Source organism: Phyllostomus discolor, chromosome 4 (assembly GCF_004126475.2).
Source record: "Phyllostomus discolor isolate MPI-MPIP mPhyDis1 chromosome 4, mPhyDis1.pri.v3, whole genome shotgun sequence".
In the NCBI taxonomy this organism is placed as follows: domain Eukaryota; kingdom Metazoa; phylum Chordata; class Mammalia; order Chiroptera; family Phyllostomidae; genus Phyllostomus; species Phyllostomus discolor.
This window is the reverse complement of record NC_040906.2, coordinates 46,783,454-46,927,632: the sequence shown is the minus strand read 5'-3', so window position 1 is coordinate 46,927,632 and position 144,179 is coordinate 46,783,454. Positions and strand designations below refer to the sequence as shown.

Here is a 144,179-nt window from a genome sequence, read left to right as displayed (position 1 = left end):
TCCAGTTCCATCCATGCTGTCACAAAGAAAGAGTTCTTTCTTTCTTTCTGCTGCGTAGTATTCCATCGTGTAAACGTACTATAGTTTTTTTATCCATTCATTTACTGATGGGCACTTAGGTTGCTTCCAACGCTTGAAAAACTTAATTTAAAAAAAAAATAACAACAATAACAACAAGAAACCCTTTCTTACTAGCCTCATTTCAACATCTTATCAATAATTTTTAATTACTAATGAGATGTTTCACATTTTTTTCATAGTAAATCTTTTAAATTTTGGTGTGCCTTTTATATTTACAGCATATCTTGATCTGGACTAACCTCGTTTCAAGTGCACAAGAACCACAAGTGGCTCAGGAGATTACCATACTGGACAGCACAGCTTTATAGTCTCCAAATGAATAATGATCCACTTGGCTTCAGCTCTAGAAATTAGGAGAGACCCACCCACAAAACCCAGAGGCTTATTAGACCTCCAAACAACAAAAGAGAAAATTTCTAATTTTAGCATTAAGTGGATAGAGGTAACTTATTCACACAGAACAATAGAACTGGTCACTTTTATCACATCTTTCCTCTTTAGATCCCTGAATTTCCTCTCGATTAAGCCTAACAGGAACTTCTTGTAAATGGAAAATAATAATGATGTGAACTTCTTAAGGCCATTTTCCTCAGGAATCTAGAAAATTTTTTAAAACATTGGTTCCTTAATCAACAATCTTGACATATTCTGGCTTTGCAATTCATGTTTATTTAGAAAAACTGAGCCTTAGACTACAATGGCTAACATCACAAATGGCAATCAAAACTGAACCTGGGCCTGGGATTCCAGGGCCCATGAGTCGCCCGAGCACAAGCGCATGTTTCTTTAGGTTATTAGGTTTTCTTTTGCTTCCACCTCTCTAATCATTCATGCTTAAATCCTTATATTATTTCATATTTCAGCTTCTCTACTTCATTCCAATATTCTTCCACCTCTCAGTAGACTGAACAAACCAAACTTAATATACTAACTTCATGCTTTATTTAGTAATGTTTCTAAAAGGAATTGTACAATTGGTAAAAGATTTAGCTTTTTTTTTTAGTTTTTTTTAATTTTGTAAGGACCAGGTACTATAATTTTTATAGAACAAGTTTTGTAGCAGTAACAGCTAAATATTGACTAATTACCAGAGAGCTGGAGAATGAGATCATCAATATTTATGGGATTTTTCTTCTGACTCATTTTCACTATTTTGCATAGGAAATGTGAATTTTCTTAGTAAGTGCTGTTAAGTGAGTATACTCTTTTCCAGCAGTAATTGCATAAAGGTGTTACTAATGAGAACCAAGCATTGACTTTCTGGGACTCATTTGTATGCTTATATAAACACTCGTTTTCCTGGCCTTTCCCTATTTTTTAAACTGTATTTTATCGACAGCAACACAAAATATTATTTAACTAACCTCCCATACATTTTTTTCTGACTTTCAGATTTCATAAACCAACAAAGAAATACAAGTTTTCATTGAGGGGCTAGCGTAAAGTTACCAAGTTCTTATTTTGCCAATTACAGTTATAAAATTTTTTTAATCTACCACTTATTTTATCACCATTTCGCCACCAAAGCAGTGAGTCTCAAACTTCAAGCATGCATCAGAATCATATGCAGGGCCTGTTAAGACATAGATTGCTGGGCCCCACCTGCAAGAGCTCCTGATTCAGTGGGTCTGAGTTAGGGCACACAATTTGCATTTCTAGCAAGTTCCCACCTGATGCAGACACTGCTGGTCTGTGGCGCCACACTTTGAAAATCACTGCATCAAAGAGAGGCCATTTCAGCAGGAAAAACAATAAAAGGTAATCTCAGAATAAAGCAGAATCATTTAAATTGAGTAAATGTTGCTTATTTTTCTTATTTCTCCTGAGGTCAGTGAGAGTTTCACAAAGAGTAGCAGTCATTGAAGTAACATTTGTTACTAACTAATATTAACTAACTAACTAAAACCAAACCTAGTATGCTGTCTGGTAAGGCAGCCTTAGCTAGCCACATGTGGCTATTGGGTGTTTGAAATACAGTTGTTCGAATTGAGATGTGGTATAAGTATAAGATACACAATAAATAGTAAAGATTTACTACCAAAAATGAATGTAAAATATTTTATTACTAACTTTTATATTGATCAGATGTCAAAATCATAACATTTTGGACATACTGATTTAAATAAAAGTGCGAGATACAAATTCTGGTACCCACCCCAGACTTCCTGAATCAGAATGTCTAGGAATTGAACCCAGTGATCTCTATTTTAATAAATTATTCTGATGCACCCTGGCTGGTGTGGCTCAGTGGGTAGGCTTCGTCCTGCAAACTGAAAGGTCTCCAGATCCATTCCCAGTCAGGGCACAAGCCTAAGTTGCAGGTCAGGTCCGCAGCTGGGGGCATGCAAGAAGCAACCGATGGATGTTTGTCTCTCACATCGATTTTTCTCTCCCTCTTTCTTCCTCCCTTCCCCTCTATCTAAAAAATAAATAATTTGTTTTTAAATTCTTCGGGTCCAGGTTAAAGTTCCAGAAACATTTCTAGAAGGGTGCTTATCAAACTTCAATGTGTATACAAATCACCTGGGGAATCTTTTAAAATTCAGATTCTAGTTCAGAATATCAGAAGTGAAACTCAAGATTCTACAATTCTAAAAAGTTCTCACAGGTTGTTAGCTGCTGCTGGTTTGAGCCATACTTTGGGCTGTAAGGACCCAGAACATTTAATAGTTATGAAGTACTGTAACCAATATCCATTACCAACAAATCAACATACAAATCTACAAACTCCAAAGGATTCACATGCCAAGATTCCATTCGGGCTCCTCTAAAGGCAGAGAATTGTGTTCCTCTAACAAAAGGAATTTTGTCAAGACCCTTTGAGAGCTATAAATAAATGCTCTCATTTAATTGTTTGCATTATCAGACAACCTGCCATGTTCATCTAATAAGAAAGTGTGTGTTTGTGTTCCTATTTTTCCAGTAGGTTAATGGGGATTCAATATATTTAGAGCTGGAAGCTACTTCCACTAAGCTGAAACGTTTGAATGAAAAATGGGCACTCCAGCTACATCTCCCTTGGCAAAGTGATCCATTTAATCAGCCCTTTTGTTTATATCTAGGTGGTGAATTTTAATCTGAGTTACTATCTACTGATTTTAACTGAGAAAGGGCAAACAGGATTAGGAAAGGAGAGAAAACTCTTCTCTTGAACTGAGTCAGTTTGTAATTTATCCACCATTTCCAGGGCCTCTAGAGACAGAGGCAGACCTTCTCCAAGCCCGCTTCACTCTCAGGGGACTCCATCATACTTCCAAAACCAGCTGCCCCCATGTAGGAAAGAGGTGTTCTATTTCCCAATTTCCTCCTCCTCTGAATCTCTCATAGTATATTCCCCACAGTTTTGTATAGTAAAAGATTATAAACAAACATATTTACAATTGTCTGGAAAGGGAAAAAAGCTTACAACCTAACTGAAGACACAGGAAGTGACTATTCATTATTTAGCTTGTGTCATGCTGTGTTTTTTTTTAATAAACCAGAACACAGAAATAAGAAGTTAGGAAATGTCTAGTGTAAAAATTTGCCAATTGTGTTTGAAATAAAACTATAGAAAGCTTTATTTTTTTAACTAAAATCTATCTCTTTCATTGTTTATTGTGAGTATAGGGAGAAAAAATAGAATTAAATGAGTGAGCTTTTTATACATGATTTATTACCCTTCCCTTTTAGTTTTGACAAAAACCTATAATATATGCTACACAATCCATGCTAGGTACAAGAATGTGCTGTAAAATAGATTGTTGGCACGTACACACCTACATACATATATACTTATGTATATGCTTTTTTTTTTCAACATTTATGCAGTGACCTAAAACCAACCATTAAATTCAATTTATAAAATTCTTTGTCATGAGAAGTCAGTGCACTTTGTGCCTAGTCCAGATGCCAAGAGAGTCATATAAATGCTGCAGCAATAAAATGAAAAATCTGACTACTGAGATCTGTGAAGACTGTTTGTTGTAAGTATAAAACAACCATTGATTATTTGGATAAAGAAAGTAAAAACAGGTTTTGTAAACCACTGGGTTAGCTACAATGCAATGGAAGGTGAGAGCACAGGCTGTCCCCTCTGATCGCACAGGGTAACGCTTTCCCCTCACACAGTCCTCGTGTGGATCCCACCTGTCCCAGGTACCAGCATGCTGACTTCGAACAAGTCACTTACCCTCCTTACACCCCAGGGTCTTCCACTCTGGTTGACTCTGAGTGAATAGCACAGTTTTGCCCAATGATTTCTGGATAAATTATCTTCTTCCTTGGACCCTAGCCCTGGGATGTTCAGTTCCTTTCTAAACGTGGAATGACAACATCTACTCTTCAGAGTTGTTAAATGTACCAAGAATAGTGTGTGTCCAGTTCCTGAAACAAGTCGGTGCTCAATGACTGTACCAGGCAAGTGTGGAGGCCAACCCAAGGGGATGCTGCTGCCACAGGCAGAGCTGCAGGCAGACTCAGCGCTACTCTGTCCTTTTCCCTCCCACGTGGTAGTGCTGAGCCTTGAACTCTGGCCCCTCTGAGAATGGGAAGAGATACTTATTTTCCTTGATTAAACCACTGAAGGCTTGCATAATCCTTTTTAATACCGAAGAATTTTCAAGTCATTCAGACACCAATGCTTACTCTGCTGTGTTACCATTATACATCTTCCTTCCCTTCACAAGTCCTAGCTTTGTCCATTCTTTATTTGTTTGGCCAAAACAAATAAACACCTTCATCACAGGGCCCACGCTTGCACACCCTGCTCACTCAGACTCGGGCAATGTAGACACACCCATTCACGTCACATGCACACGTTTGGGATGTGGGAAGAAACCGGAGGACCCAGAGAAAACCCACACAGGCACGAGGAGAACATGCAAATTCCACACAGTGGCCCAAGCCAGAAACAATTTTTTCCCCTTCTCATCAATGTCATAACAAAATGACACTGAACGAAATGACCTTATTCGAGGATCTGCAGTACTCTAATTAACTGCTGAAATGATGCTCCTGAATCTCAACATCTGGAGGGCTTGTTAACACAGACTGCTGGGTCCCTCCCCCAGAGTTTCTGATTTAGTAGCTCTGGGGTGGGGTATGAGAATGTGCATTGCTAACAAGCTCAGAATGCTGATGTTGCTGGTCCAAGCTCATACTCTGAGAACCCTTGCTGTACCTACCAGTTCCTTGAGGAGAAGAACCCCAGCTTCCCTTATGTGGTATGCCTAGCACCTCCCACAGAATCTCACAAATGGTAGACATTCAAACAATACTTGTTAAATGGAAGAAGTGGGTAAACTCATGAATGCCTTGCTATTTCATTTGGAGATGAAATGACAAGTTGGTCTCACAGTACCAAAAAGAACCCAAGACCCTTTCCATTAGTATTAAGTTCCCTCCCAAAGCAGAAGGTGAAGTCCAGTCTCTGAGCTACAGCACACTAGCCACCTGGTACTGCTGAAAGCTACCATATGAAAATGTAAATTTTATTTTTAATACAAGAAAGCATCCCCTAGGATCAGAGACTGTGGTTTGATTAGAGCTTAAAAAATGGTAAACCTTCTCTTCTGTTAAGTATGTCTTTGATAGTATTCATATGTGATAAGTCAAATAAGATATCAGCATCAGCAATGTCTTTAGCACCACTAAATTTATTTCAAAAATGTGATACTAAGGGTTCGTCCCGAAAACCAGCACCTTAAATCAGGTTGACCAAATTTTTCTGATCACCCGAGATTCTGGTTTAAAATACAGATACTCCAGGCCTTCCATGGAGTCTCAATCCAGTCAGTATGTGATGCCCTCATCAGTCTTTTTTAAAAGTTCCAGGTGGGACACAGATGCTGGGGGGGGGGGGGGGGGGGGGGCGGTGTCATTAAGTCCCCCAGGTGATTTCAATGTACAGCTAGGACTGAGAAGCACTGCAAGAACCCAAGGAAAAGCTTTCTTACAAAACTACTTTTGGCCTAATATTTTCACCTGGAATAATAGGTGAGGTCAGGGTGCAAAAGGCCAGGTTCCCAACCTGGAATGTGGCTTCGTTGCCCTTTGGCTTCCTGGAGGGAATAAACGTGTGAGGCATTTCTACAAAAGATCAGCTTGTGCGTCATGGCTCTTGTGTGGCTCGAGCTACTCCAACAATAACAATAGGGCCATTAGTCAAAAGACCTCAGGAAAAGGGGAAACTTGCCACAGGATGATACCAGTTACTCAATTACTCTGAACTCAAAATCTAAACCATTAACACTTGTCCTATAGTATCAGAACCAGGGGTATAATCTGGAGAAGTAATTAGCATATCAAAGTCTTATGCTAGGTCAATGTCAAAGTAAAATAAAGGCAGGCTCTGGAATGTTGGTGGTGGGGCTAGGAATGGTCTTGCATTTGAGTGTAAATATGGTGGTGTCAACAATTAACCCTCCACTGAAAAAATTTTTCCTGTTTATATGCATGTTCCAGTGGGGGGAAAATTGATGTCATTGGATATTGTGCTTTGAAAAGAACTTCCTTTGTGCTGTTCATTTCATGTGAATTATAGTTTTTAATTCTGAAAGAATTCCTACCTTTTTAAAATCAAATTACTTGGAATCATACTAGCTTTCCTACCTCTCTTCACTCTGTTGCCTTCATGCTAAGACACAAGAACAATATCCAAGGATATTGTCAACGCACTGTGTACTGGTCTCTGCTCCAGGACCTCGGGAAGGCTAGTCAGGTTATACGGGGTCTGGGGCACTTCGGTTTGTTAAACTGCTTGATATGAGCACTAATTTTCAATATCGTATAATAAAAGTAAATGTTTTCCAAAATGAACAGTAAGCAAAAGTAGAAAAGTATATAGGCATTCAGGACATACGCTCATGGGGCTTCACAGCTAAGAAGTCATTTTGCTAAAAATAAATACACAGTGTTGCGAAGTGCCACTGTTACCAGCACAGCCCCGGCACACGGGAGTCCCCAGGTGAATGTTTGATGACAGTTTTCCTTTGGTAACTGCCTGTCTCTCTCATGGAACAACTACCATAAAAAAAATTGTTTCTTACAAAAGAATGATTTGAGGAATGAAAGGATGCAAATGTGAAACTGAAGTTCATTGAATTTTTAATAAGAATTTCAAGCACAATAAAGATTTTACACCCAAATACATTACAGAGAAATAGAAGTCATACTATATTAAGAGGTTACCACACTAGGTTCATTTGCCTCTTGTCTTTTTTCCCCCATACCCAAAGCTATAGCCTTCCCTTAAAAATGACCAAATGGATCTGAGGTCCCTGTAATAGTCCCCATTTTTATATCTGCAAAGTCTCTGGGTATCATTTGGTCCCCTGGCCCCCACTGTTCATGACGGGAGCCTAGGCCACACCGCCTAAGGGAGGAAGGCACTACAGGAGGCTCATGTCTCTGCTCGGTTCCCCCCCACCCCTTCCTCAGCCTGGGCTAACTCATCCCTAACAACTCCCTACATGGTGGGAGAGGGGTGTAAAGCAGATTTATTACGAGAAAGCAGGAATAAAAACAACCTCCCTATCACCTAGGTTCATGTGGCTACTTAAATGTGTTAAATTCAATAAAATTTGAAATTCCATTCCTCAGTTCCACTCCAAGTGCTCCGCAGCCATCTGGGCACGGTGGCCACCCCATTCAATGGCACACACACCGGGAGATCCACTGCACGGCTCTGGTCTCCAGAGGGCAGAGCTAAGGAGTGGGAAGTGGTTCCCTTACCACTTGAAGTGTCCACCAAGAAGGAGAGAAGGAAGAAATGCAGTGGTCCCTATTTCTCAGAAAAAATTTTTAGTCCCACCAAATCCACTCCATATTTCTTCCCCCATAGCTTTCACCCTTTCTCCTCCTCAAATCTTCCCCACATTTCCTGAGCACAGAAGAGGAAGGGGGTGGTACTGCACGAGAGATGTTAAAGACAATTAAAACAAAAAACAGCACCTCTTGTGTGCAGAACACGGGGGCCGTGCTTGCATTGTGCTGCTGCCCCGCACAGGAAGCCGGCTCACCGGGGCAGCTTCCACGCGGAAGTGGCTCTTGTACTCCCTGGGCACTCGGCTGGGGCGATGTATTCCGTTACAATTGTTTTTGTCATCTGATCACCACAATGGTTGATATTTGGAGTTCATATTCACGCTGCCTCAAGGAATAGCCATGGTAGTTTAACTTCCAAGCTCTAAAATAATACTTTTTAATATTGATGAAGACTGATCTTGCTATTCCTTTTAAACAAAAATCTGATTGGCAACAATCCCACATACAGGGGTGGGCAAAAGTTGGTATACAGCTGTAATACAAATAAGTAATACAATAATAAATAATAAAAGAATAAACTCTGGGTTTCATGTACTCACAACTGTGAACCTACTTTTGCCCTACCCTGTATATTAAAATATAAGAAAAATAGCATAGCAGTGAAGTCATTTTTTCTTCATGTGTGAAATGCACAATCCATTTATTTTTAACACATTTGGGTGGAGCAGAAGAGTCTGGCTATAGAAGACATTAGAAACATTCAAACACTTAGCTACTTCAGGAAACACAAAGGCTTATAATACTCCCATCCCCTTGAACTTAGATAAGGCCAGGGAATTATTTCTGACCAATGCAATGAGGGCAGAAATGAAGTGCATCACTTCCAGGCAAAAGCAGTGATTGGCAGCTCTTGACTCCATGCTTCGTCCCTGCTTTGATGAGCCCTGAAGTATTACACTGGAGGGTCACATCTTAAGATTTCGAAATCTCCATCTCTCTAAGCCACAGATGGCAAACATGAGGCCCACAGGCTGAACCTGGATCTCCACCTTGTTTTATCCAGCCCGGCACCTTGTTTGTACCTGGCGGCAGCACCAAGCTCTTGCTTAACTGTTAAGGAGGAGTTACATTTATACCGTCCTAAAATTACATTCAGCCCTTGAAGGCAACCTCAAGGCTGATGTGGCCCCCAGTGAAAATGAGTTTGACACCACTGCTAAGAGATGAGTATTGAGAGCAGAATTCCCTACCCCTCTACACACCATCCCCATTAGACATGAAGAGTAAGCAAGAAATAAACTTTCTTGGTTGAGCCTCTGGTGCTGGTGTTATTTTTATTGCAAGCACACCTAGCCTATTCTAACTAGTACACCACACCATAACCAACACAGCCTTTCTCTGCTGGCTTGGCAAACTTTTGCTGTTACTTAGAGATATGAAACCAGAGTTTTTTCCATGTGTTTGTCAGTTAAATACCTTTTGAAATGCCATGAACTATTAATTACTTCTTTTAGGGCTTTTACTCAGTGTGGGTCTCCCGTAAAACTCCACGGTCATGTACCGTGGATTTAATCATCCCGCATGTGCCTGGAGCTGTCCTTTCAGTACTTCCACACGAATCCTTCTCCAACAGTCCTTCCCTCCTGGGCCCACAGGAACAGGCCTCTACAGCAGCACAGCGCAGGGCACTGCTGCTGCTCGGGTAGAAGAAGTGGATCCCTGAGAGAGAGGAACTGTGTATGATTCATCCGAACATCCCCAGTGCGTAGTGCATTACCTGAGAGTGGATAACCGTGGCCATCTGGGTGAAGAATGAACGGAGAAATGTATTTCCACGTTTGTTCATATCTTCTTTAGCCCCTTTTTTTATCCCCCTCTTCCAACAACCATTTCAAATAAATACATGACCTGTAAAAAAGATAATGTACTTTTATACAAAGCAAAGTCCAAGGTGAGTCCCTGAATGTCCCATCCTGCCATCGAAACTGTATTTACATTGTGGTTAAGCTCACCAGCTCAGGCATCAGACAACCTCAGTCCCCATTCTGGCTCTACTTCTCGCCAGCACTACGATCCCAGGCAGGTTGCTGAACTCATCCAGGCCTCGGTGTTCTCATCTGTAAGACAGAAATATACACAGCACCTCTCTCACAGGCTTGTGAGACTTCAGTGACTGCGAAGTGCTCCTCACAGGGCCTGACACAGAGTCAGCCCTCTGTAAGTGTGAGATCTAGAGTTTGGCTGCACCAAAGTGGTCCTCTTGTGAGAAATGCTACATCTGAGGTCCCACTTCCAGCCACCTAAACCAAAATCTGCCTTCTAGCAAGACCCTCCCCCCAGGCGAGTCACATGCACCAGAGTGTTTAGAAGCACTGCTCTAGGATAGTCTCAAGTTGCAACACTCTCTAATTTACAATAATTTTAAATAATGTAAACGATCCTTGTTTGCTCAAAGTAAGAGTATGTAAAGCAATGGTTCTTAACCCTCACTGTGTATCAGAATCACGGGGCAAACTCATGAAGAAATCACGTATGCCTGGCCCAACCCACCAGCCATATACCACCCCAACCCTCCTAGGGACTCCTTCTATTGGTCACATGTGGGTGGAACCTAGGCATCCTGTTTTTTTTTAAAGCTTCCCAAGTAACTCTAATAAGATCAAGACACTTCAACTTAAAAAGAGCATTAAATTCTGACAAGGTTTCCATATGACTGGGCTCCCTAGGAAAAGAAACCAGGTCAGTGGAAAGAAGCTAATCAGTAACTTGAGGAAAAGGTGCCAGTGAGCCCTGCCAGGTTTATGAGACCTCCACTGTTCTCCCCCAGGCTATGACAACCTCCTCCTGTCCTTCATGTCCTCTCCTCAAACCCTGACCAAGCTGCTTTGACGCTGGTCTGGTTCCTTCCCCCTCTTGCCAACTCTGTCTGCTGTGCCCCAAGCTGCAGCTATCCTTGGTGCAGACACTATCTGGTGGCCCAGCCTTGACTACTCAGGGCCCCTCTGTTTAGTCACCTACTTCCTATGCTGTCTCTTTTGTTTGCTTTTATCCTCACTTGAGGACACTTTCTGATTTTAGAGGGAGGGGGAGAGAGGGAGAGGGAGAGAAACATCAATGCAAGAGAGAAACAACCATCCATTGCCTCCCGTATATACCCCAGCCAGAGATGGAATCTGCAACCTAGGCATGTGCCCTGACCAGGGATTGAACCCACAGCCTTTCATTTTACTGGGCAATGATCCAACCTACTGAGCCATACCAGCCAGAGCAACATCCTATGTTTTTGACACAGTGCTGGTCCTGATGCAGATTCTGATCAGAACTAGAAGAGACTTTCTCAAGGTCATGGTTCTAAGGCAAAAAATACACAAACCCTTTCCCTCAAAACAGAAGACTCAGGGGGCTGGGAAAAATGCTCACCTGCTTGAAGACTAGAAACCAGTCTCTCAGAGCTAAAACTGCAAGTAGTTATGCCTCGGTCTTCCCCCTTTCCATCCAACTGTTTTGGCAGCAAAATATCTAGCAACAGAGAACAAAATTAGACAAATGTAGTAATTGTGCTCTTTTTTATTTTGAAAATTTCACAGCAAAAAGCTCTGGAGTTGAACCAAGTGTTTGAAAACACTGATTTCAAACCTTGCTCCTGTCAGCAACACCAATTCTTAGTGTGGTGGGAGGTCATCAAAGGGTCTGAGCAGAGACTGATACAATCCAGTTTGCATTTTTAAAGACATGTAATAAATAAAATGCCAGGAGCCAGAAAGCAGGGAAACCGGTTAGGAAGATAATGGACTTGGGCAATGACAGCAGAGGATAACAGAACAAAGCAGATTCAAGAGATGTTTTGGAGGTAGAAATAATAAGACTTGTTGATGAATTAGATTAGGTGGGGGGAAAGAGGAATCAAAGATGACTCCCAGATTTCTGGCTTAAATCTCTAGAAGACCACTTCTGTGATGGGCAAGACTAGCAAAGACAAAATTTTTTGGACAGACCTGCTGAGGTGTTCATGCAAGGACTCAGCAATAAGGAGAAGAGGTGAGTGGGAACACCATGTGCAATAGAGGAGCCTGGTGCCTGGCAGATGGGGAGCAGAAGCCTGCTTCAGAGCAGATTTCCAGGTGTGCATTTAACCCTTGGAGAGTCTAGTCACTTGGAGTGGGGACCCACATGCCCATGAGCCTCCCCAGGTCCCCAACCTTTCAGTAATTACAAAATCTGTCAGAGAATAAAGACAGACTGAAGCACAGGCGAAGAAAACAAGGACCCACATATAGCGATAGATGGAGAGCTTGGGGGCAGGCCAGAAAGCAAGGACTCGGATCTTGTAACCCAGGTCCGGGCGAGACAAGAGCAGCAGTGAAGGCCCTCTTTCCTGAGATGCATTGCCAGAACCTAGCCTAGCATTTGCTTATGTTAGTCAGTACGTGGTTTGCTAAATAGCTTTATTTATTTAATGAATATTTGTATAACGTTTACTATGTACCAAGCACCATTTTAAGAGCTTTAAAATACTAATTTGTTTAACCCTCACAATAACCCTATGAAGTAAGAACTGCTATTATTCCCATCTTTCAGATAAGAAAGGCAAGAAATGCCACGTTAAGTAACTTGCCCAGTCACACAGTAAGTGACGGCAGAGCCGGGAGTTGGCCCAGAGTCCATGTTGTCAGCCAGCACGCTGCCCTTTGAATTATTAAATAAAGTGGGTGCTTCCTTTACTAAGACAGAGATTGTCACAAAGTTTTTGTGTGTAGGCTGTTGCCAACCACTGGTACATGCAAAGCTGTTGCTGAGATCAAAGCCAGGTGAGTCCAAATGCGCCTTATATTCTATGCCACCACCACCAATGAATTCTCGTGTTAGTCTTGGGTATCTTAGAACATATAAAGGCAACACTACCAAGATGACATAACACTGCTTTTCGTAACTTCAGTACAGGTGGTTGAGTTCATGGTCGAGGATCATCTGTCCTCTCCCCCACCCTCTGTGTACACACTCCAATAGGTTTGCTACATTAACTTAATTTGTCAGAATCCTTTTAAATTATGTTGTGTTATTTTTTGTGGCTGTTTTAAATTTATGTGAATGATACTATGCTAAAGATATCAATTTTTCATACGTTTTTCACTGAATACCATTTGTAAAATCGTAAGATATTACTGTAAATTTATATAGCTTCTAACTATTACAAAATATGCATCCATCACATTCTGTTCATTCACTCCCTTTGTGACGGACACACAGGGCGCCTGAAATGGCTCGCAACCACAAGCAACACTGTGATGGGCTTTGTGTATCCACTAATGGACTTATGAAAGAGTTTGTCTGGAATATCTACCTACGAGAGACCATAAGACATTTACGCACTTTACCTAAATACTGACAGGCTGCTTTCCAGAATGGTCATACAGTACAGACTCCCATCAACGGTACATGGCAGTTCTCATTGCCCCATCTTTGCGAATACTTGTTACTATCCACCTTTTAATTTTGCCAATTGGATGAGTGTGGAGTGATAACTTGTCTAAATTTGCTTTCTCCAATTACTGCTAAGTTTCAGCATCTGCTTAGACATACATTTGTTAGCTTTTCTAATATATCCTTGCAAAAATAACCCATTCGTATCTTTTGACCATTTCTCTGTTGTGCTTATCTTTTTCATGTTGACTTACAGGCCATTACTTACAGGCAAGTTCTTTATATTAATTCTTTGTTGCTTTTAAACATTGCAAATATCTTTTCCTAGTCAGATGTCAGTCACATTTATCTATGAACTCTCTACATTTTCTATGGCAAATAACAGTGACTTTTGGTAAAATTACATTCTCTTTCCTTTAGCGGAAAATGGAAAAACGTGAAGGCATTTGGCTTCCGTGATTTCAAAACCACTCCTTCACCAAACCATGGAACACAATGACTAAGAAGACCACCTGAAAAATACATTTGAAGTTCTAGTTCCCAGATTAACATTAAGGTGATTAAAGAATGCTTTTGCTATATTCTATTAATAAGCTGAAGACATTTTTACTTGTTCTACCTTGTTCCACAAAGGATCTGAGGAAGCTTACAAAAAAACAAGCAATAAAATTTTTTTAAAAAACATGAATAACAAAAAAAATTCAGGAACAAGGAAAATACACAGCAGGACAGAAGGTCAATACCAGGAGGAAACTAAGAACGCAGGTATGTAGGACACAGGGTCCTACAAAGTTTTTTAAAATTGAGCCAAAAATTTGGCTCTGAGCTTCTTGGCAACCAGAGAGAAAAGGGAAAAGGGAACACAATTGGGCATATTCAATGATACTCTCTTTGCTGATAAGAAAACATACAAGTTCCTTGGAGGAAGATAATCTTTTCCTGACTTCGAGTTCCCAAAGTTTCTCAGGTGAGCCTCATCCTGGGGGCAGTTTCCTCACTGACATTTCTGTGGTGAAAGCCTTGTGTCTTGTTTCTCATAACATCTCTCAGTGAAAGCTAGTGGCCACCAACTATAATCGATTAAAATATGGAAAGCATCCCGCCTGTCATGTACCAGTTGAATGTAAGAAGGAAACAAGGAGGAAAGAAGCAGACGAAAACAAAAGAGTCTATCCAAGCATCCAGTATTTGAGATTCAATTTAGTATGAGAATAAAACCAAAAAGAGCTGGAAGAATTATGGACATATTAGCTAAGATAACACTAGCGGCTGAAATAGAAACCCCCCAAAATCTCAGCGGCTTAACGCTGAATTGGGGAAACTTGGGAATAGCAGTTTAATTCTTACACATGTAAAGCCAGAATGAGAGCCGGGCTCCTTCCACCTCAGGGCCGTCGTATCCGACACATGGGAGAAGAACATGGAACCATGCGTGGGGGGTGGGGGGCTACAGGCCCAGCCCGGGAGCAAAAACACATGACTTCCACTCACATCCATTGGCTGCACCTTAGAACACTCTCAGCCACCAGTCATCAGTTGTGTCTTTCAAATATTTCTCTACCACTTCAATTTTTCAAAACAGGTTTCAGCAAGTTATAGGCCAAATCTACCTCACCACCTATTTTCATGGGGCTCATGAACAAAGAATGATTTTCCATTCTTTAGTGGTTGAACAAAAAAATCAAAAGCAGATAATGTTTTTTAACATGTGAAAACTATATGAAATTCAACTCTGTAAATAAAGTTTTATTGGGACAAAGCACACTCATATATAAATATATGGCTGCTTTTATACTACCACACAACACCAGAGTCAAACAGTTGGAATAGAAACCATTAAGACTGGTAAAACCAAAAAATATTTCCTATTTGGCCCTTTATAGAAATGTTCACCAACTCCTGCTTTAAAATGACAAAAACTGAACAACAGGTACTTCCAAGCAGTGACCTAAAACACAAATATTCCTGATTGGTGGTTGAAGTGAATCTGTAAGCATTAGTGATGGAATGGGTTGATGATAAAATCACTGTATCTTTGTTGAACATTAAGGAGTCTAAACAAAATTCTGGCCATTGGAAATTTGCAGAGTTGGACCACGGAGAACCTATAGGCAAAGCAAGAATTTTTCGTAAGAAACATTTCTGGATCCATATTAATTCAAAAACAAATGATTAATTAGCCATTTTTACATAAGCAAGTAAAGAAACACTTGCTTTCCAAACACTTGATTATTTAGAAACTTATAAAACAAATTTCTCCAATAAGAAAGCAGTTCCTCAACAGAAGTGTTAGATATTACAGCAGCATGGTTTGTTTTTAAATAATTTAAGTAAAATGTAAAAGTTTTGAATAATTTATCACTTTGTTACAGGAAGAATGCTATTTCCTGAGGACTGTAAATACTTCAGTTCCAATGGTGAAAGGGTAAAGAATAAGGGCAAATGGCTAAGAATCATATTTCATGAACCCAAATATCAAGACGTTTATAGGTAGCTTCATGTTAGCATAACTTACTGTTTCTTGCTAACTCTAAAATCAGGTGAAGAACAAAAGCAACTCCTCTTTTACCAGAATGTCTTGTCAACCTCAAATATTAACTAATAGCATTTCTTTCTACTGAAGTTCCCAAACATAAATAGATTCACAGGGAACGTGTGCTGCTTGTACAGACTCAAGAGTAGTTTCAGAATTTCAGAAAGAATAAAATGTACCAAAACATCAAAATAAGCTTACAAAAATATCTCAGGGTTTATGCCAACATCTTCCCTTCCTCCTTGAGCATCACAGTGACAGAAAGTATAAGCCTCACAACAAAATTTTTCTTTTAGCAACTGAGGTCACCACTGCAAACAAAACTCGCAGCCCTGGGGACCCAGGCTAACTGAGACCAGGATGCCCCAAAATTGGAGATAACCCCAGAGACCACTGTTCTGGCATCCAACATCAAATTCTTTGTTTTACATAAGAAGCTGAGCACACACTAAAGAAGAGGCTTGCCAGGGACATAGCCAGCAACCTGCAACGTTGAAATCAGAATCCCATGTCCTGTCCCACAGTTCTCCCTCCACACCACAACTCAATCTCCTGGGCCCTGGCTCTCTGGAGCCATCCGTTTGTTGACACAGGCAAGGTTCTTGCAGCCTCCTTCTAAGGGAGATCACTTCAAGCCCGGTGCTACTTACTGCATGAACATCTCCCCAATGAGACCTGTAAAAGCAGAGGCCCTGCCTGCTCTGCGGGTCCCAGAAGATCCCACAATGCCTCTTGTAAGAGCTGACTTTACCTTGACTCACTGGCCTTAGCCTCAGAAGTCTTTCACCTTTCTCTTCAAGCTGCATTGATTAACCATGATTCTTTTCTTCCCTTCCTGCCCCCTGCCTCATTCCTGTCACCTTCTTTGCAGGCTGTTCTTTGGTGGTGTGCTGAGACAGATGATGCCACCAACACACAACTGTTCAGCCACTGGAGAACATGAGTCCTGCACAACCAGACCAGCACATTTACCTTACTATTCCACTTTGCTGGGTGAAAACCCAGGATGTGTTTGTAGATTTACTTCTGCTAATACAGTGATTTTACTAAGTAAATAAAACCATGATGGAGTTTGGTCAGTTTCTTGATTTTTTTTTAATTCTAAGACATCACAACCCAGGCCACTTCTTTTTGGCAGGTTATTTGGAGAAAAATTCTCTAATCAACCAAACTTAGTCAGTGTTATTCAGTGTTACCTGACAAAACAAAAAAGCAACCTCTCATTGCGCTCATGTTTGGGACAGGACTAGATCTCGGTTAACAGCCTGGATTTATTTGAGATAACATTAATGGTCTCTCCTGATTCTCTAGCTCCCAATGATGAAACTCACAATCTCCAAATAACAGTGGTTTATTTTAAGCAAAAATAGTACCAACTTTTTATTTTCTTATTCATTCCCAAAATGCAAAATGTGACTTCAGTATTTCCTCTATGCCAAACCAGAGGGCTTAAGCTTTTTAAAATATAGCATGGTAGATGGCATTGAAATGGATAAACAGCATGGTCCTGACTTTCAAAGTTCTTACTCAAAAATAAATATATTTTTTTCCAAAAGGTTTTACTCTGATACTTCCAGGGGGACATTCCCTGCAGTTTCTGGTTTCTGTACCTAGACCTAACTGGGGTCAAAACACAAAGGCCAGACACACAGACTGCAAGGCATTTGGATTACAAAGCTGTAAAAGACAGACATCTGGATGTTTGGGGGTGCATGTAAGTCATCCAGAAGCCAGTTGATTACCACAGACATACGTGAAGTTAGAGTTTCCTGTAAGTTACAGAGGGAAGGGACCATGAAAATCATACACTCCTACCCTTCTGTTTAAAAAAGATACAGACAACACAATGGAGTTGGTTAAGAGCTCACACTCTGAAATTAGGTGGTCAGGGTTCAAATCCTGACTCCACCACTTTCTCCTCAGAGAAACTGATCAAGCAGATTAACTTCTACAGCTTGGTGTTCTCAACTATAAAATAGAATGATAATGACATTCACTTCACTAGTTTCAAGAGGATTAAATAAAATAATGTAAATGTATATTTGAGGACGAACACTTAGAACCTATCACTTAGGAAACACTTGGACAAATACTAGATTTTTAAAAAATACAGATTACTAAATTAAGGCCAGAGAGGTTATGTGACTTGCCCCGTATGACAACACAAAACAAACTGGAATTCCAGACCCACCACTGCACACCTCGTGCTCACCCCGCTCTGCCATTCTCCTTCTTACAAATGTTTTGATCTAGTAAACTTAGCTATAAACACTGTTTAGCATTAAAGCAAAACTGAGGCAAATGCTATTGTCGAAAAGAACAAAAGACCCCCACAGATATGGACTCAACTTGCACCGTGTTTTCTAATTGAAGGCACTATTGTAATACTACCCACATTTCCACAGTCATTTATGGTCACCGGACTGTTGTTTCCATTGGTGGTTGCTCTCCTTGCCCTGTGAGAAGAGTGATTAGTGCTGCCCCTACTCACAAAAATGGAAACCAGGCAATAGCTTGATTACAGAAACCAGTCTCTCTACAAACCTATCATTTTATAAAATTACACAAATATTTAGCTAGGTATCAACTTCTAGGAAATGTGAATGTTTAGATTCTTATTCTTCCATTTATATGACTAAATATAAGAAATAAGTCCACTTTTATGTCACAAAAGGCTAAATGAGACCAAACAGATCTTCTAGAATCAATCTGAAACAGAAAGTAATTCTATTATCATCAATTGGTATAGCATGCCCTGGTTTAATAATTTCTTTTTTAATCTTAGGCCATCTCATGCACTGAAGAAGTACAAGTAAGATATATTTGGTTTTAATTCGGGGATGGAAGGAAAAAGGAATACAAGCTTACCTAAACATGGCCTGAAAAAGGATACTTAAAACCCCTCCTTGACAAAGGCCCAAGGTATTCATTGTGGTGTTGTTTGCACTGTATGAGGTAGAAAGTAGATAGCAACTTAAATACCCAACATATTAATGAGAAAAACCAGTTATAAATAGTAATTTGTTATTATCCCATTTTTGATAAAAATCTAAGTAAAAATCATATTTCACATGCATGGGAATAGATAGAAATGAAGGTTGGAAGAATATACACCAAAATAATATGGTTTATTTCTCGATAGCAGGATTATAGATTTTTTCTTTTCTCTATTTTTGAGATGTTTATCCTAATTTGTCTTACTTCCTAAAAAACGTAATAAATTTTGTAGTGCATCAAAAAATTTATCCAAAAAGGATGATATTAAGAAATTGTTTTCAATTCTGTGGTACATTACTTTCTTCAGCACACTTCATACCAGATAAGTGAGAAACTGCTTTATTTCCCTGAATTCCCTAGATAAACTGAGTTACTAGCTAAAATCAGAGGCAGAACTCAGACTAAAATATAAAGGTTCAGGACTTTAATCTCCATTACTAAAGTTCACTTACTCTTTTAGTCAATAAATAGTTGTCATGCAGCTAAAAGGTAAGGAACATAAAAATAAATCATGACTACAGCCTACTCTCACAGGCCACAGTTATTGTGAAAAAAAAGGGATATACTTAAAGTTAAGTCATATGTATGAAAGAGAGGTTTCTCTTTCCTCGGGAAGCGTGGGAAGCGCTACAAAACAATAAAAAGAACGCAACTGAGACCCGATATTGAAAAGCTGAATTTGTGTGGTTAGATGACATGCATTTCCTTCAAAAAATGAACTCTTGAGTGTTTACACACACATTTCACATACACAGGCACATGCATACGCTTCAGAAATCTGTACACTAAAATGTTAATACTACTAACCTCTAGACAGGGGAATTACAAGTGCTTTTGGGTTTTTGTGCCTTTTATCATTTTGCTATCTATCCTGTCCTGTTTTACCATGGTGAACCTGAATGGCATACCACAAGTGGGCATAAAGCTTGCCCGTGGTGACCAAACTGAAGCTTGCGCTGTGCCGTGATCGGTGCCAGACTATGGAGGATTTAATGTTGCTGTGTGATAGGCTGTGACCAGCATGAAGGACTCACCCACTTTTGTGACTCTGATTTTTTCCATCTGAAACCCTGAACAAGAGGCAAAAAGCTGTTGTCTCTACTTTGGTATAACACTCAGAGAGCAAAGTAGCTACCTAAAGACTGAAAAAGGCACAGGAATAACCAGAACTCTTGAGGGTGTTTGCAATTATACAGTCATGAATAACCAAGGTGACTTCACAAGGAACTTGTCCTGTCTTGGTAATATACAGTCAGCCTCTTACATAGCAAAGTGGCAGGCCTGGTAGGTCACAGAAAATAAATTGATGAAACCTAGCTTGACTTTAGGAAGGCTTTTGATCCTGTCCTATAAGACATGCTGGTAAAATATGGCCAGGAGCAGACAACTGTTCATTAGCTAACTACAGCCTGGCTGGGGAGCAATAACTAAAGCATTCAAATTCAGGAGGTCACAAATGGTGTTCTGTAACATCAAACTAAACAATGACAGAGATGCCAAAAAACGGGGCACTTAAGAAGGCAAAATGTCAATTTAAGATGAAATTGTATAAATAACCAGAAACAAAATTCAGAATTATACTTAGTATGAAAATGTGTCCCAAGTATACCTGGATTGTGGGAAAGTTTGAAATTATTTAGATAGAAATTTGCAATAGTGGTTTAAAATAGCAGTTCTGACAATGGGTCCGGAATTAAGACTCCAGCATACAAATTACATTCTGCCCTCCCACACTAGCACTTACCACATTGTGTTGCCATTGTTTGTTGGCAAGTCTTTCTCTCCCTCAAGTTTTTGTTTTGTTTGGTTTTCTTACTACAGTTCCAGGACCTAGCAGTCTAGCAAGAGGGGCTTTCAATAAATCCTTGAGAATGAATGAGATCCCCCTGGCTGGTGTGACTCAGTTGGTTGGGCATCATCCATAAGCCAAAAGGTCTCCAGTTCAATTCCCAGTCAGAACATACTCCTGGTTGTGGGTTTGGTCCCCAGTCAGGGTGCATTCAAGAGGCAACTGATCATTGTTTCTCTCTTGCGTTGATGTTTCTCTCTCTCTCTTTTTCCCTCCCACCCCCTCTCTCTAAAATCAATAAGCATGTCCCTGGGAGAGAATTTCTAAAAAAAAAACGAAAGAGAATGTTTGAGATCATCCTCCCATCTTCCTCAGGACACCCCACTAGAGCACGAAACTCTCCCTTGCAGCTTTGTACTCAAAGATGGATGTGAATAATTTGCTGCCCATTCAAGGGAGAATTTAGAAGCTGGGGGGTTGATAAATGAGAATTGGATTATTCAGTTTATACAACTGGATTATTCAATTTATGGAAAAGAAAGCTGAGATTATATTAGCTACAATACTCAATTTCTGAAGTTATCTTACACAAGTATGTATAGTCTTCTATTAGAAATGCCCCCAAATGCCTGGGTCTGCAGCCTAGATTAGTGAAATAGGCCATTAAATATTGTAATGCATAATAACAACACAGCAACAACAAAACAAAAATACATTTTACCGAATGCCTTCACAAAAGAGCCAGCAACTCAAATCCAGTGATGAAGGTTATAGATAAGCCCCTGCAAATTAAGGGGCTGGCCTCTAAAGGAGCCCCTTCCAGAGCCAAGACCCCATGATTTCATAATAAATATGAGTAATCAGCCATCATCAGAAGTTTTGCACAATTAAGGTAAAAATGCAAAACTCAATTTTATTTTTATGGTATTTAAAGGTCTATATCAATAGACAACAAAATATACTGTGGATGTATAGGAAGTAAATTTCTGGAAAATCCTATACTTATTTCTTCATGTATATTTGCAATTAACTAGTTATTTATTAACTTAGAATGCTCTAAATAAAACCTGATATTAAATACAATATAATTATATCAGTTTGAAATGCATGACCTTTGTACCTAATATTCAGTATACACAATAATATATGGTTGTAGTAAGAAATAGTAAGAAAACACCCCAACTCTTATTGATTCTTCTGATCTAGTTATTGAATATTATATTGTTCTATCCCTTAGCCATTGTTTTTATTTGCAATACATAACCATTCTAATAACCCATTTATCACCATGATGAGCCTTTGGATTTCTGAGGGGTTTTTTTTTCTTTCTAAATATCAGTGAAAAGATCCCCCAAACTTACTGATTTAGCACTGAATTTAAATAATCCCAGAAACCCTCTCACTTTTTACATTGAGTAGGACAAGGTCAGAGTGGGCATCTTCCAAATGTAAAGGCTTAATTGGACCAATTCTTTCATGACAATAATGTATATTTAAGATAGCCACTAAAAATTGTCAATGCTAATTTAGTAGATCAATTCCATTAAATGCTTTGAACTTTTCACCACTTGCTAATCTCATCTATTAAATTGGCTGTTTTTGTTGAAAATCTGAAGCTATAACTTAATATCACATTACAACAATTCTAGCCAGGCCTAAGAAAGACTTCCTTATATGTAAAATATAACCCTAAAGGGTCCTAAGTTGTGTTAAACTGTAAGATTCTAGCCATAAAATTTCCTGCAGCCAAAATGTGACAAGTTCTTATCAGTCTACTGGCAATTGATATTATGCTAAGAAGCTGGCAGGGTTTTTTTCAAAAGTTCAGAAATACATGTTTTTTTGTTTCTGAAGCAAAGCTTTAATATTTGTGTTATTGATTATAGACTAAATTATGTGGCTCAAATTTTAATATCAAATACTGTGTAACTTAGCTAATAACTAGTTCAATGCAGATCAATAAATATGTCAAGTTTTTGCTCAACATTTTAAGCAATACAACTCATTAATGTAAAAATAATATATTTATTAATTAGCTAATGAAAAAATTGGATAGAAGAGACTGCACACCCCTAACAAATATCCACCATGTCTTATTTGTTTGGAACTAGACTTCTAAGGCTATTTTTATTCCCTGTGATTTACCACCGGTATCCTCTGGGTGATAGTTGAGGAAACAGATGCTGGGAATCTCTCTGCGCTCAGTTCCTGAGAGGAGATTTCTGGCTCGCAGGCCTGCCAGCTCCTGGCTTTGTACTCGCACACGCCGCCGAGGGGAGTGGAGTAGAACGTAGATGACTGCCCAATTTCCAGTCTCCCGTTGCCAGTTTCCTCAAAGTTTCCACTTACGCACTTGACTCCCTTACCAACTTCGTTTGAAGTTCCCATTCCAAAATCCTGAACAGCATGTTCCCAGGATACATTAATTTTTTTTTTAAATAACTCATTCAGTGGGGATTTTCCAACTGAAATTAAAAAAAAATAAATTGAAAACTGGGGAGGGGGCATTCTTTTTTCTGGATTTTTCCTTCGCTGTGGATTGGCAGTGCTGACATCTGAAGAGAGAAGATGCAGAAAAAAACTGTAAAACGTTCCCTCCCAAGCTCTGAGCATACTCTTTGTGGGGAACCATAAACCTCTCCAGAGTTTCCTGGACCCTGTTATTTATTGGGAAAGGATTTGAACTAAAAGAGATCTATATCTATTTGGAGATTATAATTAAACTGTTAATAAAAACCAATGTTTATTAAATACCCACAAAGTATAGAGCAATATTCTTCCTTAGCGTATCTAGGCTAATAAGCATGGGGCTGGAGGTGGGGGCATCCATGAAGTTTAAATACCTTTTATAATGGATTGAAACAGAAGCACCTTATAGATTGAGAATTCCGTTTCACAAGGCAACAGTTTCTATTAAACCTATTATTTTACGGAGAAATTAAATTCACTAGCTAATCTATGCTTTCACAAAGCTTTTTTTAAAACCTACTTTATTTTAAACACTAGGACCTAATGAGGTAATTTTTACAATTTATTTTTACATAAACCAATGGGATTTCCTTATTGAGCACCACTGAATTATCTAAATGTTTATTTATTAATTTGTTATTTAATGTGGTTTAATGATAGCCCAGAATAATTAATTTAGGCTATTTTTTAAATTAGGAAAACTTAGCAATTGTTATTGCATTTCAGATCAAATGAGTTTAAATCGATAAATTAGGTTCCACGACACAACACAACACCTTCTGTTGGTACATCTAACGTGAGAATGAGCAACCAAGTCGGCTTACTAAGTTAATGAAAATCTGTCAGCTCTTGGTAGGGGGAAGACAGGTTTGGGTTTGTTAGCATGTAGATCAAGCAACCAAGTCAAGACTAAACTGCCGATTTTCCATCATAGACACCTATCCACACTCCAGCTCACCTCTGTGTGGTTCTCTGTGGGAGACCTCACTGGTAGATGGAGCACAGTGCCTCCTCACTATCACCAAATAAATATTTCTACCGGCCACAGAAATACATACATGTACAAATCAAAATTAGTAACATTGTAATGGAAAATGAGGCAGTTTGGGGGAAAAACTACTCTAGGGAAAAAAATTGGTGAAATGCCCACAGTGAGCAAAGAACCTCAAAATGCAAGAGAGTCTCCAGCAGAAAACCCTTACAGCAGCTAACACAACAGGCAAAAAGTCAACATAAAAATCCATATTTTAAAAACCCATTTTCCAATAATATTATACAGATATCATAAGAATTATAAGAAAACCAACCACACACACACACACACAGAGGAAAGTAGAAACGATAACAAACTATTTTTGTGGCTGCACCCAATAACTGATGCCTAACACTCTTGGGCTCCCTGCACAAAAACACCAAAGTAACAAAATGATCCTGTCAGGCATTTGAGCAAAAAATGTCAGTCAGTGGTGCTGCATGATCTAAAGAACTATTTGGCCACCCAGGCAAAAAGGTAAATTCACCGTCACTTACATGTAAGTGAAAAAAGACAGGGTCAGCAATGTGCTTATGGTGACACAGGCTGGAGCAGGGGAAAAAATTTTAAAGCATACTTCAAGTCTGGCGTATAAATCACAAGACTAAAATCTCTCCAATGTACACACTCACAATTGCCTGATTTAAAGTCCCAGGCAGCACTGTCATGGGTGTGACATATTTTCATTTTACTGTGTCCCTGATGCCATCAACTGGCTTAATTAAGTCAATTGTGTAGCATATCAAGGGTTAAGTTCTGTGTTTTGAGTAATTTTTAAAAAGTCTCCCAGTAAGAATCAGGCTTAAGCTAGCTCAGTGAGAGGGACTGTTCTATAATGAGGCTTGGCCTGGACCAGTCCCAGTAGAATTAATTTTGTGCTGTAGGACACCTAGATAAATTAGTTTGGCTTTAAATATTGAGTCCTAAAAGAGTTAAAAGAGGGAGAATATCAATCAATAATTTTTAGATTAACTACTTTGTATATTACAAAACAAAATTAACTTTGGCATTCTAACCCATTCTTCTGGCATTTCAGATGAACCCCAAGTTTAACATAAATAATTAGAGATTTAAAACCCAAGCAAACATGTGCATTTTCTTCTTGGTACAGAATATCAACTCACAGATTATAAAAAAAACAAGTATTCATATATTTTATAAAGTTATAAATATGGTTATTATTTTTACTATTAAAATAATCACGCCTGAGAACTAACAATGCTGAAAATATATAGAAAGATTTTGGTAGGGATTTTTAATGGAAATACTGAAGTACTTAAGCTTTGAAATTAAGTGAAAAATAATATCTCAGTTAATGTTAAATTCTTAAATTCAATTTTAATTAATTCCCCCAATGTTTACCCATTATTTTCCTCTTGTAAAACTGATTTCTACTGAAATATTTGTGCAGAATTAAAACTATGTCTACAAATGGCAACAAACTTAAACTAAAACTCCCTTGTGTTTTATCAGCTTTTACTGGTTAAATGCACACCAAAAAAGGCAAGTACAAGACTCATTTCCACGGGAGATGAACTCAGGCTTTTAACCTGGCCAATCGCCCATATAAACAATCTTCAACGTTATTTGGTCATCATTTGGTAATTAAAATGGCAAACCACAACCATACTGAATTTACATTCATGTGCCAAAAAGTTATTTAGCAGATGACTACAGATAGAGGAAATGTCTCTTTAACAGATTCTTTCAAGAATACATCTACAGGAAGCATCAGGCTTTTAAACAGTCGTAAAAAACAAGAAGCAGTTGAACAGTGGCACCCAGAGGTGGAAAGCATGTTACTGCTGGAGATTTATGTGGTTAGCCAGAATCTGCTTTTCAGCCCCTTTCTGTCATTTCTGGGGTTTTTGTTAATTACATGCCAGAAACCTTTTTTTTTCTTAGTTGCATATTGAAATACTAGATTTTAATAAATAAAATAAATGGTTTATTTTAGAAAAAGCACTACTTGTGGATTAAATTGCATATCAGTTTCCTTCCTTCAAAACAATAAGCAAACCAACTGAACACCAGACAAAATACTGCTCTAGAATTGAATATGATGCTCACTCGCCTGCTTTGAGTCTATCAAAATTATTAACTGAAACATTTTTAAGAAATAGCACAGTGACTACTGCACAATTTCCATACACCCCAAATTATGTTTTTTCTCAAAATGTTTATGTCAAAATATTGTGTAGCTCTGAACCAAATTATAACCCTGGGGAGATTTTCAGAATTCCTTATCCCATTATTATGACAGCCGAGGATAGGAATGGGAATAAGAGTGCTATGCGAAGATGAGAACAGGAAATAAGAATACTGTTTTATTCCACAGAGAGTTCAAATAAAATCTATTTTGACCAAAATTAAAATTACCCTGATTTTTAATTCAAGAAGCTCCATACCTTTGAGCCAGCCAACTAGCGATGGCATTTAGCATTTGGCTGGTGCTGAGTTCCTAAACTAACCTGCAGAGAAACACCTCCTCCTGGGTCTAATCACCTTCCAGGAGCCTCAAATAAACCTGAGTTTGTGTGGCCAGCATAGGTCAGGATTTTTAAGAGACTCAGAAGAACAGTCTTATTTTGCTCCTGAGCTGAAATGCTCACATGGACTAGGTAGAGTTTTCCGGGCCAGTCGTGTCTAATGCCTCACTGCCGCTCGTCCCTTGCTGAGTTTTCATTACCTTCCATCAGACGTTTTCTCCGAGATCCCGCTGCTTCTTTTTAATCACCTAAGAAGCAACACTGAGATGACAAGCTCCAGAATAAGGCTCATCCTTTTTTCTGTATCCTCAGCCTAATGATGAGAAATGAGCTTCCATAAACTTGAAAAAGGCTGGGAAATGCTGCCAAAGTCATTACCTGCTACTTGGAATTAGAAAGAAGAGATGTCCCTTTTTAGAAAAATATTAACAAAGTTTAAAATAATTTTACAAAGCTGTCAGCATTTTATATGCAATATAAAGGAAATGGCCCAGTGCTATTCAAAAGAAAAGCAAAACACCTCATTTCCTACTATCTGAAATCTACATCAGAATATACCCTCGATTTTGCATATCAATTGTCTGCCAGATATGGTAGAGGCTTACGTCTGCTTGAAAGCTAGTAGTAAAATAATCTCTCCTTTTTGATAGCTTCTTGCCTTTCTTTCCCTTTCCCGTTAGTAGCAGGTGTTAATCAATCTGTGGGCATTAAGGAGCAGTTTCTGTGTGGCTTCTACGTCGCTAGCCCGCTGTTTGCTTGTGAATGTGTCACTGCTTGTGGCTAACTCGCATCGAGCACAATTGCAGGTTTCTCTTACTCAAAACCACACGATCGTTGCCCATATTTGGTGATGTCATTACAGTAACAGTTGGAAGGAGCACCAGACTTAACGGTGTGTTAGAGTAGACCCTAGGGCAGCTGCCCCACACGGACCATATTGAACTCTCCGGCCATTCTTAGAAAACCCACAGCTGTTCCCAGATCTGCGCCCAGCAGAGGCAACACGCAGCTCTGGGTCCGGGCGCCATCTAGTGGACTCTTCGGATCTGGGGGAGTCGGCAAGAGAATGAGGGGATTATATGAAGATTCTGGGAACAATTCCTGAAGCCAACCTGCCAAATAAAATTTTCTTCAACCTACAATCAAAGCAGTGGGGAAGGAGGCTTATCTAAATACAAAGGAAAAGAGGAATATATATATTTACTCAAACGGCTCTTACAGGAATTTCAGAACTGGATTTCCAATGTGAATTTGAAGTCTGAGATGTCAACGTGCCTCTTTGTTTATATAGTTACTATGAAAATTATGAAAAGTTTATTTTGCCAAAATATTGCCACTTGTCTACAATCTCCTGATTGTTTATCTTCACAAATACTACTTCTGTATGATCCAAAGCCCCTGCAGCAGTGCCGGAGACTATTAAATATTGAATAAAGAGCTATGACGTAAATAGATGACTATCTCTCTGTTAATAAATGTTCCAGTTATTCTGCCCTTTCGGTGGGCTAAATATATCAACAATAATTAACATTTATTGAGCTTTACTAAAGCCGGCCCTGTGGTTTAAGTCCTTACACATTTTCTTATTGGATGCTCCCAGCAGCCCTATGAAATAAGTACTTTTCCTAGCTTTATTGTGTGGCTCCGCAAAGCTGAACTGAGAGGTTCACCCAGCTGACACAGGCAGTCAGAGACAGAGCTAGAACCTGATCTCCGCCTCCAGGGCCTAGGCTCCGAACCACCATGCGACACTGTCCGTCCTGTGCTGTTATTAAACATACAGCACACGGTGGTCTTATTGCTGGCTGTGTCACGGTTCAATGATTCACTTGACAAAAATTAAATAGTTCTCATTTTATCCCACGTAAAATCAGTTATTTAAGAGAGTTGCTAAAATTATTCAAGTTCGCATTTTTTACCATGTTTGTTCTTCAAAGACTGAGCTTACTCTAATCAAAAGATTTGTACAGAGGAAGGAAAAGAAATTAGCTAGCTGATCAAAGGACTGATGTGGGAAAATATGCGAGCTGACTGCATTTCGCTAAGGCGGCAACAATGCGGTGGAAGAGCTGGGGAAATGGGAGATCTGGTGAGAACTGTTCCTTTGTTTTTTCAGTTCACCTGACCTCTTCAGACGCTTTAATTTAGAAATGCTCCACCCGCCCAGGCTGCAGGGTGGGCCTCAGGAGTGAGCAAATCAGGAACCTCACAGGAACCACCTGTGGGGGCTCATTTCGAGGTAATTGGAGAGGGCTCCCAACCTGAAATATTTTAAGATGTTTAAAATTGCCTTCTTAGAGCTTCTTGCCTTTGACTTAATCAGAAAAGGAACACCACTGGTCACAATTGTTCAAAAGTGGAACAAATCTGCATATTCCTAAACAACAAAATAGATAAACAACTTGGTAAATTCGTACAATGAAATACTATTCAGCATTGAAAATGAATGCACTAATGCCACAGACAAAACAAATCATAGTTTTGAGCAAAAGAAGCAAGACACGGAATATGCATAATTCCACTTACATAAAATGCCAAGGCAGACAAAACTAAACTCTGTTGTTTAGGGATATGTAATTCAGATGGGAAAACTAGAGAGAAATGCAAGGAAATGATGTCACAAAAGTTGGGCTCGTGATTGCCTCTGAGAGGCGGAGAATGGGAGCGAAAAGGACACACAGGCAATTTCTGGAGGTTTGGCCATGCTTCACCCAGTTGTACCATCAGTCTTATGACCCCTTTTCTGTATATTTTATTTACAATAAAAATGTCAGATAAGCATATCCAATGGTCATTCAAAATGCATCCGAAAAAAAGAACATGTTAAGCTTTATCCATTATTTATGTTTTGGTGAAAACACATTTATGAGCTCTATGATTGTAAGCAGACGGGGGGGTCGGAGAGGAGAAAAGAGCAAACATGAAGATTAAATTATAGAAGAGGGTAATTAATGGATTGTAAACTCTGGAATCAGACAAATCTGGACTTGAACTAGAAGCCTGCTACTTTCGAACTGTGGGCAGTGGACTGGTGTATGAACCTCCTACCCCCTTCACTCTCCACCTGTAAAATGAAGGTTAGAGTAGGCTGTGCATCGTGGGATCATTATGAGACTTAGGAAATGTACTGGCTCTCATTAATTGCCCAATAAATGTCTTTTTTCTTCCTTTTCAAGTTTTTACTTATTTATTTTTAGACAGATGGGAAGAGAGGAGGGGAGAGAGGGACAGAAACATCAATCAGCTGTCTCTCACATGCACCCTAGACCAGAGACCAAACACACAACTCAGGCATGTGCCCTGACTGGGAATTGAACTGGGGACATTTTGCTTTGTGGAGCGACACCCCACCGAGCCACACAGTCAGGGATATCTTTTCTTCTTGAAACTTGTCTCCCTGGTTTCTCCAATACTCTGAGTTGTTCCTTTCTTGTCGAACCCCACCTCTACCCATAGTTAAGCCCTTGTCATGTCCCTTCTGTCCTCCAACAGCCTCTCAACTGGTCCTCTCTATTGTGGCCACACTTTAGCCAGAGGGTTTGTCCTAACACGTAGATTTCGTCATGCTTCTTCTCCAGAGCCTTCCCATGAACCTCTGTGATCCTCAGCCTGTCTGTCTTCAGGCTCATCCATTGCCGTGCTAACATACCCAAACTCATTTGGACCTTCCTGCCTTTATATCACCTGTTCCCAACTGCCTGGAAGACTCCACCCTCCACCCACCCTTTGCCATATGGCTTGCCTCACTTACAGATCTTCAAAACTCAGAAAAAATCTGTTTTCCACCTACCACACACTCCTTCCTAGATTACGTATCTTCCTTTGTAAGCAGTACAATTTTCATCATTCTCGAACCACTGTATTATTTGTGTGAGGCCCTCATAAGACAATAAACTCCTTAAAGACAGGTACTGTTTCCTACTTACCTTTGTATAACACCACCCAACACAATGACCACGAAACACCTGGTTAAGCGGCTTAATGAATCAGGCAAATAATTGATGTTCTTTCCACAGTTTTCCAGGACTAGCATTGCCATCTTCCCTTCTGTAACTCTGTAATTCACTCCCTCTTCTGAAGGGAAAAAGGGTTATTTTTCATATTCTTGTCCTTTAAACCTGCCTTCTAACATTTCTTGGTCTTGTCATAATTATTACATTTTCCACATTACATTTAATCAAGAACTTCACAGAACACTCTGTGTATGTGGCTGCACCTCCATGGGTTTAAATCCTAGCTCCACCACTATCTAGCCCGGGGCCTGGATAAGTCACCCAACCCCAACTTGGTTTTCTCTCCTGTAAAAGGAGGGTAAAACACCTAGCCCATGGCTTTCTTGTGAGACTCCATGAACTAATGCACATTAAGCACTTAACACATTGCCTAACTCAAATAAGTATGCAATAAATATTATTTATTATTAATGCACGATTAAGATAGTTACTTTGTAGACAATAATTTGTTAAACATTCATTATAGTACTCTCTACTTTCCAAAACTAAGGGTCACCTTAGTTTTAAGATTAAGGCCTCAAGAACTCTCTCTCTTTCTATCTATCTCTCTGTATCTCTGTCTAGAGAGGTATTTTATAGATAGAGAGATAAATAAGTAGACAGATAGGTAGGTAGAGACACAGATATATATATCAAAGAGGAAAACACCTAAAATATGTTTGTATTATATATATTTTACTAGTCTACCTTGCTTAGTTTATAACTGAAAAATATCTGAAGTAGAATAAATTAAATGAAAATATAGATTCTACTCAGTAAATGCTGGCATTTTCAGGTTCAATCGACATCTTTTATTAAAAACACATTAAGCAGCCCTGGCTGGCATAGCTCAGTGGATTGAGCTCGGGCTGTGAACCAAAGCATCACAGGTTTGATTCCCAGTCAGGGCACATGCCTGGGTAGCAGGCCACGGCCCCCAGCAACCGCACATTGATGTTTCTCTCTCTCTCTCACTTTCTTCCTCCCCTCCCTCTCTAAAAATAAATAAATAAAATCTTTAAAAAAAACACATTAAGCATATATGTTCTTCACTGGAGAAACATGCTTTAAGCACACAACATGAAAATCTAATGCCACAAAGCTTAACCTTTGCTCTTCTTATTTTCTGTGCCTAAAACTGCAGTTCAAATAGTGTTAAATTTGAAGTTATGATTGTAAAAGCTGCAATAACAACAAAAAAACAGAACTGAAGAAAAACAGAGCTGATGAGAAAGAACTGTAAGATGACACTTGCGTGGCCTTTGTAAATATGAAGGCAAGGCCTTTGGAAGATGTTCCTGACCTTTAATTTATGTTATAGGTATATTATTTATTTACATCCTTAAAAATCTAAAAGTAAAGGGTCTGTTTATTTCATCTACCAAACTCACTTCCCCCCTCATTTGCCCCCCCCCACAAAAGAACAGCAAATGGGAGCCACTTTATTCCAAAAGGAGAGTCTCGTGACAATATTATTATGACGAGCATTTTCCACACTTTATCCTTCATGCCCAGAATGCCATTGGTGAGATAATGCATTTTAAAAGTCAATAACATTTATTTTTAAGCTTATACCATCATGTTAAAAAAAAAGTCATTTCCTTAAACAGGAAATGTATTAATAATGGCACAAAAGACAGTACAAGTCATACTATAGAATACAGTGTTTCCCTTCAAAAAGAAAATAATACCCTTATCCTCAAACAGTAGTAATTCTTTACCTCAGTTGTTTAAAGAATAAACACAGGAGAGGGGAAATCTTGGCACCTTCATGTCACATTTGCATATGTTTTGCAGAGTTATGATTATGCGATTTAACTAAAGATTTAAGTTGAAACTATCTGAAATTTAAAGTTGCAATAAACGTTCTAGTTCCCATGCATCAAATAAGTTCTCTTTACACATATGATTTTATACCTACATTTTTATACCTACATCTACAAAACTATTATATTTTTACAATTCATCCATTCTGCTAAGCATCGTACCTCAAAAATCTCTGCAAAGAATGACTTATTGAAATAAGTTTTATAGACTCACAAAGTTTTTAGATTTACTTACAGAACAGGAATTTAAGATGGAAATATTTTTGGCATTGTTTAATTTCTATTTCATTTGTAATTGCTTGGGATTAAATAATATGGTCGAGGGAGGGGAGTTCCAAGCAATGTAGTTGTGCATGTGTCCAAATTCCTGCAGTATTATGAGTGTTTTTCATTTCCTATTAGCTAAAAACATACCACCTTATACTCTGTCTCAATTCCCTGCCTCACCCATTTCACCAACAGGTCTGATTTTCTCATTCTTATCTCATTCTTACATAAATAAAATGTCCTCATTTGATTACAATGCAAAACTTTCATTTTGGTTTAACCTAATGGCTGAGGAGTGTGTGTGTGTGTGTGTGTGTGTGTTAACTATTTCTGTATATTAACAAACTGATGGTCAATCACAGACATTGTCAAATCCATCCTTAAATACAACAAACTACATTGTGTCTGCCTACTTGATAAAATCCATCAAAACACATCAGAATGAATGAGCTTGGGTAAAATATTCCAAACTCTTTTCCCAAAGTAGTTAACAAGCAGATTTGCTGGAGCCAATGCTGCTAGTAGAGACTCTTTCTGGTGGGTTGAGTCAGTTCCACACGCCAGCATGTTTATAAGGAAATGGCTATATACAGATTCTGAACCCAATGGAAGCACCTTATTTTCCAGGTGATATAAATTGATCTCTGGAAACAAATGGCCCTTTACTCACTAAAAGTAACTTTCTAAAATAGGACTTTTTCAAGTCTCCAAAACTGCTGCTTTACTTTTGAATCAGCATCCTTAGGATCCAGGATATAGATTACTCTCTTGAAAATAACTTTTACTAAAAATTGTTTTTGAGGAATGATTTAGAAATGCTTACTTACTCTTTGCTCATTTTTTAAGATTTTATTTTATTTTCTAGAGAGAAGGGAGGAGAGGGAGAAAGAGAGGGAGAGAAACAGTAATTGGTTGTTTTTAAGCCAGGAACCTGGCCCACAACCCAGGTATGTGCCCTGACCAGGAATCGAACCCACAACCCTTCCATTTGCAGGCTGGTGCTCAACCCACTGAGGCACACCAGCCAGGGCTCTTTGCTTTGCAAAGAAGGTCAGTTCTGGCTTTGTAACAGAAACAGCAAAGATGGAATTTTATTTTTCCATAAAGCTAGAGGTTGCATAAATACATTAACATGCAAAGGCACATCTTTTTATTATGTGAATTACTTACAAAAATTTTAACCAAAAACCAAGCAAGAGAAAACATGATGACATCCTATCTACCTTTCTAATAGACTGGGAGTCATTTGAGCTGCACGGAGGGAAAAGCGTCACTCCATTAAGTTGATTCAGTAAAAACCAAGAAAAACGCCCCCGTGCACAGCGTGCCCGGAGCAGGGAGTAAGGATGACTCACTGATTCTTGAACTGTTTTGTGGGCGAAGAGGCCCATCACTTTGTCAGGTGTGATTGGAAGGGGATTTAAGGAATCCAGAAGTTTCTCATCTATTCGAAAAACAAACAAACAGAAAAAGAATTTCTTTTCCCCCCCAAAATATCTTCCCAACTAGTGCGTGAAATTTCACCATTGTATGAAAGTAAATAAAGGACAAGTCCGTATGTTCCAAGGGGACAGAGGCAGTAACTGCCTCACAACTCTGTCCCCAGGGTGAGGTGGGTGCCTGGCACAGAGGCTGGCCAATAATTATCTGTGGCATGAACACACTGACTGATATTTTCATGCAAAGGAGGATTGTTAAATATTGTTTGTTGTTTTTTTTCTTATCAAATCTCTGTCCAATCTATAAATGCTAGAACTTAAAGTATTGAAAAGCTAATAAAGGGGGAATTTTAGGGTAAACAAAGTGTATTTATGCATTCAGAATAATGGCAATGAGGGCACATCTCAGACTTGTAACAACTTTTTTGGCCAGCCTGGCTACAAGGTAATGAAGGAGGAGGAGCGACTGAGTGTTCGACTCCAATACGTGAATTTGGTTACTTAACAATACAGTACATTCTTTTTTATTTTTATTTTTTGTTTTTCTTTTTTAATTTATTTTTATTGTATGTTTTCCCATTTTTATTTTTCAAATGAAAGTTTACTTTCAATATTATTTCTGCATTGGTGTCAGGTGTTCAGCATACTGGTTAGACAATCACGTGGTTCACAGAGTGTTCCCTCGGCATTCCCAGTACCCACCTGGCATCACGCACGGTTATTACACTGCCATTGACTGCACTCCCTGTGCTGTACTTTCCATCCCCGTGACTATTTTATAACTACCGATTTGTACTTCTCAGTCCCTGCTCTGGGGTACATTCTTTATCATCAAGATTTTGTGATCCAAAAACCAGTGGGTGGTAGTGTGTCGTCTTTATAAGTTCCTGTAAATCTTAATTCTAATCTTACTTAATTGAGCAGTTGGGATGGGAAGGGCGGGTTAACTGGCAAAAAAATAATTCCAGCATGTACATTTTTACTAGCCCCACCCTATTATCAGATTTCACAGTACCAATTATTATTGGGATGGGGGATTAATACACAAAAGAAGGACAAATAGCTGATGCTGGAGACATTTTCATCTTTTTTGGAGAATCTTCCAAAAATGAAGTTTTTACCCCCAGCGGCCTGGGGTCCTGTGTCAGTTTGCACAGTTTGTAACCTAACGTTTGAGAAAGGCATTGGAATAAGTCAAATGAAGAGCTGTGTACTGTGGTATTATGCTATTAGATTACCTTTCAGAGAGGGAGAAAACATATGACACGTTTCATTTCAACACTTGGAAGAAAAGGCAGAAGGGTTATATTAAATTCAGGAAGGGAAATTGTTTAAGTTGTGTCTTTGTTAACAATTTGGAAGCATCCATTGTATTACTTCTGGAATGTTATTGAGCTAGTTTTATTAAGGCAAATTTATAGCAATGTTAGAAATTAATACCACTCTTATTTCCTCCACTGCCTGGCTTTATTGAATGCCATGGGGCATATTAATCAGTAAAGCCAAGTAGTGCATGAAATAAAAGTATAAATTAACCTGTAACATGAACGTAAAAGGGGCTTAATAAAATAGAAATAAATAACACTTTAATGATAATCAACCTGCCCTGTCTGAGCCAAGCAAAAATTGTGATAATGCCAAACACAGGGTCTAAAGAGCCCTATATATTTATGTACAGTGAGACGGAAGCAAGCATTGACAGGAAGTCAAAGACGACAATTACGGCCGCGTAAGCCAGAGATGATGTGTTGCTTGAATGGCGGGCTCTCGGGCCACCAGACAAACACAGGTACTAAACTGAGAGACTGGACACCGAGCAGCTAAACAAATATTCTAAGTGCCCAATTCTTGTCAGGTGGTTTAGGAGAAAATGAGTGTCTTATTGAGCTCCGCCCCCACGGCAGTATATTCTGGCAATTTCAAAAGTACAGTATATGCCTTGTAAATTCTTTTGATATACAATGTATTTTCTTCTAAAAAATTTAAAAGACTGTATTTTATTTAAAAATTTCAAAATCTTTTCACTATCTGTAATTAGGACTCTTTTTTCACATTACTATACCTCTTTCTTTCTGGATGAAGTACAATACAGTATTAATATCACTAATAATAGAGTAGATCTATAAATCATAAATTTTTTAGAAAAAGAGAGAACATCACTGAACAACATTTGCTTGTAACTGGAGGACACTCGAACTTATTTCCCTCCAAAAAGTGTTTCCTATGAGTATATGCCTGAATCAATTATGGTACCACAGTGTAAGGCCCCTACGAAAGGAAAGGAAACACTTTTCTTTGACAAAAGGAAAGTCAAAGCTTAGTTAAAACAAGTAGCCATAGAACGGTATTCTCAGCTCTTCACACAAAAACTGAAACAGCCTAATCTATGAATCTACACTTACATACGAAATCAAAAGAGCATGGGGCGGAGGGAGAGACATGGAATACCTGTTATTTTTGTAAGCATCTGTTTAACCTCGCCAGGTGGGTGAGAGAACAAAGCAAAATAACATGTTAGCCTTTGTAATAATAAAACATGCTCCCTGAGTGCAAGGTGTTGTTAATATTCATGCATAGAAAATACCCACACACAGCTCTCCTTGGACTTTTTATCCTGGATTGCAGCACTAACTGTATTCATCAAGGAAGATGATATAAAAACACTTTAAATCATATTCTAAAATTCTGCGAACAGTGACTTTAAATTATAATTTTATTTTGCTTTCTAACGCTGATGCTGTCAATTTGATTAAATCTTCAAGGATCCTGTTCCCTGTCACCAAATCAATCTCCCTGCAATAGTATTCCCATTACGTCTCCCTCTAAAACCCTCCCTGGCTCCCTCTGCTCCCAGGATAAAGGCCTCCCTGCTCAGCTGCACATCCAAAGTTGACAGAGTCCCCAACCTCCAGTAAGTACCCAAAGCTCCTGGTCTAACTAGGCCCCTTTCCAAACCCACCCCTTCGTGGTCTTCCTTCTGCCTGAAGAATCTCTCCCTCCCACCACAACTGCATACTCCAGCCCCCCCCCACCCCCCTCAGAGTGCTTCCCAACCCCCAAGGCTCCGCTCAAACGCTCCTCCTCCCAACAGTGTTCTGACCACAGATGGCACTTAACTCTATTTCGACATGAAGGGAACCATAACTGTAGATTCACGGAACTGTTGATCCATCATGGAATTTTAAGTCTTACACTGTTTTGACAAAGGAATAATAGTAATAAATTCTTTCTTAATTAAAAACAAAATTATATGTGTTATATATACAATGTCTTTGGCAATGTGAAGTTGATACTTAGCTTTAAGCTATTTCCTATTTTTCGTTTTTTTAATTTTATTGTTCAAATACAGCAAGCTGTTTCTTTTGAAATTTAAAAATTACTCAATAGAAATAGTGTAATTTTACAAAACCCTTCCTAACATAATTATGAAATCTCACTCACATTGGGAGGTGACTTTTCTGATACTATGGCCAAAATCACCAATGCAGGTGTGTGAATATCACTATAGAATTCCTTCCCCTCCAATGGAGCATAATAACATAGGATGAGCTTTAATAAATAAAATGTATGCCCAGAGACATTACAATGGCTTATTTGGAGAGCAAAAAGTCATTCAGAGATTCTGAATTATTTTACAGGAGTGAAAACCTACTGACCCAAAGACCTCATCAAGCATAAGAAAACAATATTAAAGGCCACTGAGCTTTTGCATTTTATTAACTTCAAAACTGAAATTAAGTCTGGGTCACATTAGAACACCAAGTGGCTGTGGTGGGACCTCCCCTCACCACCACAATCTCAAACATATGTCAGGTAGTATTTTTTCATTTCTACGCTTTATTTCAGGGGGGAAATTGCCAGAGAACAGCCACAGAGATTATGTAGAGATTTTAGCTGATTTCACCTTTTGTAAAATAACAAAATTCAGAATAGGTTTTTTCCTGTATTTAAAGACAGAAGAAAATTCTTACTGCCAAGTTCTTGCCTGTCAATTCTTCTTAGTGGTATCCTAATAGTTTCATATAAAGAATAAAAATGGACTCTCTTTGACTTAAAATTGTAATAGTCTAGCACATGGTGATTATCTGTATTCTAAATATCTATGTTATAAATGTACATAGATTGTAAACACTCTGTTATAAATGTAAAACAATTATAATAATTATTATACTAATGATCCAGCCAGAGAAACTACAGAGCATAAAACAGAATGGGCTCCCCCTGCTGTTTCTACTGCTAAACTTAACTAACACTTCCGGTTGCCCGGGCTTGGTACTCTGATTTTTAAGGCTGATTCATAAACAAAGGGTAAAGAAAACAAAATTAAATTCCATAATGTCAATAAACCAGTGGTCAAGGAAAAGAGGAGAAATGAGACTGTCAGTGCACTTGGTGTGATAAGTAAGCATGTGTACGAAGGCGACCATTGTATGGAACTTCAAAAGCTATGCTATTGAGCTTCTAGGGAGCATGGAGGCTGTCCTGCCACTGCATTTACATGAAGTTTTCCAAGTCAGCTCTGGCTCTCTTCACTGGAGCATCAGTTGCGAGTTCGATTTCCAGTCAGGGCACATACCCAGGTTGAGGGTTCGATCCCCAGTAGGGTCAGGTACAGGAGGCAATGGATTGACATTCCTCTCTCACATCGATGTTTCTCTCTCTCTCTCTCTCTCTCTCTCTCTCTTCCCCCCTCCCTCCCTCTCTACTTCCTATCTCTCTAAAATCCATAAACATATCCTTGAATGAGATTTTAAAAAGAAGAAGAAATTTCCAAGTCATACTTGCTGTGGAACTCTGTGAAATCTGAAAGTTACATAATGCCAATTGGCCCATTGGACACAGTGCCACCATCTCAAATCTGCACGTGTGCCATGTAGACCAGCCCAAGCCCAACAGGGCCCACTAAGGGGATTATTTTGGAGAAACCGTAATGACATTGAACAGGAGGCTAGCCTAACATCTTGTCCAAGCGAGATCCCAGGCCTCCTCCACGATGGCTGCCCAGAGTTCTGCAGGCTAATGAGGGGAACCATCTGCAGCACTTCGCCGGCAGCTGTGTCCCCCTCACCCTGTGCCAACATCTCCTATTAGGAAAGTCTGTGGAGGGCTCCAGTGTCACTCTGCGAGGGGAGGTTGTGCTATTTAGCAACTGTGTAATCTAGAGGCCAGGCAAATATTTCATTATTTGTATATATGCATTTTAGTATGCCTTCTCTTTTCAAATGTGAGTGTCAGGAAGATGTGTGAATGTATTTATTTGAAAGTTTGTTTATATATTGTCACTTTCAGAGATACCCACAGTGAAAATGATTCCCTACATTTACTTCCTTTGTAAAAATTCTGTAGACTATTTAAAATGAAAGTAGGATCTAAATTGAGTAAACTGGTTATTTGCCGATAATACTATTTCAAAGTCATCAGAAAATTTTCTAAAAATATATATACACACTCAGGTATATTTCCTTCCTTCCTTCAAATGTGTTCATTTTGCAATATAAATTGCTAATTTTATAATATCAAAAATTAATGAGAAATTAAACTTAAATGATAAATCTTAAAATCTTTATGAGTAAATTTCAAATTATGATGGAAGGACATTTCAAAGCATTTACTTGGCAGCATATGGGAAATTACATAAGGATTATAGTAGGCATCAAAATATTTTAAGGCAACCATTAAACAGTTTTAGAGCCAGACCTAATCACAAACTCAGCATTTAAAATAAGTACTTATACACTACAAAGCTGTTCTAAAAGAATATAAATTATTTTATCTTGCTACAATTCTCAAAATTTTATGGCAATTCAATTCTATCATTCAATTTACTTTCAATTAATGTACCATCACTGAAAGAGCCTTGTTAAAATTAATTTTCTTTTTCCAAAAATAATAATAATAATATTCCTTTTTAGATCCTGATTTCAAACTCGTATTCAATTATATAAACTCAGCTTACAACTCAGAAAAGAAATAAAAGAGACACCTCGGAGAGCAGATAAACTGAAGATTTTAAGATATTTAACCTGGGCCTTATTATACCCCAAGAGTAACAAGATACTTAAAACCAAAGAGAAAATGTCTACACTTTAAAATGGTGGGTACCCAAAAAAATAAATAAATAAAAAGAAAGAGAAAACACACACCAAAAAAAAAAAAAACCCAAACAAATAAAAAGAAAGTCAAATGGTGGGTAACAAGGTTAGGTGAATTTTTTTTTAATGAAATAGGCAGCTTTTAGCAAAAGTTTAAAATAGTAGTTTATGTAAATTTCACACAGCAGTACCATGACCAGCTATTTTACCATCCAATGTTTCACACAGAGATTTGAAATGTGTTTAAAGTATAGCTCTGTTACAGAAGAGTAACATAATTTAGAATGCCAGGTAAGACCGTGACAATTCTTTCTGCCCAAAACCTCTTCTTAAATTAGATCTGCCTTCTAAAAATATTACAAAACATTTCAGTTCAGATTATCCTTTTTCTCTTTAACTGAGATATAGATGCATGAATGACATTTAAAAAGAAATGTTATTTACAAACTTCAGCTTGTTTTCATAATAGATTCCACCTTGAATATTAGTACTAATAATTGATTTTAACAATTAGCAATAGTTATAAACAGCTTCCACTATTTAATGAAATAAATGCCTCAGCTTCTGATTTTATTTATTAGCATTTGAAGTCCCTCCATAACCCTAGTAAGATCAGTTATGACTTAATTAAATGTGAAAAATGGCCTGCCAAAGATTCTTTGTTCTTAAAATAAATACTGTATGTTTTCAGTCTTCCTGCAAATCATCATAACCAATTTCAATTCGAGGACAGATTGGGCTCTAAGCCGAAATTCACTTCATACATCCCAAATAAAGTGGGCGGGGGAGGTGCCTGAAATTCTAATATATTTTTTTCATTGTGTACCAGAGGTTTCTTCTGCTTTATTAACCATTTGAGAGTTGTTCATCTTAGAGTTGTGCCAGCGACAAGGTACCACCACAGCCTGTTCATGGTAGAAATATTTGCTACTTAAAAATGAACACAAATTTAGACTTACAACGTGTCTGTCCTCAGGGCTGTGTTAGTGGAGAAGTCCCATAATTATTACATGTCCTAAGTATATGTTCAAATATATGTACAAATGAAAAACGAAAAGCTAAACATTCTCTGACAAAAGATTGAGCTGCTCCATCAACATGGCAGGAATATTTCAAACAAATGATCTCTTCTCAAATCCTTTGGGAAAACGACTGCATTGGTCTGGCCTTTTCTCTCGTCTGTAATCCCGCCCCCCGCCCCTCTCTAGCCACACTGCCATGATCCCCCACTACACGGACGCGGGTGGTCGGTGCAGAAGGACGAGGGCTAAAGCGAGGCAAGATGCCCGACGCCGGCACTGGCTGGAGAGCGACAGCGCGGCTCCCCTGTCTGGCCACTAGCTGGCGCCAGAGCTCCAAACATGCAGAGACACGGCCCGTCGCGGTCGGCTAATTAACAAAGCTTTTCCGACTGAGTGTGCTTGTCGGAGGAAAACAGGAAATAATTTTAACTATGAAGACGCAGTAAAACAGCAGCGCAGAGTTTGCCATCCCAGTTAAAATTACCTCCATTGTATGCCTCCAAGCTTCTGTCTGAGAGAGAGGGAGGGAGAGGGAGGGAGGCAGAAACGCAACATTAAAACCTCAAAGAATTCGCGAAGGCTCTTTTTCTCATCCAAATAATAAACCGAGGGGAAGTCCTATTTTTCCTCCACAAACTATTCACTATACATATAAAACTTTAAAATTTCCCAGTTATATAGTGCTCTGTTGACCTAAAGTGCCTTTTTTTATTATGCCTTTAGTCTAAGGCAGAATCATCCGACACATCAGGGTCACGCGCGAAAACCGGCTTTAGCTCCTAATTCACTCTCAGACCCTCCTTCCCTGTAACTAGCTTCAGCTTTTCTCTCTCGGCATATATACTCCAAGACAGCAGCTTTCTCTCATCCTGCCCCTGTCTCTTCTTGCACCAACAGAACGCTGACCTTCCAGACACTTCCACAGCTGCAAGATCTGGGGGAGGAGCTGGCCAGCGATTCTAAGTGCACATAATTGCTCATTTTAGGGAAAGATGGATCAAAGTACAAGTTTGGTTCATGACATAAATTATCAGTATGCAAGCAAGATATGCTGAGGGTTAGGCCTGGATAGAACCAAACTGTATGCAAAAAATTCATAGAATGTGCTGCCGTGGATAATACTCTTTTACGCTTGGGAAATTTTCATGTATACAGTATGTTTTTACAATTAGAAAAATGACTGACACTGATTACGTTGGCAAGAGGAGGTGAGTTCAGACAAAACTACAGTGAAATAGCATAATTTTATAAAGAAATGCTTTATAGTTTGACTTGTGAAATTTTTAAATGGCTGCTAATACTCATTCAAATCACATGGCTTATTACCCAACCCTCCTCACCCCCCACTCCCTCCTCCCACATTTTCCTCTGGGAGTGGAGGTGGGGTGCTTGGGGGAAGAGTAGAAGGGAAGGAACTGGTCTCTCTGAGCTTTCCTGTGGCTTTAAAGGACAAAGTGCTCCCTCCTTCACCCTGACCCTAATGCCTCAAAGGAAAGAAAGCCAAGCTTTGTCACGGTAACTTTCTTTACCCTGTGGTACAAATGAGATAAACATGTTTTCTGTACTCAAAGCCAGTCTCTCTGTGAGCTAAATATATACATGCGGTACCTCCCAGGGCTGTAGTTCTAAATCCTTTACTGAGTTGAGTTGGCCCTTAGGACAAGGAATCATTGTCCTTTGGTCTCCAAAAAAAGTCCCAGAAGTGCACCAGGAGACAGTGTGGTCTGTAATACCAACTGATACTTGTTTGGATGGCTCTACGGTTTTCCAGTTGAAATCTCTATGAACCTGTGGTAGGCACTTGGACGGTCATGAGCAGACCAAGGACAGTGGGTCAGGTACAGATCTCCAGGGCAGAAAGCAAAACTGGGAAAACAAGGACCTCACCCTCAGGAGAACCTTTCCTCCCCTAACATATTGCTGACCATGCAGCTCAGACCCTCCCCTAAACTTTCCTTTCCTTGCATGTTGCTAATCATGCAGGTTAGACCTCCTTAGAGAAAGGAAACAGGGAAGAATGGCCCTTAATCATTAAGCACCCAGAACAGTAAGGTTCTGACCCATATCAAATGCATCTAGGCCTCAGTTGTGTTTCAGCTGCAGGCCCAGAAAAGCAGCAAAATCAGACAAGCGAGGTCATGGCTGACATCTAGACCAGCTGCATTGACTAATGACCCTGTGCCCTGGCCTTGACCTTATTAGCGGAGACCATGACCCTGCAAGGGCACACCTGGAAAACTGGTGAGTACCCTATTGGGATCCTTCCCTGCAACCTCCATATAAATACCCTCAAGAGCAAGGACCCAGGGCGGCTGTCTTTATGCAGCATGTCACCGCCTTTCCCCACCAGGCACATTTTCCTTGTATCTCTCTTTCTACTCAGCTCCAAGGGCCCCTTGTTTTGCCTCTGTAACTTGTTTCCTGAGCCCATTCTCCTATAAATCATTTCTTCTACCTCTGAGACTTTCTAAATCACAGGTGGCAAACACGAAGCCCAAGGCCTGAATCCAGCCCTCCACCTTGTTTTATGAGGCCCAGCACCTTGTTTCTACCCGGCGGCTGCACCAAGCTCCTTGCCCCTAGTTAAGAAGTAGCTACATTTATACAGTCCTAAAATTTACATTTGGCCCTTTGAAGGCAACCTTGAGGCTGATATGGCCCCTGGTGAAAATGAGTTTGACATCCCTGTTCTAAATAAACTTTCTCTTATAGTTTGAGTCTAGACTCTGAATTCTTTCTTAGCCAGGACTCAAGTGATGAGGTTGCCACACCAAGTTCTGGTCTGACTTTACCAGTCTAAGACCTGGTGCTGTTTTTGCCATCAGCAACAAACCCTTATCTAATGTCACCTGGGTGACTTTGATGTAGGTAGGAACATTCAGAAGGTGAAAATGAAATTTGATGATTGTGTCAAAATTTGTGCACAGAAAACAAAATGAGGAGTTCGGAGTGCCTGCGATGTAAGGGAAGGTCAGGTTTTATCCTTTGCTCTCAGTCGTCATTTTGCTGGGCCTCTCCTGGAGATGTGACAGGGGAACTACATTAACCACAATTTGGAATGTTGTGATCTTCATGGTAACTACAGTTATCCTTTGTTACTTACTGGCCTTGACCTATAAGTGGGCTGCATCAGTTGCTACCGAAGCCAGCAAGTCCCCCTCCAAAGCCTAGGGCAGGCCTGAGTCCTATACAGACTTTAATTCATATTCCACTCAACATGCCTGTTTTATTTCCAGTTGAAATTGCTCATTTAATTGCACTGTAAGTTTTATGGGGTATGCCCCAGGCTGTGTTCTTTATGCTAGGCATTTCAGTATTTATGGGCAGAGCTATACCCAAAACTTCAAACATAAAGTAAAACCAGCAAAATATGCTCTCCTCCGGTTCCATAAATACTTTTCACCAGTTTCATTATTTTTTCCAATGAAATTAAATGAGTGTGTTAAAGCTATAACATAGACTATTGCTTGGTGTCTCCAGAGTGCTTTTGTCCTTCATATTCATATACGATACAGCTCTGCTTTCCTGCTTAAGAATGAGACTGTGAAAGAGCAAGCATGATCCACTCTGTGTACAGGCTACCTCTCCAGTAACAAAAAGGACTTCCTCTGTCGATAATCTATAGAATTTTTATCCATGAGACTAATCTGATTTTTTAGTTTTTTTTTAATGGACTATGCCTGCTTTTAAGTGACACCTACACACAGTAAATAAACACTCTGACCCTAGCTGGTGTGGCTCAGTGGGTTGAGTGCTGGCCTGTGAACCAAATGGTGGCTGGTTCAATTCTCAGTCAGGGCATATGCCTGGGTTGTGGGCCAGGTCCCCAGCTGGGGGCGTATGAGAAACAACGGAAAGATGTTTCCCTCCCTTTCTCTCTCCCTTCCCCTCTCTCTAAAAATAAATGAATAAAATTTTTAAAAAATAAATAGTCTGGATTACAGATCTAAGACATGTATTATAGAATAGCGCTGATTTAAAAAAATAAATATCAGGTCCTGGCTGGGTAGCTCAGTTGGTTAGAGCATCGACCCATTCACCAAGGTTTTGTGTTTGATCTCCAGTCAGGCCACATACAAGAAGCAATCGATAAATGCATCAATAAGTAGAGCACCATAAGTAGAGCTCTCACTCTCTGTCCCTTCCTCTCTCTCTCACTCTCTGTCCCTTCCTCTCTCTAAAGTCAATAAATAGCCCTGGCTGGTGTGGCTCGGTGAATTGAGTGCTGGCCTGTGAACCAACGGGTCACCAGTTCTATTCCCAGTCAGGGCACAAGCCTGGGTTGCAGGCCCGGTCTCCAGTTGGTGGCATGTGAGAGGCAACCACACACTGGTGTTTCTCTCCCTCTCTTTCTCCCTCTCTTCCCCTCTCTCTAAAAAGAAATAAATAAAATCTTTTTAAAATTTTAAGAAAAAATAAAGCCAATAGATAAAAATGTTTTAAAAAGAAAAAATAAATATCAGGGTCAGCCATCTGCCAAAGATGTGTTTGGGGGCAGAGGCAGACAGACATATAAGTTTACCTACAGTGGATCAGAATGCCTTCCTAAACTACCCAAATGCTAATGAGGTTCTATTGTGTTTCACTAAATCTTTTATTGCTTCTATCTGCTACTGTTATCCCACCATGAAATGCGTACATAAAAGCATGTTTCCTGGGAATTCCAGAGATTTAGACAATTGTCTCCAATATAGTAGATCTTAATGATTCTGGGATGGCTGCAAATGACACAGCGGATGGGGGTGGGGGAGAAAAAGACTGGGAATCTGAAGAAAGATGTGGCTTCTTTCTTTCCAGAATAGAACACTGGCAGGAAACGACCCCTGCAAATCCTGCAGAGGATGAGGGAGACACTCAGCAGAAACCCGCCTCGTGGGACTTGGTTTAAACCTACTGATCACACAGCACTGATGCGATCATTCCTGTCCTGGTTGGGGTTCAGGGGAGCAGCAAGTGGCTCAAAACCTAAAATAATTACAAGAGCCAAGATTTGGAAGCAGCTCAAGTATCCATCAGTAGATGAGTGAATAAAGAAACTGGCACATTTACATAGTGGAATACTACTCAGGCATAAAAAGGAGAAGTTTTGGGGGGGTGTTTTGTTTTGTCTTACTCATTGCAACAGCCTGGATAGACCTGGAGAATAGCACAAATGGACCTGGAGATCATTATGCTAAGTGAAATAAGCCAGTCAAAGAAAGACAAATACCACATGCTTTCACTCATACACGGAATCTAATGAACAAACAGAACTAACAAGCAAAATAGAAACAGGCTTACAGAGAAAAGGCTGACAGCTGTGGTACGGAGTCGCTGGAGGGCTGAGTGGTGGGGAGAGGAATTAAGCAAAAAAGAAAAAGAGAGAGAGAGAAAGCTCACGGACATGGACAGCAGTGTGGTGACTGCCGGGGGAGGTGGGGTGGGAGGTGGAGGAGGACATGGGGGGATAAATGGTGGTGGACAGAAACTTGACTTAGGGGAGTGAACACAACACAGTGTACAGGTGATGGGTTGTGGAACTGTGCGCCTGAAACCTGCATAATTGTGTTCACCAGTGTCACCCCAATAAATTCAGTAAAAAGGGGGTAAAAACAAGCAAGAGTGGTTTAAACAAGATAGAAGTTACAGTCGTCATCAGGGCAGTCCACACATTCTGGCTCTCCTCCCTTCGGAGCACGTGGTAGAACTGAACTTCCCTGCCTTCTGTGAGGTTAGGCCTGGTGGCTTGCATTACGCAACAGAGACACGTGTCATTTTTAGTGGAAGTTTTAAAGAGCACACAATTCCCTCCCTCTATTCCCATTAGCCTGTCTCCTCAATAGTGGAGACATTGGTTGGGATGGGACACTTCAGCCTGGGTCTCTGAGTACCAGTGATGGGCAGAGTGCCCCTGCTGACCAGCACTGGACAAATAGTATGATCAAGAAATAAACTTTTGTTTTGGTAAGCCATAGATTAAATTTCTTTCTTACATAAGTTGGAGGCGGGACAGAACCGATAGAGTGATCCATGGTGTTAAGAACCCATGATGCTCTGTCTTGCTGTGCAGGGGTACATGACGATGGACTCATGTTCTAGGATCCCCAGCAGAAGGAAGCAGGAAGCTCCCAGGAGCCTTCACCCTTTCACGTAGACAACCCCCTCCCCCCCGGGGCCAGGATACAGTCACATGACTAACCTAGAGCTGCAAGGGAAGGGAAATGAACCGAGAGAATGAGGCTCAGTGGAAAACTGTGGACAGTTTCACTACATAAGGGGAGACAGGGTATGGCCACTCTGTTCTTAACTCTCAAAAACTCCTTTTATAAATAGATGAATAGACGCTGGTAGTGGGACTGCACTTCTCCCGCACCACCATCATGACCACTGTTTTTTATGCAAATGCAGAAGTAATTAGAATATTCATTGATGTGGATGGTAAGAGATTGAGGCCACCTGAATGTACTTTATTGTAGGTGGGGTGCTTTTTTCCTTCCCCAGCATCTCTGTTGCTGAGAGAGTCTGAGACACCAGTCCTCATTATAACCTGCAACAAGATTTGACTTGACACTGTTTGTACTCATTCCATTCACTCGCTCATCTGACTCCTCTTAAAGAAACACCATACAGATTTATAATATCTGCTATGATATTTCATTAACAGTCTCAGAAATACAAGATACAAGGAGAGTGAGTTTGGCTGCACACTCATTGTTTCTTACAAAGACCAGACTAAAGAAAAGTGGATGGATGTGATCAATTCTAACCTTGGAAAGTTGTTTCCCCATTGTGTCTGCGCTGAAGCTGGCAGCAGGGATTAGCGTGGCCATCCTTAAAGACACACACCACAACTGGTCCCATTGTCTTTGAACAGACTTGGTGAAACTGGTCACAGCTGAACTTGTCACTGCAGAAAGAACCTTGTTCTTTCAACAACCTACTCAGTTCAAAGCAAAGTTAAAAGCTTTTATGTTTGTTTTAGTTTCACATCTAAGTTCATTTTTGATTACCCCTCCTTGGGTAGAAGAGATTTTTTGCCAAGTGTTTTTAAGTATTTTTGATGAGCACTATATCTAGGCCAGGAAGGAACCTGAGCCACAAAGTGTTTATGGTCCAAGATATGGAGAAAAGAAAGGCAGACCAGTGGGTATACAGCAATTTTTGCACCAAATTAGCCACCAAATTGCAAATCAAAAACGGACCCGAGGAAGGCAGCAGTACGGTGGGTGTCACACCCTTCTTTCATTCTCCTTTCTTCGACTTTGCTCCTCTTCCTGTTCCCTTACTTTATTTACACAGTAGAAAATCTATTGTCCATCGGTGCAGTTCAAGCACGTCTGGCTATGTTTGTCAAACTGGTGGGGCAGGCCTAGCAGGAGGCCAAGGGGCCCCTGGCAATGGACTCAAATTGGGACTGCTACCTAAATTCAAACATATCCAGACAAGCCTAGCAAATTAGGAGAGAGCAGAAAGGAGAAGGGGGAATGTGTGAGATGTGGAAGTCTCCCGACTAAAGAACTCATTCTCAGGGAAGACGGAGAGACTGATTGTTATGACAGAAGGACTGCTTTGTTTTCCCCTCTCAAAATAATTTTCTTTCTAAACTAAGGTTTAATCAACATGCATTATATTAGTTTCAGGTGTACAACGCAATGATTCAATGTTTGTATATATTGTAAACTGATCACCATAATAAGTCTAGTTCACAGCCATCACCATGTGTAGTTACACCTGAAACTAACATAATATTGTATTTCAACTATAATTGAAAATTTTTTAACATAAAAAGAGATTTACTCTCTTAGCAACTTTCAATCATATGACACAGTACTGTCAATTACAGTCACCATGTTGTGCCTCACGTCCCCATGACATTTATTTTATAACTGGAACTTTGTGTCTTTTGACCCATTTTACCTACTTTGCCCACCCCCCCCCACCCTAGCTGTAGTAATCACCAATCATGCTAATGTTCTCTGTATAGGTCCAATTTTAGTACATGTATTACTGAAATGAACACTAAAAATAATTCTTTTTTTTTTTTGAGAGAGAGGCAGAGAGAAACATCAATTCCTTATACCGCTCATTTACACATTCACTGGTTGCCTCTTGTATGTGCCCTGACTGGAGAGTGAATGTGCGACCTTGGCACAACAGGACAATGCTCCAACCAACTGAGCTACCCAGCCAAGGCTCAAAATAATTCTTTTTTTTCCAGATTTTATTTATTTATTCATTTACTTATTTATTTATAGAGAGGGGAAGAAAAGGAGAAAGAGAAGAAGAGAAAGGTCCATGTGTGAGAGAAACATCCATTGCCTCTCACATGCCCCCAACTGGGGACCCAGCAGGCAACCCAGGCACGTACTCTAACTGGGAATTGAACCCGTGACCTTTTGGATTGCAGGCCAGCACTCAGTCCACTGAGCCACACCAGCCAGTGCTCCAAATAATTCTTATGGTTGTTTTTCAGCCTTGTAAATTGGGACACCGGGTCAGAATTTGTGTACCTAACAGAATCATCTCTGTTAGAGGCTTAAGCAGGATTTGCTATCAGGTTAAAAAACAAGCCCTAGGGTTTGTAATGTATAGGTATCTCCCTATACATTAGAGGAAGATGCTCTACATCAGAGCCTGGCCAAGGTGGAGGCTGGGGCAGGTGACTTGAATGTAGATAGCCACACGTGGCAGCCCTGATTGGAATGAAGTTTGTGCTATTAAACTGAAGAACACAAAACTACCTAACTCCTGTAACTCCTACATCCTCCCAGTCGCCTCTCTGCTCCCATAGTTCCTGGGAAAGATACTCACAGGCAATGAGAAACGGAAACTCCAAGAACCATATGCCTCAAATCCCAAAGCAGAGCTCTGTGGTTAATAGGCCAAGCACATGGTTTAGGCTTAACTTGAAATGAGTTCCTTTCCTCCTCTTGAGCCCAATGCATGTCTTGGCATCTTCCATGCCTTAAGCCAGCCAGCCTCATGGGATAAGAGACCAAAGTAAAAAATAGCCCAGATGGTGACCTGAAATCTGACCTAATAAAGCCTGAGAAAGGAACAGGAAGGGGAGTGACAGCAGAGACAGAGTGATCTAATGCTTAAATTACCAACATTTTATGATACTGTGATTGACCCTAATAGTCTCAAAGTGCAATTTTAGGGAGCCACTACAGCAAACCAGCGAGGAAAAAAAATGGAGCGCCAAAACGTGGAACAAATCAATACAGTATCCCAACGCCATCACCCAAAAGGAACAAAAATGTTAACAAGAACTTAAAGAAGCATTAACTCTGTTCTCTGGCACATAAAACACAGATGAGTGGCTTTTTTCCAGAACACATCCATTCCTGTAATTACTTAACTCATTAACCCAGTGAGGGCTGAATTTCCCAAACTCCAAGCTCACAACCAAGGTTTTTAATTTTTTTTTCTTTTGATATATCTTAAAACATTTTAAGTACTTTAAACTGTCCTTTTATGTAGATTTATAAGAAAGTTAATGGTATGTAATATAACTGCTATCATTTCAGTAAATCGATGTTGTCTCTTAAAACAAATAGTGATGTAAAATGACACAATGATTCATAGTTCTTCAAATTATAATATTCACTGTATTTTACTCAGAAAGGAAGAAAACGTCCGAAGCATGGTTTTCCAACCTCTCTGTGGCCCAGAAAACGTTTTTCAAAAGCTATATTTTGCATAGACATTCTCAATCAATACAGGTGAAATCAGACGTGCTCCAGGGATGTGATGGTAAATGTTTAACGAGCTCTCCCAGAAAGCCTGATTTGGAGGTCTGCTGCTTTCTGCGATGTAAATGCTCCCACAGTGGCCCTCACTGAACTCAGACTTGGGAAGAGATGCACGTGATCTGCTGCAGCAATGGGCGCACCTGGGGAACCTTGGGCGCTCCCAGCACTCCTTCCCCTCTCTCTGCCTTAATGCCTCAGGGGACGCAAGTTGAGAACTCACAGTAAAATAACTTTGTATAGCAAAATTTTTGGTGATTGTCTCTAAGATTGCAAAATTGCTGCTTACCAACACTTAGAAACCCTATTTTTGTAGGCTTATGATTCAGCGATAGCACTTTAAAAATACAGAGAAGGAATTTAGTAACTACCAATAAACTTCCCTCCACTCATTCAAATAACCTTTTGACCTTCATCCTATGACAGTCTCCATATATAATTTAGTACATTTTGACTCAGGTTTAATGTGATATGGAATTTTGTTTAAACAACCCTTGGATTTTTTTATTCCACACTAAGGAATTTTTATTCCTTATTTCCCTTCAGCCCTCCCAAATAGTGCTGACTGGCTCTCCACGTGACAGGTGTTTGTGCCCGGGCCCCTGTGTCAAGGAGTGTGTGGCAAAACGTGGGCACTAGGTGGGGAGTCGGGGAAAGGCCTTGCTCGGCACGCTGGTGCTCCAGCAAAGCCAAATCCCATCTTCTCTGGCCACTGGCATCTTTTCCTTGGTACATATTGTGCCTTGGGAGTATCCAAAGCTGTTCCCTCATGCACTCATCAACCCTAGCTTGTCAGCCTTGGGGAAGGTCACTCTGTTCATAAAAAAAAATGCCTTTTTGAGTTTCTTTTTAAAAATATAGTTGTAGCACCATGGTGATCTGTATTCAAAGAGAAAAAACATCTGGTGTACACTGCCAATCACCAAAAAAATTAGAGGCACTCGTACATACACACACCCCCAAACTCGAGTTTTCTCTGATTTCACACTTGCTCTGGGCTAGCATTCTGGCTCCCTACCCACCTCCTAGGAAAAAGGGCTTCTTTAATGGAGCACAGGTTTTGCTATCAACAGTGCTTCAAGAATGTCATCTTAAAAAATAAAATAAGATAAAATTTTTAAGAAAAGCAAACAATGTCTTGACCCTTTAGAAGCCTGTTCGTTTACAAACTCCTAGAGAAAACGGTGTGGTATTCCATGTGTTCTTAATACCTCCCCTCTGGACTTGACGTGACGTGACGGCCTGTGTGATTACCTTACTGTCCCAAGTGACAAGGCAGAAACATTGGATGGAAGAGTCAAACCCTCCTGGGCCCGACCATTGCTGGCTGCACCTGCCACTCCTCTTCCTTGTCCACATACTGATCCAGTGAGCAGTTACAGGAGAATGCACAGGAGCTGATGGCCATTATGATCACCTGAAAAATTTGGCATTTTAATCTGGAGTCCATTTAGTTTAGAAAGGGTAAGAAAAGTCAAGGGCAAGGGCTGGGGGTAGGGCAGGGTTGTTACCAGAAAAAGAACCCTCAGAGCAGGTCTGCCTAGGGCTGGCTGGCAGTGTGTGGGTTCTTGACTTCACGTAGGAAAGATTTTGCAATAGGAGTCCAGGTGATTTTGAGAGGGTGTTTATTAAAGCTGGAGACCGTGAAAACAAGGAAGGGTCTCAGGAGAAGCTACAGGAGAGACACCAGGTGGGGTTGCTTTGGCTCACTGAAAAGTCAAAGAAAAGAGGCCTTGGAGACAGGTTCAGGGGGTTAACCCAAGACGAACTGCCTCTGCCCATTGCTCCCCAGTTGTAAGTCTCATACGGTCCTTTAGAGTTTAGGAGATACACACCTGTGGGGGAAGACGAGGCGGAGGGAAAGGTGCGGGCACGCTCCAGGGAGGGAGAGCACGCCTGCATCCTTCATCTGGAGCAGGGGTGTCCAACCGTGGCCTTTGGGCCACATGCAACCCAGGATGGCTATGACACAAAATCGTAAATTTACTTGAAACGTTACGAGATTTTTTTTTATTACGTGTCACAATATATTTAATGTGTAGCCCAAGACAACTCTACTTCCAGTGTGGCCCAGACACTGCAAAAGGTTCGACACCCCTCCTAGAAGGTTTTAAAAGGCTAGGAGTTGAGGAAAGGTCTTAGGGAAGGATCTCAATAGAATATCTACCAGCCTTTCCAGGGGTGTCTTTTCAGGGTCGTGGTCTCCACTGATTGGTCAGCAACAGGGCAGGGGGTCCTTTGTTAGTGCAGCTGGTCCTGGCAGTGCCCACCTGGTTTTGTTGCTGTTCTGGGCCCGGAGCTGAAATACAACTGAGGCCTAACTGTTACCCCTAGGGAGGTGAGCTTCTGCATCTGGCAGTAACTTACTTCACCGTTGTGTTCAGCTATCTGTCTTAGTTTCCCCATTCTACTTGACAAGGAACTTCCCTAGCTTCTTACTGTCATCCTGCTTTGGGGGAAGGGAACAGCCACTATTTCAGCCCCACACTGCCCCAAGTTGTTGCTTAGAATTCCGGCTGAAAGAAAAAAAAATCTGACATCTGCCAAAAAAAAAAAAGTCCCTTCTTAGGATGAGCAGTTAGGTGGATCTCTGTCTGGTGTTCCAAGACCTTGATGTTTTCTGTGACAGCTGATGGTGGGCGGGGGCGGGGGGGGTGCTATAATGTCAAAAGCATCTCCATGTCAACATAAGAAATGTCCAAACCTGTAAGAATTTGTATATGTATATTTGGGGCAAACTGACAATTGCCAGGAAGCAAAACCTCAACAGATTGAGAAAGTGCTCTGGAAAATGGCAGTGTGGCACCTTATTTTATACATTACAGTCAAAGGAGGAGGCATAGGGGGTTCCATGAAATGCACTGGTGATAGATAAGGGAGGCTGGAGAAAGCAAAGGTGGGGAGGTGGACTTTGGAATTGGATAACAAGGTAAAATGACAGACACGTACTTCTTTTATGTACGGGATTAACAGTCAACAGTGAACGTGATAACAATAACAATGGGGGGTTTGTGGTCTCTGCTGTCACGTCATGTGGTGTCTGTGCCCCAAGGGTATGGAAAAAAAGGAAGGCCAGTGTAGGTCTCCCCATGGGTGGCCTGGCCAGGTGCATAGCTCCTGGGTATCATACCTGACATTCCAAAGGTATGTTGTCATAGAAGCAAAAGAAGACAATACACAGGCTCAAATGAAGTAAAGATTCACTTTTTACCACGGAATATTCTAACCTGTGGCAATGACTGCCCACCACGACCTACTTGTAGATAATAGGGGTTAATTTCAGACCATCTCTGAGTTTGCAAGACTGTCCCGCAGGCCTCCCCTGGCCAAGTTTCTTACGTGGCCCTTGTCCTCCACATCCAGGAGGAACAGTAGGATTGTCAAAAGGCAGCTGAGTAGCCTCAGTGTTCCTGCCAAGTTCTCACCAAGGGAAGGCTCGGCTGACTCAGGTACAGTGTCATCTGCTAGTTCTAATGAATTTTCCACTTTGTCGTTGATATCAAGAACAGGATGACAAACACCTATAGTTTCTATACAACTATTCCTTGGCTTCATAAAGACTTTGAGCTTTAGACAGGACCTTCTTCCATCATCTGGGATTGTAGAAGAGACATAGAAATAATCCGACTTGAATTCAAATCCTAAGTAAGAGGGCATGAAGCGTTGGAATTTTTCAGAGCTTTAGTGTTCCATTTGGAGAGAGGCCTGTCCCAGTTTCATTTCTTGAATCCTTTGGAAGCATGGTTGCACACTGCAGCCATCCAAGTTCACCATGTAGAGGACATAGCCCTCGGTCTCATCCTCCCTGGCCAAGTCATCATAATGAAGGCATACAACATCCAGGTAGTCATGTACACAGACGTCATGTGGTAGTGACCCCTCTAAAATCTAGGGTTGCTGCTGTTCTGATAGGCTGTGCCGCGGTCGGCGACGGCCTCAGAGACGGGTCCTGACTGAACACACACCATCCAAAGCCCCGGAAACACCAGCGTCAACATCTTCACCTGCAACACCGCGCCTGGACTAGGGACGCTTTCTCCAAGGAGAAAATAGCGATCTGGAGAAAGGGTGGGAAGGAGAGAGCGGGAGCCAAATAAATATGAATAAATATGAAGAGCGATAAGAAAAGAAAGCGGCACACAACAAGCTGGGGGGCGTGGCGTGGGGGAGGAAAGCAAGAAAAGAGGCAGTGGAGTGGAGGGGCTAAATATAAACTCGCACCACCCGCGCCCCCAAGGGTTTAGAAGGAAAAACGGAATACAAGATGGAGAGAAGCATGGGAGCCTGTGGTGGCCGCGGGGAGGGCACGGTAGGGGGAGCCCAGCTGTGTCTAGGGCGGCGGCAGGCCTGTCACTCGGGAGAAGGAGGCGGCCGCGAGGGTCGGGACAGACGGCGGCGCCCTGTGCACAACCACCTGCGAGCTGCGCACCGCGGCCACGTGGAGACCTGCACTGGCCTGCCGCTGGCTGCGCGGGTCTCCGCCGCCCAGGCCTCGCGCCGGCCCCACTTCGCTCCACGTTGCTTTGGCGGCGGGTGGGAAATCGCAGGAGGAAGGCTTGTGTGGATACAGCACTTGGCGTCTGTGTTGCGAATTCGGGGCAAGGCGCTGCGAGGGTTGGGAATCTAGAGCCATGGGCCCAGCCCCGCCGGCGTCCTGGAACTGGTTAAGGGTGAGCTAAGCTGGCGAGGAGCACTCCTGCTTCGAAAACCTCAAAGAAAAGTTTGGCTTTCCGTGTTCTCCGGCAGGTCCCCGGCTGGGTCGGACTGCCGCGGCGGGAGACAACACCGCAGGGGCTTTTCTGGGCCGGGTGTAGGTGCACAGAGTGACTGAAGCGCAGCTACCAAGCTGCCAGCCAGGCGGACCTGGGACGCCCATGCCTGCAGGACGACGCCACACCAACAGCTGGGCAAGAGAGCGGGAGGGCAATCACTTGCGAATGAATCCCTCCAACGCCTGGATGGGCCAAAGTCAGGCTTCCATCACCTTCCTTCCGGAGCGAGAAGGAGCCCCCAGACGCAGCAGGGCCAACAGCCTCCAATGAGCTCTGGGGAGCTTCCCTGCGGCTCCCGCGACACCGACGGGTTCAGCCCCAAGCCCAGCAACTTGTAGAGACGCATCAATCCATGATAGGAATTCTAGAGAAGGCACACAAATTCTTTAAAATTTGCTCTTAAAATTATAGAAGCCAGAGCACACAGACATTGTCTAACCCCATTTTCCCCCTCTCTCCCTTTCCTAATCTCTTTCTCTCAAATTCTCTTTCATCTCCCTGCCCCCCACTCACTCTCCTTTACTCTCTCTCCAAAAAGCACAGCAAGTTTGGAGACAAGTAGCCTGACTGAATGAGGAATTTGTACAGAAATGGAGCACATTTTAAGCCTCTGTGCTCTCAGCCTTAGAATTGAAGGATACCAGGTGTTGGATTTGGGGGAGCCTAGGCAGAAGACCAGAACCAAATTACCTTCTTTCTCATGTTCCTGCCTCAGAAAGCCCAGGGAGTCTGCCCCATCCACGCTACTCATGTGACAGACAAATGCCCAGTGAGACAATGCTTTGGGGAGCATCACAGCCACCCAGTGATAAAAGGACAAAAGCCAGAACTGATGAGGAATCCCAGCCTTTGAAACTTCTTGGCAAAGCCCATGTTTTCTCCCCTATTTTTATGTGTTTGCTTTCTTGTTAGCAAATAATCACTCCATTTTTAAAAAATAGTGCTGGATTATGCTGTCAGGGAACAAGAAATAAACATTTCCTCACACATGCTAGGAATCCTCACTGCAACACTTGCAGCTCTGTTCTCCATGGATCTGGTTAGTTAGTTACCAAATGGAAGAAGCAGGTACACAGAATTAAGTAGAAAGACCAGAGCCCTAGAAGGTGTTCCTTCCCAGACTGCAGCCTGGCTGAGAGGCTAAGTCAGGTCAAAAATTCCATACACATTTATAAAGCAATGACTCTGTGCTAAGCACTTGCTAGGTGTGAAAGCTCTGAAGTCTGTTCTGCTATCTAAGAACTCCTGTTTGCCCTCATTTTGTTGTTTGTTCTGCTAAAGATTTTATTCATTTATTTTTAGAGAGAGGGGAAGGGGGGGAGGAAGAGAGGCAGATGCATTGATGTGAGAAACATCGATTGGTTGCCTGTCACACATGCCCTGATCAGTTACCTAGGCATGTGCCCTGACCAGAATCAAACCACGACCTTTTGCCCAACCATTTGAGCCACCCCAGTCAGGGCTGTTGTTTGTTTTTGTTATTTGCTTTTTGCAGGGGGTAGAAAGATGGGCAGTTTTGTTTTATTTTCCATTCCAGGCAATGTTTAATTATTTTGCATACACCCAGCAGGGATTTATTTGAGACTCTAAGCAAATGTCCCCTGGAGTGACTGTGCCATCTGCCTAGAAGGAAGTGAAGGGTGGTGACTTGGGAAAGGAGGGAAGGTAGAGAGGCAGATGTGTCCTCCAGGTGAGGCTAGGCATACTGAGGACTTGGGGAGGGGGGCTTCTGTGGTTTCTTCTGAAACCACAGAAGAAGATCTAGACTGTACTAACTTAGGGGAAAAGAGCTCCTGCCAGGAGCAAGGGCAGGAGAAGACAGAAAGAGAACCCTTGCTAATGGGAACCCACTACAGGGAAATTGATTAGACCGTGAACTTTCATAACAAGGAAATGCCAGGGAGCAGTTCCAGTGTAGGTGTTGCAGCATTCTTTTATGTTTTCATGGAGCACCCATCATTTCTGGTATTGAAAAAATCCATAAAGGACATATCTTGCTTTATAGGTATCTGTGTAAATATTTTATTTGGCATTTTGAGGCCTCCAAACATACAAGTGATTGAAAACACAAATTCTAAATTAACCAGAGCAAATTCTGACATCTCAGAAGCTTACTAAATGTGAGGAAACTTTTAAACGTTCTTCGGTTGTCTCATTAGCTGCACCTTCTGCTCCTCTGCTGTCTGCTTGTCCTCCTGTCTTTACCCTTCACTCCCTAACTTCCCATTTTGTAATGATGAGCCTGAGGCTCCATTAGTCACTGCCCCCGACCCCAACGGCTTTACCGCCCCATCTAAGGTTGAACTGTTGCCTGTGCCTAGCCCTGGATGACAGCCACTTAATCTCTTACAGCCCATGGACTAATGTTGAGCTTTGCACCCATGGAGTAATGTTGAGCCATTACTGAAGCTTTGTTTAGTCCCAAGGAGGACTCTGTTGGGTTTGCTGGAGAATTTCTGCTCACTCTCCAAACATATGAGCTGAGGTTCTCTGACCTCTGTTAGCTTGTCCACATGCTTGCAGGACAAAGGTATGACAGACAAGGGCTAAACAATGTGCGGTGGCAAAACTCTGTGAGAGATTCTCCCCATCGGAGAAGGGAAGCCGTGCACAGAGCCTCGGAGCTGGCTCAGTGGCTTCATGAGAAGGAACCCCAGGCTTTTCCTCAAGTTCTGGATTGGAAGAAAATTCAAAAATGAGTTCAAAAACATGATGAAACAGTTTTTTATTATGATAATAGATTTTTTTTAAGTTTTTAAACAGTATTTCAGCATTGATGAAGTCAATGATGACTTCTCAACATTTTAAAAAAATATTTTATTCCCCAGTCAGGGTACATACCTGGGTTGCAGGCCATGACCCCCAGCAACCGCACATTGATATTTCTCTCTCTCTTTCTCCCTCCCTTCCCTCTCTAAAAATAAAAATAAATACAATCTTTAAAAAAAAATTATTTACTTTTGGAGAGACAAAGGAAGGAGAAAGAGGGAGAGAAACATTAACGTGTGGTTGCTTCTCACGCACCCACCACTGAGGACCTGGTCCACAACGCAGACATGTGCCCTGACCAGGAATTGAACCAGTGCCCTTTGGTTCACAGGCCGGCACTCAGTCTGCTGAGCTACACCAGCCAACACTTTTTTTTTATTTTTTTTAAAGATTTTATTTATCTATTTTTAAAGAGAGGGAAAGTGAAGAAGAAAGAGAGGGAGAGAAACATCAATGTGTGGTTGCCTCTCACACGCCCCCTATGGGGGACCTGGCCTGCAACCCAGCCATGTTCTCTGACTGGGAATTGAACTGGCAACCCTTTGGTTCACAGGCCAGTACTCAATCCACTGAGCCACACCAGCCAGAGTGATGAACACTTTTTAACTCAGCCTTTGTTGAGGGTCTACAAGACATACTTGAACAACAGTTAAAAAAATTACTACTTCATTAAGCCATCATGTAAATCCCTGATATAGTAAACTATGCTGAGCAGCTCTCCCAAGCTATCCAAAAGATACCAAAAAAGAGAGCTACACATGTTGTAAATGCCCAAATTCAGGCAACTCAAGTGTAATGAGCCCACAATTACAGCAATTGTTGTCTAAATCTGCCTTTCAAGGTCCATAAGCAAACCACCAATCAATGGGTTTTGTATTTATTGCAAAAAGCCTGGACATTGGAAGGAAGATTGTTTAAAGCTCAAAGGGTAATTACAAGGCCAACAGCCCTTAAAATTTGCAACTCCTCCTCAAGGAGTCTAACCTAAGTCTTCTCAGCAATAAAGCTGTTCCAAGGATTAAAAGGGGATTTTCCCAATGTTTCTAATTAATTATTTAGGGGAAATCAATCTAACTATTAGGAAAGAGGTAACCAAAGTCCTGGCAGATACCAGAACCACCTTATCAGTTCTCAACCCCACCAGCCTCTGCATTCCTCCTCCTAGGAGTACTGAAACCATGGCGGGAACTCCCAGGACTGTCCCCAAATCCCCTCAGGGTAAGAATGTAGATTTGTTCAAAATCTAAGAGCCATAAATAACAGAGTCATACCTCAGCACCCAGTTGTGCCTAGCCCTCACTCCTAATTCTCAGCCATACCACCAGGAAGTAAATTTGTTTCTGTTTTAAATCTTTGTAGTGTTTTCTTTAGCAACCCAGTGGATCTTGAAAGCCAATTCTTATTCGATTTCACAAAAGGATTGTGTATTGTCCAAGTAACCCTTGAAGAATGATGCCTTGGGCTACCCTGAAAGTGGGACTTGCTCTTCCCAAATTTTTAAGACAGCTATTGCCCATACAGAATTCCCTTGCCAGTCCACCCTTTCGTAATACGTGGGTGACCTCCTCCTCTGCTCAGCCTCTGAGAAGCCTCCCTTGAAGACAGCCTCCACTTCCTTGGAGAACTAGAAAAGAAAGGACAAAGGTATCTATCTAAAGAGAAACTTCAGCTCTGTAAACCCCAAGTTAAAATATCTGGGGAATTTAGGTACTCATAAAGGTCTCCTCTTGGTTTCTGATAAGATCCACAGCATTCTGGCTTTTTCATTCCCCAAGACTAAAAGACAACTCAGGGAAGTCCTAGGTTTGGCTGGATATTGTAGCAATTGGATTCCTAATTTTTCTGTCAGGGCTCACCTTTTCTACCCTCTTCTCAAGGCTGACCAGATGGAGCCACTGACATGGAAAGAGAAATCCCAGAAGTCCTTCAGTGAAATTAAAGGCAGTCTTTGTGATCTGCCTGCTTCAGGACCTCCTAACTATCAATTGCCCTTTTTCTTTTTGTCCATGAAAGAGATGGAAATGCCTGAGGTATCTTGGCCCAATGACATGGAAGCCAGCATAGACCCATTGGATGCTACAGTTAACAGTTACACTGGGTGAGCCAAAGATCTCCCTACCTCTATGAGAGCTATTGCAGCCACCACCAATTTACTACAACATGCAGGTGAGATGATAATGAGCTCTCCACTGACTCTCTTTGTGCCTCCTTCAGCAGAAGACTTGCTTGACTTGAATCACTCTCAGCAGCTCTCTGCTACCAGACTAACCTCCTACAGAGTTCTCTCACTGCCTTCATCTACTGTGGCTATTGCTCGCTGTAACACTCTAACCCTGCTGCTCTCCTCCCTCTGCCCTCTGACAAATTCCTCATGACTGCCTGACATTAACAGACCAACTGCTAATTTCTCAAATTGAGTTACAGGGAACGCCTCTTGAAAATGCTGGATTAGTTTTACTGATGGTTTTTACCTAAAAGACAAAACAAGCCACTATCAAGGAGGCTGTGCAATTGTCTCACTAAATGAAGTCTTTGAGGTCAGTCCAATGCCTCAAGGACCTTCTGTTGAAAAAGCAGAGCTCTCCGCTGTGGCCTAGGCTACATGCACCAAGAAAGTCGGAATCTTTGGTAAATGTGGCATCCATCATGGCGCCTCCCTCAGGAAAATGGTGAAGAAAATTGAGATCGGCCAGCGCACCAAGTACACTTGCTCCTTTTGTGGCAAAACCAAGATGCAGAAGTGAGCTGTGGGGACCTGGCACTGCAGGGAAACAGTCGCTGGTTTTGCAGGGACCTTCAACACGGCTTCTGCTGTCACAGTGAAGTCTGCCATCAGAAGACTGAAGGAATTGAAAGACCAGCAGAAGCTCCACAATCTGAAACATTGCTAGCCAATAATAAATAGGTTAATCTATGTAACAACAACAACAACAACAACAACAAGGCAGAGTTCTGCCCTGGCCAGCATGTCTAGTTGGTTGGGCATCGTCCTGCAAAGCAAAACGTCACTGGTTCAATTCCTAGTCAGGGCACATGCCCTGGGTTGCTAGCCAGGCCCTCGGTTGGGGGCATGTGAGAGGCAACTGATTGACGTATCTCTCCCTCTCCTTCTCCTACCTTTCCCCTCTCTCTAAAAATAAGTAAATAAAAACATTTTAAAATTTCTTTAAAAAAAAAAGCAGTTCTATGCATTCATTTGAGCTGGCAATTTAGCCAAAGATAAAATAGCTGACATTTATACTGATAGCAGGTAAGCTTTTGTTGTTGCCTAGCACTTTGGTATGCTCTGGAAACAGAAGATTGCTGACTTCTTTCTGACAAAAGAAAAAAAAATAGTTCTTACTTTTCAGAACTCTTAGAGGTTATCCAATTACCTAAATCTTTAGCAATCATAAAAATTCCTGGATATTCAATGGCTAAGGCAGAGGAAAGTAGAGATGATCATTTGGCCGGTACTGCTGATAAATTAGCAGCATTAAAACAATCTCAGCCTCTAATGGAAGCACCTATGCTTCTGGCTGAGGCAATTGGGTATTTTAAAACTAACATGATAGAAGCATTGAACAAAATAGAGAGAAATGGTTAGAACAAGGCTGTTAATCTGACCCCAAAAGAAACTTATGAGTAGGTCCAAATGGCCAACCACTTCTCCCTGATTGCACACAAAATCACATATCATAATCTGTACAAGACTTAACTCACTGGAACACTGACAAAATGGTTTCATTGGAAAACAAAACTACTAGAAACCACCTCCAAAAATCGCTTCACAGGTATACCAAAAAAGCCAGAAGCACAGCCCTACAAAGCCCATTCATACCTCTGTGGGGCACCTTCCCATGCCTTTAGGACTCTGAGGTCTGGCCAATGGACTTTATTCAGTTGCCCCCTCTCCAGGGCACAAATATGTGTTAGTGATGATTTATGTTTTGTCTTTAGTGGAAGCATTCCCATGCCTCACAGCCACAGACTCAGTGGTAAGAAAAATACTCCTGGAATAGACCTTTCTGCTGGAGGAAGCCATGTCACTGGACAAGTTGTGCAATCTGTAAGATCTGGCAGGTTTGCGATGTTTCCATTGTTCTTGTCATCTCCAGTTCTCCAGTCCTGTAGAACTGACTACCAGAGTAGCCAAAACTTATGTATTTTTTTAATGATTCAAGGATTTATTGTCATACATACAAAACATACTGTTAATTACATTAGCAAAAGATCAATGAAATACATAATCTTTTTGTTTGTCTTTTTAATCCTCAGCCAAGGACATGCTTATTGACTTTCAAAATTTTTATTTACTTATTTTTAGAGAGAGGGGAAGGGAGAGAAAAAGAAAGGAGAGAAATATCACTGTGTGGTTGCCTCTCACATGTCCCCGACTAGGGACCTGGCCCACAACCCAGGCATGTGCTCTGACTGGGAATTGAACCAGCATTGGTGTTATTCAACCTAAGATCTACTCCCTTTGACAAACACAGACTGTCTCCATTTGAAATTATTACTGGAAGATCCATGAGATTAGATCAAGGAATGTATGGACCTGCACTGATAAAAAGGAACCCCCCTGATTTACTGTAAGGAACTTATAAGGGCCCGTAAGACTAACTCATAACTTGTAGAGCATGCTGCCAGGGGACAAAGATCTCCAGCATCACAGTCTTCACAGTGATTACCTCCTTTGGAAATGCCTCTCTATAAAGACACCCTTCGTAGGGAATATAGTCGATAATACTGACATAACTCTGGATGGCACAGATGGGTACTAGACTTATTGGGGTGATCACTTTATGAGTTCTATAAATTCTCATCACTATGTTGTCCACCTGAAGCTAACATAATATTGTATGTCAACTGTAATTTTAAAATTGAAAAAATGTGCCCTTTAGCTCCAATGGAAAGGGCCCTGTCAGGTGTTTCGCTTCTCCAGGCTTCTCCCTGATGTGCAGGCATCCCCCCACATCACCCTGCTTGTCATTCCAGCCTCGACCCCGGTGCTGCCATTCATAGGCTTTCGCTCTCCCTGCAACCGTATTGTGTTCTGTTTTCTTGGGTTTAGAACAGTTCAGGTTTCTTCTCCTTTCTCCTATTTCCTTCCTCACTTTTGCCCAAACCAGTCCGCAAAGGAAATGTTTGTGATGATTGATCTGAGCCTGAGACGTCACATCAGGCCAGGGTCACCACTGAGCAGTTTGACTGAGTTTACAGGTCATGCTCCCTCTCTCCCAAGACACTAGGGCCATTAGCAGCCTAATTCAGATTCCCAGCAACCTCTTTCTCTTCGTAGTCTTTCATGTGGTCAATTAGATGATAAAATCTTAAGGCAAGTTTGAGAACAAAATTGTCCACAACCTCCAAAGAATCTAATCTTCCTTAATTTTGATTGGACTCTTAACCAGCAGTCTTGGGAGGATGTACCTTATGCAGAATAAATACAAAAGTTAAAAAAAAAAAACAGCTATCTTTATATTAGGAGTGATCCAGTTAGGTCAGAAGGGAAGTCGTGGAAAACTGGATAAATAGTGAAAGAGGAAATTAATTGAAAAGAAAATCATGTTTTATATTGTACCTAATAACAACAAGACAAATATTCATGAACATTTTTCTATGTAAAGAAGGCAGAAGAGGTGCCTGGTTAATGCTGAAAATTGGTCCTGAGATGGAGTGGAGAGGAAGCTACCATGCATATATACATGTATAAAAATACTGTACTGAAATTTCTTTGTTTAGCCTGGAAGACAGGGGCTAATGAACTGTAGGAAAGTAACAGGCGGAGAGGATATGCTGTTGCTAGGGGAGCTCAGGGAAGGTGCAACAGGAAAGGGAGGGAGCTCTAGTTCTGGTCTCTGTTACGTGGAGCTCAGCTTAGAAACACTACCTGCAGAAATAGGCTATGTTTCTTTCATGGATATGTTTTTATTATTTTACAACTTCTGTGGATTTTTTGCGGGGGAGGTACTTTATTCAGATGCTGGCAATAGGTCTTTGGATTCTTTTAAAATAAAGCAAAAGAGATAAGGAATAAAAATGTGGAGTTTTAACTTGGACTTTGCCCATGTTTAGCAGTTAGGCTTTGGTCACATTACTCAACCCACAAGGAGACAAATTTTGACTGAGCTTGGAGGAAATGAGAATAAACCATTGTAAAGGACCCCATTACTAAATACTAACATGATCAAGGTTTGGTAATTTTTTTGTGATTAAATGTAAACTAAATGTTTAATTTCTTAGTCCTAAAAACAACATTTTCTCAGCAACATGATGCTAGCCAGAGGTTCCTGTGTCTTCCTGAGGCTGCCTATAGGAGACTGTGCAGACAAACCCATTTAAAGGAAGGATACTTCAAAAAACTATCACAGGGTCACTCCTACCAAAAGTATTGTGATATTTTATTTCGAAGTAAAAAATCAAAACAGGTTCATGAGCAGGATATCTTTTAGATGTCTTAAAATCTATGGGTAGATAGTGTCAGAATTGAGCTGAATTTTAGGACAGCTGGTGTCTAAGAACTGCGTGTAGATGTGGAGAAACCTCCCTTCCCGTGGATGCAGAACCCTTACATGTCTGTCATGAAGTCTTCCCAGATCCTTGAGACCACCAGTTATTTCCCCTGAGGCAGAGCATTTTAGTTGAGACAACACAAATCAGTACTCACATATTGTGTCCCTGTCCTAACAATATTAAGAGGACAGAGGACAGAGAAGGTGTCTTAAGACCTTTTAATGTTTCCAAAGCTCTGCATAGTGCTGCACATTACTTAATTCTCAATAAATTCTTTAAAAACAAATTATTTTTAGAGAGGGAGACCTGGCTGGTGTGGCCCAGTGGATTGAGTGCCGGCCAGCAAACTAAAGGGTCACTGGTTCAGTTCCCAGTCAGGGCACATGCCTGGATTGCAGGGCAGGTCCCCAGTAGTGGGTGCACAAGAGGTAACCACATATTGATGTTTCTCTCCCTCTCTTTCTCCTTCCCATCTCTAAAAATAAATAAATAAAAATCTTTTAAAATACTTTTTTATAGAGGGAAAGAAACATCAATGTGTGAGATATACATTGATCAGTTACCCCTCACACAATCCCAACAGAGGACCTCGCTGAAACACAGGCATGTGCTCTGACTGGGAATCGGGCCAGCAGCCTTTGCGTTCAGAGGCCAGCGCTCAATCCACTGAGCCACACCAGCCACGGCCTAATAAATTCCTGATTATTTAGGATATAGGTCTTAGGAGACTGAGGGAAAAGAGATGAAATTCATATCCAAACACTATTATTCCTCCAAATTTATATTAAAATAATTATTTATTATGCATGCAATTTGAAGATATTGGTATAAAATAGGTCCTTATCATGAAAAACATGAGGGGATTAAGAAGTACAAATTTGTAGTTACAAAATAGTCATGAGGATGTAAAGTAGAGCATAGGGAATATATTCAATATTATAATAACTATGCACAGTGCCAGCGGGGTTCTTGAAATATCAGGGGGATCACTTTCTAAAGCACATGACTGTCTAACCACAATGCTGTACACCCGGAACTAATACAAAATAATACTGAATATAAACTGTAATTGAAAAATAAAATAAATAGGTTTTTATCAGTTCTTCCTAAGACCACCTGAGTTCATAATTTACATATTCTCAGAATTTTATTTTCTCATATTCATACAGCAGGCCTATGATCTAGCCCAGCTTATTGGAAAACAGTCAGAGAGAGATTGAGTGCTCTTGCTGTATGCGGTAGGTGTAAACCCAGGTCAGTGAGAGAAAGGCGAGTCAGGAAAGAATGAGGAGCAATGTACGGTAGGCTCTATGGAAAAACTGTGCCATGGGCTAGTTAGTCAATGCAAGGGAGAGAGGAGGGTGATGATTGATCTGCCATGCTCTCCTATTTCTGCTGATCAAAGTTCATCCCATGTATAGTTAATCCCCAGCCCTTTGAATTATAATATCCAGATTCTTTGGCAGCCTTTTGGGAAGCCATCTACCATGCTGTTCAGTGTAGTGTTTCATCTGAGTCTCAGAGTGGTGGGAGGAGCCAGAAACCCAACAACTGGCACAGCAGTGGCCGGGAAGAGCCAACGTCCCCCACAAACAACTTGTCAGTCCCATCAGCAGAACCACCAGGAGCCCCAGTCAGTTGTGTTTGGGCTAAAATGAAGCCACCTGCCCTGTGGGCTCAGAAGAATCTGAGGAAGTGCATAAGATGTCTCTGATATAGTGCAGCATAAGGTTCAGAGCACAAGAAGACCATCTTCCATTTTCTCTGAGATTTTCTTCCCTGAAATCTCTAAGCAGTATGATATGCCCATTACCATAATCAAATGGGAGCCCCAGCTGCCATTCTGTGTGCACAGAACAAGGATCTTTGCTCATTTCAATGAAATTAGACCACAGTGTGTCTGAGATAAGGAGGTATCCCTTCTGCCAGCTAGACATATAGTGGGGAGCAGGGGGAACTAGCTTCTCTATTTTCCACGTAATACGTGATATATAAATAACTGATGGTTTAAATCAAAATGTATTTTATGGCAAGTGTACATTTTTTCAGGGTATTCAAATGTGCAACTTCTACAAGGCAATGGGCTATTGACAAAATTGCTCCTTACATGAACCCTAAGAGAAAGCAACCCATTTTAATTTCCTCACGCAGCAATCACTTTCTATTGTGGGCCTGGCCCCAGGGTGGGTGGAATAAGCCCACTTTAGTTTCCTCCAGGAAAACAGGTAATATTTGCAGGGTCTGGGGCAAGAGTACAAATGAAGGCCAGTGCCTGCAGGCTGCTTCCACCTTCTCTTTCCACCTCCTGCTCAGACCCACACGAGGAGGAGCCTCTGTAGTACTCTCGTGGACACTGCAGCCCATTTGTCTGAAGCACCACAGAATGGTGCAACTTAGGAAGGAGAGATCTAGAGAGGGAACTCTGAGGGCTCTGCCATGTGCTCTGTGTATGTGGGCAAGGAATTTAGGGGCCCTAGAAAGCCAGAGCATGGTCTAGAGGGGGCTTATCATAAGAAAATCAGAAAAGTGCCAATTTGCTGAAGGTAGTTGAGGGCAGAGAACTGGCTCTGCTCTGTTGAGGCCTTCCCAGGCATTTTTAGGGGCAGTGGCACTACTGCTCGCTATCTGCAGATGACACACTGGCATTCGGGGTGAGTGGCTGTGTATATTTCTTATGGATCAACAGCTTTGTTTCTTGTACAGCAATTTTTTGTTTTGTTATCCTAGTATGCAATCTAGCCATGGAATTGATTTTGACAGTCAATAGTTTCTACTGCTGAGCTTGTTTTGAGCAGAAAATTGTCGAAACAGAACGGTGTGAAGACGTTCGAAATTATATGGTAAGAGATTCTAGGTGATAATTATAACTTCATTTTAAACTGTGTATTGCAAAATGCTTTGTTTCTCTTCTGGATAAAAGCACAGGGAGGGTTTAGCCAGTCTCCCAACCTCATTTCTCAGGGAGAGCCCTTGGAAATAATTCATTCTTCTGTCATGAACTCATATCCTGTACTATTTTGATTACAATTTATGCCATTTTGTTCTTCGATCTGAGGGATTTACTGTGAGAAAGTAGCTAGTGGCTTATTTTACACCCCTTAACTCACACATCTAATTAGATGAGCAAAACACCATTAGCATCTACCTTTCACACCACTTCGGAAAGAAAAATAATCTTTACTAAAAGCCAGTTCTGAGTCTTAAGAAACAAATTGGGAATTAATTGAGAGAATCAAACGGGGAAAAGGCTTGAACGCACAAAAGCAAGCCTGTAAGGCTTATCTGAAGTCACCAGAAGAGGAAGCAGCTCTGGTACAGGTGCCCCACATCACCTTGCATAATGAGCTATACCGACTCCACATGGAGAATTTTTACTACAAAACTGCTAATAAGGGAAGGAATTCAATATTATACCTTAAGTTTTTTGGCAGGTCGTGGGCTGTAGTTCAGATAATTAAAGCTTCTGTGGAACGGTTGTTGCCTAATCCTGCACAGAGGCTGCCTCCGCTGCCTGAGCTATCGCTGCTGCCACCGGCAGCGGGCGGGCAGAGCCGGAAGACGGCGGCTGCTGTCTCAGTGACGCACTTAGTTCGCACTATCTCTGCTTCCTGCCAGGCTTGTTATTTTCTTCCAGTCTTCCTCTTATTAGCCATACGATTTTAGTCAAAGGACTTAGCTTCTCTGACCCATAGTGTTCTAATCCCTAAATGGCATAATAAACCTACCTATGGCCAACCAAAGGATTAGCTGAAACCATGTTTGCAAACACTTTAGGCAACTAGCAGGCCCTTAAACTATGTACATTTCCAGCCACCTTCTACCTTTTAAATACAGGTGAAAAGGAGAAGCCATGCTGTTTCTACCTCGTTATCTTTATTGCTTAGAAATTCAAGCTCCCAGCCCAGGACCTGACTTTGAAATTGACAGAGAGCCAGGAATAGGGGAGATGGCTGCAGAGTTCTCATCTGAGAGTTATTCAACTCTAGTGAAGCAGATCCTCCAAGGAATGGGCAAGAATTTTTTAAAAATTTAAATATAGATTTTTAAAAAGTTTTTTACTATTCAGAAACTTTATGAGCACTTTTAAAAAACAATCTTCACTCCACATATTAAGGGATACTTTAATGACATCTTGGACGTGCCTCATGGTACCATGTAAAAAAAATGCATTGGCCAGAATGTGATATTCTTGGCAACAAAAAATAGCCTGTGTCTGTCCCTGCCATTGCTACGCTGAAAGACTTCTTTCAGTTCTCCAAGGTGTGTGGTCACGAAACATGAACAAAACTTAAGTGTTTAACACAGAACTTTAGCTTCAGGACTTCAGAACACATTTTCCTTATAGCTGAGATGGTGCCTTGTTCATTAGAGCCCTGCAAATATTAAGGAATGTATTAGAGAAATGAGCTTTCATTATCAAATTGCATAAAGGGTATTCAAAATTTATTGTAAAACTTAAATAAGCTTCTTTCAATTCATCTACAAAGAAAAATCTCAACATCAATGATGTATTTATAGTCTATGTATATTTGAGGCTTTTATGAATGTAGGAGAATTCCTATAAGGTGGTTTAATTTACTATAATAGAAACCATAAACATGGCCACTTTCTTATTTTATTTCTGTAAATACCATGATTCAGGTACTACAAAAACCAAAAATCTATCTTACATAAGTATTCAACTAATAACTATGGTGTAAATGAATAATGCTTCACTGATAAAGATAAGTCCTGATTTGAGTTTTGTTTCTTTTCCAAAATGTGCTTCATTTTATGTAGTTCCAGATTTTTCATATTCCTTTATAGTACCTCACTAGTATATTACATCAACAATTAGAAGAATAAAATATGGCATAAATTAATGAAGGAATTGGATGGAGTACATAATTTCTAATATTTCCTCTAGGTCTAATATCTTAAATTCCATTATAATCAAATTTCAGGCTCTCCCTCTTGGGAGCATGCCTGCAACTCTCCCTTCCCCCTCTCCTTCCCCCAGGCATCTTACCTTTGCCTTTCCCTCTCCCAATGTCCAAGGGCCCTTCTTCTGTTTCTGCAACTTGTATCCTTAGCTCATTTCTTCTATGGCTCTCTTTTACTAACTCTGTAACTTTCTAAATAAACTTTCTCTTATAATATGAAAAAATTAAAATATCATAAATAATATAGAGTGAGAGCAGAATAATATTGTCATAGAAACAACCTAATTGAAACACCTGAGGCATAGAATCCTTTCTGTAATCCAATCAGGCAATTCAATTTTTTTTTAAGCAATTCATTTTTGATGTGCCTGAATACACATAGAACTTCATTATTATAAAGTGAATTATAATAACTCAAAATAACTGTCCCTAGATAGTAACCAACGCACTCATGGTCACCTGTCAACCTAATGCAAATTTGTTGAAATTACCAAATATGTACAGAAAAATCTGTAAATAACTTTATTAGATTTTATCTGTCTCTCTTGGTCACTTTGGGTAGCTATATATAACAAATACCATAGAATGAGTGGCTTAAACTATGAACATTTGTTTGTTATAATTCTGGAGATTGGGAAGTGCAAGATCACAGATTTGGTGTCTGGTGAGAACCCTCTTCCTGGGTTGCAGATGGCAGCCTTCTTACTGTGTCCTCAAAGGGCTGAGAAAGACAGATCACCTCTCTTGTAACTTCTTTTCTCAGAACATTAATCCCATTCAGGAGAGCTCTACCTTACATGACCTAATTACCTTCCAAAGCCACACCTCCAAATACCAGCACATTGAGAATTAGGGTTTCAAAATATGAAGGGGGAGGAGGCACAAACTTTCAGTCCATAACAGCATTCTTGAGAGAGATGTAAATCTAGAAGTGCAGGGATGAAGAGGTAAGTCCAGCTCCATGGCCAGTAATCTGTGTGGCCTTGCACCACTCACATTCTTTGTATGGGTTCTGATTTGCTCTTCTGTAAAAGTGTGGAATTGAGCTAAATGACCTGTAAATCTTCTTCCAGCTCTAGAACACTGTGATGACCACCATGAGGGTTTCGTACTTTTGATCATTCTAAATATTTCCAAAAGTTTTGGTTTATCAAATGCCTCCCTAGCAGATTTAGGGTTAGAATTAGAAATTTGGTGTTACGTTTGTCTGAATGAAAATAAAATAAAGAGCCCAAGCTGGCGTAGCTCAGTGGATTGAGCGCAGGCTGCGAACCAAAGTGTCACAGGTTCGATTCCCAGTCAGGGTACATGCCTGGGTTGCAGGCCATGACCCCCAACAACTGCACACTGATGTTTCTCTCTCTCTCTCTATCTCCCTCCCTTCCCTCTCTAAAAAAAATAAATAAAAATCTAAAAAAAATAAAGAAAGAAAATAAAATAAAGTACATACATAGAAACAAGTACATAGTATAAAAATGTAATAGCCAATTGCCCAACTCCATCCACAGTGCAAAGGTGTTCCTGCAAATTGTGTATTTTAAGCTGTTACCAACTCGATATCATGAAATCTAGCTATCATACTAAGAAAATGTCAGGGTGTGTTAAAATGTAGTAACCATTACAATTTTGAAAAGCCATTGATTTTCCTGTTTGTTTTGCTTTTTATATTCCATTTTCTTTGTTTTGTTTTGTTTTTCATTTTCTTTTTGGTGATGAACAAGATTAATCTTTAACGTCTGGGAGAACTGCCACCAGGGCTGACGAGATCTAAGATAGACACCTGAGGCAAAACTAGTCTGTCCGGGGGCCTTCCCGTATGAAACGGTATTCCGTTCCCCACTGCTCCCCCACCCCCACCTCAGATTTCAAACATGTACCTAAAGCCTGACGGTGGCTATCCTGAAAGGTCATGTGTAGACTGAGAGGCTGTCTGCCGTTTTGGGAACATGTGCATTAATGTGCCAGCTACACGAGAGAGGAAAATGGAGTAGATGTGCACAGAGAAAGGAAGAGGAGACACTACTTGGCCCCACTGAGACAGAAAAGGGTGGAATATAGATTCTTTGGTTCCTGACAGCTTTGCAGTTTACAGCCTTGTTTCTATGAAGCCTGACTGTATTTGATTTTGTGATCTCTCTATTACCCCATGTTCCCACCCCTTTTATTTGAACTAATTTGAGTAGCTTTCTGTTTCTTACTTATGAAAAGAGCAGAGTCTAAAACAGGGGGGGCGGGGATATACCCCTGTGACTGCCTGTAGGGTTGGCTCGATCTCTGACAGGCAGCAAATAGAAAACAGCACTTGGAAGGACTTCATGGACCATCTAAACTCTTGGTTTTCAACAAGGCTCTATGTTGCCAGCATACTACAAACAATTATTTAAGTGCCCAGCCTGGAACTACTGAACCCAAAGTGGTTCCTGATTGCAAACTGGAGACCCAGAGAGACTGCTGGGTGGGGGGCGGGGCTCTGATTCAGTAGAGCAGTGAGCACACCCACCAGTGGCGTGCTACACCCTGTGACACTGTTTCACCTTTCCGTAAATAGCAATAGTCATTAAAGGAGAGCCAGTTTTCTACCTTGTAGAAATTTAGATTAACTATCTCATACAGTCCTAACGTGAGCAATTACACTGGTATGTGACCAGTTTGTCTTTGTTACTTATTATAAGGTCTAGACTTATAAGGATTGTGTAATTTCAAAATTGAGAAATCTAGGTCAGTTTTTTTTTTTTTTTTAGCCAAAAGGAGAAAAAACTTAAAATTATTTCAAATTGGGGGATCAAAATTTGTGACAATTCTCCCTCAGACACATGGAATCAAGTGTTCTGAACATTTGAAGGTGCTTAATACTAAATGATTTTTTTTATCAAGCTGCTTAGGTCACTGCTTAGATGTATTTGAAACTTTCTTCCTCTCCCCCAAAATGTTTTTATTGCTTTATTATTTAATAACAATATTTTCTGCTTTTTAAATTGTCTTATACCTAATAGTAATCATTAATGCTTAAGATAAGTGCACATTTAAAACAATATTAATGAAATAGTCCTGGTTGGTGTGGCTCAGTGGACTGAGTGCTGGCCTGTGAACCAAGAGGTCCCTGGTTCGATTCAAGTCAGGGCACATGCCTGGGTTGTGGGACAGGTCCCCAGTAGGGGGCGCTTGAGAGGCAACTCAAACACATCAATGTTTCTCTCCCTCACTTTCTCCCTCCCTTCCTCTCTCTCTAAAAATAAATAAAATATTTTTAAAAAACAATTTTATTGAAGTAATATATAAATTTTACTTCCAGAACTCATTAAAACTGCTTTAACTTTAAATCACTATTAGAATACTTATAATTATTCTTTCATATAGTTCACATATTATCATCTGATTTAAGTGACAATTCGCCAAAAGGTAATTAACCTGCTGAAAAAAAGTGCAGTAAGAATATAATTACATGCAGATAATTAAAATAATAAAAATTAAAGAAATCTAAGATATAAACTAAAAAAATTAATCTGGCTTTACTAGTATATTTAATAGAGAGTGTTTAAAATATTTTAACTATGACTTGCAAAGACCGTGGTAGTATTTGGACTGAACAGAATTCACAGTTGGTGTTGTAGCTTGAAGTAAACACAGAGCATATCAAATGCTAGTTAGCACGCTCTGTGAAGCAGCTACAGGATAAAAATAAGAAGAGAGATGTATTTTCATTCTAAATCCAACATGGTTAGTCCAACCAAGTGGAGATTTCTTGTATCTTACAAAAAGGGGGAAAAAAAGATATTCAGGACTCTAGCTGTGCAGCCCTTCATAGTGTTTCTGCTATTATGTCAGATTTCTGCTAGTGGTCCTTCTTTATTCTCTCTGATGTTTACCCTCGAGAAAGATCTGAATTGCACTTTGTTTTCTACTTGCAGTTTTTTGATTGTCATAATTGCTGCAAAGGACTAGCCAGGAACACAGATCTGTCTTACAGAGATTAGAGTAACATTGTTTGGATTTAATATTGCTTGACTGTAAAAATAATTCATTAAATCCTATGGCTTTAATGTTCTTTCCATCATATGAATTGATAACACAACTGAAAGCATATTTATTCATCCACTAACTTTTGAAAGTACAATGGGCTACCACCATCTACATCAGGCTATACCAGCACCACAAAGAATCAACACACACCTGTATTCTGAGCCTAAGTAGACTTCCTAGAGTTCTATTTTTTCAACCATTTTCCCATTTGTTCTAATAACAGTAATACATATATACGTAATAGTTGACTTCTTGAGTTTTTCTATGCTACATTATAATTAATTTAATCATATAAGAACCTTATAAAAAACCTTGTAAAAAGAAAAAACAGAGGATGATTGGCAAGAAATCCAACATAATAGAAGAGACACTATACACTGTTGTAGGCACAAAGTCCATAGAATCCCAATGTCTTTGTGTGTGTGTGTGTGTGTGTGTGTGTGTAAAACACAAACAATCTCCACATTGACTTTTACAATGATACTATATCTCTGGTCTTGTTACATACTGTGGTCCTGTAGAATGAGGAAGGTACTAGTATTATTATCCCCATTTACATAGGAGTCGTTAAGTAACTGGTCCCAAGTTACAGGGGTGAGTAAGGGGTAGTGTTGGGGTACAAATCTGGATAGACTGGCTCCCAATTACTTGTTGTGAATCCCCATATTATGTGACATCTGTGCCAAAGTGGCAAAAATTGAAGGTGGGAGTGAAGCAGAGCCCCCTCGGAAACTGAAGGCATCAGAGCTGTGCACATCCCAAAGTATGCACCTTCACCTTCTGCTACTCATCAGAGCCAGATCCTCTTAGCAAGCCAGAGGTCAAGGTCCTCTATTAGAGGTTCTCTTTAAGGCCTTTCCTGCTCCCCTCAGCCCTACCTCCAGACTTTTCAGGAAGCGTGGTGAAGAGACATATCCATCAGGCTCTCTCCCCTCTTGGGACCCATTTCCTAAAAGAAGAAGCCATTTGGTGTATAGTAGTTTGTATTGAAGATAGGACAGGACCTGTCTCAGCTAAAATTATAAGATAGAGAATATTTCTTTGTCACTGTCTCAGCTAGCAAAGCCCATTTCCCAGCCTCTTGGACTCAGAACTAACCTACTCTTGGCTCTAAGTACCCTCACACTGAGTTGCCTTTGGGCTTCCCAGAGGCCCCTAAATGACCTTCTACTCCACACTGCTCTCTGTCTTAAAGTCTCATTCTTCAGACTACCTCTCTTTTGGTGGCAACAAATGCTCATGATTCCCTCCATATCTGTGTGTCCCTCTTCCATAATGATAGAGTTCCCATTCTCTGGCTTCCTTGCAATCCGTTACGACCATGCCACTAAGTTTTGCCCAATGGGAAATGAATACACATTGTGTGTGCAATTTACAAAAAATATCCTGAAAGAAAGGTGATGTGGCCTTTTTTCCCCTTTCATCCTGCCTGCTGGCTGCAATGCAAATTTAATTTCTGCCATGAAACAGCAGATAGCAGGATAGGAGACATCTAAGTTTCAAGTCTCATGGAATGCCAAACTTGGACTGACAACCTCATGAACTAAAAATGCTTCTGGAATATGACGGAGAAACAAACTTCCACCTCGTTTACTATTATTGGGAGTATTTTGTTACTAGCAGGCAACCCTAACGATTCCCTCTCTTTCTGTTTTGGAGCAACAAGATTTGAGGCTTTGTTAATACGAACAGAAGAGTATGTTCTTTATACCACGGAACTTTATGAGCCAGTCTCTTGTAATTCAGCCAGTGAGTATTAAGGGCATTTAGGAAAATACTCTCTTAAAAATTCAGCTTGGGAGGCTGTTGACATACACACTACTATTTTGCTTTCAGAAGCTGTCATGTAGCATTTTCTTTTTGCAGCCTTTCTATCTCAAATACTAATTGCCCAGTTCTGACAGCTAGATCAGCATGCCTGCCAATTAGAGCAAAGGTTGTATCCTAGGAAAAGCAAAAGATAACGTCACAACAGTGGTTTTCAAATACCATCCCATTAAGTCACCTGCGGGAAAAGAGCTAAGTCTTGTTCTTTTGCATTCTTTAAGCCATTTTCCATCCTGGTAGCCACCAAAGTTCATCTTTTTAAAAGTGACAGACCAATGCATAGAGACAGAAAGATTAGAAGTTCCCAGGGTTGGGAGAAGGGGGAATGGGGAGTTATTTCCCCCATTCTGGGTACGGACTTTCTGTTTACAGTAACAGAAAAATTTTAGAGATAGCAGTGGTGGGGACACAACACTGTAAATGTAATTACTAGTACTGTACACTTAAAAATGGCTAAAATGGCATATTTTATGTTATATATATCTTATCATAATAAAAATAAATGAACAAACAAACAAAATATCAGGAAAAATGTCTATGAAGGGAATAGAGAGAACAATGCCCTCTGTAAATTTATTCTGTTTTTTAAGTTTTTAAAAATATTTTATTTAATGACTTCAGAGGGAGAGAGAGGAAGAAAGACAGGAAAACATCTATTTGTTCTTCCACTTATTACACATTCATCGGTTGATTCTTGTATGTGCCCTGACCCAGGATTGAACCAGAAACCTTGGTGTATTAGGATGACACTCTGACCAACTGAGCTACTGGGCTAGGGCTTGTTCTGTTTTTTAATTTTTATATACACTTTTGGAAGTTCAAGAATGTGTCTAAGATATACTGTGATGGTAACCAGCACATTTTGTTTGCTTAGCTGTATAATTGTAAATAAAAGCACTTTTCTAAGTACGTGGTTTCCTCTATTTATATTTAATGATGTGGAGGCAGGAGAAGTCACTTAGCAGCTCATACAAGACTCCTTCACGGAGAGCAACTTTATCTGAGTAGACCTTTGCTGCGAAAGGGAACCTGTGCCGGCATGGACTTTACTTCCGCTACTCCACGTATCTCGGGAGAGAAAGAATACGTGAATCCCATTTCCGCCTGTCAAACCTGCATCCTTGACTAATGTACAAATTATCTCTCTTCCAAGATTGTGTATAATTTTATATAGTGTATAGGATTAGCAGAATCTCCTTCATATTTATGTTTTTGGGAAACACTTAATTAAATCAAGAAACCACAAATTTGCCTGTTAGGAAATCCGAAGTATAAAAAAAAGTCCTTGATGGGAAACAAAATGATACCATGTGCCGTGGTACTAAGGCAATGATTAGAAGAACTGGATGAACAAGAAGAAAAATACAAGGAAATTAAACTCAACAAATAAAGCGGAAGTATTCTAAAATCCAAGTGAGGGACTAAATAAATAGAATGTATGCAGGTTGGGGATTATCGAAAAACAAAAACCTGGCAATCTTAAGTGTCTTTTCCATTGCTCTAGCTTTTGCAGAGCATTATTTAAATGCCCTGTAACAAGTATGTCTTGAGCGTTACTATATCTGCAGCAACATGTAGGCCTTTGTCCTTGCTTCTACAAGAAAGGAGATTCCATAACTGCCACTCAGAGTAATTCATTCTTCTCTATCTAATACACATTCACAGCCATACAGTGAAAAGATTATAAGGCCAGAAATAGGTAGCAGAATAGGAAGTCGCTATTAAGGTGTGACTTGTTGAAAGAGCCTCTGACCCAAATATCCACCCTTTGAAACTGTTTGCTTTTGGTTAAGGTATTGTTGTCACAAGAAACGTTCTTAATAAATAACTCTCACATAACCCAAAGACCTGAGATCCATGTCTCAGTGCCAGCCCACAAGGCCATGAAGGAACAAGGCACCAGACAGCTAAATTTTTGTCTGCGGGAGGCCCCCTGGGTCTGCTCTTCTCAGTGACTCAGTTAGAAGTCCTATGTCAATATACACGTTAACATGCTTTCCTCATTTAATGCCCTATATTGCCACTGATGAGTATTTCCCTTTAATTATAATTAATTATATTTGCATCATAGATATCTTCACTCTTCCTACTCAGAGAAGCAGGCAGTTCTGCATTTACAGACAAACAAATTATTCATACAATAATTTTGGCCTCCTGCTGCCAATAAATTCTGGAAAACAGTGGAGTTTTTGGTGAATCTGAGGGGCAAATATGAAGGAAGAAAAGATTCCCCAGGTCAAGATGAGCCTAAGGGGGTGATTCCAGGGACAATCTCAGTGAACTACCTCTCTCCAAGCCACTCTCTCCCTCTCTTCATCCCCAAATCTCTTCTGCATGTTCCTTAAAATTCTTCCTTGTCAAGTTTGTTTTGATTAATGAAATCCAAACATACCTGAGAGAGAATTCAAGCAAACTCTTTAAGACAAATGGGGGCATGACAAAAATAATATAAAATCAAATTGGCACAATTTAACTATCAAAAAGAAAACTTACTGCAATTGATTATAAAACATTTAATAAATTTAAAAACCACGGAAATATGATCACATAAGAAAATGTTCTTTTTTAATGCAATCTAAAATATTGAGGGGAAAGCGTCATGATGTTTGCAATTCATTTCCATGCAGATATGTAAAGAATGTATGATGCCCCAGCCAGGTGGTTCTATTGGTTAGAGTGTCGTCTGGATACAATAAGGTTGTGGGTTCAATCCCAGGTCAGGGCACATACAAGGAGCAGCCAGTAAATCCATAAATATGTGGAAAAACAAATCAAAGTTTCTGTTTCTCTCTGTCTTTCTCTTTTTCAAATCAATTTTAAAAAAAGAATATGTGGCAAATTATTATCAATGGTTGAATCTAGTTGATGGGTATAGAGGTGATTTTTGTACAATTCTATCAACTTTTCTGCATTATTGAAATCACCTATAATTTTTAAAAATGGGGGAAGGTAGCCCTGAGAGAATTAGAGATCTGTCAGTCAATATGGATGTTAGTCTCATTTCTCTCAGATTACGTACTTTCTTCCTAACAGTAGCTGCAACCAGCTGTACTGTAAACACCTCCATCAGCAAAATTCATTCGATTCACAGTTTTACACTTCATATTATTCAGTGTGTGACCTGATCTTTCTTAGCCACATAGAAGCCAGGTTAATGCATGATATTAAAATTAAAGTAAAAGTAAATCAAAATTAGGGTGATGGGGGTCGTGGTGGTGTTGATGCTGGAGACCTAAGGTTGAAAAGGAAGATAAAACCGAGGGCTGGCCAGTGATGGTCACCGAGATACCATTGTAAGAAATGCCAAATCCGAGTTGTTACACGGAGCACTCCCAGGTGTATGGAAGTAATCCTCAGGAAGTAATCCTGAGCTGGGGAACCCGGCTACCAAAATTAAGCCCCTCCCCTTCTAGGCTCCTCCTTCCTCTCGCGTCATCTTCCTAATATTTGGCTCCCATTTCACACTGAGATTGTTCTCACACCCATTCAGCACTCTCTCCCTTGCGCCCAGTGTCACTGGAAAGGGACTGGCCTGGAGAAGGTCTACCTCAGGCCAGTCAGTAGCATGTGGGTTCTTGACTTCATGCAGGAAAGATTTCACCACATGAGTTCAGGTGATTTTGACTGTGCATTTATTGAAGCTGGGGACGGTGAAACAAAGAAAAAGATTTGGATGGGAGAAGCAACGGGTGACAACCTAGGTGATGCTGGGCTTTTGCTCCCTAGAAATGTTACAGGAAAGAAGGTAGCCAGAGTGGGGCTGCCTTTAGCTCACTCAAACATCAGAGGAAAGGGAGGCTTGGAAACAGGATCAGGGGACCCTGCCGCTGCCCAATGCTCCCCCAGTTGTCAGTCTCCTGGGGACCCTTAGAGTTTAGGGGGGAAAGGTAAAGATGCACGCCTGAGAGTAAAGAAAGATGGGCACGCTCCAGGGAGAGCTTGAGCTGGGTCTTTGTCTTGAGGGTTTTTGTTTGTTTTCTAAAGGCTGGAATTTTAGGGGAGGTGTTAGGGGAGGGTCTCAAGAGAATATTCATCACCTTTATGCTGATTTGCCAAAATGGGACTTATTCCCCTGACTTCATCTGTCCTTGGGTGTGGCTGGCACAAGTGGCACTAATTGGATTTCTGTTGTCTATCTCCCTGAGTAGGGTCAGTTAAGCTATTTACCCTGTGGTTGGGGAGGAGAAGTGTAAGCCATGTATTCTTTAAAAAAAATTGTATTTATCAATTTGAGAGAGAGAGAAAAACATTGACTTGTTGACTTGTTGTTCCACTTACTCATGCATTCATTGGTTGCTTCTTGTATGTGCCCAGACGGGAGATCAAACCCACAACCTTGGCATATCGGGAGGATACTAACCAAGCCACCCAGCCAGGGGCTAAACCATTTACTCTTAAGTGTCCTTGGTTAGGGAATATAGGATTTTGTGATTTATTGGACTATAAATTGTTTGGCCTTTTAACTATCTGCCTCAGTTTCCCTATCCCATTTGTCCTGTCTCTGTAGAACTGGAGCTGACAGTTTACCATTGGCTTCTCAGTTCCTAGCCCATCTAGGCCTAGTTTATTTCAGTTTACCCACCGTTTGTGCTGGGTGGGATATGAATTAAACAGATCAGAGATCAATACTAGCACTCTACTGTGCTGTGGCGTCCTTTGAAGGAAGACCCTAGGCTTTCCAAGTCCCTTTCATTTAGTAGAATGCCAAGTAGGCACTGTGTTGTAAGTACACTCATGCATATTATATCATTTAACCCTTTAAAGAAAATATTATTTTCACAGCTACTATGTATCAAGAGCTGCTTCTGCTGACTCAAAAGTTCATCTTCCATCTTCTTTCAACTACTCAGCATCAAATCCCTTAAAAATTCCTCTTTCTCTGTGCATTTTATCCCTAGCCATGAAGATGTTTTTTCACTTCCCTGTATTAACTGAGAATGTGGCATACAGCGCAGTTTTCTACTCCAAGCCCTATTGTCATCAGAGATAAATCTAATGTCCAGTGTGGCTCACTGGGTTGGGCATCATCCCATTAATCTAAAGGTCACCAGTTCAATTCCCAATCAGGGCACATGCCTGGGTTGTGGGCCAGGTTCCTGGTTGGGGATGTGCAAGAGACAACCAATCGATGTTTTTCTCTCTCTAGAAAATAAATTTAAAAAAATATTTTTAAAAAAGGTTTTAGCTTTAGTTTATAGGCTAAAGTGATTAATACCTGTTGTTCCAGGAACTGGAATGCATGACCCATGTGACTAAGGGAGGTCAACAAGCAATTCAACCCCAGTGCTCCAGAAGAGCACTGCAAGCCAGGGAGATGGTATCTGAGCCACTGTGCTCCAGGAAGGGAACTCCATGACACAGATAAAGAATCCTCAATCATCAGATAAAGTAGTGCTAGGAAACTCACTGCTGGACTGCAACTTATTCGATTAACCTTTTTTCCAACCCCCTTACCTGCCCTTTTCTTCTCCTTATAAAGAGGTTGGCTTGAGATGAGATGAGAAGACAATTCTGAGGGTACATAGCCTGTCTTCTCAGGCCACCAGCATCTGAATAAAGTGCCACAAAGATTCGATCCTTGTCTCTACTTCTTGGTTTTGGTAGTGACAGGCAGCAGCAATGCCCAGTGTCCCAGTTTTACACCCAACCTACCACTCTGGCTTCCCCTTTCCCTGACCCTCTTCCCCTGCCGGAGGCACCATCTCCCCTGCACGTCAGCTGCCCAGTCCCATGGACCTGGTCATCAGGGAGGACTCCTCCACCTCCAACATCTTACGCTCGGGTACCCCACTTGACAGCAACCTTTGATCCTAGCTGTGTTGTCGGGTTATTTCAACCCTTCTTTTTCAATATCTGGGCCCTTGATTGCTCAATTCCCTCCCAGTCCATTATAGTCTTCACTTCTTTATCTGGTCTTCATGATCCATCACCTTGGCCAGTCTTGCCAACACTCTCAATTCCCTTGATCCCCAAGACCTCCTATTCCGCCCCACAATCCTGGACCAAACTGATTGGCTGACTTATTTGTCCACACTCTCAGTCTACTGAGATCTGCTGGAGATTACCCAGCTAAAAAGAGTGAAGCCTCCCAGTGTTTGGTTTCCAGACCTCAAACTGGGTTTCTGGAGGTCCTTATTATTTCTTTCATATCAGCTTTTCAAATGATCACCACCCCTAACCCTCTCAACAGAGAGAGAACTTTGTTTCCTACTCACCAGGGAGACCAGAGGCCAACAGGCAATGATGGTCAGAGGTCCTACCTACATCCTTACTTGGTATCGTATTCATCCTCAAGTGGGACAACCGTCTCCCCAGTCTAGAGCTAGTCTTCCCCTCTGCACCCAAGAGTCCTTCTGCTCCCACCTCTATGGGCTCATGCCATCCATCAATTTTCCTTTTTCGAGCATTTTCAAACACTTCTTTTCTGCTGCCTCTTCATGGAAATATGTTCAAGTTTCTAAATGAGACATAATCCATGTTTCCTATTCCAGGGTGGTAAAGAGGTAAATTCTCCCCACACCTATAATTTTATAGTCAGTATTTTAGAATTTGTTTTTGGAACCTGACAAGGTGATTCTAAAGTTCATCTGGGAGAATAAATGGGAGGGAATAACTAAGATCACTTTGAAAATACTCAAAAGCTAAAACTTTTTGATTTCATTGATTTTGTTTTTTAATCATCTATTTTTTCCCTTTATATTTTTTACTTTGCTTTATTTATTGAGGTTTTTAGCTGTGTTTGCTCATGAAAGCCTTGGTAAGACTTGGTGCAAGTATAACAGAGCTGGGGAGAGGGCCATTCTTGTAGACTGTCACTACACCCCAGCCCTCAGAGGGCTGCAGTGCTGTCTGGAAGACATTCTCATGGGGGTGGCTGGCAGCAGAGGATGGAGATATATATATATATATATATATATATATATATATATACATACACACACACACACACATATATACACATATATGTGTATATGTATATGAGGTGAAGTGTTTTGTGTCCTCAGAGGGGAGGAAGGTCACTGTAGGATATTAAGAAAAGTAGATGTTTAATAATTAGTAGTTTGTCTTGTCATACGGATAGGTCAAAAAGTTATCTCTGATATCTCTTATGGGCAAGACTTCTAATGTAATTTCTTCTAGGTAGTGAAGTGGGGTGCAGAAGTTTCTCTTGCCCATTGGGTCTCTATTGCCTTTAGCGCCAAGTAATCCACATACCACAGAGGCACACCTTGAAGGTGACTTGTTCTGAATCCCTACAGCAATATGTATTTGTTGGGTAAATAAATTAATCAGTAAATAATAAGTCTCTTACCCAATCTTGAACCATGTGCTGTAGTTATAGAGATACAATGTTCTAATTAGCCAGACCTAAGAAATGCTGCCCTTCTGGGCAGGGGCTAGATGAGGTCCCCCTGAAACATATGGTATCAGAATAAAAATGGATGGTTGCATAAGAAAAATCAGAGTGCTATTACCAGAAGGGAACTAGATTGCTAGACTGGCAAAAACAGACATTCACTTTCAAAAGATGTGGCACATATAGGGAAGTCAAGACTGAGTGCAAAAATTTTAGCCTTTTCAAACATCCAGGCTGGGACCTTTCTGAGAAACAGCAGCCATTGTATGTGACTCATCAATACTTCCAGTACCAGATTACCTCCTCACCTTCTAAATCATCCACCCATTTGGTGTGTGGGTGCATAGGTGTGTGAAGAAGGATGTGGGATTTTCCATTGTCCCAATACACTAATCAGACTGGATCGCTGCCTCAGCCTCCCAGATACAAATGTTCCCTGTGGGTTCTAAGGCATGTACTTCACTCACACCTTCTTTCCCAGGAGATTAGTCACTCCAGGGAGCAATGAGCAATGAGCAATGGGTGCATTTCGCAAAGTTCCTTCAGAAAGTTCAAAACTTCAATGTTACAAAGCCTTATATAAGGAAACAGAGGGCAGAGGAAACGAAAGAGAGAAGGATCCAGAAGGAAGCAGAGATAACACTGAAGGGGAGAGCCAATTGTCCTTAGTAAAGACTAGGGAGGAGAGATAACCAAAGTGGAGGGGTGGGCAGTAATGTCAATCCCTGGGTTAGGAAGCTGTTATGAACTACATTTTTGTGTCTCCCCAAATGTGCACATTGAAACTGTAATCCCAATGTGATAGTACCTGCAGATGAAGCCTCTAAGGAGGTAGTAAATTCATGAAGGGAGAGCCCCCATGATGGGATTTGTGTCCTTAGAAGAGGAAGCACAAGAGCTAGCTAGTGCTCTCTCTGTCACATGGGCACACAGCAAGTAAACCAGGAAGAGGACTCTCACCAGAAACCAACCATGCTGGCACCCTGGTAGACTTCCCCATCTGCAGACCTGTGAGGAATAGATGTTCACCCAGGACGTACTATTTTGTTAAAGCAGCACAACTGACTGAGACAGGAGGATTAAGAGAATAGGAAAATAAAATTTGAGTTAGATAATCATTTGTGACTTTGGAGAAAAAATTTCCATAGCCTGGGGCAGAAACTAAATTTTGAACTTAAGAAATGGGTGACTGATGAGGAAGTGGAGATGAACCATTCAATGACAAATGAATACATTTCTCAAAAGAGACCGAGAGCCTCCTCTAAGCAGAGCACTACTCTAGGCCCCAGGGCCAGCTTCGTGGGCATACAGCCTTGGCAGTCACACAGGGTGCTGCGCTCAGCAGCGTCCTGGCGTTGGCTCAATGCTCTGAGTCAGTGTCTTGAAATTCTTGAACAAGGGCCCTGAATTTTCATTTTACCTAGGCTCACATACTTACTACACAGTAGAACATGGAGGGCACTGCAGGGAACTCCAAACATTTCATTCATCATTCATTCACGTCATTTATTCAACAACAAATACACAAATTGCCTACTGCAATCCAGGCACTGTAGCAGTTTCTGCAGACATGATGAAAAAAGGTAGTGAATATGCAGATGCATGACAAAAAGATGTTATAAGAAAAGGTTGTTACTTTCAAGAATATTAAAATGTAAACACGGCTAGCTATGGCATACCATTCAGTTTCTTTGTTGTGTGACCTATATGACCTCCGTAAATTTATTCAACTTCCCAAAATTCTAGTTTACTCAAACAAAATTCATTCTAATCTGATTGGCTTTCTGGCAACTATATGGGTGCTCCTAGGAGATGTACAAAATGGAAAGTTTTCAGAGGCAGAAAGAGGTCAGGACTAAGAAGTTAACGGTGGATTATCCCAGGCAAGGACTATCTTCGAGGATTATCTTCAAGAGAGGCAGGAGGGTCTCATCAGGCAGATCACCTCACTGTGTGGATCAGGAAATTCCAGACTGGTTTTAAATTCTACTCCAAGGAGAGGCTGAAACCCTTAAATACTTAAGTATTAAATTTAGGGTTGGTATCATGGGCTTTTGGCATAAAGAGATACCATATTGGGCCTGAGGATTTCCCTTTTAATATCACCTAAAAAAATGAGAATAACAGGATCTATCCCTAAGGTTGTTAGGGGAGTTAAATGAGATCAGGGACATAAGGAACACAGAACAGTATAAGACACATATTAAGTGTTTAATAATGTAAGTGACTATGATAATTTCCAGGACCCAGCATTGCTAAGCACATAGTAAGAGTTCAATGAATGAATAGTTTATGAAATGGAAGTAAAAGGAAATTTCAGAATCATTCTGGATAGTTTCATATATTTTTGTATAAATAAAACCAATATGGCTATATATACATGTTCATACATACTTAAAACATTGATTAGGCATAGAAGGAGATATAAAAGAATATATACGAAGATCAAATCCATGCAATAGGATATACTCATTTAAAAAAACAAGATTTTAGAAAAATAAAGTTATTGGCATATTCTGAATATAGTGGCAAATAACAAAGTTTATAGCCTATTACAATTTTTCCCTTCTAAAAATTACTATCCTCTTGTCCAAACTATTTTCATCCAATTTCTATTCTTTTTCTTCTAGTTCTGAATCTGCCATAATTTGCTATTAATCTTGGAAAAAATCAGTTCCTTTGATTTGTGTTATAGCTTCCTCATTCATAAGGTGAAGCATATAATCCAGACAGTGCTTCTTAACTAGTGGACTACGGCATGCTAATGTCCTGAATATGGGTGAGAGATTGACCCCTCCAGCACTGGGGCAGGTGAGAGGAGGGGTCAGGGGCAGCCAGAGACCCCTGGGCCAGTACCATTGTCCATGAGCAGCTTTGTTTAGGGTTCCTCAGGGCAGCAGTGCCGAGCAGTCTGGGTGTATGCCAACCACTGTAAACAACAACCAATACTTAAAATTCTGCTGTCTGTGCATGGCCGAGGATGCCTGCCACATGGGCATGTATCTGCAAGGCCCAGCATGGACCAGACATTATGGAGCCAATGCACAAGTTTGTGTTCTATGTGCCCAAGGGGGACAACATACAGCTCCAGGAGTAATCTGTCAGGGGCTGAGAGAGGAGCCTCGACTGAGTGGGGTTTCTGGTGGGCTCAGCTCCAGGGAATGCCCTTAATTATTTGTCTTTACATATAGTGGCTATTTCTATCCCCTTGTGGCATGCACTCTTTTAATGGCCCTCAGACTAGCTGTTGACAATACATACATGTTCTCAAAGCTACAGTTTCATGGTGGAAATCTTGATATAAAAATGTATTATTGGGTTTGGTATCCATTTGCATTATCCTATGAAATTGCAACATTACATTTGTCAATAAAGGAAAAGGAAGAGTTTGTTATTCTTAAATGTAACTACAGTTGTAAATTTTGAAAGATGGTATTCAAAATCATTTAATCATTGAATTAAAACAATATGGTTTTAAATATTTCATTACCTACATATGTGATCAGTCCCTCACTGATCATTACTATTCAGAATATGAGTTTATCATTAAAAAGTTGAGATCGGAAACTGCATAAAGCCATTCAAACTATAAACCTAATATCAAAATATATTCATAGGAACAAGTTCAAGATGATCATTAAAAAAATGTGGAAAATTTTTTATTTGAAAGTTTTATTCAATGTAATTTTAGTATCTTCTCTAATACATTCTATTTTATTTTAAAATGCATTGTATTTTATTTAGCATAATTATCTAATTTAAAGGAAATGTTATGAACTGTTTTTAACCCAACCATCATTTAGATGCCTCCAATCTCGTTATGTAACTTCATGTGCTGCACAAAAATTGTTTTCTGTGTGTGCTGTGACATTGAAAGAAGTCGACAGGGCCTAATACAGGTTATTTATAAATCTGTCTGCCACTCCATCCTACCTTAAGATCCTTGTCCCAGCCCTGGCTGGCGTAGCGCAGTGGATCCGAGCGCGGGCTGGGAACCAAAGTGTCCCCAGGTTCGATTCCCAGCCAGGGTACATTCCTGGGTTGCAGGCCATAACCCCCAGCAACTGCACATTGATGTTTCTCTCTCTCTCTCTCTCTCTCTCTCCCTTCCTTCCCTCCCTAAAAAGAATAAATAAAATCTTAAAAAAAAAAAATCCTTGTCCCTTGCTCCCCACCCCACATCCTCTCTCTCTCTCTCTCTCTCACACACACACACATTTCCAAGACAGCCAGGGCTACAAGGATAGACAGCAGTTGAGGATCAAGTTTGCGTTCAACAGGGTCAAGAACTCCAGCAAGGATATTGTATGAGATACTATGTGGCCACAGAACTGCGGATAAACTTAGAAAAAAGCAGGAAAAATAGCTAATGTCTAAAAACCACAGAGTCTGGATGAACAATAAATTTGGATGAATCCAAAGGGAGGAATCCATATTTTACTGAAGGACAAAAGATCTGAATATAGACTGACATAGCGTGTTCCTGGATAGAAGTACTTAGTATCCCATTCCCCATCATTTCTCAAAGTAATATAAGAATTTAATACAATTCAAAGAAGAAAGAATAACAGAAGTTATAGATTAAAAATAATTCATTAGAAAACACAACATGCCATAATGTGAAGCCATGTGATCAGTTTTTCATGATCACATTTACAGTTTCTCACTGGGTACTTTGATGTGAATACCAACTTCCTAAGGTCTTTAACTTGTTTCTACATACTCAGAACTAAATCAGAAATCAAGTTATCTGTGACTACTTCATAGTGATCGAACTCATGAAGACTTGATGTGTGTGACATTTTTTAAAAGATTTTATTTATTTAATTTTAGAGGGGGGGAAGGGAGAAAGTGAGGGAGAGAAACACGGATCAGTTGCCCACAAACCACACATGTGCCCTGACTAGGAATCAAACAAGCGACCTTTCAGTTCACAGACTGGTGCTCAATCCACTGAGCCACCCCCCTTTTTCCTTCATTGCTTTTAGAGAGTGAAGAAAGGAGGGAGAAAGAGAGAAACCATCCATTCCAGAAGGAAACATCAATGCGTTGACCTCTCTCATTCCTATCCCCACTGGGGATCAAACCCACAACCCGTGCATGTGTCTTGACCTGCGATCGAACCAGAGACCTTTCAGTTTAAGGGACAACAGTTCCAACCCACTGAGCCACACGGGTCAAGGGCCCAAGCTGTAATAGGCTAATGAGACTTTAAGGGTATAAATTTCCCCAGACTTGAGTATTGTTGCTGGGTATCAAAAGTGCTTAAATAGTAGAGTACATAACAGTTTGCTTGTGATACTGGAATCAGAGCAACAGGAGGCAGCTAGTTTGGAGAGTTATTTCATCCAAGTTGCATTAAGGACTGGTGACTGGTTTCTGCCCTGGAACAAAGTACCTTTTTGTTCATGTCTGCCAAATGAAACACCTGTTCCACTTGAGCAGTGCTAGATAAACATTAACAAGTCTTAACAAGTTTTGTGCTCCCCTTTTCCAAGGCCCAAACAGACCTCATTTAACACAAACTGTTCTAAAAACAATTTACAAGTAATTGATTAAATTTCTAATCTTTCCAAGGGAAGACCTGATCAGTTTTATAGGAGCTTTCTATGGACTGCTTACCTTAAAATACAAAGCATTTCTTAGCAGGCGAGGGAGACTCGTCAATTGTTGTAACTTTTTATCAGCATCTTTGTTTAGACTTGGATCCAATGATTGACGGCTGTTTTAGGTGTTGGAGATTACCCACTCTTATCCCCATTTTCATTAAAAAACAAAACCGAAGTTCAGTAAGGACAAATGATTTAAAATCACTTAGGCGGATAAAGGATTACATCTCTAGTTTTTAAGTCTCTAATTGATCTCATCTATTCCTCTTCACAACACAATTAGAACCATTAAGGTAAAGATCACTAGCCAATAGGTAGCATACCTGGCAACCCTACTTTTAAAGTCTTGTGTATCATTCAATTCCCTAAATTTCAAGCCCCCCAAAAGTTGCTTCAGCTCTTTCCACAGTATCTAGGAAATGTTAAAAAACTAGTGCCAACAGATTTGAGATCAGTGAGTACCTAATGAACTGACCTCGACCAGTCCTGCCTCAGCTCTTTAAGGGTAAAATTTCAGCATGTCAGCCGCGTTTTGAGGCCTTTCCAACGAGCCCACGATTCACATACAGAAGTATCAAAGGGATTTTTAAGTACGGACCCTCTGAGTGGGCGCCGCAGTCTCAGAACTGGTTCCCGACATTTTTGAAAACAAGGGAGAAGCCGAGGGCCCCTAAGTGTTTCTAGCAACCTTAGAGTCCAGGATAAAACTTAAGTGTTAAACAAGAACTCTTGCTGGAATGAATTCGGATACCCAGTCCGAGAAGGCTACGTGGGGGAAGGGAATGAAGCGCGAGGAGAAAGGAAAGGCCTTTTTCCCGGTGACACGCGGTCACGCGGAGTTCTCTCGACGTGTGCGCACGCCATTGGCTGAACTTAAGCTGACGTCCCTAAAGCCGCCAGGGCGCGAACCACGCAAAGGGCGGCGCCGCCGCACGGGATGTTGGTGAAGCGCGCGCTCCCGCGGCCTGCCACGCCCCCACGCTCCGCCCGCCAACCCGCTCATCCAGTCCCTCTTCGCGCCATTTGGCCACGCCCTCCCGTAAGTCGCCCCTCCCCACTAGGTCGGCGGCGCGCGCGGAAAGCGCGTCACGTGACGTCTGGCTCCGCCTCTTCCTCTCGGTCCCATATTGAACTCGAGTTGGAAGAGGCGAGTCCGGTCTCAAATGGAGGGTAAAACCGCCGCCCGGTCGCCCCCAGCCCGACTCCGGCCGTCGCCGCCGCCGCCGGGGGGAGGAGGTATTAGGGGGAGAGCGGGGGGGTTGATGGGTAGTGGCCGGCGTAGGGGGCCTGGTTTGGTGGGAGCGGGGAGGCCGGGTGGACTGGTCGGCGGTCCCGCGCTCTGCGTTGAGGCGGGTGGTGGGGGGGGAGGGGAACGCGCCTCTGAGGCCTCCTCGGGGTCCCTCACCCGCCTCGTTTTCTCTTTTGGCTGCACAGGTGGCCTTTCGGAGGTGCGGCGTGGCTGGGGAGAAGCAGGGAGGGGAGCCGGCACACCCGCCGCGTAGCCTCGTATTTGAGGCCCAAGGAGGCATGGCGGGCCTGGGCGGGAGCGGTTGAGAGGAGGTGGTGGGGGAGGGGAGGGGACGAGCAGGCACATCCGGGAGAGCGAGCAGGCGGGCGGCGGCCACATTGACATTGATCCGCTGCCGCGTTACGAAATGGCGCATTGGCCCGCAATGGCCGCCGCCTAGCTTTGCCGCTGGGAAAGAGCGCGGGATTGGAAGGAAGGAAGGAGGAGGAGGCGGCCTGGCAGAAAATGCCGCAAATGGCCTGGAATCTTAGGGCGCGGTGCTTTTCCTGCAGTTCTGTTCGCGCTTGCGTAGGCCTTACAGACTTAGGACGAGATTTTAATTGTCAGCGTTCACTTGAAATACAATTTTTAAAAAGTTTGCTGTTTTGTAATACTTAACTGATCTGTTCTTGTTAAAGTGCTTAAAATTATACATGTCTTTGCCCCATGGTAAAATGGGAGCTTGAAGGAAAATTGTTTTTACGGGTTTTAGAGGAAGGAGAGACCGATTTGTTCCATTTATTTATGCATTCATTGGTTGAGTCTTAATGTGCGTTCTGTCCAGCGATGGAGCCCACAGTCGTGGGTTGGCATATAGGGAAAATGCTCTTCCTGAGGTACCTAGCAAGGGTTGAATTTTGTTTATTGATTTGAGGGAGAGAAACATCAATTTGTTCCACTTACTGTTGCTTTCGTTGGTTGATTGTAGTATGTTCCCTGACGGGTGATTGAACCTGCAACCTTGGTATATCGGGAGGTGTGCTCTAACTAACTGAGTTTCCTGGTCAGGGCTGAAAATTTTATCTTTTCCCCACGGTTCTGGCTATACTTTCTTGTGTGTTTGTTTTAGAGTACTGCAACCACAGATGAAGTTTTCATGTGCTCGAGATAATTTTATGTGGGGTATGGTTGGGTTCGTTTGTTTGTTAAGTCAGTTTGGTGTTGCCGATTAAATGCATTTAACCGGGACTTGAAAAGATAAAAAGTAAGAGAATTAATGCTTTAGGTTATTCATCTTTTAAGGTTTTTTCTAGCAGGGGACAGTTTCTTCATAGTAAGTGCCTTAAGATCTGTACCTTTAGAAGACACAGGAAGACATTAGAATGTAAATATGAGTCCCTTTATGTAAAGATTTTGGATGAACGTTATGTGAATGCATGGATTAAATGGCAATTTATGGAATTTATTAAAAAGCTGGTTAAATTGTGTAACTGTTCAGGCCACATCTAAAAACATTTTTTCATGCATAAATTCTAACTGCAGTTTGCCTTTTTTGTGATCCTATAAAATATGTGAAAATTTTGCCAAGTGATACAAGTGCACATAGGTAATTATACTGCACATAATCTGTTAAAAATTGATTACAGGAAACCATCAAGAACAATGGATTTTTTTGTCTGTTTTGGGGGGGGAGATTAGCCTTTTTTAAAATAGGATTGCCTATTTTAATATTGACTTGCTTGTACTCTGGGTTTTCTTTAAATTTTCCACTCAAGACTTAAGTTGTATCTCACACAGTTTTGTGGTTTAAAGCTAAATGGTGAACAGGAAAAGAAATGGCATGGATGAAACACTGCTTCTACAGCACTTTGGTTTCTCATAAAGCAGTTTCTCAGCATCATCTGAAATCTGTCCTCCGGCACTTTTGTGGCTTGAAATTAAGGGGCTTTTGATTCTAGGATTCCCTTGGACCTCATTTTAGTTGAAGGTGGTGCCGATATTTGAAAGGCTGACTATAGGTTTTCTCAGTATTTTGATTCCTTTAATAAACTGGTGAGATTTGTATGATCCTTTTCCAGTTTTTAACTGAACAAAGTATTAATGCTATAGAATTTGATAGTTTATTTGTAGTGGAGTAAACACTTGTGCATCTTAGCAATTCACCTACTAAAAGAAATGATTAAAATGCATTGATTTGTTTTCTTAGGGCCACGATCCAAAGGAACCAGAGCAGTTGAGAAAACTCTTTATTGGTGGTTTGAGCTTTGAAACTACAGATGATAGTTTAAGAGAACATTTTGAGAAATGGGGCACTCTCACAGATTGTGTGGTAAGTTACTAAGAAACAAAGATTCTAGAAAGGGGTGGAGGACTTGTGGGGGGGGTGTTTCAATGCTTTAAATTTTTTATTTTCTAGGTGATGAGAGACCCCCAAACAAAACGTTCCCGGGGCTTTGGTTTTGTCACTTACTCTTGTGTTGAGGAGGTGGATGCAGCCATGTGTGCTCGACCACACAAGGTTGATGGGCGTGTAGTGGAACCAAAGAGAGCTGTTTCTAGAGAGGTATTTTAATTCCATATTGTATAACATGTTACAGTGTTGTAAAAAATTGTTTCGAGTGTTTGTTTCTTACATGTTTTGTACTTACAGGATTCTGTAAAGCCTGGTGCCCATCTAACAGTGAAGAAAATTTTTGTTGGTGGTATTAAAGAAGATACAGAAGAGTATAATTTGAGAGACTACTTTGAAAAGTATGGCAAGATTGAAACCATAGAAGTTATGGAAGATAGGCAGAGTGGGAAAAAAAGAGGATTTGCTTTTGTAACTTTGATGATCATGATACAGTTGATAAAATTGTTGGTAAGTAGGAATTTTAATAAGAAGAAGTGGCCTTTTCTACTCTAAATGGGCTTTTTCTACTCTATAATATTGCATTATATGCATAATGGCATATAAAGTATATGGTTCCAATTTTGTGAATGAGTACACTTTTGTGTAGTCAGCATCCAGATCAAAAATAAACATTAACATCCCAGAGCATTCCCTCATCCACACTCAGAATTCACTACCTTCTTGATACTATTTTAATGTTACATAGTGCTGAAGGATATCGTTTATATTTGCTTTTTCAAACATCAAATAACTTTTGTTTGTTTGATTCAAAAAAATTTAGTTCAGAAATACCACACTATTAATGGGCATAATTGTGAAGTGAAAAAGGCCCTTTCTAAACAAGAAATGCAGTCTGCTGGATCACAGAGAGGTGAGTAGTACCATATGTACTTTAATAGTAAACGTGAGTTGTGTTTATAAGATTCTTAAAGATTTTTCTTACCTGTGTTAAAGGCCGTGGAGGTGGATCTGGAAACTTTATGGGTCGTGGAGGAAACTTTGGAGGTGGTGGAGGTAACTTTGGCCGTGGTGGAAACTTTGGTGGAAGAGGTAGGGTGGTTATCTTAGGTCTGAGTATGTGTCTGCCTAAAATTTATTGTAATTTAGTGTAACATTCGGTTATACTTGTAACTCATACCTTGATTTTTCTCAGGAGGCTATGGTGGAGGTGGCAGCAGAGGTAGTTATGGAGGAGGTGATGGTGGATATAATGGATTTGGAGGTGATGGTAAGTTTTTTTAAAACTGATACTTTGACTTTGTTTCCTATGCTCTGTTGAAAATTAAGTATTTTAATTTTTCTAATTTCAGTCAGAACTTGAATTGCTTAATGGTTAAAGTATGCTTCTGAACTAATGTAGGCGATGACTTTTTTCCTTTAAAGGTTTAACATTAGCTAATTATTTTTGGCTGATTAAGTTTATTATACTAGTTAATCAAGCTGCTGTTATATCTCAGGAGACTGTTTACTTTCCTTAGTGAATTGAAAAAATTTAATATCAAAATATATTTCAGCATTTATTTTAAATTGTTAACTAGCCCAGATTCTTGGTTCTGTTATCAGGCTTTAAGTGCTAAATCAGTTAATGGGCTTACTTTCCAGTGGCTTAAATGTAATATAAACTATGTAGTTTAATAACTGTACTTTCTATACATTTGTTTTGTGTATATGACCCTTTTCCCTCCCTCCCTCTCTCTCTCTCCCCCTTTTTTTTTTTTTTTTTTTTTTTTAAGGTGGCAACTATGGCAGTGGACCTGGTTACAGTAGTAGAGGAGGCTATGGTGGTGGACCGGGATATGGAAACCAAGGTGGTGGATATGGTGGTGGTGGTGGATATGACGGTTACAATGAAGGGGGAAATTTTGGTGGTAAGTTTTCACTTGTTTTAAGTCTTAATTTATATAGTTATATTACAGATGTTTAAAAGTGTTCAAATGTAGCATTTGGTCAAATTTTGTGTTGTGTAAAATTAGAGGAAGCTCAGTCCATAGATAATTAAACTGAATTTTCTTAATGTGCTTGTTATTTAGTAAACTGATACAGTGTATTAAACTATTCATTTTGTACTTGGAATGAACATTTATTGGTAATGTATTTATTGCCAGAATTTTACCTAGCTCTGGGCACCTCTAAACTGGGCAGATGGAGCAGAAAATTGTTAAAATGAATGGGATGTCAACTGGGTCTAATTGATGAGCGTACTTTGAATCTGAATGTGTCGTACAAATTATAAGGAAGACTGCATCATTACTCTGATACTCGTTGAAGAGTTTTGTTACGAATGCACAGAGTTTTGGAGTGTATTAACTGTTACCTTAGAATACCTTCTGTCACTGATTTAAAAAGTTATATTGCATCAAAATTAAAGTGAATGAAACTGACAATTTGATGCCATTAGGTGGTATGAAGGAGAGAATGTGTAGTGGAGTGTAGAATCAAGCAAAATTTGACAGTTGTCTAGATAAATGCTCTTGGGACCACCTCCACTCTTTCTTACCAATGTGTGAGTTTTACTAGAGGGCCTCTGGTGAGGAGTTTGGTAGCTCTGTAAAGTCTCTTTTCAAAGGTTTGCGTGTAAGTGTTGTAGAGGATGCTGCCATGATTGTTAAGATGATGTACATATAGAAGAGGGAAATAATTATTGTATTAGTCAACCACAATTTAAAACTTTGTAATTTCAGGTAACTACGGTGGTGGTGGTGGGAACTATAATGATTTTGGAAATTATAGCGGACAACAGCAGTCAAATTATGGACCCATGAAGGGGGGAGGCAGTGTTTGGTGGAAGAAGCTCGGGCAGCCCCTATGGTGGTAAGTAATTTTTTTTCCATCAAAATTCTTTGTAACTCTTTTAGATTTATAAGGTCACATATATTTCTTTTAAAATTCTCTACATGTATATTTCCAGGTGGTTATGGATCTGGTGGTGGAAGTGGTGGATATGGTAGCAGAAGGTTCTAAAAACTCAGCAGAAAAGGGTAGGTATCTTTTAAATTTTTATTATGATGATAAAAACGTATGTGAAACTGTTCACTGAGTGTAATAATTTTTTTATCCTGTATTATTCAACAGGCTACAGTTCTTAGCAGGAGAGAGGAGCGAGGAGTTGTCAGGAAAGCTGCAGGTTACTTTGAGACAGTCGTCCCAAATGCGTTAGAGGAACTGTAAAATCTGCCACAGAAGGAGCGATGATCCATAGTCAGAAAAGTTACTGCAGCTTAAACAGGAAACCCTTCTTGTTCGGACTGTCATAGCCACAGTTTGCAAAAAGTGGCAGCTATTGATTAATGCAATGTAGTGTCAATTAGATGTACATTCCTGAGGTCTTTTATCTGTTGTAGCTTTGTTTTTTCTTTTTCTTTTCATTACATCAGGTATATTGCCCTGTAAATTGTGGTAGTGGTACCAGGAATAAAAATTAAGGAATTTTTAACTTTTCAATATTTGTGTAGTTCAGTTTTTCTACATTTTTAGTACAGAAAACTTTACAAATGCAGTTTTGAAGGGTTTCCTTGTGAGTTAACAAGTAAAGAAGACCATTGTTAATCACTATTTTGTATGAATTTTGCTAAAGTTAACTGTAAAGAAACACCTGCTGACTGCAGTTTAAGGGGAATCTATTCTCCCCATTTCCAAACCATGAAATGAATGGGCTCTGACATGTGGAGAGAATAGATATTTGTATGTTTGCATTGTGTGTTTTAGATAAATAGAATTGTGTATTTAAATTAGCATATTTGTGACTTTAATAGCATTAAGGTTTACCTTCAAATGAAAAAAATCTCAAAATTCCTATTTGGTTTGTGCATTTTTTTCCCCCAAAAAATGTAATCATGACTTTAGTATGTTAGCTTTGCTGAGAGGTCCTAGCCGTGTTTAGAACATCTCCATTCTACATTCACCTTGGTCACATGTGAACTGCTGCCATAGTTTGTTTGGGTGTAAAGATGTCTACTGCCCTCTGTTTTAATTTTGCAAAGAGGTAGTGGATGTTTTTCCTTTCCTCCATTAAAAGTCATTCTTAAAAACTTCTCAAAATACAGGACCACTAAGCCGGCTGTATTTGAGCAAATTGGTGGCTACCTTTTTTCCTTTTTAAAGCACAAGAGGGCCCATGAATCTTCAGTTATTTTCCTTGGTTTAATATATATTTTTTTGATACAACTCTCAAAGCAAGAGAATAAAAATCACGCGTTGTTGAACCCTTAACTGGCTGGCATGCTTTCCTGTTGTACCCTCTACATTTTACTGGATGGAAACAAAGGACAGTCTAGATAAAACTGACACACATGACTTAATGCAGAAGTGTAACCACAGTTGCTTTAGTGTAAACTTTCAACTTTCCAAAGGCCTGAATTTAAATTTGGATTGTCTTGAGTTCTATTCAAAATCCCAAAGAAAACACTGTTACTCTATGTGTATGCTTGAACCTAACCATGTTGATTGATATAAGGTAATTTGTTTGGAAGACCGTGGGAGAGAAGATCTTTAGATAATAAGGTCGTACATATATATATAAACATCAATGGTCTACCTGTTTTGCGCCAGCCTAGTGCTTAAAATTTCATTCAAGCCCTCAGTATGTGCCCTGCTGTTGTTATTTCTTTGGCAGTTGAACATATTGAATTCAGGTTCTTATTTTGTTTTAAGAAGTACCAAGCAAAGAAGCAATAAAAAGGGGAATGGGGCGTGCTAGTGTTGCATATGCTCTCTTGTTGCTCTAATTCTGTGGCCTCTGTGCATTAATATTTGGATGCATGCAATGCCAGCATGGAAATCGGTCTTCACAGAGATACTACAGTTTTCCAGAAACACATCGCAAACCAATAAATGTAACAGACAACATGCCATTGTTAATGGACGAATTGTGATAAGCAGCATAGAAAATAGGCAAATAATAGAAAATGGTTAAGTCTTTCACAACTGCAAGTGTGGTTTATTATAACTGGAGCACTGTCAATGTTTATAACTTAAACCTGGGTACCTGGTCAGAATAATGCTTGGAAAGATTTTATTAAAATTGAGCTAAATTGTCTCAAGTTCTTTTTTCATACAATACAGGTTGAAGGAATGGGGGGAGGTTAACATTTCTTATTTCTGTGTTTGTGGAATTGTTTGCGACAACTTGACGTATCCTGAATGGCATATGAAGTCAATTGTACCATTAACGAACTTTCTGTGTTCTGGAATTTAGTTTAATAGTGAAAATATTTTCAGTAAGTTGATGTTTGCAACCTATAAGCAGGTGAAATTGTGTATGTGACCCTGTTATAAGTTGTATTAGCTTAGTTGCGTTGTGAACAGTGTGGAAAAGTAAGCCATGAGGAGAGCGATTTAAACCAGCTTATAAAGGACCTAAGATGTGGCTTTTTAAGGCACAGTGTGGATCAAAGGAGTATCACTAAGACAGGACTTCAGCAGCCTTTGAGTATGGACAAGTCAGCATAAATAAAGAATGACAAGAGCAGCAGCAAGAGCTTCAACTACAGAGAAGTGAAGGCATAAGATACTATGGTGATAGTGAGCGACTTTCCAAAAGCTAGTTAAATCTGCTTATTACAACTGAAATATCGAAGAAAGTCTAGCAGGAAGGAGCTCTTCGCCTTTTGGAACATCAATGAGAGATAGTTGCCACAGTCAGTAGGTCTAGCATTTAGACCTGCAAGGAAGGGCAATAAGCATTAGGTAAGGCTTGAATTTGAATTTTTTCACTAATTAAAGAGTACTTTTTTGTAAAGCAAGGTAAGAGTAATCTTTTTGATTTGCAGGTTGAATGAGAACCCTACTTGCCTAAATGAGGAATGTCTTTCCTACCATCTTAAATACGAAGGTTTCTGGCTGGGTAAGGTTTGTAGCTCACAGTAAAACCTGATGACACCATTTGTTTCCCTACAAATTTCCATTATACACTTAAAACTGTTAGGTACATTAGCAAAGCTGTTCAGCTCAGACTTCATTTTGGAACCACATCCTAAATGTTTTAAACAGTTTTAAAATTTTTCCCTGTAATAACCAGATGATGTTCATGTTGAATGAGATGTGGCCCCATGTACAGAACTCCATCATTGGTGTCTTTAGGGTAAAGTAAGTTTTTGATGAGAAAGAAGAGAGTAAGTCACCTTAGATTTTGCAGGGTTTTTGTAGTAAAGCATGACTTAGTATAACAGACACTAACAAAGCTGCCAATCCTTGTTTAGGAAAAACACCTTGGAGTGAACTTTAAATTCCCAGGTAAAAGTACCAAATAGTCTCCATTAAGTGATTTCACATATAAGTTCTCTTGAATATCAAATCAGGGAGTTACTTGGACTAAAGGATAGATATTTGTGTGTGTGTGTGTGTTGTGTGTGTGGTGTGGTGTGTTTTTAATGTCATTTAACCTGATCAGCAGGGGCACTGGGGGCCTAATTACACCATACACTCCTTTTTAAAAGACAAACTTTCCAAAGAACAAATTAAACTTATTCACATTAGATTCTGATTTCATAAGGGTTATTGCTGCCCAAAAAAGGCTTGTCAAAAATTGAGATCTGCTGTTAATTCACTTCAAAAAAAAATTGAGGGGTGTCAAAACTAGCATCTGAATTATAATAAGATTCTTAAACCAGGAGTGAGTTTGCCAGAGTTTATTCTCACAGAGTGACTGGTTGTGTCTGTTTATCTAAATGGGGACTGAGTTTCCACACAGTCACTGTAGAATTGGAAGTGTGGAACAGGGTAATTAAACAAATTTTCTTTTATAAACAGTTTTAGTGGGGTAAAATTTCCTAAAGAAAACATTTTTTAAAGGCATTGTTATTTTCAGTCTCATCTCATTTCTTTATGAAATAAAGTGATTTAATTTAAACGCAGTTACACTGTCATTTATGAAAAAAATATGATGCTTTTTAGTCATGGTACTGGTAAACAAAATAGGAAATTCATAAGGGAAATGGTCCAGGCAACTTAACTGGTTTTGTCAAAGCAACTCAGAGGTTACTGCTCTACACTACACTTTTTTAAAAAAGCACTTCCACCTGTCCTAAAGAAGAAACTTTGGTGATTGAGACCATTAAGGAACTAAAACAATCGAGATAACTTGGTTTTAAGAGTTTCAGCTATAGAAGTCACAATTTGATGTCATGAAATAGGGAAATAAGCATGCTAATGTACGGGGTAATGTAAGAATTGTTAGCTATATATAGTATTCACAGTTTTAAATTTCAATGTTTTCTGATTTTAAAGACGTAAGAGGTGGTCTGTAATGGATTCAAATGTTTCGTTTGTAGGATACTGAAATGTTTACAGAAAGATAACTTTTTCATTAAAATATTTTTAGAAATGTGTGTGTTGTTCCTTCACATTGTTCATTTGACTTAAATGGTATAGGTGAATATGACATAGTTTACTAATGAGTAATAAAATAATAGGAAACAGAAGGAATGAGCCTTTACGTGTCAATTTTAAAAGTGGATTCTGTTCAGTAGAAAACATTGACCTAGGAAATCAGCATGGAAAAGTACCTTTAGAGCTTACTGCCAATTAAGGATTTAAGCCTTTTAAAAGAATGTATGAGATGCTGGTGGGAAACATGTAGTTAAGGATAATTGCAATGTCAAAAAAAATTTAAAAAGACATTTGAGCCAGGTAGAAAAATGATTTGGGAGAGGGATGAAAGGGGATTCCATCCAGATGTTCGAAGTACTGGGTTTTGTTTTGTTTTTTTTTAAGGCAGTGAATTTTTGTGCTGTAAGGGTGGGTTGGGCAACATACTGCAATTTAAAGATAATGGCAATTAAAATTTGGTAAGTTTGTGAGGTGGGGTTTTGATAAATGAGAAAAATGAAAGTATGTATTCTCAGCATTAAGGGTTGTTACGATCATGGTAAGTGAAACAATTTGAACAGCAGCCGTGTGGAGACGATGTTAACAGGATTGCAACACATGATGAAGTATTAAAATGTCTGTAGGCAGGGATTTCATATGCAGCTGTACCTTATAATTCCAGTTTAATACCTGAAGTCCAAAACTCAGGATTTGATTTCCAGCAGAATAAATGTTTGGACAAAATAAATTAGAATTCTACATGTACTCATCACAGACCAGGTTTTTGGGGATTAGTGTTAAAGTGGGTCCTGGTAGTACATGAAGTTGACATGATGTAAAATTGAAAGTGCCAAGGGGTTGGGGGAATAAGGTAATACTTAATTGCCTATCACATTTTCAGATACAGGTAAAATGGCAAAGGTGTGTTGAGATTCAAGCTAAATGGGGACAGTACTGAAAACTAGTAAGGAAATAGGAATTGGCCTATATTTGACTTCTAAAATTTATTGGTAAATAATGGATACGCAACAGCTTTTTTATTGCATTTTCCCATTACCACTTATCCCCCATATATCCTCTTCAATTTCCATGCACACCTCTCCCCTCAAAACCACCACACTGTTGGAGTTCTTTTTTTGTTCAATTCATCCATCCTGGAAAGTGATTTTATGTGTAAGGGTATTGACAGCTTTAAAATACTTAAAGATGGTTTGATTTCATTGGAGTCATTACAAAGAGTAGTTAAAGGGCTTTTCAGGGATGGGAAGTATTTTACAAATGTTAGCCATATCTGAAGATTACAAGGGAATTTATAAAATTAGTCCATGCAGTCTGTCAAATGTTGAGTACAATCCTTTACAAGGGTGTCCAACCTGTTTGGTTTCTGCATATGTTAACATTGCAATACATCACAAAAAATGTTCCAAATTCATGATCTTGTGTTGGGTGGCCTATTTGGGTTTAATCTGTTAACTTTTACACCTTTAATAGGTACGGGGGGGAAATGCAATTAGGTTTTGCCTATCCGTGAAAAATTTAAAGCAGAACTTTAGTTGTGTGAGCTTGAGCAAGTTTTTTTCTATGCCACACTGTCCTTTGGCAGTTTGGTGATGTCAGCTGACCCCTTAAAATGTTGGTTTCATATGCATTAAATATATAGATTCGAACATACAAAAATAGTTCGATTTAGTAAGGTGTACCTTAAAACATGAGAGGGGACTAGTGCTGAGTCTAATTTAAAGTGATACATAAATGGTATTTTGAGATGCTTGGCAACAGTAATTCAATGTGATTTGATGATAGTCACAAGTACTGTGTATACAGGTGTGATTTGCTGCCCATGTAGAGAATGTTGAATTTCACTGATGTTAATGAAAATAATCCAGTCAAATTTCCCTGCCCTAAATTCTGTCCAGATTTAAAATGTTTCTAACTTTTTGTGTGTAAATGGACATAATACCCACCCTCATTGAGTGTGTTGGTTATATGTAAAATTGGACCAAAACGCTCAACTTAGTTCCTGATCCATGATCTCTGGAAATATTTTTTGGTAATCATGGGTACTTTCTTCCGTCCTAAAGCATACATACACAACGTTTTAAAGGGTGACAACATTAATTACGCCAATGTCTCCACAAATGATTCAAGTTTTTATGGTCTTTTAAGTTTTCCCAGTTCTGAAATTGAAAGCTGAAACAGGCCTGACAAGTAGCCTTCAGATAGGAAAGAGAATTGTGTATGTTGGAGGATTAAAAGCAAAAGTGGGTATGGGAAGTACTACAGGATACGTTTAAGTGGCCATTCCGTCCCTTGGAAGCATAGGCTTGAGAAATCTCGGCGAGAGGATGTTTTTTATATATGAAATGCACTACCATTCAATTAAGGTTTCTAATGAAATGATACACCTTAATGTAAAAGGCATGGGTACACATTTTTAGAAACAGTTCAAGTAAGGTATAGCAATTAGCCAAATTTAATCAGAGGACAAAAAGCTCAAATATTTCAAATCAGTTCAAGTGGTGAAAGCTTTATTTTTTTTAGTTATGGATAAGTTAGGATTTGTTGTACACATGCAGACCTCAGTACTGTGGATTGGTTCCCCAGCACTGCACTGAACTGCAATCTTTGGTGGTGGAGGGTCTTGTCTTCGATCTGTAAAATATCTGAAGTACAATAAAACAAAGCATAATAAACTTGCGGTGTGCCTATATTTAAATGGTTTAGTTTCTAATACACAGTATGTCTACTAGTTAAAAGTATCTTTTAGTTACATAAATTTGACGGGATATTTTGAAATTTGGTTAATTTAAAAAAAAAAAAAACGGCATGCATGTCAGCAAAGGAATCTGCCCTTAGACTAGTGAAGTCTTCTGGTCTGTCCAGCGGCATGCTCCCTTGCAGTAGGTGACAGCCAGTTCCAGGTCTTCCAGATGGGGCTGCTGGGAAGGGCCACCATCCCCAACCCCCACCCACAATTTTGTTTAGGGTGGGGTAGGGTACTTCAAGATACGAAATGTTTGTCTCTGGAGGTCGGAAAAGTCGTCTGCAGGGATCTCATCACCACCACTACAGGAAAAAATTCTTTTTATTTTTTTCATTCTGTTGTTTTTGGGGAGGAAATTCTTAACCACACAAGGAAAGTCAGCACAACCTTCACATTTGAATGCCTAGATCTTTTAAGTTGTTTTCAGCCTGAGCTTCCCAGTCATTAAAACCAACTTCAGTTAAGCTAATTGGACTTCACTTTTTTCACTTGCAACCAGAAAGCATCCTCATACAAGGCTAAAGAAAATGAGAACATGCCCATTTGTAGAATGCTTAGGCTCAGTAGTCCTCTACAGTCCAGGTGTCCAACCTTTTGGCATTTCTGGGCCACCCATTAAATAACGTGACATGTAGTTACCAAAAAGTTTGTTTTATGTAAATAATTTGTGTTGGGCTGAATTTGTAGCCATCCTGGGCCACAGGTTGGACACGCCTGCTTATGGGTGAGGAAACAAGCTTGACTGCTTTGAGGTGGAGGTCATTCTGGAATGGCAGCAAGCCCAGGTCACCTTCCTCTAGGGCCTGTGGACCTCTGCGTGACCTTTTTCCTCATGGGTTGATAGCGTGCTCTGAATAGTTTGCACGTAGTGCTTATGCTAAACCTGCTTAAGCCTCAAATCATTTCTCCACTTGAAAACAAAACCAACCTAAACACATGGGTTTAGGTGAGGAAATAATCAATGCCGTGAGTGGTTTATTTAGCAGCAGATTTTCAGAGTTTTGAGGGGGCCTTGATTTTGTACTTGATATTTTTCAGTTTGCAGGCTGGTGCAGAATCCACTGAGCCAAACCAGCCAGGGCAAGATTATACTGATTTTAAGAGAGCTGATTTTTCTCACCTAGATCTCCCTCTAGTCTCCATCTCTGGGCAACTCAGTTCTTAAAGATACTCAAGTCCTCGATTCCACCTTCACCCCACATAGAATCTGTCAGAAAATCTATTTAGTTTTACCTTTGAAATGTAGGATTCAATGCCTTCTCAGTATCATCCTAGACCTAGACGCCATATTTCATATTTTCAACTAAATATTTCATGTGAGTATTTGCAGAGCCTCCCCATTGGTCTCCCTGCTCCCAGTTTACTCTCTAAACCAGGGTTGTCAAACTCATTTTCACCGGGGGCCATATCAGCCTCTTGGTTGCCTTCAAAGGGTCAATTTTAGGACTATAAATGTTAACTACTTAACAGTTAAGTGAGAGCTCAGCGCTGCCGCTGGGTAGAAACAAGGTGGAGAGCTGGATTTATCCACCCTCAGGCCTTGTGTTTTGCCACCTGTGCTCTAGACTATTCTCAACAACAAGGCAGGAATAGACTTTTAAAAATCAGATGTTACTTCTACTTGACACCTTTTCTTCTCCTCTATTGTCAGCCATATAGAGAGTATTTTTCTCAAACAAGCCTCAGAGACTTTGGACTTGCTGTGTCCTGGGTGAAATACTCTTTTTAGCTAATAGGATGGGTTTCCCACACCTTCAAACACTGCCATCTCAATAAGGTTTTCCTATTTACAACCATCTCAATGAGGTTTTCCTATTTACATTCCTATTTTAAGTCACAATGACTTGCTGATCTTCCCAATCCTTTCTGGCATAGTATAGTACATTTGCTGTCTTTGTCCACTAGTTTCAGGAGAACAGGGTTTCCATTTTGTCCTTTTACTTTAAGATTTTATTTATTTTAGAGAGGAGGGGGGAAGGAGGGAGGAGAGAAGCATCAGATACATTGACTGGCTGCCTCTCACATGCTGCCAAATGGGGACCTGGCCCGCAACCCAGGCATGTGCCCCGACTGGGAATTGAACCTGTGACGTTCTGGCCAGTGGGTTGAGTGCAGGCCAGCACTCAGTCCACTGAGCCACACCAGCCAGGGCTGTCCTCTGTACTTTACACAATGCTTAGCACATACTTTTCATGTCAAGATAGACCATTTTCCTTGGTTGAAATGTGCCTGCTATTGAAGTAATATCTTTTTGATATACTTCAATTTTCTGTATCTCTGAGAAAACATTCTGAAAATGCAAAACACCTAAATGTATTAAATGTATTGTCATTGAAAATACCGTGAATAAACTCAAATGAATTACAAGAAATTTAACAATCATAATATTTATTAGTACCAACTTTTCAACTAATTTTTTTTGCCAGAGCTAAACAATTTAATATAAAAAGGCCATTTCTTTGTTCATATAATATTTATAAAAAAGTACATAGTGGTTAGTTTTGCAACAATTTGCTTTTAGCCAAATGTCAAAACATAAATCTATGAATGTAACAAATGAGATAAGAACAGTATGAATAAGTTTTTGTAGTATTTACATGTGTACAGAAACTATCTCAAATGGTGCTCTAAGAAATTAAGTTTGCAGTTAAAGTGAAACTGATTTCAGCATACTGATAACATTTAATGCTTTTAAAATTTTATATTCTACATTAGTTTTGACTATAATTTTGCATAGAATTATAAAGTATTTCTGCATTTCACATCACAGTAGGAGCTTTTAGTATACATAACAGTACACACACACACACACACGCACACACAACTAGCTCAGAAAAGGTCAGATCTTCCCATACCTAGTTTTTCTTAACATCTGGCCTCTTGCTCTTGGGAACAAGGAATACATTGCCATCTCTCGTTTGCTGCAGGGAGTATTCACTGGGAGAGTAAGGTTTTCCATCTTCATCTCGTAGCATACTGAAGACTTCAAGATATAAGGTACTGAGTTGTTTTTTCAGTAGATGGAGGTTCTTGTCATTTTCCCCTTTTTCTTTGAGCAGTTTTTCTTTTTCATCTTTTAAATGATCCAAATCTTGCTCCAGTTCCACTATATTTTCCAGTTTTCTTTTTCTGCAATTCTGAGCAGCCACTTTATTCTTACCCCGCCTACGTATATCTCGAATTAATGCAAGTTGAGCCTCATTGAATTGCTCCTTGGACATCATTTCATTGAAGTCATCAACAGGAAGGTTAATGATTTTTTCTACAGGGAATGGGATATGGAGAGCTTTTGCCCTTAGTTCATCTCTTGTGAGATGAGCCTCCAAGCGGGTTGAATGTTTGTCTTTTGTGAAAGGGGATTTGCGATGACCAGGACTTATAGGCAATTCTTTCTTTTGTGTGTTGTCACATTGGGCATCATGCGTTGGAGCACTGTGCCCCCGAGATGGCGACAGGGGTTGAACTATATCCCCGGAGGGCTGTACTGGCTGTGTTTTAGGACCACTGTGCTTGACACTCGCAGGGGCACTATCTATCTCCTCCATTTCAGAATCACTGAAACCAAGTGGTGTCTCCATAGATAGAAGACTCCACTGAGTGTTCTGGTGATGCCACGCTGGGGCTTGTGTTCAGTGAAATGCCAGAGTCAGAATCATTGAATTCCGTGCTTTCAGGGTGGTTTTGATTGAAGGCTTTACAAAGTAACAGATCAGAAACATCAATGGGCCCGTTGAGCAGTTCAGAGAGTGACTGGCTGAAAGTAGCAGAGTGGGGCATGCTGCTGCTGTTACTGGGCTCTGCTATGAAGGCAGAATAAAACTCATCACCAAAATCTGTGTTTACTGTGACGTTTGCATTTAATGAGTTCACTGTCAACTGACTGGGGTCTTCTGTGGAGAGGATGCTGCTGTTGAAGGAATCCTCAAAACCACTGAGGAAATGTGGACCGCAGTTACTTACTTCTTTCTCCAGTGAAGGGGTCAATGAGTAGAAATGGTAACTGTTGTCAGCATCTGCCTGTTTGGTTTCTGGACTTGCAACTGTGCTAGGTTCAACCAGTTTGTCGTTCTGAATATTAAGACACTGCATGGAAAAGAAGTTTATACTATGTAAATCAAGTGTAAATATTTTCCATAACTGATCATCTATACCTGAGTAAAAGTCCCCACTCCCATTTTCCTCCAAGCTGCTTTCTTCTCTAATTCAGAGAAAACTCCATTTCCAACAGATGTTTATGCCCAAGCGTCTGCATTATTTTCAGAGTTTCTAGACCAACTTTAAGCCGTCTGGCCTCTTTCACAAAGTGGCATTTTAGTGAGCTTGGGCAGCTCTCCTGACTGGTTTGAAAGCACCCTCTAACCCTTCCTACAAATAGGTGGCATGTAAATAATAGATAACCAGAATGACTAATTTCAAGGCACTGAATATAAAATAGTGTCTTTGGTATTTATGTTATTAGATCTTAGTTACCTGTAATTCTGGAATGGATAATAGTTCCTCCCAGACTGCTCAGTGTCCTGCTGCATATTATCTAAATCGCTGATCAGCTGAAGGATAAGGGGTTCGGGTGACTGATTCTGATTAGGAGCAATAAAGACTGGGCTCTCCACGAGGCTGGGAACTTCAGGAACAAGCGACTGAAACGCAGCCGAAGAAATCTAAAATTGACAAGGCATTGACCTGCGTGAGTCCGCCGCTGGCAGTGGGTGAGTGCCCTCCATGGCACGCACCACCAGCTCCTGACGCTGACCTGGCTGCAGCTCTGCGTTCTGCTTTTGATTACTTACGGCCCCTATGTCTACATAAGAAATATCTTTTTTTTCTTACCTAACTGACTCAAAATTTACTTCTGTTTTGTTTTATCCTACACACTTGAAGGCAAACTTGAAATGGGAAAAATAATCTTTAGGATTTAATCTGTATCTTTTAATAGAATACTATATAGCTTCAAGCACAACAGGTTTACTAAAATTGTTACTTGAACAAGTTCTGGTGTAGTACCCTGCTTGCTCTACTCATCAGCAACTGCTAGTTTCTATGGTTAAGCTGACCTGTGCTTCCAGCTCCACAGCAGTGAACACCCTCAGTTTTGTATTACATTGGGTCTGTGAACTCACGTTTAGGCTAAGGTTCCATTAACAAATTTCCTCCTAAAATGCTTTCATTCTTTTTTTTAATGGAGAGACATTAAGGGGACACATGTAGGATATACTAGATGGAGCTGTGGAGTTCTGTTGTGAACCGAGTGCAGTACCTCATTGTCGTCTACGAACGGGAATGTCTCTGCCAGGAGCTGCATGCAGTCATCAAAGCACAAGGCATCTGGTTTGGGAATGTGCGCAGCCTGGGTAAAGGGAAACACAAAGAGGGAAAAAAACTGTTTAACGTTCCATTCCCGAGCCAAAGGTTTATGGATGAGGTTCCTAAAATGTGTACAATCTTGTTAATCAAACATTTCTTAATTTAGAAATTAGTTTACTGTCATAGTTCAGAGCACAATGGAACCAGACTGGGTACAAATTGGCTCCTCCATTTCTTGAATGCTCTGGGCAAGTTATTTAACCTCGCTGAGCTTCAACTGCTCATCTGTAGGTAAATGAGGATAATGACACCTAATTTAGGTAAGCACTGTTTTGACTGATCAGTCTGTATGTCAAGGGCCTTAAAACAGTCACAGTGCCTGTCACAGTCAGTGCCAAAGTAATCCCTACAACTGGTTCCACTGCTCTGACCACCACTGCTGCCATCTGATCCTCCCGTGTTGTTTCTATAGCTTACAAAGCCCTTTCCTGTAATGTGTGTCCTCCTAGTCCTTATAACTGTGACGTTGGTCAGTCAGGTATTGAAGTCATCAGGAGGCTGAGGTTGGGAGTGACTGGACACGGTCATGACGCCACAGGAAAAAGCACAGCTGGGACTCATATCCAGATGCTCCAACTCCTGGATCAATATTCTTTGCTTCCCAAGAGCTGAGTGCCCCGTACCTGGGAGTAGTTGGCAGGCCCACTGGTTTCTGAGGGGATGTGCTGGGCTGGCTGAATTGGGAGGAATTCACCCGTCTCTTCATCTAGTTGTAACTGAGCGAAAAAGGCTTTCTCTTGCTCCTTTTGGAGTTGTTCTTGTCTTTCCTTTTCAAGTTTTTTCTGTTTTTCAAGCTCATGCTCCTTCCGTCGTTGGCTGAAGTCAAATACTTCTCGGCTCACCCCCAGATCTATATCTTGCCTCCAAAGTATGTCAATCAAATCCATGTCCTATGTTCAAAAGAAAAAAGGAAGAACAGAGACCATGGATAAGACGGTTTTACATTGGCAGATACCACAGAATTCACCTTATACCATTGTTGCTGGAAGCGGGGTGGGGGGAGATTATAAACAAAATCTGAAGGGGACCCACTGTTCTGGAAGGGCACAGTTAACCACTCATCGAACCTATTTGTTTAAAAAACAACAAATAACCTACAAACACAGCCATCCATTCTAGTCCTTTATTATTCGGAATATTAATGATGGTAGAGGTCATGAAAGAGCAAAGTTAACAGGTTTGCACGTTAAAGTTCCTGAATTAAAAGAAATCTCACACTTGTTTAATGGAATAGAGAAATTAGAGCAAGCACTCCAGGCCACTGGTTCATTATGAGAAATAGGATTTGGAAACATGATTGAACACATAGAATTTTTTTCTGAACCTGTTCAGCAAATCCAGTTTACAGACGAGGGGAAAAAGCCCAAGTTAAACCGTCAGTCTAGCAGTTGTGAAACAACAGCGATTCTCTGGTTCTTCCTACATTGGCTTATCTTTTCCTTCTCATTTCTTGCTATTCTATGGCTCACTTATTAAAACAGTTTCACCTTGACCTGAGTTTTATCTTCTGAAGCATGAACAAATCGGTAACGTCCTAGCTGACAGTAATCTTGTGATATGGGCCACGTGGGGGCTGCCTGTTGTCTACCCAAACAGCTGGGGAAGGGGCAGTGCCCACTGGGTTTGCTCCCAGGAAGTCGTAATAGCCCTTAAACATGCGCACACGCAGTTCCAGGGAAGGACAGACGGCACTAAGTTTTGAGGTATCGGGAGAACCCCACAATGAGCGAATAGTTATTTTGGTTTACTCGTATATAAGAAGGCTAGACCTGTTTTACAACTTGTGCACAGCATCGCACTTCGTATTTCAGTTCTGCTGATGGCTGGAAGCACCAGGCTGGCTCAGTATGTCTAGAACTCTGCGAAGTTCTGCCTTCCAAGGACAAAAATAACATGCCTGTGGCTTCAGTGAGGAGCCAGGTTATTTTTACCCAACGAAAGAGGAGCAGGCCACCCAGCCTAGCGAGCACAGCCAGCTGGGTGGCAGAGACCACCCCTTGCCGTGACTGGGAGTTGGCGCTGGAATCGTAGGAAAGCTGCTCAGGGGAGGTCGTCATCACTCTAGCCCTGGACAGTACAATACGTAGCACACAGGGTAGGTAGCATTAAAGTGGCACCTGGAGCTCTTCAGAACTGGCTAGGGTAAACCTGTGTTTAAAGCAACAACTATTCAGAGCTTTCTGTATGGCACACATTGTTCTAAGTACTCTGCATGTGCAAACTAATCCTCAAAACAACCACATAAAGATCACATATATCCCTATTTTTTTACACGTAGGATCAATGAGGATTAGAGAGACGGGAGACCACTAGGAAGGAAGTGGCTGGACAGGGACAAGTCCCTGGGCAGCTTCAGCCAGGGGCTGACTCAGGCTCTTTGAACCACTAGCCCGCACTAGACATGTAAAATCTGATCAGTGACCACTGTTTCCTAAATCAGGCAGGAAGTAAAATCAATCTACTGTCTCAATACCTCGTCTGGACATCTTGGTGGTGTAGTGTGAAGTGGCCAGTTTACAGAAGGCTGGATTAAGCACATGTCACCGGGGTCATTTTCCTGGCTACAAGCAACGAAACAAGCAATGAAGCAGCATTCATGGCTGTCTTCTCAGGGGGGTGGGGGGCGCCCCATTAAAATAAATCATGAGAATAACTTCCATTTTTAAATGATTTGTTTCCACTGTAATGGGCATGTTCACTGAAAGGTCCTGGGAAAAACAAAGGCCCGGGTATAGAGAAATCTACCTTAACATTGAGAACATTAGGTTGGGCTGTATCTTCTTGGTGAATGTAGATGCAGCAGAGTATCTTTCCTAGACATTTTTCCAGACTGGAGCTATCTGACCAAGGCATTGAGGAGGTAGGTGTTCAGTATACTCACATCTATTAAATGCTAGCACTAAAAATCAATGCGTGATTTCGCCATCTCAACTGAACTCTAGTCTCTGTAAAATAGACAGTGCCCTTCCTACCTATCTCAACAACTGTTGCAGAATGTGCACTGAGCTCTTCAGAAGATCAATAAAAGAGAAACCCAAATACTTACCCAGCCCCTGGGGGCCACTCTGACACATCCCTCCCCCCGTCCCTAGAATGCCTAGGCCTGGGGTTTCTTGTTAAGAGATTCCAGGATAAGAACAAGTGTCCAATTTTGACTTTTTCATAAAAGAACAAACAGCACTGAAGCAGTTTACGTTGGAAACAACTGCCCACACCATTCCAGAGTATCCCTAGAGTGGTTGGAGGAAAATTTTGAATGTAGTTTACTCTAAAATTATCTGTGGCAATCACACCAAGAGTTGATATAACTGGTTTTTCCCCCCTCCCTTTCCTCCCCACCGGATGAGATACCTTGAGTGGTTTCAGATGGTTTAGCTATAAATTTAATATATTATTCCAACCTACCCCTAATCATACAGATGTTGGTGGATCAAAAGAGACACGTGAAAGAACTCTCTATAAAGGCTTTATTTGCCTATAAAGGCAAAGCATATGCAGACACTGTTACGCATGCTGACATTGGCGGATCCTACCACTAGCTGTAAGAAACCAAACTCCAGGCCACTGAATAACAATGAAGTCACAGACCTAACTACGGTGGGAGCTTGAAATAAGGCAATGAAGCTATGTGTTCCTTAGGGAGGGTCTGAAATCAACTACAAGGCATGTGCAACATGTCCTGTAAGAAATAAATAACATACACTTTTATGTACACACCCAGACAGAAACCCATTCAATTGCTACTCAATTCCTGACATGACTACCCTTCAATGCACAGCTCCAAACCAATTCCATTTTTAAAATTTTCCCATACTGTCAGAAAAAGACATCTTGATGAATCCTTACCAGCGAACAGGGAAGAGAAACCCTGCAGCACCAATTGGGTCAGCTCTTGAACTGAGTATCTGATTATGTTGTTATCTGATCTGAAACAATGGGGGACCTGCGGGACGGAGCACTCCTGCAGCCCTAGCTTACGGTCTCCACCAAGAATGCCACCAAAATGTTCCAAGTGACATCCAACTGTTCATGCAGGCTGCGCACGCAGCCTTCGCTGAGATCATAGTGGCCCCAGACAGGCTTCCACATGTTCTCCGAGGTCTCCCTCTGTGTTTTTGCTTATTTTTATGTAATGTTTATTCTTGCTGTGAGAAGTCTCTGAAAGAAAACTTAGGCTTTAAAACGTTTTTAAAACAGTTGTTTTGATCAAATTTAGATTGCAGTAACAATGGGTTTGTTGTTGTGGCCTTAATATATAATACTCTGTTACTCTCAGATTTTCACCTAAGTTTCAAAAGGAAAAACCTGCAGGGATTTGATACTGTATGAAATACTCAAAGCTTTACGTGTAAAATGAGAACAGTTTCACCTGACCAGTAGGGTCAGTTGGTTAGGCGTCATCCCACAAAGTGAAAGGTTGCTGGTTCGGATCCCAGTCAGGGCACATGCCTGGGCTGCAGGTTCAATCCCTGGTCAGGGTGCATGTGAGGGGCAACCAATCAATGTGTCTGTCTCACATCAGTGTTTCTCTCCCTCTCTTTCTCCCTCCCTTCCCCTCTCTAAAAATAGATAAATAAAATTAAAAACAAAACGAGAACAGTTTGTCCGCCCAAGACTCAGAGCTGGGAAGCCCCACAGGCTCAGGGCTGCGTTTGTCCTGTGCTAACCTAACACTAGCAGGCCGTGAGCGTTTCCCGTCAGGAGCCCTGTGACTGGGCGCATGACTTGTTCCACAGATGACCCATCCCTGCAAGGCTGAGCACCAGCTAGGAGGAAACGGCCCGGGTGGAGCGCACAGCAAACACCATGACAGTGGTCAGTGGGGAGAGGAAGTGCGTAAGGAAGAACTAAAACTGCTCTGCTGCGCACAAACCCTGGGCAGGGAGGAAGTACGGCCGCCTTACCCCCACGCCAAGGCCCCCGGGAGGAAAGCTGCCCCACTGAACACTGGCAGATAAGGGTTTGGGGAGGGAGGGGAAAAGGGGGGGCACGGTTTGCACAGCATCCTGGCAGGTATTTCTTTAAGATGTGAAAGTTTTCGAGGGCAAGGCAGGCTCTGGCTGGGAGCCTTCACATGCCACATGGAGCAAATGCCGCAGCTACTCAGTGTCTGAGTTCTTGTTGTTGTCCCTTAGTGATTCCTTGAGTGTGTTTCAAATTATGTTACTGGCTTGGCTTAGACAAAAGACAATTTAATAAGAAACATAAATGTTGGACAATTCACATTAAATCACCATCTGGCCCAAAGGAAATACTCATATTTACAATGGATGTATCATCATTTGCCATCTGGGTAATCTGTTGCATGTTTTATGGGAACTCGGAATTTGGACAAACCATTTTGAAACTAACACCTTTGCTGCAGGATAAACAAAGAAAGGGCTTGAACACAGAATCCCACATTAAATGTTTTCCTGCAAGCCAATTTCAGTGCCTAAACAAACCAGCATTATCATACTCAGAAGATAAGAAAAAACCGGAACATATAAAGCCAAAGTGAAAATATCAGACATCACAATCTTCTCTTAAATTAAAGCAATTCAGTAAACTGAGGCTTTGGCAAAGTATGTGAAATAAAAAATAAAATGGTTACTATCATAAATTCAAATGTGTGACCGAGGGCTGCACCCCCCAGGACCCTTTCCTTCTCCCGTCCCTCTCCCATCCTCTACTCTGTCCAAAGAAGGCAGGAAGGGGGTGGAAGGTTTCCTTCTAAAGTAATTTCACCGATAAACTGCTAGAAAAAATAAGCTGCAGATTACTAACTTTGTAAACAGAGAATGAAAACTGATCTTCACTTCCAATTTAACAGTATAAACTATTCAGACAATATCTCAAGTTATTTCTTCTTAAAATCAAGTATTTTCATTAAGCAAATAAACCTTAAAATTTATTCCTCTTGAGGTTTTGCCATTTGAATATTAATTACTAGCATTGAGTCTGTTACACCTGGGTACGGTTTTCCTTTCACACATTTCAGTCTTTATATTATGCCCAGGTGATTTTATATTATTTACTTAAACTGTTGAATCTGATTGAATATTCAATATTTTTGAATAGAAGCTGCTTAAATATTTCGAGCAGTCCTGACCAGCGTGGCTCAGTTGGTTGGACATTATCCTGCAAAGCAAAAGGTCGCAGGTTCCATTCCCGGTCACAGCACGTGCCTGGGCTGGGGTGCATACAAGAGGCAACTATAGATGTCTTCCTCTGACACTGATGTTTTCCTTCCTCTCTTTCTCCCTCCCTTCCCCTCTCTCTAAAAAAAGTAAGATGTTTACAAAATATATTTTTGAGCAAAACCGGATGGAACATGAATCACATCCTACCTACCAACCATGTCAGGGTATAAACCAAATGAAGAGCAACAGACTACAGAAACAACTGAGGGCATGCCTGACTTCTGAAGAACTGACAGAACAACAGAAAAGATCTCTTGGGTCCACAAGGCTGCTCTTTACAGTTACAATCCTTACTGAATAAAGTAAAATGACACCAAGCATGTGTTTAAAATACATCTCGCTTATGGCCATTATGTCTCATAAATATTTATCAGCTGGTTTACTTCTCTTTGCTTCTCCCCTGCTTCTTCATACAAGATACTCAACACGATGCCTGTCGTTTTCTCAGTGAGCAGGAGGGGGTGACAGGTTGTATTCTTTATAGTTTTCCCATATTCACGTATTTTGGTTCTACTGAAGTGATTTGCTAATTTTGCATACATTCTACAATAAGTGGGAAGTGGGTGATTAAAAACAAATCATGGGAGAGGGGGAGGAGGGTATAAGGGAGATTCAGTGGTGCTGGAAGGAGACCTGAGTTGGGGCGGTGAACACACAGTACAGCGTACCAATGGGTTGTGGAACTGTGCACCTGAAACCTGTATAATTGTTAACCAGTGTCATCCCAATAAATTAAAAATAACAACAAAGATATTCCCCACCACTAATACACAGAATCACAAAATGTTATTGATGGTGAAGGGCCTTCCAGCCATCTAAGTCACATGTTAATAAATGTCATGGGGTTCATTTCTGTGTACATAATAACAGCTTCATTTTAAAAATAACTGGCCTATGCCCTGGATGTGTGGCCCAGTGGACTGAGCGCTGGCCTGTGAAGCGAAGGGTTGCAGGTTGGATTCCCTGTTGGGGCACATGCCTGGGTTGTGGGCTGGGTCCCCAGCAGGTGGTGTGCGAGGGGCAATCAGTTGTTTCTATCACAAATCGATGTTTCTCTCCCTCTTTCTCCTTCCCCACTCTCTGAAAAAAAAATAATAATAACTGGCCTAGCAACTAGTTACATATGTCATCAGAAACTCCTAATGGTAGTAACAGTTACCACCAATTCAAGTTACCTTCTAGAAAAATCTCACTACAGATTACTTCCCTAATCTTCAACAACTAGTGATTTTAAACAGCATAAAAATGGTCAAACACACACAAAAGAGGAATTAAGAGAAAACCCTAGACGACAAATTTGCTATTCTGTCTGTAGAACCATCCTTCTGCCCTTTTGTTTCTCAGCGAGAAAGTGGTCCAGTTTCCTCACGCCGACACGTTACTTTGTACAGACACTTTCCTGGGCTGCTTCCTGTTCACAAACAAGTTTCTTAGCAATGACTCAATCTAAGAAATATGATACCGCCAGCTTACTGGAACTCACCCATTACGCTAGTCTGCAAACTGCAAAGCATGATGCAAAGATAAAGCAAGACTGGAAAGTGAGACTAGAACAGGAACTTGGATTTTTTATTTTCACAAGAGACACACAGGTATTGGGCAAAAAGAAAATCAGAAAGTTACTTTCCAAAATAGTTGGTAACCCCACCCGCTACCAGAAGTGCAGGGACCCGACTTCTCCACGAGAGGGTTCACACCTGGCTCCCAACGGAGCAGCGATCTGCAGTGTCTTTCATCTCATGGCACAATAAACTAATTATCAAAATTCTGCAGCACACTGAAAAATGTACTTTTTGCCAGTCTGACAAAAAATAGGTAAAATTTGACTTATTCACACCAGACAGCTACTGTTGTGTTGGCTGTTATCATTTTTTAAGTTTGACAATCTAAGGGGAAAGAGCTCAGTGTCCTGCATGTTTTAAACATTCTTGCAGCACACCAGTTGAAAAGTGCTGCAACAGAGTTATTTCTCGGTGGTTTGTGTCCGTCTCGGCAGGATGCTGCTGCTGGCCCTCAAGGGATTTACGTAAGGGATATCACTGCTTTGCCAGGAGAATGGCTGGGTTTAATAAGCAAACAGTAATTTTTCTAATGTTTTCCCCATGTTTGAACAAGCCATGTAGGTATTCAGTTCTGGATGCTATCCTCCACATATGAAAGGAACTTCTCACCCTTGTAAGTCAGTCTTCCATTACTGTAAGAATGACTCTACAGGGAAACACACACACAGGCACACACCATAATTAGCAACAGAACCTTCAGGGGCATTGGATCTAACTCCCTAACCTACTTCACCTTGTATAAACTTAAATTCACTGGGTGTGGACTAACGGGGTGGCTCAGATATCCACCTTGAGGTGAAAGAGCCCCGCCTACCCACCCTCGGGTACCCCACTCCTACAGGGCACTCCAGGAAGGGAGGGCAGGGCTCCAGCACTCTGAAACACTTCTGAACTCCCTGAGTGATCCTTTCCCTGCTTTGGGTCCTGCATTTGTAAAAAGCAATTATTTATTTCGATCTTAAAGGTCATTTTTCAGATTTAACTGCCTACAATTAGCTTTCAAAAGTAAAGAACAGGACAGTCATCCAGGTGGGGGGCCAGGTAAGCCTCACATGCTGTTTGCTACTGTCAGCCAAAGACCTGTGCGCCCGTGGTGGTGGTGAGCACTGGCGATGATGACAACTGTCAGAGGAGAATGTCATACACTGTGATGTAGACAGAGTCTGTTTAAAGTACGTAGCTGTTTTTTTTTTTAAACTGCAGATCCCGTTAAAATATATCCCAAGGGATCTGTTTAATTTTCTTAGTGTGAACTTTTTAAAGTATGAGTTATTTTTTAAAATAATAAGTTACAAATGGTTACAACTTAATTTTACCAGAATGGCAGCAGTTACAATAAAGATGGGGGTCAAGATCAGCAAGATTAGTGTGCATACCACCCTAAACAGACATTAGTCCACCCTCCCATCTAATGTGTATATCACCTCTCGCGTGCCACGGGGCTGTGCCAGGTGTCGGGGACACAGAGGCAAAAAACAGTCTCTCATCTTAGTCTTGACATGTGATCAGAAACATGTAGGAGCTCAGGCATCACTAAACTGCACAGGAAGACTTCACACAGGAGCGACGACTGACATAACGTACAGTCAAACTATATGAGCATCCTACCCAGTGAACCAAGGGTTAAACCTGGTTTCCAAAGGTCTAGCTCGAGAGAAAACAAAACAAGGAGTAGTGTCCACTCGATGCATTCCTGGTCTCCCCTGGCGGGGGCAATGTTTTCCCCACAGAGGCTCAGATATCCAGTGGGAGGAAAATTCTCAGATGCAAAGAAACCTCCTCCTCCCATTTGAACTTTTCAGTCAGTATGACTCATCCCAACTGAGATGGGAATTGATGCAACACTGTCACGGAATGCTACAGCTGGAGGGGGTCACAAGACTGACACCGAGGGCCCCTTTCATTTTTCAAACAGGGAGACAAGTCTGGAGGATGCAATGAGTTGCCCCAAGAGGTCTGAGGCCAGGGACTTCACAACTACCTTCGGTCTACTTTTCTCCTTTTACATCTCTTGCCAAGTTATTGGTAGAGGGGAAAAAGATGTTTTTGTTTCACTTTAATTTCTGAATTAGCATCTCTTGCTCCCGCTTGCCAGTCTCTAGGTACCTAACAGCTTTATGATGGCTGGTGTCTGTGTGGTTTACAGCATGCCAGGGCAGTCCCTGTCTCCTCTGAGTCTCACGGCAGCGGCACAAGGGAAGGTGCTTCGTCTTTATCGACGGGTGAACACATTTAAGCTCAGGGCATGGAGCTACCCTGCCCCAAACCACATGCCCAGCAACTAGCAGAGTGAGGACTCGAACCCAGAACTGCGTCTGAGCCTGGCAGGCCTTTCCCCTTTCCCACGCTGTGGTGCTGCTCCTTGGTATTCCCACAAGAGCACAAGGTTGGGAAATTGCTCTGTGCCAGTGCCCTCTCCCCAGGCAGGACACCAAGACTCAGAAGGCCGCCCTCCTGACCCTCGGACCTGCCTGCCCCGAAGACTCACTCACGGCTAAATCAGGCCAACGCAACTGCAGAGGAGAGCTTAGCACGGAAACTAATCCTTTCACAAAGACAGTGTTTTATTACTTTTGCATGTTCTTATCGGGGCTTTCTTAAAGGGTCTGAGTGAAGTGTAAACTCTTGACCACGTCTTCTGTAAATAGATTAACACACGTATGTGGCACAAACTTAAAAAACTGCGGAATTTACAGGTGATGTCTTATAGACTTGTAATGCCTGAAACCTATATAATTTTAGTAACCATGTCACTTCAATAATTCAATAAAATAAAATTTAAAAAGGGAAAATTAAAAAAATAATCTCCCAGTTACCTTCCCCCAGGGCAACCACTACATCGGTTTCTTATGTTTTCTTGGGAAGATAAATTCTGACATACACACACCCACACACACAACACACACATACAGATACACACAAAGTAACACATAATCACAGTGTTCCACACTTATTCCTCCCTTTTTAGTATATTTTAGAGGTGGTTCTACTTCAGGGCAAAGTTGTCCCATTGTTTTTAATGACTGGGCAGTATCTCATTATAAAGAGGTCTATAATACTATTATTTAATAATGTAATTATGTAATCAGTCTCTTGTTGGATTTTAAGTTATTTTGAATCTTCTGCTATTACAAATAATGCTATAATGAGTATCCTGTACATAATCATTTCATCAGTGTCTGAGGGTATCTGTAGGATAAAAATGTAGAAGTGGAATTGCGGGGCCAAAGAGCATACGCCTGTTTAATTCTGACAGAACACTGCCAAGCAGCCTTGCACACAGGGGCTGCACCTTTCCCACCCCACCCGCCATGGTGAGGGTGCACCTCCATTCCCTGCTCTCTTCCCAACCTATGTGTCCTTCACACCTGGCATCATTTGGGTACATGGTGCCCACTCGATAAATACATATTAACTGTTTGTACAAGGTCTCCTACTTCACTCTAGAATCATTTCAAAATCAGACCTTCTCACTATCTTTTCACACAATAAAATAAGGCTAATGAAGAGAAAAAACTTCACATACAGACAGGTCAGTTGGCCAGAGGACAGCATCATTGCTTAACCACCACTTGATGCCCCAGCCTCGCTCCAGCGAAGCTAAGCTGGGTTGGTGCCTTGGGAGCTGGTGGAGCAGTGGCCAGGGCAGGCATGTAGAGGCCATAGTGCACACCGAGAGGACTCAGGTTGGGCAAAAGTCTCAATGAGTGAAACACTGAATCGGCAACCTCAGCCTTTCCAACTGATAAGGTAAATTTCAAAGGAAAAGCAAGTTCAGTCAGGCTGAACTACTGACCAACTCTTAAAGAGACATTCTTTCTAAGGATGTGTCTCTCAGGAACAGATGTGTACCAGCCATTAAATTGCATTTAGAAGACACAACTAACTAAGCAGAGCCAACAGTGATCTTGGAGATCACAGTCCAAACCCCAGGCTGGTAAGTAAGTGGGGATCCCAAGGCGCAGAGATGCTGAATGAAAACTCACCCTAGGTCTCATCTGACTGAGCAGAGCCCAGGAGGGGTCACTTGGTCAATGCAATACAAATTAGATTTTAAACCAGACTTTCCTGTTGCAATTTCTATTACTTAAAAATTCATGAACTATTAGGAATTACTTTGAAAACAGACCTTTACAAAATTGAATCCTATACAACAGCCAAATTAATGGCCTATGAAACTGTTACTAGGAGAAAGTAGCCAATGTCTGACCTGCACTTTTCTGCAGAAAACTTTCCTTCCCTGACTCCAAGCTCCATGCAACCTGAACGAAGAGCCTCCAGGTTCCAAGTCCCCTTCAGGCAGATCATTTCTGCTACCAAGAGCAAAAGTGGCTCAAAGTTAAAATCGGAGCTCTAAGAACTCTCAAGTCATGGGGTTAAGGCCATGTACCCACTAAATGCACATTCCAAACTGACTCATCCAAAGGCTCACTAAGACCAAGGCAACCCAAGAAATAGTTCTACATCTCCTTGGAGAAAGCCCGCCCTCAGGAGGCACCAGCCCTTACATCTCTATCGCTGCAAAGAACACAGAACACTTGCGCCTGCAATCGTGACACGGCGTTCGCGCAGAAGCAGCCCCTCCTCTCCCTCTGGTGGACAAACCCATGAATCGATCCGTGTTGAGTGAGCTGTAACGCCCCCCCCTTTCCTCCTCTACGCCTCAAAATATAAGTACGATTCTGCTGTGCTCTAAGGGTGTTCACTGTAGTTGTGGTGGCTGTTTCCTTTAAAATCAGTTTTGATACACTCCTAAGAAAACAAACATAGAAAAGGCTAGAACAGGCCTAAACTTTTACCCAATGTTCTCAGACAACCTGACTGGGACAACAACACATGAAGGCAGGCTCGCAGTCTCCTCAAGGACAAACGCTATGGGTCTGTCTGCTTTAAAGTTTTCTGGCTTAAGAGAAAAAAAAAAGGCCTGAAGTTAACACCTGAAAGCCAGCTGTATGGCGTTTTCTAAAGCCAAAACTCACACAAGCCATGGGGATTTTTACCTTGTTTACTATTCCCCGTGAAGGCACCAACACCCCACCCAACAAAAACACATGGCAAACACTCAACTGGTCACGCCGTCCACTGCAGGCACAGCACAAAACGTCCTTTCTACTTACCACCTAAAATAATGTCTTTAGTCTGGGTCTGGGGGAGTTTACATTCTTTGCAGCCCTGACGCCCACCACGTTTCCAATGCCAAGTAAACCCGGACACAGCAGCAGCCTAGAGAGAACATCGGGTCCCAGTCCCCCCCTGGGGCGAGGCAGTGACGGTACACTTAGCCTTGGTTTCTTCATCTGACAGAGGACAGGGTTGGGCTAGGTGACCCTGAAGATCCTTTCCTCTACCTATCTCTGACTCTGTGAAGTCCAAAATATAAGTCTGAAAACTGATTCTGAATCTAAAACAGGTTAATTTCAGCTACCTGTAACAGATGCTCTGCAGCAGCACTGTCCAACAGAAATATAATGCAAGCCACTGTAATATAAAAACTAGTAGTAGCCTGACTTAAAAAAATTAATTTTAACAATATATTTAACACAATATATCAAAATTGTTTTAACATTAACCAAAATTTAAATTCATTAATGATATTAGAAATGATGAACACATTCAACATATGCCACAACAAATTTCACCCGACATCCTGAAATGCCGTGCTACCAACATAAAAGTTATATTTAACAGAAAAACTCTTATACTGATGTTTTTACATTTAGATCAAAATTCATTGCATTTAAATTTTTCAGTTCCTCAGTTGCACTAGTCCATTTTGAGCACTCAAAAAGTGACATGTGGCTAGCTGACTATGTCATTGGACAGAGCACCTCTGCCTGCGCCTATGGAGAGTGAACCCTCCACACTCCTTGGGGGTTGGCATTTATTGAATCAACTCTCCTGTTCTGTAAACTACTTCCTGCAGGTGCACTGGGAACATTAACCTTCAAACTGCATGAGGTAGCATTTATCCTCTCAGCAGTTTGTTTGTAAAAAGCTACAGCCATGACCTGAAAGTGCTGCTTGTTGAATCTGAACTTCTAAGAGGACGCAGAATGACTAAATGGGTCATCCTGAACATTATTCAGCAAAAGTTACAGGTCCAATGCCACATAACCACCATGGGGTCGCTGCAAAAGTCATCTGACAAAATGGGTGGAAAAAAAAAAAAATACGGGGCCTCAGTGAGCGGGAAAGTGGTTATCTCTTCCAACTAAGAACATGAATAATCCTGACTTGGGAAATACTTCAGCTGCTTTCAGATGACCACATTTGAAAATGCACAGTACCCACTGTTGTTGCCATTGGCCGGCATCATTTGGACCTCTTAAAAAAGGAAATTATAATTAGTGTATATATCATATTATATTCTCTTCAAATCAGTACAGGAATCTTTTTACCCCCTTAATGTAAATCTCTTCAAGGAACCTACTAAATAAATATGTGAGGACGTGGTCAATACCTAGTGAGCCCTGACATGAAGATTTGAGAATGAAAGATCACAGTGCCAATCTTCCTGGCCCAGGTCAAAGGCAGGTGTGACCCAATCTAAGTTATAATAACAGCCACCACTTATCGTGTACTTTCTACATGTTTAACATGATTTCAGGCACTTGCGTTCATTATCTGTTTTTGCTCACAGCAATCTGTGAGGTGGGCGGTAGTAGTATCACCACTCTTGGGGAGCAAGGGAACCAAAGCGTGGAGAGGTTACGCAATTTTGCCTGAAGACCTCTATATAATAAGTGGTGACAATGAGTTCCAACCCAGGATTCTATTACGGGAGCACTCAAATAACACAGGCTCTTATTTCAGAATAACCTAGGCCTCTTCCAGGGAGGCTGCTCAAAGAGCACTGCAAGGCGCCAGCCAGCTGTGTGGAGTGGCCTGCGCCTGGCCACCCAACCTCACTGTGCTGTTCCTGTAAGGGAGCTCCCAGGCAGAACACCCATCCTCGCAGGATCCTTTTTCATATGAAAAAAAACAGAATGTGAATACCCCTGTGAAATACAGGACAACTCAGGGGTGAGGTATTATTAATGCTCTTAATAAACTCAACTCCTGTTGCGGATGTCAGATGAACAGGAGAAGCAGCTAATTTCAGGCGTCTGGGTCTAACCGCCACAGAGAAAACAGGAGGCGAGTTCTAGGCTGCCAGTGTAGGGATCAGACATCCGCATGGCAACAGCAGGGGGTGCAGACGGAAACGTTCTCCCGTGTCATCTCCCCGAGGGCATTAGAAGGTTCTTTTCCTTAGCCACTCTGTCTTTTTACTTAAGGCCAGTTACTTTTAGGTAGTTATTACTAAAGAAATATTTTCATCTTTAAAGATTGAAAGAAGGGCGTGGGCTTTGGAAAGAAGACAGGCCACAGGACTCAGTTCACTCATGTTTGGATGTGGCCTTGCGCTAACGCACTTCCACGCCCCAAGCTCCCTCTGTTCCTGTGGACACGGCTCGCTTCCAGGCCCAGAGCCCCAGAGCAAGGAGTCTGCCACTAGAGAAGGAGTGCATCGGGGAAGGAGTGTAGTGAGGTGGCTGATCAGCCCACAGAAGTACAGGGGATCCAGCAGACAGGCCAGGGATCCCACAGAGAAGCTGGGCGAGGCGTGGCCTCCACTATCCTAGGGCACAGCACACATTAAGGCCTCACTGTGGATCAGTTTTCAGTCCCAGGAAGCTTCAGTCGTCACAACAATCAGGCCCTTACACATGGCCAGGATGTGCACACGAAGACTACAGGAGAGTGGGTTTGTAACCAATGGCAACAAGAGGCCTGGGTGTCTATGCTGTTACATAGCTAGAATTCAAGGTGATTTTCAAGCGGGCGATGGCACCTCAGATCCCCATATACTCAAACATCCCTGACAAATAACAAATAGAAGTATGATCATAATCACAGCCACAGCTTGCTGAATGCATACTGTGTGCTCCACCTTGCGCTCAGTTCTTTCCTTAATTTAGGAACACTGTGATATGAGTATCAGCCACATCTAGAAGGGGATGAACCGAAGGCACTGCCAACCTCTGACGGCCTGTGAGACGGGGACAATGCCCCTCACCTCAGAGGGCAGAACAGGAGTGCACGCGGCAGCTGCCATCACCAGCGTTGCCAGATGCCCCACCTCTGTGAGCTCCGACTCACAGGAAAAGAGAAGATACTGCCTGTTTTTTCTTGTCTCGGGTGAATGCTGCCCATCATCGAGACTGGCAGTCTAGGATGGGCCTGTTCCAGGTGACTGAATATAGTCAGAGCAACTCGATCTTAGAAAGGGAGAGAAACTCCTCCAGTACCATCTTGAAGAAAACAATCCATCCTTACAGCAAGACAGCAACTTCTGGCTCATTATCCTCTCCTGATATCAATGGAATTAATACACTGGTGGACGAGTTTCTGTTAAACACACCGGAATAACAGGGCATGAAAATTGAGCACAAATGGTTGCATCATGTGGCCAAAATTAGGAGAAAGTCGACTAATCTCCGAACTAAAAAATCCTTTTGAAACAGTTAACAAAGGTAGGGTTTAGAGTTACAACTACAGACCCCCAATACACCTGCTGATGCCAAACCCACTCCATCACGCTCACGCTCACGCTCACAGACGGGCCCCCTCACCGTCTCTGCCTCCAACGGTCCGACCTCCTATTCACAAGCCAGGATAACTTCCTGTCCACACGCACCTTGTGAGTCTCGCCCTCTCCAAACCCTTCCACAATTTCCAGCTGCCTTGTAACTTGCAATGCCACACACGGACACGTGAAGGCACGCTCGAGTCCCCAAATCAATCTTATCAGCCCTTGAGACCCAATGCGCAGCCCAGGTCCATCCAGCTCTTGCCTGCACCTTCCCTCAAGCTTCCAGCTACAGCCTGAGCCAAATAAAACCCATGCTTTAAAAATGTGTGTAGTTAAACCCTACCTCTCCTCTGTACTGCCATGGAGCTATGATGTACCACAGAGGAGCTTGTATAAGCACCAAGTTCTTAGAGCAGTAACAGACTCATTATCATTTCTATTGAGCAACTACTATTAAGTAAGTACCAGGCATGGTACCAGATATCAGTTACAAAATGAATAAAAGACAGTCACTGTCCTAGAGGAAGTCATACTTTAAACAGAAGGAATAAAGATGTAAACTAATTTATACTCATTATGATATGAATCATGCTGTAATGCAGGTGTACAAAGAGCAAAGGGACCAATTAGTTAGAAGGGGCAATTTAAAAAGCAAACGTCCTCCAACAAGGACAACACATCTGCTGCATTATCTTCAAAGAGTGAAGTAACTTCATGCCCTGCAAGTCCCCCAGGCCATGTAAATACCTAATACATATTTGTGAAATGAGTAAGTGTACATTTACGCCCAGAATTCAGTATTTTCATTGTTTACCTAAGATATCTGGGATTAAAGAGCTCTAACTACCGAAGTAACAAAGATATCACATTTAATATCATTTATGAACCAACTATTAGTCATAGAAAAATTCTTTAATTTCATTCATAGAAACGATACTTCAAATTATTCTTTGGGTCCTCTACTCAAAGTATTTTATCTAAAGAACTATAAACGTACACTCCAAGTTAGCAATAAAATTGATTTCTTGGGAGAACATAATATCACCAAATATCCATTAAAAATTTTTGCAATTTGGATAATATAACAATCAATCAACACAAATGTCGATTAAGTGTTCTTTCTTAGAGCAGTTATTTCCCTAACAAAAAAGATAAGAAATGAGCAACCTCTGGACCTTTGTCCTAAAGCATCGAAGAATTACCACATCTGAACCTTTTCAGCTGTTCTACCGCTCCTTACTTTCTCACCTCAGTTCTCAGACATCTTCAGAAAGTACCCAGTAGAAAAGGCAGTAAGGACCCACAGAGATATAGCACATGATTTTTAACTTCACCTTGAAAATTTAAAATAATGTTTATCTCTTTCACACCAATTCCTCCCAGGTGCAGGCCCAAGAAACAGTACATCATGGTAACAACTACCATCAATGCACTGCTCTCTGTTAAGGAAACTGGACTAGACACGCTACCTGAGTAAATGAAACGTACTTGGTCCTTCTGGTTTCTGTGATCTCTCTCCCGTCACCTGCTTTCGGACTAGAATGTAAGGTTGTCAGCAGGCTACCATCTGAGGAGATGGTGGGCCTCTCTAAAAAGACCAAGTAACAGCCTGGAATTTCCTGAGAGCGAGCAGTCATATTCTAGAAGTCAGAGCATCACAGTGGTTCCACTGGGCTACTGCAGCCACCTTGGAACATTTGGAATTGTGTGGGGGCAGATAGTTCCATCTCTGGTTGTCCCAAAATATCCTGTAATGTGGGACTGTCCTCCACCCCAAAGAAAAGTCCCTCCAGCCCATGTGCCAGCAGCACCCCCTGATGAACACACAGTGAGCTCCCACAGAGGTTGGGACGCTATCTTAATTTCTGTAAAGGAGCCCCTTATTCTTTAGCACCTAACAAAACACCCACAGTCATTAGAGTGAAAGAAGACAGGGAAGGGAGAGCAGGGATTATGGACAGATATCTCAATCCCTGTTCTGCCCCTGGAGTGGCATGGCACTGGGCAAGTTACTTTACCTGGTTGGGTAGGTGTCCTTGTCTGTAAAGTGGAGGTAATGGCCCCCACCACATAGACTTATTGTCCAGATCAAGTAAGAGAACATCTAGGACCTGCTACAGTACAGGCAGGTGTTCAGTCAATGTTAGCCCCCCACCCTTCTCCTCCCTGTGAAATTCAGTTGTCGGTATTCAGATGTAACAAGGAGGGGCCGGTTCTCTCCACAACTTGGTTTTAAATGAAGTGAACTGGTGACATGAAGCAAAATGAAGAGACTAACTTGCTCCCTCCGTCTCCATTATTACCTTTGCCAGCGTGCACACAGACACTGAAGCTTTGCGGCACAGCGGAACTCCGAGCAACTGCACTTCGGAAGCCTGCTGCACAGGGCAGGAGACGTGTGCTCAGGGAGACCCAGCCTCCCACCAGTCAGGGACCAAAGGAAGGGAGACAAGTAAATTTCTATCTAGCAGTCATTTCTACCCACCTCTCTGTAGGAACAAAAGACTGTGTGTAAAGTTCCCTCGGCTCTTCTTAAATGCCTTATGTCCTTTCTGAATGCACCCCCCAAGCCCAAGTTCAAGAGCCAGGGGCCAACACCCAAAATATCCATGCATAATCAATCCTGCCCTGGCATCCCAGGGGCACTTCATGGTGGGTGGGGCACAGAACCTCCCAGCAATAAAAGTACTTTTCTAAATCGTGAACTCTTATGGAGCCTTCATCTGCACTCTTTAGGAGAATTCGTCAGATTATATCATTACTGAATTACTCTGCGGTCACATATGTGTACTCTGTGAACTGGAGGGAATATGGAAGTATAAAATGTTCCACGGAAGTCAGAATGAAGTGGGCATTGTGGTCTTACTCTCCCTGCAAATGGAGAAACACGAAACCCATGCAGCGAGGGATTTCCATGTATTCACCCACAAGGAGAACAAGGGTGCCCCTGCTCTGTTCCCAGGCTCCCTTGCCAACTGGCTTCTGACTACATTGCACCAATGATGTGGCAGGTAGGGGGACACTGGAGAGATGCTGGAGGGTGGGGGAAAGGACACCTCTCTGCGATCCCAGCTCCCGAGGCCCCATATTCCAGATCCTGGTATTGCACCGCCTCCCTTAGCCCCTCCAGGGGCAGTGGCTTCCCGAGGTTGCTAATCTCGGCACTGTCTGGCTTCTCAGCTCTTCCATCACCTGTGTAATTAATTTTCTATATTATATTCCCTCTGTTAGAAATATCTTGCATGGTTCCTGGTGTTCTAAACGGAACTCTGGATTATTTCTTAACCATCCCAAAGTTTTTTCAATAAAGACAAAACCTACCAATATGGTTGTTAAAAGAACTAAAAGCCCTGGCCAGTATGGCTCAGCTGGTTGGAGCCATAAAGACAGTGGGGTTCAATTCCCGGTCAGGGCAGATGCCTTGGCTGAGGGTTCAGTGTCCCGTTGGGGAGCCTGTGAGAGGCAACCAATTGGTGTTTCTCTCTCACATCAATGCTTCTCTCTCTCTCTCTCTCTCCCTCCCTTCCTCTCTCTCTAAAATCTGTGAGCATGTCCTTGGGTGAGAATTAAAAAAAAAAAATCTGTAAAAAAAAAGTACAGATAACAAGCATAAAACCATACGAGTAAATAAATACTTAAAAATGCTTTCCCTTTTCTCACACAGAGAACTTAAGTGGAAGAGCAAATTAAGTATTACAGATTTAGGAGATCTTCAGGTAAAAATTCTGGGTCAACCTGAGGCTTCCCTCAAGAAGAATCAAAAAAGGCTGTATTCCTTCCAGGTTCCTTGAAAAGAATCCTGTAAGCTAGTTCCCTTTTCCTCTCCGGCTCTCTCCTTCTAATTGCAGGCCCCATTTTCCAAGTGAAATGCAACCTGGAATCTCACGTTTTGGAGTCGCCATCCTCACCTCAATCCACTGCCCCAGGGAGGCACGTTTCTGCCAAACATGCAGCCTGGTAAAGAAATTTTCTAGCAGAGGGTGAGCCTCTGTCTCTGGGGTGGTAGAAAGAACCGGAACCCACAGGTCGTCTGGCCTGGTCTCACTTGGGCATCAGTGGAAGGAGAGCACACAGGCCAGGGGGTGAGGGGAGGGCACAACCAGCACAGAGCAGAGCGGCCCTGTCCTTTGGGGTTGGTGTCTCAATGTAGTTTGTAGGTCTCAATGTTTCACTGAGAATTACCATGAACAGAAACAACTTCTTGCATATTTTTTCCTACTGCAAGTAAAAATGATTGTTTTAATTTTGGTGGTTTTCATTACCAGCATTTTAACGTTTAAAATTTTTTTTGTTCTTTTTTTGCTAGGTCAAAAAACCTGATGGTTCCTCCACACTCTCTATACACAGCAGCAAGACTCCGCTGCTGTGTGACAGACCAGCAAGAAGCCCCGGTGCTTGGCCCTCATGCTGAAGAAGCAGTGTCGTTCCACGTGTCATACCCCTGTCCCTGTTCTGGTCACAGAAGGCAACAAAGCAGGGGGATCATTTTTCCCTTTACCCCCTTAGAGTGGGCACAGACTGGGTTCTGCACCTACGTGTGACAGTGTGACTTTGTGCTGACGCAGAGTAGACAAAAGACTGTCAAGACCGGAAGAAAGCAAAATTCCACACTCTTCGGTCAGTGGGCCTCCCACACACCGAGTCAGGATCCAAACCCTGCCTCTCACACAGACTCTGCACAGTCAGGGGGGAGATGATACTAACCCACCCTGAATGCCAGCTACATTCCAGCAAAAAAGGGGAAGGGCATTTAGTGGGGGGAAATGGTTCATTAAAACGCAAGTACACATTGCACAGAACCTAAATGTTGTCACTGAAATCCTTCTGTTTTGATGTAAACATGTATCATTTACATTTTTGAGCACAAAATTCATAGGAATAAGGGAAAAAACAGAACAGTTTTTTTTAAATCTTGAAGCAATTGCAGAAGATGGGTTAACAGAATTCCAAACTACTGGTGACTAGTTAGAAAAGCAGGCAGCTTCCCAGGGAAGACTAAATATACCCCCTCCCTCCAATGGCAGGATGGTCGAGGGCAAGGCTGGCGTGGGGCCGCACAAGCTGTGCCTGGCAACGCCGGAGAGAGTCCCGGCTGGCACAGGGGTGTGCCGCTCCCTTCTGGGCCTGTTCCCACCGTGTCAGCGAGGTGGGGCTGAGCCAGCTTCAGAAGGCACAGAACCACACCCTCAGTTCTCCCTTGTGGGGCTGCTGCTGGGCTGTACTTCTCCCCTCCCGCCCTGCCGCCCTCTCTTCTTTCCTTCCTCTCCTCCGTTTCTCCCTCTTTCTGTCTCAAAAGTAATTCAGAAGTTAGCCCCAGTCCCAAACGTGTAAACCAGAAAGCCACTCAGGTGAGTACAAATGGTAGCAATTGTGGTCACAATATAAAGTTGACTTTGCCAGGCAGATACTGAGAATTAAAAAATTAAGTTGCTGCCCTGGTTGGTGTGGCTCAGTGGACTGAGCAATAGCTCAAGAACCAAGGGTCGCTGGTCCGATTCCCAGTCAGGGCACATGCCTGGGTGGAGTGCCAGGTCCCCAACAAGGGGCGCATGAAAGGCAATCACATATTGATGTCTCTCCCTCTCTCTTTCTCCCTCCCTTCCCCTCTCTAAAATAAATAAATAAAATCTTTTAAAAAATGAGTTGCTAAAAGATGCCTTATAAATTTAAGGATTTTTTTTAATGGGAGAAGACAATGAGGCTCAGAAATGCAGAGCACAGAGCTTCCTCGGACAAGGCCAAGTTCATCCTGGCTTCCAGAGTCTATACCACCCATCCCATGCCTCCCCCCACCCCCGTCTCACTGCCTTTTCTATGCTATTCCCAAATAATCAGGCCGCAGGCCACATTCCTGACAAAACACAAAAAAATTCTACTGACTCACTTGGGGCAAATCTTTTGATAAAAAATTATCACCCAAATCTCTAGGAGGGATTAAAGAGCTCAAGCTGTATTTACTGAATGTCAAACATTGACCAGGCACTTAAAACACAGTTCTCAGATTTAGGTGTTGATCTTAAGGCTGTGAAGGTCTTCGAACAAATATTAAAACACTTCCTTTCATGCTTTAAGTGAGACATCCTAACCAGATTTTCTAAGTCACTAGATATCAATGGCTACCAAGCACTGAGCTAGGTTCTCTAGTGCAGGGGTCCCCAAGCCCTCCGGGCCACAGGTAGATCCAGATCCAAGACCTGTTAGGAACCGGGCCACACAGCAGGTAGCCAGGGAGTGAAGCTTTGCTCCCATTACCGCCTGAGCTTTGCCTCCCAACCCCCCAGTACGTGGAAAAATTGTCTTTCGCAAAACTGGTCCCTGGCGACAGCCACAAAGGTTGGGGACCACTGCTCTAGGGCACTGGCTCTCAAACCTGAGTGCACACTGGAATCCCTTCAGAAGCTCGAAAAAAATACTGTGGCCTGGGTCCCATGCCCAGAGTGTTTGATTTAATGAGGAATAGGGCTTCGGCAGCAGTATTTTTAAATGCTGATGGTGATTCTGATACATAGCAAACCACGGCAGTAGGGAAAAAGGAAAAGAAATATATAAGTGGAAACAACCCAAATATCCATCAACTATGAATGGATAAATAAGCTCTGTGTCTCTGCACAACGAAATAGCATTCAGCAACAAAGGCAACGGAGTCCTGACACACTGCGTTAAGGGAAAGGAGCCAGTCACACAAAACCACACGTGGTATGATCCCATTTACATGAAATATCCAGAATGGACAACTCCGTAGAGATAGAAAATACATGAGTGGTTAGCAGGGACTAAGAAAGCTGAGAGAGAACTGTGGAATGACTGCAGTGGGCCTGGGGCTCTTTCAAGAAAAGACAATGCTCTAAATCAAGTGTGGTGATGGACACACAGCTCTGACTGTACCAAGTCACTGAACTGTCCCCTGTAAAGGGGTGAACTGTATGGTATTTGAATGGTATCTCTGAAAGCTGTTAATAAAATAGAGAGAAACCTAAATTCTATGCCCAGCTGTCAAAGAACTTAAAATTTAGTTGTAGCGAGAGAAAAAAAAAAGATAAACAGATGAGACAAACATTGAGAGAATTTAAAAGACCAATAAAGAGAATTGCCTAGTGCAGAAATAAATACTCAAATTCAGACGGAGCCTTCAATGCCAAAATAATCTGAGATCTTTCTTCTCTAATTTGAAAAAAGAATGGAGTTTGGATCTCTGCAGTGTGCTGCTGATCCTACAGGCCCCAACGTCACTTTCCAAGCTTGTGAGAGAGGCACGACTACTCAGAATTGCCCCTATCTGTATATTCAATCTTTAGGAATTGAAGGACTATTGAAGGATTATGATGACTCTCAGGAGTCAATTATCGACGGGGCTTTTGAAAGACAGACTTAGTGCTCTAAATCTTTCCTATGCCCTGGATTTATTTGTCTTTACTACTACCAGAACTTGGATCAAATAAACGTAGACACTCTCACATACGAAAACACTGTGATAACTTGAGGCTTTGCGACAAATGAGTATGACAGGATGTATGCTGTAAAAATGAATGGTTAACAGTGCTCCCCATCCTCAGAGTTCCTAACATTCCTGATACTACTAACAGTATAAAGTATGAATTGTGGCAGGGTGACACAGAGAAAATGTCAACTTGAGGAAGAGGGGGAATTTGTTTAGCAGTCTGTTTTATTCTGGGGTCGGGGTGGGGCGAAGGGTTGGTGTAAGAACACCATTGTGTTTTTCTAATACCATTCAGGAATTATATGCTTGAGCATATTTTTGAACTCATTTCCAGAGAACGTATCATTGCCAAATGAAGAAGCTCTGGCCTATAGCTTGGAGTCTTTTGAATAAATTTGCTGGAAAGTTTGTTGGAGCGTATTTAAAAGCAGGTGGTCACGAAATTTTAGTAACTCCTAGAAATCATATTATCAAAAAGAAACGCTATTCTCTGTTTTATGCTAAACTTAAACACACAGCTATAGACAAAGAAAGCAGGTTGAATATGGCTTCCGGTAAACTTGTCCTCCAATACTGGGTGTACAACTGGTTTTCAGCAAACTTTTAGAAGTGACTGGCCAGACGTTTAAACACCCTGGGTTTACCCAGACTGGCTTTTAGGCAGATAATCCATTGGATGCTAAAAATCCTGCACGATCCTTGATTCAGACAAATAAGACAATAATTCTCAAAACAATTTGTTTAGCAACAAGGCCTCAGAAATAAAGTATTTAATTTGAAATGTGCTATCTTAAAGACCAAGTAAACTTCAATTAGATAGACTTGAGCCCTTACTCCTGCATCAGTTTCATAAATGCCAAAATAGGACATTAGTGTTTAATTTCACTAGTTGTTTTCAATTCAAATTCTCTTTATTCTACTCAATTTCCTTCAACCTGGTTTAACCCTCTGTGTGTGTGCGCGCATATAGATATATATCGTCATCACCAACTTACTTGGACCACAACTTCAAAAGGAAAAGAGCCAGTGGAACAGAAGAATGTTCTAACTAACAAGGCACACAAAAGCAAACAAAGACCCCAGTAGCTAAGAGATTTCACTAAGAAAAAGAAAAACTGCCCTGGCTGGCGTGGCTCAGTGGATTGAGTGCTGGCCTGTGAACCAAAGGGTCATCAGTTCAATTCCTGGTCTAGGGCACATGCCTGGATTGTGTGCCATGCCCCAGTGTGGGGCAGGGTGGGGAGGGGGGCAGTGCAGGAGGCACCACACTTGATGTTTCTCTCCCTCTCTCCCTTCTCTTCTCTATAAATAAATACTACTGAAATCCTAGAAATCTTAAAAACTATGAAGTTGTTATTACTAAATTACCCCCCTCTTGGCCTCTGCATCTTCCTTGTAAGCCCCCCTGCGCATGTGGTAATTCCATTGACAGGTTTATTTGCTCCCTCTCTGTAGAAGGAGGTCCACCTCCCGCCTCACGTACACAGTGACTAGAATTTCTTCACAAGTGGAAAAGGTTAATCTCTTTAATTCCTGCTCTTCTTTCCCCAATTTTTCTTAAAAGTGTCAGCTTTTCCCCCTGTTCAAAGCTTCACTAATCCTGGTCCAGTTTGAAAGCGGTGATTAAGAACTATGGGTGTCAGACTACTTACATTTGAATCCCACTCATGCTGTTCAATAGTTGGATCACTTTTAAGCAGAACTTTGGCCTCTCTATGCCTCTTCTCTCACCTGGAAATTGGTGATAATAGTATTTCCTATGGGGTTACTGTGAAATTATGCATGTGAAGCAATTATTGCACTGCCTGGCATGCGAGGAAGTAGCCAACAACTTATCTATTATTATCACAGGGCCAAATTCTCCTGCATCCAAGTCTGCACTGCAATTAACCCCAGATCAAGCAAAAATTAAAGAGGAAATATTATTTATGCAAAACTCCTTTAAATAATTGTCTTCGGCCAATAGACAAGACATTCCCAGGGGAAAAAAGTTCTTATAGTTTATAGAGGGTTCCTTTTCCTGTGCTGTTCTGTAAATATAATTCATCCTGAACAAAAAGTAAATATTAAGAAACATAATGTATTTGGTTTCCAACTCTTACTGGTAATCCTAAAGGCAGACAGGGTTTTTGTTTCCCCCAACATTGTTTATACAAACTCAAGTTAACAAAAAAGAGACTTCTAAATGGCCCAAGTTATTCTTAATGCAGAAAGACTGATATGAGTTGTGTATTTATTTTCCTACATACTGCTTCCACAATCTCTCAAGAGACTTTTCTCATCTAAAAAGTCAAGTTGTTCTCTGGTTAACATTCATTTAGGAGATGAGAGGTCTGTCATATTTTTCTTTTAAAAATAATCTTATCGGTCTTGTCCAAGATCACTTTCACCCCTCACACGCAAAAGTACTTTATCTCTCTAAGACACCCTTAAAACAGTAACAGATGGCTCCTTCCACCTATTGGAGATAAAGAATCTAAGGCTCTTCTTACCAACCTGTTCATCGACACTCCTCTGCACAGAGTATGAAAAGCCATATCCTAACACCACATCGTACCTGGAGTCTCTTTGACAAACAATCCGCTTTGACTTTCTATTCAAATCTTCCTCAACTACAACGATGACTTCATATGTGAATCCATTATAGACATGAAATTGATTCTAAATTTTACTCCATTTTCTTTTTTTCAGTTTTCCAGTATGCTAATTGGTATCTGATTACAAAAGGTAGAAAAGGAATTGCCTTATCAAACATAACTAGAAAATTCACATTTAAATGGGAAAGCAGTAGTTAAGCTTTATGCATTTCTGTATATAGAATGTTAAATTACACAGTAAAGAAAGAGAAAAATAAAAGAAGGGTTCCAGGCAACAGTTCCTGAATTTAGGAAAAGTAAAGTCCATTAGCATCATACATCCATTTGTCATACAGTTTACCCTCAAACAGCAGCTAAATCTGAAAACATACTTTTTCATACAAGTGGGAACCAAGGGAATACAATCCCAATCATTACTGGGGGGAAGCTCAAGCCAAACAATTTTAAAGAAAAAAAACATAAAAAAAAAAAAAAGCACAATACATGGTCAATGACTTATAACCGCACTTTAGGCCATCAGAATCAGTCTAAACATTAGGTTTTAAGAGCATAAACATACTGTACTTAAGTTACTTATTTCCTTGAACCATTTTTTCCCCTAAGTACCCAGTTACAAAAAAAAAGAGAAATATAACTTCCACTCCTTTAAAAGTCCCTACAAGTATGAACAGAAACTTCTTTTTAAACAATTTACAGAACTTTATAGTAAAGCATTATGAAACAAAGGTGTCTCTTCCTCCGCCCTTACAAAAGCAGCAGCATGCTAAGAAATTGAGGCAAATTCTCAAACAGAAAAGGAAAACTATATAAAACACCCAAGGGAGAAATAATATATGAAAGCCAAAAACTTAGCAACAGCCTAAAAGCAACAGAAATTCTAATCTAACACTCGCAACTCTTACCCTTGACAGCACAAAACAGAATATCCTGCCTTACACATTTTGGAATTGCAAGTCTGAAACTCTAAATCCAAAGAGAAAGCCGCCCTGGGAAAAATAACAATTGCGCAACAGATCAACAGCTCCAACTTGTCCCTTGGCCCCAGCACAGCAAGGCTTGCACGCTACAAAGCTGGAAAGGGCCAACCGAGGGCCGCTGTGACAGCCAACCGGCCACTGTCACTGATGCAGAGGCCAAGGCCACGCACTGGGCGTGCGCCACCAGCAGGCACCGCGGGAGGATGGAGAAGGTTGGGGCGCTCGACTTCAACTACAGAGACCCCGCCCCACCCGCTCTTCTCCCGATCAGGGGTCTTCCAGCCGAAACTTTCCCACTGTGCGAGCCCCGGTTTAGGGGCCGCACATCGGGGCATCCTAGCGCATAGGGCACCTGGGTACCTCTTCTGCCCCCCACCTACGGGCTGGAATTTCTTGCCAAGCTCCCTGAAGGATCGATCCCACTGATGGACTTAGCCTGTACCAGTGAAATGCTTCCACTCTCCACTGATGGCCTTCAGGCTAACAGCTCCAGCTACAAACATAATTAATTAGAGGAATTCTGCTTAAGGAACCCCTTTATCAGCAGAAGAGGTGGGGAAATATGCACAAAGTAATGACTCAGGAACTAGACTCATTAATTAGCAGGGGTCCACCAGGTACAAAGGGATATAAAAATTTTGCCCTCTTCCTTGGACACCTTTGGATACCTACCTGTACACGCCCCCGCCCACTTCGCCCCTCCTCCCTTCCCTTGACAGAAAAAGACGCCTGAATGGATTTCAGAATTAGTTCTCCCATCTTCTCAAGTTGGGCCTTCTCATCAATAAGCCTTTCCTTACTCCAAACTCTGATGTTCTATCCTTCTTTTGAAACTTGGTGCACAAGAATTTTATCTGGCCCAGCGGGATGAGCAAACTACTCGTGCAATTGTGGGGAGAAGGACAGTGATGGCAGGGAAGGGGTTCCTGGTCCCAGCCCCGAGGCCTCAGCTCCCCCACGAGCGGCCCCGTGACTAGGCACATTCTTGCAGGCTCCCAGGCGGGGGAACCGCTCTGCCCCGGAAGTGCCGGCCAGCGCCGGCTCAGACCGCCAGCGTCCGGCCCCTCCTGCCCCGTAGCCTTGGGAGCCGCTCAAACATGGGGGGCTGGATGGGACTTCGGCATTCCAACCTGGCCGCCTGGGACGCAACAAGAGACGCACCACTCGCTCCACGCACGCGGGTGTATCCTCCAAACCCCCAGCCAGTCGCGCTCTGGGACGGCGGGCATCTTGTCGGTGGGACCACCCGGGCGCGCCCGCACTACCCTCGCGGCTCCTTGGGTCCCTGCTCCTCCATCCCGCCCCGCCCCAAACGCGGCGGCTCCAGTACGTTGCTGCTGCAGTCCGGGCTCCGGCCACAGACGGTGAGATGCCAGTGGCTGCTGTCCCTCCTGACCGCAGCTCCCTCGCGCCACCGCCCCCGTCTAGGTACGACAATGGGACCGAGAGGGCCGGGGCAGCACCTGCTGGGACGGCAGCCCCGGCGGCGGCAGCTCCAAGTCCATCATGCTGAGCTGGGGACGGTGCTCTGAGGCTCCCCGACGGCGGTCCTGTCCCGGCTGCCCGAGCTCTTTGCGGACCTAGAGGCGCTGACGGCGGCGACTCGTACCGGCTCCCCGACACTCGCTCCTAGGCGACAAGGCCCTAGTCGCCTACTGGGCTCCAGCCCCGCCACGCCTCCCGCCCCCCCGAGGGCGGGGCAAGAGCCAGGCCTGTCCTTCTCAGACAGGCCGCGCCGGCAGCGCTGCCGAAAATCCCCCACCCCCGCTTGGCCTGACGCAAGAAGCTCGCGGTCCCCGGGCTGGAAAGGGCCTCGGGTTGGGGTCCCAGTGGGTGGTGGGCGCCGGCGAACGGGCGGGGTACCTGGAGGAGGGCCGCCTGAGCCACCAGGTCCCCGCATTCAATTTGTCCTCCTGGCAAATAAAACTAACGCTCTCTGCCCGAGAGATTAGGAGTTGTTTGCCGAAGGTCTCTCGGGTTCAAGCGCTTTGAAACAGTTTAAACACTCGGAACAAACGCGGCTGGAGACCCGGCAAAGGCGCCAGTATCGGAGCTGCGCCTCCCTGGTTTGGGGTTGCAGAACCTTGACCCGCTTTATCTCACCCACGGTCGGAGAGTGGCGCCAGCCCCGGGGCGGGAGTAACATCTCGGACCCGGCTGTGCGTACCGCGAACTGCCCTCTCGTCCTCGGTCCCCTCACGGGCTGGGGCCAGTGGGACTTGCCCAGGGGAAGTGTGGACCGCGCGGGGAGCTCGTGCTCGCAGTTACCCTGAATGCCCTCCACCTACTCCCACGCGCTTTCAGTTTGGCTAGGCTCAGGACGCCAAGGGCAAACGAAGAAGTCTCTTGGTCGCAGAGTAGTCAGTACAGCCCACTAAGACCTTTCTTTTCCTATCAAAGAGCACACACCATACTCGAGATGGCGTCCTTTAACACTGTGAAGTACTACGATATGCCATAATCTTTCAAAGTTTCTTTTCACGTACGCACGGTATCATTTTAAAAATAAAAATGAGAAAAGCCAAGTTATAAAATAGCTTACATAGCACGGATCCGTTCCGTAAAAACATGTGCCCAGGCAAAAAATCGAAAGTTGTTCACCAAATATTAATAGTTGTAGGATCATAAATGATTTTTATTTTTCTGTTAATTTAAGCATCTTTTCAATTTACAATGAATATACGTTACGTTTTACAATAAAAACAAGTACTTAAAATTAATCATTGCTCACAGAAAATGTCAAGTTCTTGAAATCAGGAATATTGTGAAATCTTAAAGATGTAAAAAAGAATAGATAAATTGGGTTTTTTTTCTCTCTTATGTTTTAACAGTCTAACTCTTTAACAAGCCTGGTTTTCCATTTCTAACTTCTTGAAATTATGAAAAACCAGGGGAAGTAGTGCCAGCAGTGGTTTTACTATTATTTCATTCAAAAAAATCTTTCTCACACACACGTAGCACACACACACACACACCTGATTATAGCAGATCAACACCCAAAAAACTTAAACTTTCTCTTGGTTGCATAATTCGACACTCCCAGGATTTATCTGTAAATTTATACGGTCAAGTATCCCTTGAGGTAAATGAAGCCTAAGTTAATCACTTGTATTTGAAGCAAGTTTCTTCAGTTTGAATTAAACCCTTTCAGCTGTTATGTGAAAAGCCTGTAAAATGATCTGCGGACTGAAAAAGAAGCCTTAGGAGAAATTATTTACAACGACCTGAGGAACATGCAGAGACATAATGAAATAGGGCAGAGAGTATGTTGTTAACAATTCGAGTTACTTATTACCACTACTATATCTGAGAAGGCAGACAATGAATCCAGGGGGGAAGAGATACCAAAGTTGTGTATGAAATGCCTGCTGTCTTCAAGGAGTTTGCAAAATGTTTGGGATTTCCTTGTTAAGCAACAGATATCCATTGAGTTTAGACTGAATGAAATAACCCTTACTTTGACAAAACTGCAGTTGCTGGGAGTATATTATTTCAGGCACCTGCAGAGTACATATTTTCAAAGGGAGTAGAACAATATAGTAACAGTCCGAACATGTTTAAGAAAAATAAACACTAAGGAAAAGCTGTTTGGCATTGAATGATAGTTCACAAAAAAAAAAAAAAAAGAGGCGGGGGATGGGGAACCCTGGTCTCAGACCACTCATAGCAAGCAGATTTCCAGTCTTTGCAGGCACTGAAATGAGATTGTCTTCATGGGGGAACTTAGGCCTTGTATTCCGAACTTACACAGTGTGCTGTGGGGGCATGGCCACTGCACGCTGAGAAGCTCCAGAGGAACAGATGAGATGATGCTGGTTTATCTCCCTTGTCCTGGTGCCATGGGAGTCCTTTTTACTGCCAGGCCCTCCCAGCTACTATCCCGAGTTCCCCATTGTTTTCACATGCTACTAATCTTCTACATTTCCATTGATGTCTGAATTCTTGGTTGTGTTTGGAAAGGCAACCCACCATATATGCTCACAATGTGTCAGAATTGTAATATTTGCTCTAGAGTTCTCATAAAAAAAATAACCATCATGAAGTAAGCCTTCTGAGCACACAGAGTTTGGATAATAGTAATGCAATGACCTATTTATTTCACCTTCTTCTTTGTGATCTGAGCTGCCAAGTTTTCAAGGCCAAAGAAAGTACCCATGTTTCAAAATTCTTCATCACCTTGAGGTTTCTTTCCTCTTCTTTTCACTTCCCCTTAATTATACTGTGTGTTTGAACCAGAAAATGTCCAGACTCCATTGGAATTATAGTTGAAATTCTAATTGTGTCCAGTTTGGGCAGTTGGAATATATAGGGTAGCTAGTTTTCAAAGATAGCACCCAATGAATCACCCCCTTCCCTGATATTTATGTGGTTCCCTGACACTGAATCAGCGGTGGCCCTGTGCCTTGCTTTCACTTATGAATGGTTGCTGGAAGTGACACGATGTCTGGTCTCCACCTTGAAAAGGTATGACTGCTTTTAATTTTACACTCTTAGAAGCCAGCCATCATGTAAGAAGTCTGAAATCTTTGTGGGAGGAGAGGGCATGCGGAGTAGCCCTGGGGGATGAGACTCCAAGTAGAGAGGAGCTATGTGAACATTCACGAGACGTGTGAATGAAGAAACCATCTCAGACTTTCCAGCATACTCAGTCATGTCCCCGGATGACCCAGCTCCAGATGCTGTCTGACTGCAACCACATGTGGAGACTCCAAGCAAGACCAGCCTGCCTGGCTGAGCCTAGTCAGCATAGAGAATTGTGAGAGATCAGAATAAATTGTTTTTAGCCTCTAAGTTTTGGTGTGGATAACCAATATAGCATATTGGTTATCAATTGATAAGCAAAACACCATATATTGAATATCAAGGGTAAGATTTCTCCAGACTGCTTTTTGTTTGTTAACCATCATTGGGAACACATATAGGGATGGTACCTTGCAATTTAATAGTGTCTCAAACCCTCAGGAGCAAATTGACCGCCCTGCAAATAAGGACGTTATCTTCCCTATAATATATGCTTGTTGCTACAAAGTAAATTACCTCACACAGCATGCATCAGTATCACACCACATTAAATGAGTGGTGAGGAGACAGTCTCCTTATCAAATACCCTTAAGGAATTCAGGCATTTCATCAATTAAGTAGATGGCAGTATAGAAATGTGTACAGAGACTCTGCACTTGACATGGCCTCATTTAGACCAGTTATGTAAGATACTTTCTGAATATCTGTTGAGAGAATTTGAACTTCAGGCACAGCATGCCCAGTGGATAAACTGAACTCCAGGATAGCAGTGTTCAAAATAATTGGTGTATTAATTTCAAAACACACCCATAACCTTGGTTCCTTGGTGTGCACACCTCACTATGCAAACTACTGTTACAAAGAGCTTTAAATCTCCAAAGCCAGTTTTAACTCGTAATTTCCTGCTTGTAATACAAACAGTGCTCTGTAGGAACTGCAGTGCAGTGCACAAAGAGAAAAATCCAGAAGTTTAAAAGAGTGGTTTGAATGATATGTGTTGATAGCTATATAAATATGTATGCATAGGAAAAAAAGACTGAACAGATATGATCAAAACATTAACCATAATTATTCCAATTAGCGATGGTTTTATTTTTCTTGTTTTGCCTATCTGCATTTTCCTAAATAAACACATATGCCTTTTATAATAAGAAAAAAATGTGGGGGTGTGGTACATGGAGATATGGGAGGAACGCTGGCTTTTGTACAAGCTGCAGGGTCAACTTCATTTTCAAATTGAATTTTAATTGCAAGCTTTGCACATCTTTCCATTCTGTGTCTACTAGAGTGGAACCTGGAGAATCTGACCACATCTTTAAGTGTGGTTTTGGTAAGGTTCTAAAAATCCTTTACCCTTTCAGTCTACTCCTATATTTGCAAAGTTTCACTCAGCAGAATAGGAGTGTCCCCAGGCAAAGATGGAACACATTGAGTAGAGATGAAGAACTGCAGCTGTGGAGTGATATGCAAAGTTACCCATACATAACATTGCCGTGTGGGAAAAATAAGCAGAGTACAGAAAAACACTTTCACCTAGAGCTGTGTCTGCAAGGCCGGTTACCAAATATTAATAAGGGGCATCAAATATCAGATAACTTTCACTTTCCTCTTTGTACTTTACTTCATTGTTGAGATTTCTACAGCAAGCATTTTTAGAATTGGGGGGAAATCAATTAAATTCTATTCATTTTGGACAAGCAAAAAGCCAGATGTACTGATGGAAGAACAGAGCATCCCCATAGACAGGCCTCGAGAGCTGCCTTTAACACTCTCAGAGGCAGGAATGTGAAAAAGGGAAGTAAGACTTGCCAAGATATTTGTTTTCCAGCATTTGCCATACTGTGTACTCTCACTTCAGCCTTTGAGTAATAGTAGAATTAAAATGACCCTTAGAGGTGTTCTTGCTCAACGAGTAGGTAGGTTTTCCTTTGACAGCCAACTCCAGTTCATTGGTAGTGGCTGCCTATGATACTTTGCTGAGAGGAATTCAGAAGCAGTTTCCTAATTCAGTAGAAAAGTTTCAGTGATTAACAGTGGCTGCCATTTACATAGAGTGACAGGAGTTGGTGGCACATATCAGGTGCTCCCTTCCCTGTTCTGGTCTGACTGTCTAACACTTGAGGAAGCTGAGCGGTGGGTGAAGTGGTTACTGAGGATCACAGAGCTGGTTATTGGCAGAGCCAGGAGTAGAATAGTATTTCCTGACTCCTGATATGATATTCTTCCCATACAGCAAATTGACTTGGACTTTTGAAGGCAAATCTAGTACTGGGCCAGACCTCAAGGGCCAGGTGTAAATTTTGTTTACATGTCAGCACCTTATTTTTGAAGATGAATAATCCAGTTTATCAATAATAATAATTTCATGTATTTTATAAAAATTCCCCTCAAATCATGGAAATGTGAGTAGGCCAGTATTATAAATCAGAAGGCTATTGAGTTGCTCAAAGCTCAAGACAATTATTACCTAAAACTGGCTGGTTCTAAAACCCGAGCTCAGTCCAGTCCAGGTAAGGTCTCTGTAGGCTCCCTTGTCTGTGCAATATTTACCGAGAGTGCTCAGAGCAGAAGCTCCCTGAAGATTACATTTTTCCACATTCTGTTTAATTAACTCCCCATGGACAGAATGATAAAGTATTTTTCACTAGGCAGAAAACTTGCAAACAAACATAAGAATAGGATTTTACATTTTAAGAACTTCAAAATAAAGAGTAGGGAGAAACTAAATGGGTTGTTTGCACCTTCAGCCTCTCCGCCTAATGGCGGGGTTTTTGTCTTTCTATTTTAATGAAGAAGTCTTAAGAACAAGGTATGAAATGTACTGACAAGACTATAAGTTATTGTAATCCTTGTACTTCTTCCAATAACTAAAATCCTCTGGCTATCTGCTTCTAAAAGCCCTAAGATACAAGTAACTTTAATGCTGGTTTAGAGCTATCTTTTTTTGTGAGTTTCAGTCACCTGTTCATCCAATTTTCTTTCTCCTGATGGAAGATAAAGTATTTTAGTCTTTGGGGTTCATAAACTGTCAAAAATTTGTGATGGTAAATGTATGAATTCACGTGCCTTTTAAAAATTGAGTTTTGACTATGGACTATGCACTTTATATGGATTATTTCATTTAGTCTTCTCAGAAAACCAATGACATAAATATATTATTACCCCTTTAGACATGAGGAAACTGAAGCTTGGAGAGGCTAGCTAATTTTGTCTGTGGCCAGGCAATGAGTAAGTAGCTAAACAGTCACTCTGGTTTTCAAGTTCTTAAGCAGGAAGATGTGCTGTCTTCCATGGATGTTTTTTAAAAAAAAAGAAAATGGTAAGGGTTAATTAGGGAATTCGAGGAGAAATGTTTTGCCAAAAATTATCCAGGCAATTTATTCATTTAAAAAACAACAGTTGATGAGGGGGACCATGCTGGGGAAAGACCAAGATGGATTCTCCTCTCAAGGTCCTTACAGTCCAGTAATAACGCGCCACAGTAGCCCATACCCAAGGTGTGGTGAATGCCACTGAGGAAGCGAGCCCTTGATCTGCCTAATCTAATGGCAGAGGGTCAGAGCTGTCTCTTCATTTTTATGAAAACTGGACACAACGTTTTTTTTTTCAAACAGCCTTATTAAGGTATAATTGACATACCTTGATAATGGCACATGGTTTTAATTTGCCTTCAATTTTCATTTCCCTAATGACTAAAGATAACTATTTTTCATGGCTCAGTGGAGAGGGGATACAGTAAGAAAATATTGTTAACTATTAATTTAAATGGCACATGTTAAAGTATACAATTTGATAAGTTTTGATATATATATATGTGTGAAGCCATCAAGGCAATTGAGGTAATGAACACATCCATCGCTCCCAAAAGTTTGCTTGTGCTCATTTTAATCCTGCTTCTCCCATCCCCCATTCCATCCCCAGGCAACCACTGATCTACTTTTTGTAACTATGAATCAATACCCATGTTCTAGGATATTAGAAATAGAATCCCATGTTATATATTCTGTTAAAATCTGGCTCCTTACATTCTGCATAATTGAGATTCATGTATTTGCCTGGATGGGTTAATAGTTAGTTCCTTTTTATTTTTGAGTAGTACTCATTGTGTGGATATACCACAACTTGTTTATCTATTCACATATTGATAGACATTGTATTGTTTCCAGTTTTTAGCTATTACGAATAAAGCTTCTGAACATTCATATATAAGCCTTGTACAGACATGCATTTCATTTCTTTGGATAAATACCTAGGAGCAGAATGTCTGGGATATATGATAAGAGTATGTTTACTTTATAAGAATCATGCCCTGGTTCATGTGTGGCTCATTGGATTGAGCACCAGCCTGTGAATCAAAGGGTTGCCAGTTCGATTCCCAGTCAGGGTACATGCCTGGGTTGCAGGCTAGGTCCCCAGTAAGGGGAATGTGAGAAGAAACCACACATTGATGTTTCCCTCTCTTTCTCCAACCTTTCTCCTCTGTCTAAAAATAAATAGATAAAACCTTAAAAAAAAAAAAAGAATCAGCTAGACCTTTTCCTAGTGGTTATACCATTTACACTGCCACCAGCAATCTATC

At 41.3% G+C, this 144,179-nt stretch overlaps 2 protein-coding genes, 1 long non-coding RNA gene and 2 pseudogenes across 3 annotated transcripts; 2 read left to right on the top strand and 3 right to left on the bottom strand.

Annotated features, from left to right (window-relative positions):
- Positions 1 to 53,690: 53,690 nt before the first annotated feature.
- LOC114494822 lies at positions 53,691 to 54,951 on the bottom strand (annotated as a pseudogene).
- Positions 54,952 to 60,628: 5,677 nt separating this feature from the next.
- LOC114494821 lies at positions 60,629 to 61,390 on the top strand (annotated as a pseudogene).
- A 28,568-nt stretch (positions 61,391 to 89,958) lies between these two features.
- Positions 89,959 to 95,467, top strand: HNRNPA3 (heterogeneous nuclear ribonucleoprotein A3). Its single transcript, XM_036023256.1, is given in 13 exon segments — positions 89,959 to 90,146; positions 92,133 to 92,255; positions 92,343 to 92,489; positions 92,577 to 92,748; positions 92,751 to 92,786; positions 93,100 to 93,189; positions 93,273 to 93,368; positions 93,472 to 93,546; positions 94,052 to 94,186; positions 95,000 to 95,094; positions 95,096 to 95,129; positions 95,227 to 95,296; positions 95,391 to 95,467. Coding segments are annotated over 12 exon segments (1,242 nt in total). The 5' UTR covers positions 89,959 to 89,960; the 3' UTR covers positions 95,280 to 95,296; positions 95,391 to 95,467.
- A 9,291-nt stretch (positions 95,468 to 104,758) lies between these two features.
- Positions 104,759 to 136,795, bottom strand: NFE2L2 (nuclear factor, erythroid 2 like 2). The gene is given in 7 exon segments (XM_028509181.2): positions 104,759 to 105,954; positions 105,956 to 106,470; positions 106,858 to 106,892; positions 106,895 to 107,045; positions 107,642 to 107,731; positions 108,372 to 108,638; positions 136,543 to 136,795. Coding segments are annotated over 7 exon segments (1,815 nt in total). The 5' UTR covers positions 136,588 to 136,795; the 3' UTR covers positions 104,759 to 105,242.
- On the bottom strand, positions 127,654 to 136,528 carry LOC118500068. The gene is made up of 2 exons (XR_004902596.1): positions 135,005 to 136,528; positions 127,654 to 128,285 (listed from the first exon to the last, which is right to left on the bottom strand). It is a non-coding gene; the product is annotated as an uncharacterized LOC118500068 (long non-coding RNA).
- Positions 136,796 to 144,179: the final 7,384 nt, after the last annotated feature.